Source organism: Euleptes europaea, chromosome 10 (assembly GCF_029931775.1).
Source record: "Euleptes europaea isolate rEulEur1 chromosome 10, rEulEur1.hap1, whole genome shotgun sequence".
Classification (NCBI taxonomy): domain Eukaryota; kingdom Metazoa; phylum Chordata; class Lepidosauria; order Squamata; family Sphaerodactylidae; genus Euleptes; species Euleptes europaea.
This window is the reverse complement of record NC_079321.1, coordinates 52,626,575-52,770,753: the sequence shown is the minus strand read 5'-3', so window position 1 is coordinate 52,770,753 and position 144,179 is coordinate 52,626,575. Positions and strand designations below refer to the sequence as shown.

Genomic DNA, 144,179 nt, shown 5'->3' with positions numbered 1-144,179 from the left:
TCAGCTTTCTTCACTGTCCAGCTTTCACACCCATACATAGTAATAGGGAATACGATGGCATGAATTAATCTAGTCTTGGTGGCCAGTGACACATCCTTACACTTCAAAATCTTTTCTGGCTCCTTCATGGCTGCCCTTCCCAGTCTCAATCTCCTTCTGATTTCTTGGCTGCAGTCTCCCTTTTGGTTGATAATGGAGCCAAGGAACAGAAAGTCTTCCAAAGATAGCCTAACTCAAAAAAAAAAAAAAAAAAAAGCTACAATTTTACAGATTGTAAATAATCGACAGGACATCCCACTTTGCTGACTAGTGGTCCCAATTCCCCCCTGGAACCCTAAAATTCCCCCCCCCCCAGGGGGGATTCCCCCCTTGTTGAGAACCCATGGTCTAACGGTTGAACACGCCGGGCATCTATGGTTGCCAACTTCCAGGTATTTAAGTGCAAAAGTGCTAGACAACAATGAAGTGACGAAATGAAACTTAAAGCTATATACAACGAATAAACTACAACAAGTTAAGGAGACACTCAATAGCTGTACAAGATGCTACAATATTCTACAAGGCAGCAATGCTTGCAAGGTAGGTGAAAGATGCATAATTATCATGAATAATGCCCGTAATTTTCGTTTTCCTTTCACTTCAGGTTGAAGCAGCGTGTAAGAACGAAGAGAGGAACGCAAACGTTTTCACTGCCTACCAGGGCAGCTTCATCAGCTATTCATTCTCAAAAAGAGAAAGACAATGCTCCTAAAAGTGGAAAAATCATTCATTAAAGTTTCATCTTACTCTGTGCAGACAAGGCTGTTCCACTGTCAAATGCATAATTATGCATCTTTCACCTACCTTGCAAGAGGAAATAGTGTGAGGAAACTGATACATAGGAAACTGAGGTGTCCCTCACAAGTCCTTGCAGGTTCGCTACTACACTATCTGGGCTCAGCTGGTACTGCACATCTGGGCCTTGCCCAGTGGCCAGCACTATGTAACTTGGCCAGATTTTTACCAGGGAGAGGCTGCCAGGTGTAGGGAGGGAAGGAAGGAAAACTGAAGGCAGGGGAAGAGATAAAGGTACATTAGCTGGTGGCAGGGAAGGAGAGGAGGAGGCAGGAAAAGTCAAGAAGATAGGCGGTTTTCAGAGAAAGGAAGTGGAAATAGTGGGGGAAGAGAAAATGAAATTCCCTCCACAATCCCTTACAGTTCCCCTGCTTGGGTAACCCTATCGCCTTTATAGAAATGCACTCCTAAACAATTCTGCTTTACATAGCTTTCCGAAAGTAAGAAGCGTTGGAGGCCATGAGGATCACAATGGAGAATGCACATGTATGGACAGTTGTTGATCTCACCTGTTTGCAGGGTGGTACCCTCAGAAGGCCCTGCTCGGATGAGCGAAGCTGCCGTGACGGAGCATAATAGGAGAGGTGATCCTGCAGATTTAAGGGTCCAAGGACAGGAAGGGCACTGTATGGGGCTACAAAGTCCCTGGTGGGGATGGGGGAATCTCCTGCTCCCAGCAGAATTTTTTTTTTAAGTGGTGTTGCAAACAGCACTGCATCACCTCCGGTAAAAGTAGATTGTCCACAAGGGTGTTCCCACAGTAGTTTTTCCACTGCTTAAGCTGTATACATTGAGAAGTCACGTCTTAAGTGATCGTTTGATAAAATCCTAAAACCCTGTGGGTAATTAAACCTTCAAGCTATGGTGTTTGGAAATAAAGGCCTAGCAACTGCACCCCCTAAGAGGTTACCATATTGCCTGTTTCGAAAGGGATGCTTATCAAACATGACCTTTGCTTTCAAAACTTCCATTTGACTGCCCTACTGTCCATTTAACAATTGAACAATGGTAACAAAAGTAATGTTTAGAGAAGAGGATTTGCCAGAATACCCAAGGGGAGGGGGTGAACAGCAAACTCAAATTACTGGTTTACTGCACTACTGATATTGTCCACCAGCTGGAGCAACTGATTACTCCGTTTATGATCCACTACCTGGCAGAAAGGAGTTTTCAGAATCTGAAATAGTGAGACTATGGGCAAAAATGCACGGTCGCTTTAGCCTCCTTTATTCCCTGTTTCAGCCAGGATTCAGCCAGGATCGAACGCATGAATCCTGGCTGAAACAGGGAATAAAGGAGGCTAAAGCGACCGTGCGTTTTGCCCTATGAGGCAAAGCCCAAGAAAACTATGTATGCTGTCCTGGAAGCAGCAGTTTTCCTTGGAAGGAGGGCAAGGTAAAATGTATTAAATAAATAAGCATAAAGAATCATCTAGTTCAGCCATTCTCTGCTCTTTTGTCATTGGGGCATTATTTTTTTACCCACCCATTAGGTGTAAAATGTCTCTAGTTTCAGCATACATATGCCTACATGGACCAGGAAGCTCTCACTGGAGTTAACAACAATTGGATGTTAAAAGAAATAATACTGAGAGAGACCCCACTGCAATTTCTGCCTTGCATCTAAAAACAGCCTTATGCTAAAGGTGCACAAAAATGTTTAAGAAAGAGAGAATATCTGAGAGAAGTAGCAGTCAGGAAAATGACATGCTTTCCAAAATCTGCCATCTTAAGTTGATGCTTCACATGTTTCTATTGTCCTGCTGTAGACCACCAGTGTAACAAGCTTTGCACATTTTTGAAACAATACAAAAACATGCTGAATTTGTTTGCCAGGAGTGAAAGTAAGATGAGAATACATAATAAGAATTGCAGTCCCTGTTTTCTGAAAAGCTACCAGTTGGTCTCATGTCTCATAGATCTAATAATACCTCATTGGTTTGTAGCTCAATTGATAACATGGTGGTTAGAGCCAGGCTGGGATGCGGGAGACTCAGGTTTGAATCCCTACTTTGCCATGGAAGCCTGATGGGTGACCTTGAGCCAGTCACACACCCTCCTACCTTGCTGTGAGATAAAATGGAAGAAAGCAGAATTATGTTGCAAGCCACTCTGAGTCTCCACTGGAGGTAAAAGCAGGGTAAAAATATCTAAATAAATCAATAGTCATTACTCCCACCTATCTACGCATTTATATGGAGTGAAGGAGGATGGGTTCATTTATTGTTTTTCAGAACACTCTGACAGCAGATCCGGGTGTTTGTCAGCAAATGGCTGGATCCTTGGAGAGTCCTTAATTCATTGATCTTGAACGTCTACGGCAGCATCTGTGAATGCCGTTGCTACTCTGAAGGGCAAGATAAAATTTGCTTGCCCTGGGGCAAGTTGAGGGAACGTGACATCAATGTACTTCTGAAACGCTTCTCTTGTTTCTAATATTTCAGTTTCCAAGCTGTCTTTCCATGCCGTCATATGGTCCAGTTTCTGGGCAAGAGAGGAAATCTCAGTGTCTTTTTCATTCACCTGATTCACCACCAGTCCCAGCTGAGCCTCCCGGTCACTCTCTGCTTCTCTGAGGAGCTTGTCTGTTTCTTCCTGGTATTCTTTTTGGGAGACAGCAAAGGCCCTTTCCATTTCATGTTTTTTCTCCCAGGCTAATTGTTGCAGGTTCTTCTGATAGATATCATTAGCCATTACTCCAGCTCGCCGTAATTGTTCCATATTGTGCCTGGAGAGGAAAGACCGTACAATAACTTTGTTACCTAATTCCCATTATTGGTGATTTTTAAAAGTCAGATAAGTATTCTGCAAATTACGTAGTTCTTTTCCTGTTTCAGTTATGGATGAAATTCAAGTATTAAACACAGAGGAACACAATGGACTTAATACACAGTGAAAAACGGCAAGGCTTCTGAAGGCATCAAAGCCAGTGCATGGTCAGAAAATTTCATCACTAGATTATCCAAGAACTGGGACAGTCCAATAGCTGGCATAATTGGATTTGAACTTGAGATTCGTTATTCAAATCTCTGTCCTAACACAGTTTCTTTTTTTGGGGTGTGTGTGCTGTGCTTAGAGACTTGCACATCTGAACAGAAAAACTCAAACGGCAGTCCTGTTTAAAAAAAAATTAAACCTCGCTAACAGAGGGAAGTTGGAGACAGGAAGACAGTATTCCTCCTCCAACCTGCCAGCTTCAAATGTATGCTTTGCTTCAGTTCAAGAAATGGCCAGCCCTGCTCCTTGGGCATACCATATAGACACCCATTTTTGGTCATTTTAAAGATTTAAAACAAACAATTTACTTTTATTTATGGGTTTTTATTTACAATTCCCCTGTCTTAAGTCAGGATAATTTAAAGCAATTATGTATCAGAGATTAGTTCCTTCAGGTGTAGACACACACGGCGGTGGGGGGCGGGGAGATAGAGCAATGATCATAGGATTAAGACTCGAAGGAACAAATAAAAAGTACAGAATTTAAATTAATTGGTTTGAGTTTGCTGTTAACTCTGGCTTGAGACAAAGGGTAACTTTTGAGTGAAAGCAAACTATATCTGGGGATATAGTTTGCTTTTTATACACTTTCATACGCTACGTATAGGCAGTTAATACACTAGCCCTTTAACAAACTAATACTAAATTGCTCTACAGGGTATGTGATAGGGTTCCCAACTTCCAGGTGGGACCTGGGGATCTCCTGGAACTACAGCTCACCTCCAGACTACAGGGATCAATTCTCCTGGAGAAAGTGGCTGCTTTAGAGGATGGACTGTATGGCATTATACACCATTGAGGTCCCTCCCTTCCCCAAACCCCAGCCTCCCCAGAGTCTATCCCCAAATCTTGAAGAATTTCCCAATCTGAAATTGGCAGCCCTAGTATGTGAGCATAATTCCGTAGCCAGAAAACACAGACCCCAACTCCACAGAAGATCGAAACAAAGCCCACCCTACTTCAGAGTGGAATTGAAGCAGCAGAAGGCCTCTCATCCAAGCAGAAAAGAGCCACTTCTCACGTAGGAAGGAAAAGCACCAGGCCTGTTACCTCAGGCCAACCATGCCCATCCACCCAGTCCTGGTAGTGGCAAACTAGTTCATTGGTAGGGTTGCCAACCTCCAGGTACTAGCTGGAGATCTCCTGTTATTACAATTGATCTCCAGCTGATAGAGATCAGTTCCCCTGGAGAAAATGGACGCTTTGGCAATTGGACTCTATGGCATTGAAGCCCCTCCCCTCTCCAAACCCCGCCCTCCTCAGGCTCTGCCCCCAAAACCTCCCGCCGGTGGCGAAGAGGGACCTGGCAACCCTATTCATTGGCCAGTGCAAAGGCCTCCAGTGCCTTTCTGAGTCCCTGACTGGTCAATGGCAGCCACGAGAATCCATTGACCAGGCCTGCCTGTCTTTTGTTACCTCCTGCCATGACTGTTTTACCTCCAGATTACCTAAGCCCATGAAGAACCTTCCCTTTCCCTCTACCCTTAAGGGAAACAAGGCTGTACTTGTGGGTCACAGATGGGAGAGCCTTGCCTGCCAAATTCTACAAAGGTAAGCCTGACACTGCCTATGGAGAAGGCTGAAAGGAGGTAGGCAGGAGGGAGCTGGGCAAAAAGTGCCCCATACGCCCTCACAGGCCAGCCTCCACTGTGTGTGTGTGTGTGTGTGTTAAGTGCCGTCAAGTCGCTTCCAACTCATGGCGACCCTATGAATGAAAGTCCTCCAAAATGTCCTATCTTTGACAGCCTTGCTCAGATCTTGCAAATTGAAGGCTGGGGCTTCCTTTATTGAGTCAATCCATCTCTTGTTGGGTCTTCCTCTTTTCCTGCTGCCCTCAACTTTTCCTAGCATAACTGTCTTCTCCAGTGACTCTTGTCGTCTCATGACGTGACCAAAATACGATAGCCTCAGTTTAGTCATTTTAGCTTCTAGGGTCAGTTCAGGCTTGATTTGATCTATAACCCACCGATTTGTTTCTTTTTTGGCACTGTGTTTACCATAGCCATAAGTGGGATGACTATGAAGGGCGTGGATCCCTGCTGCAAATAACCCTAGACTTTCTGAAAGCCCCTCCCCCATATTGCCTCTCTAGTATCTAGGGTTGCCAAGTCCCTCTTCACCACCGGTGGGAGGTTTTTGGGGTGGAGCCTGAGTAGGGCGTGGTTTGGGGAGGGGAGGGACTTCAATGCCATAGAGTCCAAGTGCCAAAGCGGCCATTTTCTCCAGGTGAACTGATCTCTATCGGCTGGAGATCAGTTGTAATAGCAGGCGATCTCCAGCTAGTATTGGGAGGTTGGGAACCCTACCAGTATCTGTCATCAGGGAGGCAGAGAATGACAAGCCTTCAAGCGGTGTCATTTTGCCTCCTTCTCTCCCCTTTCACATATAGGAGGTACATCTTAAAGCACACGCTGTAAAGAGTAGGGCCCAAGTGGGCTGTGTGGGCCTACAAGTTTTGCAGGCCTGATTTGCAGCCTTTACGTACGGATTTCCTCCAGAATTAAGCACTTCTAGAAATACAGTGTGGATTTGATGCAGTCCTAAATGGGGATGCTGAACTCATAGACACAGGATTTATTTTGGGTCAACTCAAACCACCATTATTCTACTGCTAGTACTAAAGTGACTTTCAAGCAGTCATTTCATAGCAGGTATCGGCTGATGGTCTTTACATTTATTCCTGAATTTACCATACATCCTACTGCTCCTCCACCCTCACCTGTTAAAATCTAAGAATAAATTCTGATACAGGGCAAACAGCCAAACACCACTCCAAGACAGGATCATGCAAGACATAGATCTAGACCATGAGGTGGGAGGGTATGATATGCTCCCAGAAAACAACATTGGAGATACTGGGTTGGATCCTACCAGCTTTTCCATTTAATCATGTCCAATTCCCCTCCTCACTGCATCCCCCATGGCTTTTGACCATGCAGGTCTCATGGCTTTTGACCATGCAGGTCTCATGATCCCCAACTTATAGTCATTTTGCTAGTCTGAAGGACATACACATTTTCACCAGCAGAGCAGCTCCTAAGATCCAACCCATTGACTGGCACATTTTTTAAAAACCCACAACTTTACTAATATGAAATAGGTTTGTTAAATGAAATACTTTTGTTGCTTGGACAGGGTTTCAGCTGTTTTGGATCTCTCCTGTTCCCTAGCTTCAGCCACAGCTGCCACCTTCTCCAGAGAGATCTCCAGCATGAGCCGTCGGAGTTTGTGGGTCATTCGCTGTTCAGCAGCTTCAGATTCTCTCTTCAGCTCTATTTCCAGATGCTTCAGCATTTCTGTCCTCGTATTCATCACAGCCACCTTTAGCAACATTAAAACTCAATTTGTCGGCTGAGAAAGAGATCTACCTACCTACCTACCTACCTACCTACCGATTTTTGGATTTATATCCCGCTCTATCCCAGCCAAAGCTGGGCTCAGAGCGGCTTACATCATAAAGCATCATATTACAATACAATTCCCCATTATATCAATATACAATAAATATAGTATTAACAGTTAAAACCCACAATTTTTAAACAAATGGACCACATCGTCTCGAGGAACCTTAGAGCAAAAGGTTCAGTTCCTCTTAGAGGACTCTGACCCTCAGCATACTTATTTTGTTGCTCATTTTTTGGAGGCTGCAGAGAAGAGACGAAGGGAGGTGTTTTTAGAGATGGGTCTTATTTATGTTTTATGGTTTTATTATTCAAGACCTTGGTCTAAGAACAGGGGAAAAGAAAGAAAGAAAGAAAAGAAATGAAAGAAAGAAAGAAAGAAAGAAAGAAAGAAAGAAAGAAAGAAAGAAAGAAAGAAAGAAAGAAAGAAAGCCCACAATTCTAAAAACTAACTCTAAAAACCAACGGCGCCTATTACATTGGCACAAGGGTCAGCAGCCAGCTTGGAGGAGAGGTAATCAGGAACACCCAATACCAAATGCCCCAGGACCCAGGAACATTGTCACACTGTGGCTTCCTTCCATCAATCCACCACACTGCCTAGAAGGCTGCTTGCCTCAGTCCTCAGCTGTGAAAAGGGGAGCAGTTTGAGATTTACCTTTGTCCTCATTTCCCCTGACTTCTTCCTCCACTGCCTGTAGCAAAGACTGGCCTGTCCTCATCTGCCTCTCTCTTGTTTTTAGAGGCCAACCAAACAAGGCAGTGGGTCCCCTACAAAGATGGGTCAGCCTTCCCACAAGAGTTGGAGAGCTGAATGGTGACAGGTCCAGCCTTATCCTTCCCTGTTTACTGGTCAGACTGGAGTCGATCAACACTGTTGCACTGGTACAACATTTGAAATAAGTTTCTTTCACAGTGCTTAAATAAGGCAAGTCGAGGGAGAACGGCTAGCCTTTCACAAACCAGTGTGGGAATTAGATGTAGAAGATGCAAGTTCAAGTTCTTTCTCAACCATGAAGCTGGCTGACGGTGAAATCCTAATCAGAGTTACACCCTTCTAAGTCCATTGAAGTCAGGACTGCACAGTGAGTGGCTGTGGACTAATCCTTTCCTTTTTGGTCTGCATCTCACCAATGTGTTCCACAAACACAGCTCTAAAAGAGCTATGTATTAATTAGCAGTAAAGGTAAAAAAAGGTAAAGGTCCCCTGTGCAAGCACCGGGTCATTCCTGAACCATGGGGCGACGTCACATCCCGATGTTTACTAGGCAGACTTTTTTACGGGGTGGTTTTCCAGTGCCTTCCCCAGTCATCTTCCCTTTACCCCCAGCAAACTGCTCAATTTTACCGACTTCGGAAGGATGGAAGGCTGAGTCAACCTTGAGCCGGCTACCTGAAACCGACTTCCGTCAGGATCGAACTCAGGTCGTGAGCAGAGCTTGGACTGTAGTACTGCAGCTTACCACTCTGCACCACGGGGCTTGCTATTAATTAGCAGTAAAGGTGCTATATTAAAGTTTGCTGTAAAATTATAATCAACAAACATTTTAGAGTCACCTGTAACCTGTAGAAATGGAATGTCTTAAGAATGTCAGTAGCACGTTGATGATTTAAATTCTCCCAGTGTAAAAAAATTCCCTGCCAAAGAAAAGCTAGCATACCAGGAGGTTGGGTTTAACCGTCACTCTGCCACATTAGCCTTTCATATGCAGAGAAGTTTCTCCAGCATGAAACGTCCAGATATGAATGCCATGTAATGTCCAGCATTGTCACGTGTGCAATTTCTATCTGTTTCAATCAGCTGTTAAGATGATAGTGACTACCCACCTGCAGTTCTTGTTGGTGTTTCATTTTAAGCTCTTCTATGTCTTGCCTGTGGAGGGCTGCAGCGCGAGAAAGAGCATCATACACAGCCTCCTCTTTTTCCTTCTCAGCCTATCAAACAAGCCATCATCAGTACAAATAAGCTAAACACATAGGCCACCCTGATGCTGGGTGTTAACTGGAATTCTAGATGTATTCATTTGCATTCAACGGGGAAAAAGAACACATCAACACAGTAGTCATGATTATGGTCCAGTTCTCTCAACAGCGGATAAGGAAGTGTATGTGTTACTGGGCTGTACTCCAGCTTACAAATGGGATTTCAAATGGAAGAGTGGCTTACCATATTTCCCCCCCACACACACACACACCAAAGAGAAGCTGGGTTTTGGAAACTGCTGTGCATCTCGATGCTGTGGGACAATCTGTTAAGGCTATTGGCTATGGAGAATCTTGCCATCGCAGTCAAAATGCTTTGGGTTCCAGCATCTCACTTAAATCTGACCCAAGGCTGAGACCTAGTAATGCAGTCACACACACACACACACACACACACAGGTTTCTCAAGTTGGTCACCCATCTGGGGGCCAGGTAGGAATTTTTTACCCCTCTGGCACAATTGGCAACAAAGCTGGGAGGGGGGGTTTCCACCTACCCCACTCTGAAAGTGATTGGTGGTATGCGGGAGCAGTGCGGGAAAAGGTTGGTTCATGGTACAATTGCGGTGAGCACCCTGAGGCATCAGTTTGGAAGATGAAGGGGTAACCCTCAGACCAGGCCTGGGGCCTCGGTGCCTGGCAGTGACCTGGGACAGGAACTCCTTGAGGGGTGCCGCTATCCTTGACCTATAGGCCTCGCGGCTTGGGAGACTGGACGTGGCATACCTCCCTCAAGCACTAAAGAAGGCTTGCCAAGGAGCATGAGCCATACCCCATGTGATGACTCCGAGCCAGGGTGGTCTCGCCCTAAGAACGGGGATGCACAAAAAGAGGAGGCCTGACTCTTCTCCATCCCAACAATTGCCGGCACTGCAGTAAGCTCTGGGGGTGTTTGGCTTGTGTGCACTGCAGATCCCTCTTGAGCAGATAAATAAAGTTGGCCCTTTGATTATCCCAGCTCTGGTATCAGCTCTCTTTATTATGCATCTGCAGACAAATGTTTTGGGTTCCAGCATCTCATTTAAATCTGACCCGTGGCTGAGACCTAGTAATTCAGTCCCACACGCACCCCCAGGTTTCTCATTAGCTGTGGGAGGCTGTTGACTATGGAACTCCATTTGCTACAGCTACTGATGAGAGCCTAAGGCTGAAATACTGGCCTCACTAATTTGGGAGTGTGTTGCTCTGATTTAAAGGACTCAGTACCCACCCACCCCATAAGATACATACAGGACAGCAGCATAAATGTTTAACTTCAGATTACATTATTTTTCAGCAAGGCAGAAAGAGACAGAGTTGTCACCCTTTCTAAAGGGCTGATGGTAGCAGGTTCCTCCCAGGAATAATATACTGGCACCTTTACAGATATCTCTTAAGCACTACAAGTAGACTCTGCCCCACACATTGATTATTTCATTCAAGTCATCACCAGTGGCGGATTGGGTTTACAAATAACGATAAGGCTATCATTTAACTTTTATAAGAAATACATGAAATTTTCAAAAAAAAAACATAAGTGGGGAAAAGGTACAATTACAATTTTAGTTGCATACAGTAATAGTATTGGAACTTCTATTATATTTTCAAGCTACTAAAAGGTCGTTAACATTTTAAACATATTGTCGAACGTTTAAGGGGCCCCCACTTCATAAGGTTGCCAGCCTCCAGGTCATAGCAGAAGATCTCCTGCTATTACAACTGATCTCCAGCAGATAGAGATCAGTTCGCCTGGAGACAGTGGCCGCTTTGGCAATTGGACTCTCTATCATTGAAGTCCCTCTCCTCCCCAAACCCCGCCCTCCTCAGGCTCCGCCCTCAAAACCTCCCGCCGATAGTGAAGAGGGACCTTGGCAACCCTACCACTTCATCAGGGGCCCACTTGCCATCGGGCAAGCTGGTCAGTCCGCCACTAGTCATAATATGTCCATGTTTTGTAACACTTGTATCAATGTTCTGCCAATACAGATACAGCACACATCAGTACACCTTTGAAAATGTTCCCAGGGAAAGAGAGAGGTTGATGTAATGGCAACAGAGCAGTTTCATTTACCTGAGACAACAGTCTGTTTTTTACTTTTTCAATCCGTTTTTGTACTTCTTGTTCTCTTCTCTCTGCTTCTTGTTGCTTAATGTCTGCCCCGACATCTATACAAGTCAACAAATGGTTAAGAAGCACAACACTTCAGATTACATACGAACTACAAATGCTATCTTTGCTTGATATTTCCCATTAACAAATCAAACCACAAACATTCTCTGTAGGCTGGTTCCCGTGATTGATTTTCACAAAAACGGTTGTGTCCGTTAACCAAATTAACCAGTTTTCTGACAGCTTACATGAAAAGACAGCCAGCGTAGTTAGCCAGTGTAGTTATAGGGGTTAGACTGGGACTGGGGAAACCCCTGTTCAAATCCCTACTTGCCATGAAACTTACTGAGTGGCAAAATATTGTCGAAGGCTTTCACGGTCAGAGTTCATTGGTTCTTGTAGGTTATCCGGGCTGTGTAACCGTGGTCTTGGAATTTTCTTTCCTGACGTTTCGCCAGCAGCTGTGGCAGGCATCTTCAGAGGAGTAACACTGAGAGACACTGTCCTTCAGTGTTACTCCTCTGAAGATGCCTGCCACAGTTGCTGGCGAAACGTCAGGAAAGAAAATACCAAGACCACGGTCACACAGCCCGGATAACCTACAAGAACCAATTACTGAGTGGCCTTGGGCTAGTCCTTCTCTCAGTCTCACCTGGTTGTCATGAAGGTACAAGGGAGGTGGGAAGAGCATGTGCATTGCCTTGAGCTCCTTAGAAGTAATAAAGTCCCTGTGTCAAGTAGACGCCTGAAACAGATGTCTTGCAATGGCACCACTGAGGATAAAATTTGTAAGAATATGTACTGTTGAGAGGGGACTGAACTGTCTGCCCATAAGTCACTAATTTGGCTCTGTCTATAAATCATAGAATCATAGAGTTGGAAGGGGCCACACAGGCCATCTAGTCCAACCTACCTGCTTAATGCAGGATCAGCCTAGACAGAGCATCCCTGACAAGTGCTTGTCCAGCCTCTGCTTAAAGACTGCCAGTAAGGGGGAGCTCACCACCTCCCTAGGTAGCTGATTCCACTGTTGAACAACTCTTACTGTAAAACATTTTTTTCCCTAATATCCAGCCTGTACCTTTCTGCCAGCAGTTTAAACCCATTATTGCAAGTCTTATCCTCTGCTGCCAACAGGAAGAGCTCCCTGCCCTCCTCTAAGTGGCAGCCCTTCAAATACTTAAAGAGAGCAATCATGTCCCCCCTCAACCTCTTCCCCAGGCTGAACATTCCCAACTTTCTCAGCCTTTCCTCATAGGGCCTGGTCTCCAGGCCCCTGATCATCCTGGTCGCTCTCCTCGGCACCCGCATCAACAAGCCTAAGTGTACACCATCCAACATAATCCACATACATAGCATAGTGCACCACAATGGCATAAAATGACTCTGCTATAGCAATGGCCGTTCCTGCTGTTACATCCTAGCACTGCTGCTCCTCTTTCAAGGAGTTCCTTTTCTCAGGTTACGTTAAGTATAAAGCAAGAGCTTAATTTTCACTGCCAGTTATGTGCACCCAATTTACACTGTTCTTCTCCTTCAAAGAAGGGGGAGGAATCACGTCAATCGGGCAGCCATGTGTGAGCATGGAGCGCAGCACCATCCTGGTTGTCATTGGCAGACATTTCCTCCGTGATCATATTATCGAATCTTTATTAACTGATTTATTCTAAAAGTTATCAGAGCATCCTATGGCAATGAATTCCAAAAGTTAGTGTTTAAAGAAGCCATTTCCTTTGTTCTGCCTTCAACCAACATGAAATGGAATATTTATTTATAGTCTCCCCATCTAGGATGCTCTTAGGCCGATACCTCCAGATCCCTAGACATGAACGCCTATGCACATGCGGTTTAAACTTGTTAGATACAATTGACCACATCCTTTTAGATTGCCCCTTCTATGTGACTCTGCGGGATAAACTGCTATCTACTTTGCTTCAGTACAAGACATACAGGAGTAATGAAGTGAAATGCAAATTTCTTTTGAGTGACCATGATCCTAAAATTACGGCTACAGTGGCTGAATTTCTTACAGGAGTTCTTAAAGAACAAGAAAAGTTTTATTAACCCGACTGTAACTTATATGTATTGCCCTTTGGAGGTATATTGTTGTTGTTTTTTCTATCTCTGTCTTTTGGTATGCCAATAAAGGTTAATGAAATGAAATGAAATATTTATAGTCTGCCTTTCTCCCCAATGGGGACCCAAAGTAGCTTACATCATTCTCCTCTTCTCCATTTTATCCTCACAAAAACCCTGTGAGGTAGGAGAGTTTTGATGGTCCAAGGTTACCCAGCAAGCTTTCAGTGGGGATCCAAACCTAGACTATCCCAGATTCTAGTCCGTTGATTGGGGAACCATATACCACACTATACCACACTACATCACACTGCTGATTTCTATCATGAACTGTACATAAATAATTTGTTACATACTTATTATTTATCTTACATTTTGTTCCTACCAAGCTGAAAACCCTTCCCCTACAACTGACTTCTCCCCCAAAGATTTTCCCTGCTCCTTAATTATTTGAGTTGCCTTTCCTGTAATCTTTCCAGTTTTTATTGTTTCCTTATTCACATGTGGGGACCAACACTGCATTCTCCAGAGCATGGATGCATTCTTACATGCCTCAGATAACTGATCCCTGCATAACAAACGAATACCACTTGCATGTCGTCTATGTCAAGAGTGTTTTTTTTTGGGGGGGGGGAGTAAACTAGATTCTGACTTACCTAGTATATCTTTGTGAGTATAATATCGAGTCTTGAAAGGTTTATATTCCCTAATCCGTTCATAGGTCTCTGTTCTGGGGGGCGGTGGAATTAGTTTTGAACACACAGCACAGCACACAAACGTGTCGAAATCAGGATTCCTAATCATGACTGTATTTAGAACGTTCCTTGGTTTGAAGACAATGGTTGATAGAACTGGCGTCTAAATGAAAAAGTACACAGTTCTTGCCGCCCAAGAGAATTGATTTGGTGCTTCCTTAGATTCTGTGCAAGTCAGATGAGAGAAAGTACTGACCATGGTTTGGCAAGATGTCTGAAGTGGCTGGTGGTGTCTTCTGAAGCTCTGGTGTTATTGAGCTCTGAGTATCAGGGGGCTACGAGAGAGTCTAAGGATCTGGGCCAAGGCTCACCCAGCAACAGTTGCTAGGCAGGGTAAGCTTTGATCACAAAAGCATTTTCGACATCAGTTAGTGCTAGGTAGCCTCCTAAGGACAACTTTTACATTTAGTATGCTAGGATTTCATTTTAAAGGGGTTTATTCAAGTCTTTAAGAATAGCTATCAGACATTTTTCTCTTTAAATGGGGATTGCCACTGCTGCTAACTAAACGATATCCTTTTCCAAAAGTGGTTATCCCTTCAGAAATATTGTTCTGTCGGGATTACTCACTCACATGCTGCCATTGTGCACGGAACAGCTTATATATAGCTAGAGCAGCATCCTTGACAAGTGGGGAAAACCACATTTTCTCCAGTTAGCAGAACTGCAAAAGTTATTAGCCTCAAACCTGCCCATTCACATGTGCACCAATCATTTGTGACACATTAATGCTCTGAAAGGGAATAACCCAGTTCACAAAATCTCCCCTGCCTCGTCACTTGGCACATCTTCTTTCTTGTCCCAGGAAGGCAGGCAAGTGGCTATTTACAAATATGCTTTCAACCGCAGTCTAGTTTTTTTAAAAAAGTGTCTTCCAAACATTTGATACATAAAGCTTTACCTATGTAAATGGCTCCATGGTGATTAAAATGTCTGTTGAGTGCAGCAAAACTGGGTGGGCCTAAATGCCACTATTTGCAGTTGATGTGCCATGAAGCAGTTTTGCCCAATGGCACCATGCCACATCTCTCAGCAGTAACAGTTGCGGGAGCTGTAGCACTCAGGGTTGATTCACCCGCTACCAAGTTCACATCTTACTAACATGGACTTTCTATAGATGTGTTGTGGGAGCCCCCTCATGGAAACTTAATTCCCAGGCACATGCAGGCCTGATTTGGATTGGGACCATAATGCACGAGGTTTCAGGCTGATAAGTACAGGCAAGTTCCTCAGTGGTGCAAGTAGCAACTCCCTGGAGCTGCTTTAAGTAGGGTAAATGGCACAGGTGTGTATGGGGGGAACGGGGACTGAATCCCCTTCTCATGCACAGATGTCCCAATCTGAAACTGGTCTGCGAATGCTTGGAAACGGAGCTCCCAGCACAGAATTCCAGGTGCATGTCTGATTCAAGCTCTTGCGGTGCTTCTCTGCTATGTGAATTTTGGATCATGTGGATCAGCTATCACCAACTACTGGGAAGTCAGCAACTGAACACATAAGGCGCTGACACAGCAAACCTGGGAAAGACAGACCTCTGGCCAAGATCTTAGGAAGCTGCTGCCAGAGTAGACAATACTGAACTGTGTGTGTGTGTGTGTGTTAAGTGCCGTCAAGTCGCTTCCGACTCATGGCGACCCTATGAATGAAAGTCCTCCAAAATGTCCTATCTTTGACAGCCTTGCTCAGATCTTGCAGATTGAAGGCTGGGGCTTCCTTTATTGAGTCAATCCATCTCTTCACAGATTCGAACTTCTTCCGTAGATTCAGAATACTGAACCAGAGGGATCAATAGTCTGATTCAGGATAAGGGAACTTTATTGTTTCTTATATGGCAATTTCCCCCCACTAAGAATCTTGTTTTGTCTTTGAAGATGAAAATGCAAATGTATTGCTAAGGGGTAATGGTTCTCATCTATGAAGGGATACAGAGGCAATAAACACAAATGGTAATGAAAAATAGATTTGATTAAATCTCTTGCAATTCACAGAAGAGGAATTAGAAGGTTAATAGCAAAAGGTATATGCTTGTGCTCCTTCAGCTGTTGGAGGAGGAAGAAGAGGAAGAGTTGGTTTTTATATGCCGATTTTCTCTACTACTTAGGGAAGAATCAAACCAGCTTACAATCACCTTACCTTCCACTCCCCACAACAGACACCCTGTGAGGTAGGTGGGGCTGAGAGAGCTCTAAGAGAACTGTGACTAGCCCAAGGTCACCCAGAAGTGGGGAATCAAACCTAGTTCTGCAGATTAGAGTCCACAGCTCCAAACCACCGCACTTATTTTTTTAAATTGCTGGAAGAAATAAAAATCTTCATAATCATAATGTCTGCAACACAGTAAACTACACACACTCCTTAATAATGCAAGTTTTATTCACACTATTTACAGGCAATAACATGTTATAACTATGAATTAAATTGATTACATTTCAGGAGAAACACTCATTATTGCATTGAAAAATTATGATGCTCCAGATGAAGCCTGAAAAATCATAATTCAGAAAGCTGCATCCAATTATTTGTTCCCCTTCCATGATGATTCATACACACCATTGTGTCAACTTGTTTAGTCCCATTTTGAAGTCTTCTGCCTTGTATATCTGTTTCCCTCACTGTCAATAGCTTCATAAATTACCTTTTTATTCTCTTGCTGTGCGTGCAAGTACCCAATGTAGGCTACGCAAAGTGTAATAGTTATAAGCCCAAAAGCCATAACTGGTTTGTTCTGTGAAGAAAACAAACATTACAAATGTGCTTTTAAATCTAAAATATTTGATCCGTGTCATACACACAAAACATTCTTACCTACAAAGACAAAGGTTTGGATGGCTATTTCAGGTTCTTGTAGTTATCTGGGCTGTGTGACCGGATAACCTACAGCCCGGATAACCTGCAAGAACCAATGAACTCTGACCGTGAAAGCCTTCGACAATATTTTGAACGGCTATTTAAGGGTTTAAAAAATTCTTATCCACCTTTGCTTTGTATTTGACAGAGAAAGAGGAATTCAAAAGAATTAACCTGCTTTACCTCTTTTAATTTTTATGTACACAAAAACATCACTTAATTTTTTTGTCACCCTTACAGGTCAAATCTTTTACATAGGCCATTAACGCATGGTCGCTTTGTCCCTTCATTCTCCTGGGAATGTAACAAATTGGGGAGGTCTACATGCATGTGCTTCAGCCAATTGCGTGTTGACCCCTCCCCCTTTCGCCACATCCCCAGGTGTTCCTATTCCTCTGTTGTCGCGACTTATATGGAAGGCATGCAACAGAGGAAGGAGTTCGCCTGTGCATGCTTGGAGCCCGGGTCGAGTCTCCACAGGGAGACTTCTGGGTCCTGACAGCAGCAGGGGCGGCTCCTTTGCCCGCCAAAGCTACTGCCTGGCCCTGGCAGGGGCACAGCAACAGCAGCAGCAGCAGGACCTTTTCCTCCCTCCCACAACACACCTCTCTCTCCCTCCACCCCCCGTGGCTGGAAGTGTGCAGCAGCAGCGGCTCCTTTCCCTGGCAGCTGCAGCCTCCACTCACTTCCACCTGGGGAGGGGGAGCGCAGAGCAGCGGTAGCTTCTTTCCCCGGCTGCGCTGCTCTGCACTCCCCCTTGCCACTGGGGAGGAGAAGGCAGACAGGCAGACAGACCGGCTGCTGCCTTCACCCAACCCCCGCCAGCTTCCCCTCGCCTCTGCCCGGGGACGGTGGGTTGGAGGCATACGGAGTGGCTGCGGCAGCCTCCACTCCCTGCCGGCTTCCCCTCGCCTCTGCCCTGAGACAGCGGGGTGGAGGAGAGCGGCAGCGGCTCTGGCCAGGCGCTCCTTTCCTCCCATGTGTGTAGTTTTTTGGGGGAAATGTACAATATTGGGGGGGGGGAAATCCGCACATGCCCATGCGTTAATGGCCATAGATTACGAAGCCCTTAGAGATAGAAGTGTTTGCATTTGAGTAACTGCTGTTACTCACTCTGAGCCCAAGGAATAGAGTGGGATATATAGATCTAATAAATAACGCTAGAGGACATTTTCCTCTTACTGCAATAATTTTACAACTCATGAATGACTGATACATAAAAAAAATTCAACCATGATGCAACAAAGAATTAGGCATACTTAAGCCCACTGACTTCAGTCTATAGTCACTGAGGTGTGGGTTTCTCCACCAGAAGTATACCAGTACATTCATCATAATATTTCCCTGTTTTACACATTAATCTCAAGTGTACTTTTACTAGAATATTTTTGTCTGTTTTTAAAATATACCATATGGGTCTCATTAGAAAGTTACCTGCTTACATCTTTTCATTCAAAATAGAAGGTTGTGAATTGAAAAAGCAATCCATAATGAAATTTAATCTAAGGAATATAAAATAACAAATCAGTATTACTGTTTAAATGCAAAGATTTCTACCAAGCCTCTTACAGGTTTAATGAAAAGTTCTGGGTTCACAGCACGGAACAAGGTGGTGGTCCGGACGCTTCGCAGGCCTGGAACTCGATAATCTTTCTCTTTGGGTGCTTCATGTTGTAAATCTGGAGGCGGAGATGCTGAGGACATTGTCCTGCCTGTGTAAAACGTTTAAATTGAATCAGGGCATATTCAGGGCTTTGACAAAAAGAATGTGGTACAAAGGAAATATTTACACATATACAGCAACAATGTGAAAGACATGAAATGTTTTGGAAAGTGAGCCCACCAGTAAAGTAAGAAAACAACTGGATAGGAGTGAATATGGAGACATCAGAATTAATTCTTCAGGGAAATATTAAATACCTGGTCTGAAGGAAGAATCAAAAGGTTTGCACAAATAGAAAGAAAAATGTATCATCCTGGTACTAATCTTTGCAAACTTCCCCCACATAGGCAGCCACCCTCAACTCAAGACTGTGAGCTGATGTTTAAACAACAAAAATAGTAATGTAGAATATGGCATTTGTTTTGCAATTTGGAAGGAGGGAAGAGGCAAACTTGTAACAGAAAAGCAACCAGGTTGTATAAAGTTTATAGTCTTCTCTAGAGTTCCCAACTTCCCAGAGTCTTTTTAATAGGGACTAAGTGTGTGGAAATGGGCAGGTGAAGTTTTTCATCACATGGAAGTAAGGACATTTTTTTCTCCAGGGAGTGGTCAACACTACTCTTTCCCCTTCACGCAAGATAAGTGAGACTGTTTTTTGAGTGTAGTTTTTAAAATTAAGAAAACAGGAGGCGGGAGCACTTGAAGGCCATTTGAATTATTTCTTTTAATTGGTTCTCAATCACAGAAGGTAAGAATGGCTTAGAGCATAGGGTGAGCTAGTGAATACTAGTCACAAAATAATCCTATTAATTAAAAGAAAGTTCCAAATATTTTCAGTTTAAACTGTTGAAATTTCCACAGAGTTCAGTATTCCCAATAATTGCATAGGGCAAGCTTACTCCTATAAACGTGGGACCCTATGCTATAGATATCCTTCCTTAGGGCACCTCTATGAATTTAACAACATTACAGAGTATCTCTACGGGGACACATTCATAAACTGACTAAATCCAAATAGCTTCCTCCTAAACAAGTAGTTACGGATACCGTGGATTGCCAAAAAAACAAATCAGTGGGTTATAGATCAAATCAAGCCTGAACTGACCCTAGAAGCTAAAATAACTACACTGAAGCTATCATATTTTGGCCACATTATGAGAAGACAAGATTCACTGGAAAAGACAGTCATGCTAGGAAAAGTTGAAGGCAGCAGGAAAAGAGGAAGACCCAACAAGAGATGGATTAACTCAATAAAGGAAGCCACAGCCTTCAATTTGCGAGATCTGAGCAAGGCTGTCAGATAGGACATTTTGGAGGACATTGATTCATAGGGTTGCCATGAGTCGGCAGCGACTTGACGGCACTTAACAACAAAAACAAGAAGTGAATACCCACACATACCTAAACATCTATAGGCACATATATTCCTACTTGCCACCAGGATCAGTAACTCCTTCCCACACATTCTAACCCACCCTGTGTGTGTGTGTGTGTGTGTGTGTAAAGTGCCATCAAGTCACAGCTGACTTATGGCGACCCCTTTATGGGGTTTTCATGGCAAGAGACTAACAGAGGTGGTTTGCCAGTGCCTTCCTCTGCACAGCAACCCTGGACTTCCTTGGTGGTCTCCCATCCAAATACTAACCAGGGCTGACCCTGCTTAGCTTCTGAGATCTGACGAGATCAGGCTAGCCTGGGCCATCCAGGTCAGGGCAACCCACTCTACATACTTGCATTGGTTAGATACCGAGAGTACAACACACCCAGAAGCGAGGGGCATTGCAGACTGATCGACGCAAAGTCAACGCAAAGTCCATACCGAGTGTGGGATGTTCTAGAGCGCTTAATGCAGAGTATGGAGGGGTGGAAGAAAGAGGGTGGTGGTTGCTACTGTGTTGGGCAATCAACTGGCTGCCAAAACGAGAGCGACAGGTAGGGACAGGCAGTTGGGGGGGGTGTTAATCTGAAGGCAGGCTGGACTCTGAAACTGAGTTTGCAAAGGGCACCCCCTCCCTCGCCACAGAGTCTCTTGATTGTTTAATCAGTACTCTTCTCCAGATCTGGGGAACCCATTCCTATGACACTCTCCACAGAATTTCTGTTTGTCTTGTATCTATTTACACTGAATCTTATACAAGTGGGATAGTCTTGAGAAACTTAAGATACGGAAAAATAAAACAAGTCCAGCAGCAGGGGCACAAGAGTGGGATCGGAGTTCACATGCCCACCCCTGTGCTGCTTGCTGCTGCCACCTCTCTCCCCTCATTGCACAAGAGCACAGATGCGACAGCAGTTTCACTGAGACCCCCCCCACCAAGTAACCCCTTGTTCAGCTAAGAAAGGAAATAGGGGAAAAGCTGTTTACAGAGCTTGAGAGGGGAGAATAGTCCAGAATGGCTACCTGCCTAGGGTTGCCAGGTCCCTCTTTGCCACTGGCAGGAATTTTTTGGGGGCGGAGCCTGAGGAGGGTGGGGTTAGGGGAGGGACTTCAATGCCATAGAGTTCAGTTGCCAAAGTGGCAGTTGGGGGCGGGGTTAATCTGAAGGCAGGTTGGACTCTGAAACTGAGTCCATCCCCTATGAAAATGTCCCTGACATTCAAAGAGAACGATGCATTTCTGAGTCCCAGCTAGCCTCTTGCCCCGAAACTCACCCAAGAATAAACGCATGCAAGAATGATGAGAATTTATTGTGTAGCAGTAGCTGGTCTATACCACAGTATTAAAAATGTTGTATAAAATGAGACAATAAGAATATCAAAAATACTCTTATGAAGGTGAGAACTTCAGGGAAGGTGGAGGGAGGGAACACCTTAACTTCTCTTTGGCACAGCCAACATTGAGCTTCTGCTGACCAACATCCAATAAATAGCAGGTTAATTATGCCAGTTTGACAATGAGATGAACCAGCCAACCATATAAGGAACAAACCTTATATAATAATATAATATATAATTAACCTTATATAAGTTAAGGGAACACCTTAACTTCTCTTTGGCATGGCCAACATTGAGCTTCTGCTGACCAACATTCAATAAATAGCAGGTTAATTATGCCAGTTTTACAATGAGATGAACCAGCCAACCATATAAGGAACAAACCACTTTGGTGGAAGCCACCGATATATTAGGGTAATGGAGGGGGTCTTTTTAACTAACAGGGTCTCTGTACATTTTCATTTGTCTTGCAAAGAGGCAGCGGAGCGTTTAGGGCCAGGGTGGACTGACTTCAGTTTTGCATAGTCTACTTGCTAAAGAAAAGAAAAAACCCCAAAAACAAAACCCCCGCAGGACCCTCCCTCGCTCACCTCGCTCCGCGACAAACTGGGCTCAGCGGTCATCAACGCTGCGACTAACCCGTGAGCGGCGGTCGGGGATGGAGGAGGGGTCTTCCGGGCAAGCGTCACCCCCTCCGTGACGCAGTCTGCGAAGGAGCGGCAGGGACCGCGAGCGCCCCCTGCAGGGCGGAGGCTGCGCTGAAACTATTACGGGCGCGCACGCCCGGGAGGTTTGGGCTTGCATTTGCCGCTCTCCAGATGCCTGTTTCCCCCGTCTGAATCCCCAGAACTCTAAAGACCGATTTTCAATGGGACCATTTAAAGGATATTCTTTGATTTAGTCCCTTGTATATATTTTTTGTACTAAGGTACTAAATTAACAAATTAGAACCAAGATAAGATTTGTATACATTAATTAAACAATATGGGGATTAATTCTGTTAGCAAAAGTCTATACAATTTATTTTTATGGCTATATTAAGGTACTAAATTAGCAAATTAGAACCAAGATAAGATATGTATACATTAATTAAACAATATGGGGATTAATTCTGTTAGCAAACGTCTATACAATTTATTTTTATGGCTATATTAAGGTACTAAATTAGCAAATTAGAACCAAGATAAGATATGTATACATTAATTAATGTGGGGGTTAATTCTGTTAGCAAAAGTATATATAATTTATTTTTATGGTTATATTAAGGTACTAAATTAACAAATTAGAACCAAGATAAGATATGTATACATTAATTAAACAATATGAGTGAATTCCAAGTGGTTTATGCGTGACTGCGAAATAAAACTGAAGTCCGGTGGCGCCTTAAAGCAGGATGCATTGCACCAGGAAATACTTTGTTGGGCAGTTGGCAATATGGGCTTTAAAAAGAAACAAGGTTATTTTTGAAGACAGGTGGATGAGAAAAAAAGATAATGAAAAAGAAAAGAAAGATGATTACTGTTAACTCATTCTTCATAACCATGCATTAATAGTTTATTATTGGGACCAACTCCTTCAGACTAGTCAAAAGTATTAACTAACTCATATTGAACTTTGAAACTTTTAGAAAGTGCTCACAGGATTGAGGATTTTCTGCCACCACTGGCTTCTTAGGCAATAGGGGGGAAAGCTTAGAATAAACCCTGATTTAAAGGCTAACAATTTTCCAGCATGGGTTAAAGCTCATTTCATCAGGTGCATTGGTCTAGAGTTGTTGCAGCAAAAATAAATACGAGTCTTGGTGCGCAAAGATTTATGGAATTTATGCTGGAATAAAATTTCCCTAGAAAATAATACAATCTAATATAGTAAAAACAAACAGGAGTCTGGGGGAGCCTCAAAGACTAACAACATTATATTCCAACATACATTTATAAATGTATTTTTACTTTATTACATTACATTCCAGGGGAATTATGTTTTGACCAGTTACCAGGGCTGGGTGGGGGTGCAAGTCAGCTGGAGGGGGCCCGAATAGGGTTGCCAGGTCCCTCATCGCCACGGGTGGGAGGTTTTTGAGGTGGAGCCTAAGGAGGGCAGGGTTTGGGGAGGGACTTTAGTGCCATAGAATCCAATTGCCAAAGTGGCCATTTTCTCCAGGTGAACTGATCTCTGTCGGCTGGAGATCACTTGTAATAGCAGGAGATCTCCAGCCGCCAGCTGGAGGTTGGCAACCCTAGGCCTGAAGCTAGGCTCATGCAGCACCTGACCTTTCCAATGATTTTCCTTTTGGTGCAGTTCTGGTTGCTGCAGGGGGGCAGGAAAGTCTGAGCACAGTAAAAGGCGCTCTGACTGTCCTGGAGACCCGCCTTTCTGCGAGACTGAAGCAAAGCAGTAGTGAGCATGTTGCCGCAAAAGAAAACAGCCTTTCCTTCTCTTTCCCATAATTACTCCATCCTTGCCACTCTTTTCTCATTCATTTCTCTCTACCTCCTTACCTTTATGACAGCTGAATGATACCAAATTACATCTCGCCTTGTACTTAATGGTCCTTCCTAGAGGCACCTGGTGGGCCACTGTGTGAACAGACTGCTGGACTTGATGGGCCTTGGTCTGATCCAGCAGGGCTTTTCTTATGTTCTTATGCCCTTTCACCCTGCTGTTGAAAACTTTCCCATTACCTCATACGTAATATGCCTAGGGAGAACCCTCCCACTGGATGTCCAAAGTGGACTCTAGTCCCCCAAAATTTGATTCTAGCAAATCTTTCTAGCTAACCTTTATGGTGCCACAAGATTCCTGTTTATTTTTGCTTTAACCGATTGATGTGGCTGTTTCTCTGGAATTATTCCTATTTGACAAATAAACTGTTTCCATTCAAGCCAGGAAAAGATCAGTGAAGATGGGTATCTCAACAGAGGCTTGTGGTGAGAAAAAAGGTTCTAAAATTGTCATATTTATGTGATCTGCCTATACAGCGTCTAACCCAGTTACTACAACGTTTTCCCTGTTGCCTTCCAAGTCTCATGGATTTGCCTACTGTCACCCTGTGGACAACGACCTGTTTTATTTATTTCTACATAGTGCCCAGACGTTTTAGACATTTCAATAAATGATAGGTAGAGATGTTTTTCTGTTTAACCTTGTACTTTTGTGGGTGGCCATGGCATGCTAGCGCAGAGGTGGGGATGGTGTAGGTGAGGAGCAGCGTTTTTTTTTTTTTTACGGTGCTGTTTTAATGATAAAACACTTACTTTATTAACAATTTAGCGTTTTATTGCTAAAATATTAATAAATTAAGTGTTTAATCGCTAAAACAGCACTGCTAAACAAAACAAAATGCTGTGGCTCCCTACTAGAGACTTCCCACTCCATGCCTGTTTTCTACCCCCCCCCCCCCCGCCTCATAGGTGTCCTCTCTGGTGTCTCTGGTCAGTTTCAGCCGGGCAAACCCCAGCACATGCCACCCGAAGAATGTGCCCAGCGCCGCTGTCCCTTGCCTGGGCAACCGGAGCACCAAACAGCTGAGGGGAGGAAGGGCCCAGGAGCCAACAAGGGGCTCCGGGCAAGGACCGCCACGGCTCTACTAGGTTGACAACAGCACACATCGTGTATGAGAGACATATACAAACCGGTATTACAACCTGAACCATTCAGACCAGGTGTTTAACTGGTAATAGATTTTGCAACCTATACACATGCCTGGTTTGAGTTGAACTGTTTGTATATTTATTTATTTATTTCTGTAAATGTGTGCAGGCTTAACATGAGTTTTCATTAACCACTGATGAAGGCCCAATAGGCCGAAACGCGTTTGGTATGTGGTTACAGAGATCAACCCTAGGAAAGGCCATTGTGCTATTTTAATGTTTTAAAATATTTTTAACCTTTACATAGTGCTTCGAATAAATTATATTTTCAGTATTTATATATATTTTCTTTCTACCCAACCTTGGGTACCCAGCTTCTGTTTTTAGGTTGGGTTGTATTCCCCTCTTTTTTCTTCCACAAACTTAGCACCAAACAGCTGAGGAGAGGAGTGGCCCAGGAGCCAACAAGGGGCGCCAGGCAAGGACCGCCACGGCTCGCGACCTTCGGCACCCCTTGGCAGCCAATTAAACAGAGTGGCGTTTTCAGGGGGGAGGGACTCTGACGGCCTGCATTTTTGCAGTGATTTCTTCACTGATGGAATTTATTCCTGCTACACCTGGAATTTCTTGGGGGCAATAAGCCCCCATGCATAAGGTTTAGAACATTCAGATCAGAAAACCGTGCGTCTGCAGAGCAGCAAACCCACCAAAGCATAAATAGCCAAAGGGTTCTGCCAGAATGGTTTACGTTCTTTCAGGGCCGGATTTAGGTTTGATGAGGCCCTAAGCTATTGAAGGTAATGGGGCCCTTTATATGTCCAGCTGTCCTTTGTCAACAACAAATTGTCGCTGTTTTTTGTGTTGAATATATGCTATAGAGGTGGCCCCGTGGCGCAGAGTGTTAAGCTGCAGTACTGCAGTCAAAAGCTCTGCTCACGACCTGAGTTCGATCCCAACGGAAGTTGGTTTCAGGTAGCCGGCTCAAGGTTGACTCAGCCTTCCATCCTTCCGAGGTCGGTGAAATGAGTACCCAGCTTGCTGGGGGTAAAGGGAAGATGACTGGGGAAGGCACTGGCAAACCACCCCGCAAACAAAGTCTGCCTTGGAAACGTCAGGATGTGACGTCACCCCATGGGTCAGGAATGACCTGGTGCTTGCACAGGGGACCTTTACCTTTTATATGCTATATGGTAATTTATGGACCTAATAGGTATCTAAAGCCATTTGCTCTATGTAGGTTTTATTTTATTTGTTTTTTATCTTATATTTTGGAAATGTACATTCAGGGTTTTTTTCCTTTAAATTTTTGGGGGGGCCCAAGAGAGTGGGGCCCTAAGCTATAGCTTGTTTAGCTTCTACGTAAATCCGGCACTGCGTTCTTTGCTGATTCTCATGTGGACTTTGAGTCACCATGCTATAAAGGATCAGCTGCTGGGGTCTCAGGCACTATCAAGGCACAGACTGGAGAACTATAGTGTCAGCCTGTGCTTATGTCAGACAGCCCTGTGTTCTTGTACTTAGGAATGGACTTATGATAGGTTTAACCATGTTTAAGCTTATTTTCAGTGCAACTTTTCTAATATACAAATATCCTGAATTCCTTGGTTTATAATTTTGGGCTCCCTCCTGAATCAATAGTGTTACCGGAAGAGATCGTGGTTGAACTACCTCCTACCTCTCTCTCTTTTTTAAATGGAAGACAATTTGCCAGCCACTGTGCAACTTTGTAACTTGAATGTGTTCCAAATGTGCAAATATCAGAGAGTGGAAAATACCAAGAAACTACTTTGGAACTAAAGGATTCAATGGGCCATCTGTGTTTTGTGTCAGTATTGAATACACAGTATGTCATCTGCGGCGCTAGAAGCTATTATTGTGGAAACAGCTTTTTTGATGGACTGATAGAAAAGCATACACGTAACATTAGTTTAAGATTATTCAGTTACATTGCTAGGGTTAGTCCTCTGACTCCTGGAAGGAATGCTTCAGAGGGTTTGTCTTGTTAAGGATTTGTCTCATAGGTTTAAGTGGGAGAACTCTCTTCTGCTCAAACAAACGGCAAGCACTTAATGTTGGCTGAATCCTGTCCAGTGTTCAAATATTTCTGAAACATTTTCTTTTGGTATTGTTGAACCACTCCAGACATCTATTCAAACTGGTATAAACTAAAGCATCTAACAAAGTTTACTGCTGTTTCCACCCCACACAAAGCTTTCTTCTTTCTGTACTTGTGATGGTTTAAACTGTTGGCAGATGTTCATAAAAATTACTGAAATGAATGGACCTTGAGAGGCGAGATGGAGATCAATAGCAAAGAGAAACAGTTGTGAGCTTAAATGTTATAAAAACATACACAATAAAAAAAATTTTAAATAGAACTCCTCATGGCAAGAAGGCATTTTGAAAATTTAGAGGTATGACTTCCCCAGACTTCTTGAAAATATTTAGAGGTATGACTTACCCAGACTTTTCAGTAAGATATGAAAAACCTTATTTTGGTTTATTAAAAATAAACTATAAATACAAAAAACAAGAGCTCTTTACATTTAAGGAATGGTTGCTGTTTTTTACCTACTAAATTCATTTATCCTGTCAGCATCAGAAGACCTTTGACTGCTTTTCCATTGTATCTCTACATTATTAAGAGCTTTTATGTATAAACAGATGATGCTTTATCTATGAATGATGTCTAGATGATTTTAAAAAGTAATTGTGATGACTACTTACCTTTTCATAGGAAAGGCCCTATCAGAAGTAAAAGCCTGCTGTTTCCATTCTACCATATGTTGTGAGAAGCAGGTGGATTAAATTGCTTGGCCTTACCTTTGTCAACAAAGATTAAAGTAATTGTTCACTTTAGAATACTGAACAAGCACATAAATTAATTATTTCATCTGGATAGAACAAGGAAGATAAACAGGGTTTTCTTCCATTCATACTCAAACAATGCAACCATATAGAAAATCTTTTCTTTTTCCCTTTTGATGAAATGGGATTATATTTCTGTTTTCGGTTGTTTCTTCTTTTAAGTAATTAATATAAAATTTAAAATTTAAAAAATAAAAACAAACAGGCCTAATGTGTCAAAATATTATAAACAATAATTTATTTATTTTTCATATTTTCAACCCTGGAATTACCACTGATCTCCAGAACAGAGAGATCAGTTTTTCTTAAGGTTGCTAACCTCCAGGTGGTGGTTGGAGATCTCCCGCTATTATAACTGATCTCCAGGTGACAGAGATCAGTTCCCCTGGAGAAAATGGCCACTTTGGCAATTGGGTTCTATGGTATTGAAGACCTTCCCCTCTCCAAACCCTGCCCTCCTCAAGCTCCACCCCCAAATCTCCAGATATTTCCCAACCTGGAGCTGGTAACGCTAGTTCTTCTGGAGGAAATGTAGCTTCAGGAAATGGCAGCTTCACATCCCCGCTGAGCTCCCTCCGCTTCCTAAACTCACCTCCCCCAAATCTCCAGCATTTCCCCAGGATGCAGTTGGCAACCCTAGACAGGGTTGCCCAGTAAAACCATAGTTTCCTGTAATTCATAGATTACAGTTTTTTTTACTGGAAGTGATGTGGTGCTAAATGCAATTCTGTGGGTTTTTTAAAAATGTTTCTTCTGCAACTGCTTAGAGTAGCACCAGACAACAGGAATGGGGAGGGGAATCCCCCATCCCTATTGGGGGAATGGGACCCCCTAACTCTAGACCAGTGGAATCAGGAGGTGGAGCCCGTGTGGCCAGGATTATTGCTAAGGGGTCACAGTGTAGAGTGACGGCATCAGTGAGCAGAGCCAACAGAAAATACTAATTCATCTAAGATATACAGCTCTGTTGTTCACTCTCCAGACAAGGAGCTCTTAAAAGAGAGGATGCTGTAAACTTCACCATGAACTTACCGTGTTCAAAGGTGTTTGATGTGAGGCAATCTCCTAGCCTGTTCAGTGCGTGCTGAACAGCCACGAACACCTGCCAAACAAGTTTATTTGAACAACTGCTTGTTGAGCTGAGTAATTACACCACAATGATGGTGGAGGGGAGGTAGTAGAAGTCCATTTGTGTCAAAAGCCAACTGCACTGTACTGCATGGTTAGGAAGGAATACACTGACGCAATCTTCACAACAGCCCCAAATGGGTCACTGAACAGATGAACCAATCATTGAAATTTCTGTTCCATGTTAACCAGCAAACACAATGTGAGCCAAACTTGTGGGTCTTTGATCATCCCTAATCAAAAGGGAAAGGCAAGGCAATGAAAGACAGCAGCAGTCTTTAGAAAGGCTGCCTTTGGGGCAAGGAAAAGCTTGGGGCAAAAATAAAAGTTAAAATTGGCTGCAAGTCTAGTATTGTAAAGGTCTTAAAGTTCCAATGAATTCCTTTCATTTAAATGTCTCTTAAAAACTAGCCTCTCACCTATTCCTATTGTAGGAACAAAACCCTCACCTGAAAACAGGCTAGAAAGGGGGAAACTCAGCCAAACCAGTGGAAAACTGGCCTGTTGCCAACCCTAACAGCCGATCCTACATCTCAGGGTTTGCACAGGAGCTAGTTTTTACACCGCGAGACCCAAGGATTTAATAGCAAGCCTAATGTGTATACTGTACATAGGTGAGGCCACAGAGTCTCTCGATTGTTTAATCATTACTCTTCTCCAGATCTGGGGAACCTATTCCTATGACACTCTCCACAGAATTTCTTTGTCTTGTATCTATTTTCACTGAATCTTGTACAAGTGGGATAGTCTTGAGAAACTTAGATACGGAAAAATAAAACAAGTCCAGCAGCAGGGGCACAGGAGTGGGATCGGAGTTCACATGCCCACCCCCGTGCCGCTTGCTGCTGCCACCTCTCTCCCCTCATTGCACAAGAGCACAGATGCGACAGCAGTTTCACTGAGACCCCCCCCCCGCCAAGTAACCCCTCGTGCAGCTAAGAAAGGAAATAGGGGGAAAGCTCTTTACAGGGCTGGAGAGGGGAGAATAGCCCAGAATAGCTACCTGCCTAGGGTTGCCAGGTCACTCTTCGCCACTGGCAGGAGATTTTTTGGGGCGGAGTCTGAGGAGGGCGGGGTTAGGGGAGGGGAGGGACTTCAATGCCATAGAGTCCAGTTGCCAAAGTGGCCATTTTCTCCAGGTGAACTGATCTCTCTCGGCTGGAGGTCAATTGTAATAGCAGGAGGTCTCCTGCCACCACCTGGAGGTTGTATAAAACTATCCCCAAGGGGAAAAATATACAGCGACACGACCACTAGCAATTAATATATAAGATTCCACAGTCAAGCATGCATTTTTGCTTTTATGCACAAATTATCCAATCACATACAGTATATAAATATAATATAGTACAGTTTACAATCAGTCCTATTAACATGTAAAGAGGCGGGGATTCAAATGCTTCCTTCTTCCTTGGATCGCTTTCTGAGCAAAATAAAGTCTTTTTAAAAATAAGGCTTGGATTTCTTCTCCCCCTTTCAGATACTCCGTTTTTTGTTTGTTTGTTTGTTTTGTTCTTAAAATGCTTTTTTATGCAGCAATTGGGCTTGGGGGGAGAATTTTCTCTCACAGCAAGCACTACAAAGTAAGCCAATTACAAAACAGCATTTAAAGGGGCGGGGACTTGATTTGAGCTTGGAGACTGCTGGTGCATAGATTCCCAACAGGAAAGTGTGGGCCAAGTGAGCAACCAACCTCAGGTAAAACTCCCATGCATAAACGACCACACAGAACCAGGCACACCCTTGCCTCCTTCCTTTGCATAGCTTTCCATCTGCAGAACACAGACATTCCATTCCTATGACAATTCAGCATGTGGCATGTTTAACATTTTCTGAAATTCAGTTTTACATAGTTGTGTTTGGACTTCTGTAATATTTTACCACTGTGGCATAATGTATATGAGAAGTCCTAATAATCCTGACTAGCCATTTATTGTTACGGCCATTGGCCAGCATAAACCCTGACGAGCCTATCTTTGCAGAGCTCAGAAGCTAATCAGGGTTGGTACTTGGATGGGAGACCACCAAGGACGATTGGGGCTGCTATGCAGAGGAAGGCAGTGGAAAACCACCTCTGCCCATCTCTTGGCTTGAAAACCCCATGAGGTGGGATTTCATGGGGTCACCATGAGTCGATTGGGACTTGATGGTACACTTTACCTATAATATATATAGTTCTTAAAAATGACCTGATGTCTGAAGGATGAAGGCCCCTGCTTTGGTAAGTTACATAACTTCCCTCGGGTTATAAGATGTGGCAAAAAAAGTATTGTGTTATAACTGGCCATCTAGAAGTTAAAGAAGAAATGGTTGGATCCCAAGAACTTGCAACAGAGTGATACCCATGGAACAGGGCTTCTCTGCTTCTGCAATTTACTGAGCCCACCTATGCTTGAAGGTCAAGAGTTCCTCAGGAGAGTGTGGTGGCAAACTGGGGTCTGGGGGGTCTGCAGTGAGAGGAAGGTAGAAATTGCCTTTCATTCCTAGTGTTCCACTACTCATACCCTTTAGGTAAAGCTAAAGGTCCCCTGTGCAAGCACCGGGTCATTCCTGAGCCATGGGGTGACGTCACATCCTGACGTTTACTAGGCAGTTTACACTTTAGCAGTTGTAAATTCTGAAGAAAATCTATTACTGCTAAAAGAATGCTTCAGCTGAAGCCCACCAGTGTTCTGGCTTACAAACCGTTTTCCAGACATCAGTGAATATTTCAAGGGTTGGGGGGATCCTAACAAACAATGAGGTTTACCGCACCAAGTGTCCCAAACGTTTTCCGAGCCTTTAAAACCCTGCATTTTCAGCACTCACTGCAGCTTTTTTCCCCGTTTGGTTGTGGAAGCATTTTCAAAGCGCTGAGTAATCGTTCTTTGTGGAAACCCTTTTCTGGCGATGTTTTTGAATGCTCCGTCTCCATGACGTTTTCTCCAGAGGTGCGAAGGGCCGAGACTGTTGCTGCAAATCCCAGCGGCAACACCCACTTTCCCCATGTTTCCCCTTGCTGACTGCGCCCCCCCACCAGTTTGTCCCAGTTTGTGTTTCCAGGCGTCCATTTCACTTCCTTCCATCTCCTTCCATCTCCTCTGTAATTTTTTTTTTTAACCAAACATTTGAGTCTATCACAGGGAGGAAAGAATGTTAGGCCGAAGGGACAAAAGGACGTTGGACCATTGGCACAAAGAGTACAGCTGCACAATGATGCAGCGCTCCCCTGCTTCCTCCCCAAAAAACAACGCTCTGCTCACCCTGGTGCGTTGGGGAAATGTTACGTATTGGCACTTGTGTTGAAAGCGTCAGTGGGGGAAAGTGTGGTGAGGATTTCCCTAAACGGTTTAAAGGGTTGGGTGGCGAGGACTCACAAATTTATTGGTGCAATAACCCCCAATGACTTGTGTTAATAAATCAAGATTATATTGCTGTAGGAACTGGATAGCTTGAAGTTTGGGAACCTGCAGTGCTAAAGCGGCCGCAGCGCCTTATCACTTCAAAGAGTAAACCTGGAAGTGATGTAATTGCGTTGCATGCAGCCGCCCGAGTGCAGTCACCACTCTGGAGCAGCCGCATGGATTGGTGGGCCATTGGCCATCGAAACCACCCACCTGGCAAACCTACCTCCACAAGGCACAGGCAGCATAGCAAGCATCACAGAGTCCATAGCAATCCTGGCAACCCCCACCTATTAGACAATGATGGAGGATGATGCTCCTGTGAATGGCACACTCGGGCACAGACAACCATTCTCCTGCCACTGAAGTCCAACGCGGGCACTGAAACAGAGTCCTGTGCAGCACACCCTACCTACTAAAATATGGGGTATTCTGGCTGGAGTTTATGTAGTACGGGGCAGGGGCTGAGATTGGATTAGGGTTGCCAGCTCTGGGTTGGGAAATACCTGGAGAACTGGGGGGTGGAGCCTGAGGTTTGGAGAGGGGAAGGACTTCAGTACCATAGTCCAATTGCCAAAGTGGCCATTTTCTCCAGGGGAATTGATCTCTGTCGGCTGGAGATCTCCAGCCTGTCAGGGAGCTCCACTTTAATCCTAGGAATAGTACTATTAAGCCTTTTGGCTGATGAAGCTACTTTTGTAGTGAAAACGCTGGAATACGTCCGGAGCCGCGTCACCATCTGTATCTCCGTTGCCTGAAGACACATTGACATTGATATTGACTAAAATATGACTCTATGTCTTACATGAACTTTTTTGCACTTATTATCAGCAACTCCAGCTGATTTTTTTCTTGACGTTGTTATTTCCTTGCTTTGTAACCCTTGTTGCTTAGTTTCATTTATACATTTATTTCTTTGTAATATAGTTACAGCCTTGGCTGTTTTGCTGCCTGCTATCCATTGCCTATTGTCTCATTCAATTTTGCCTACTACTGTTTTATTTGCATCATTACTATTTACAGTAGAGTGAGTTATTGGCATAACCACTTGGAGGTTGGCAACCCTAGATTAGGTACAGGGGAATGGATTTGACCGCAGATGTGATTGGAGGCAGATATAGTTGGCATCCTGTACTCCGCCAGGGCTTTTGGGCAGTGCTACGCCTGTAGGGGAGTGCTTGGCCTTTCCCATTGTATAAGAACATAAAAAAGGCCCTGCTGGATCAGACCAAGGCCCATCAAGTCCAGCAATCTGTTCACACAGTGGCCAACCAGGTGCCTCTAGGAAGCCACAAACAAGACGACTGCAGCAGCACCATCCTGCCTGTGTTCCACAGCACCTAATATAATAGGCATGCTCCTAAGTGCCTATACAATGGTTTTTGATGGTGTAACTTTATGTCAGGTTTTTTTGGGGGTGTGTGTGATTCTGGGCAGGGGTGGCTTAGAGAGCTGATCAACTCCTGCCATGCCCCTGCCCCCACCCCTTTCCCTGCTGGTGCAGCAGCTTGTGCTGGCATTGCTCCACAACTTTGCCATGCCAGCATGTGGCTAGGGCATAGCACCACTGGTGCACTCCATTGGCATATTTCACCAGTGGAGTGCCTCGTCGGCTTCCTGTGCCCTCCCCCCTGGATTGTACCATCAAAAGTTTTAAATGTTTAATTGTTACTGGTTTTATGTTGACTGTTTTGTGTACTGGTGTATTTTAATGCCGTTACTTTGTTGGTTGACATTGTTTGTTTCACTGCAAACTTATTATTACTACCCTTGGTTTGAAGGATTGCCCCAATTGTTCTAATTAAAGATTGCACACACACAATCATAGCCAAAGGGCCAGAAGCAATTGGAAGCAATCTTACCTTTATGCTCAGGGTATAAAATATTTTACACAAGTAAATAAATAAACTGAAAGCTGGACAGTGAAGAAAGCTGATAGGAAGAAAATAGATTCCTTTGAAATGTGGTGTTGGAGGAGAGTGTTACGGATTCCGTGGACTGCCAAAAAAACAAATCAGTGGGTTATAGATCAAATCAGGCCTGAACTGACCCTAGAAGCTAAAATGACTAAACTGAGGCTATCGTATTTTGGTCACGTCATGAGACGACAAGAGTCACTGGAAAAGACAGTCATGCTAGGAAAAGTGGAGGGCAGCAGGAAAAGAGGAAGACCCAACAAGAGATGGATTGACTCAATAAAGGAAGCCACAGCCTTCAGTTTGCAAGGTCTGAGCAAGGCTGTCAAAGATAGGACATTTTGGAGGACTGTCATTCATAGGGTCGCCATGAGTTGGAAGCGACTCGACGGCACTTAACACACACACATACAAATAAATAAACATTGTTACAGAAATCACTTTCAGATTAACAGTATTAACAATATTTTCTGAAAGAAAGCTCAAAGGACTGTATACCAGAAAGATTGTGTGTCAAGTCCCTTCCTATTCATGGTGACCCCATAAATTAATGACCTCCCAAACATCCTTGCTCATAATATTGTCAAAGGCTTTCACGGTCAGAGTTCATTGGTTCTTGTATCCGGGCTGTGTAACTGTGGTCTTGGTATTTTCTTTCCTGACGTTTCGCCAGCAGCTGTGGCATGGATGGAAAAACTTTTGAAAAAACATAACCTACAAACAGTGTTTAAACCCACCAAAAAATACAACAGATGCTACGATCAGCAAAAGACAAAAGAGACCCCTCACTTCTGCAGGAGTATATCGTATACCTTGCAGTTGTGGACAAGTTTACATCGGGACCACACAACGCAGCATACAAACAAGGATAAAAGAACATGAAAGATACTGCAGACTTGGCCAATCTGAGAAATCAGCAGTGGCTGAACATTGACTAACCCAAACAGGACACAAGGTCTTATTCCAAAGACTGGACAATTCTACCAACTATTTTGTCAGATTGCACAGAGAAGCCATTGAAATTCATAAACATCAGCACAACTTTAACAGAAAAAAAGCGAGTTTAAGAATGAATAAGGCTTGGCTTCCTGTCCAGAAAACCTCCAGACTAACAAAGACTACAGTCCACAATAGCCATGCGGATTAGCCTTGGATTCCACATGTTAACAGATCACTTCAGGATACAATGGTTCCACATTATCATACCACACCCTCATTAGTACATTATCTTGTTACTTACAGGACAATGATTTGCTCATTACCTTTAATACTTTGCAGGACAATGACTCAGCTCAAACCCAACCCCCTTCTGACTATATATTACTCTTCCTACACACTTGACACTGAGAGACACTGTCCTTCAGTGTTACTCCTCTGAAGATGCCTGCCACAGCTGCTGGCGAAACGTCAGGAAAGAAAATACCAAGACCACGATTACACAGCCTGGATAACCTACAAGAACCAATCCTTGCTCATGTCTTACAAACTGAGGGCTGTGGCTTCCTTGATTGAGTCAATCCATCTCATGTTGGGACTTCCTCTTTTCCTGCTGCCTTCCACTTTTCCTAGCGTTATTGTCTTTTCTAGTAACTCTTGTCTTCTCATGTGACCAAAGTTTGGTCATTTTAGCTTCTAGAGGGAGTTCAGGCTTGATTTGATCTAGAACCCACTGGTTTGTCTTTTTTGGCAGTCCATGGGATCCATAAAATGCTCCCCCATCACCACATTTAAAAGGATTGTGTGTGTGTGTAAGGTGCCTTCAAGTTGCAGCCGACTTATGGCGACCCCTTTTGGGGTTTTCATGGCAAGAGACTATCAGAGGTGGTTAGCCAGTGCCTTCCTCTGCACAGCAACCCTGGTATTCCTTGGTGGTCTCCCATCCAAATACGATTAGCACAACAAAAACATAATACTGGGAATTTTGTCTTCCTCCAGGAGCTCAAAGCAGCATATTGAGTATTTTCCCCCATTTTATGTTCACAATGACCTTTTTGGATGAGAAAGGGACTGGCCCAAGGTCACCCACGGTGACTCACTGCTGAGCTGGAACTTGATTGCAAGTTGAGTCCGAGCCCAATGCGCTGTTTCCCTGTCGCACACTCTCTTTCAACTTATCTTCTACCCTAACAGTTATTTTCTTCCGACTTAAGCATCAGAATTAGCAGCCCCACTGTGTTGTGTTCATGAAGAACAGGAAAAAATAGCCAGCAATGTGTGACTTCTGCTCTGAGTTTCTGTTTGCTCCTAATACTCTTCTTGACAACAGCAGACATGCAGAGTTTCTCATTTGAATAGTATGCCAGAACAAGTGATCAGGTTACACCTGTTTAGGTTATACTGCCTTGGAAACCACCGGTCTCCATTTCCAAGGCTTGAAGCTTTAAAAACTCCCTTTCGGGGAAAATGAATCATTAATTTTTAAGGGTACCAGAAAACGGCTGTTTTTGAAAACCATCTGCTGCACTGGAGGTAAGCTTGATTTCCACTTATGATAAAGCTTGAGTGCATTTGTTTTGTCCTAATTGCATGTAAAACAGCTTCAAAGATGTCAGAACAATAATCTTACAAAAACGTTTTCAAAAAAAAAAATGTAAAAAAATCTCATAAGTCCTGGGGAGGAAAAAAGACTTTGGTAATCAGAATGGATAATGTTATGTTATAATCGATGATAACTGGCAACCTGTAATGATTGGTTACACAGGACATAAAAGATAGAATTGTTGTGGTCTTGAACATTAGTGCATTTCCCCTGGGATTGCTATCACAAAAATATTTTCATGTTTACCCAGATGACACTTGAATTCTTGTTCATCCTTCATCTTAATGTCAGCCAAACCGTGTTTTTCTGTCTAGTACGGCAAACAGAAATTTTGATGTGAAATCAGGATGCATTTATGTTCCTGAGAATTATGATGTTCTATGAAACCATTCACTGATAACAAAGGTGGAGATGAGGAAGTAACTACTCAATACATGGCTGTTTATAAATGGAGAATGCCCATGTTGTGAAAGTGAATGCATCAAGGGTGTGTAGGGGCTGTCAATTCAAGATGACCTTGATCTTCATCTAGGGGTCATAAGCCACAACTACATTACAACCACTTAACTGAAAAGTGGGTCAGGAGCAGGCACCATGTCAATCATTGGTGGTGATGGTTGGGGGCTAATGCAAGTATAAAAAGGGAAAGAAGGGGAAAGATATAGTAGGTAGGGTTGCCAGCTCTGGATTGGGAAATACCTGGAGATTTTGGTGGTGGAGGCTGAGGAAAGTGGGGTTTAGGGAGGGGAGGGACTTCAATGCCATAGAGTCCAATTGCCGAAGCAGCCATTTTCTCTAGGTGAAATTATCTCTAATGGCTGGAGATCAGTTGTAATAGCAGGAGATCTCTAGCTAGTACCTGGAGGTTGGCAACCCTAATAGTAGGACGGATCTAAATAGACAGCTAGATAGAAAAGAAGCTATTTGAAGTGGGCCCTGTGCTGCAGGCTGGAATCTGGAAAGGATGAGTATGGGCCAAGGCTTCTTGTGCTTTTAGTAGTGGTTTGAAGGGGAATCTTGTGGAGGGTGTAGCTTCTCCTTTCAATACTATGACAGAACATGTCATGTCTCCTGGGATCCTCCTGATTATGAACCTATTAGAGACCTAGGAAACCTATTGATGAGTGACTCAGTGGCTGCTTACATAGACGTCATCTCCTTAACGTCAGTTATCAGCGTGAGTAATAATTGATGCTGCTACGAAGACTGAAGATATTGAGTGGCACAGAAGGTATCACTGTGCACAGCTGCTAAATTATTAAGTGGTGCCTGTACCTTTTCAAATGCACATGCACAACGTGACTGGGAGGGAACATCCCCCTTGTTCATTCATAGGAGGGCTGCAGGGAATTGTTACATTATAAAAAAGCAAGCAGAAACACGCAAGGATTTGTGGGAGGCATATCCTTTTCCCCTCCCCCCATTTCCTCTTTTCCTTTCCAGAAAGCCCCCATAGCCACTCCCCTTTTCCTGCTTCCTTCTCTTCTTACCACCCAACAGACAACCTACAATTGCCTGCCCCACTGTCTTCAGCTTTTCCTCTTCCCCCCAGCAGACATTTCCTGGGGAAACTATGGCCCAGTTGTGTGTGGGGCTGGCCTCTAGGCTAGGCCCACCTGCACGGTAGGGAACACTCAAGGACTTGTGGGGTGGCCCTAAGGTTGCCAGGTCCCTCTTTGCCACCGGCGGGAGGTTTTTGGAGCGGAGCCTGAGGAGGGCGGGGTTTGGGGAGGGGAGGGACTTCAATGCCATAGAGACCCATTGCCAAAGCGGCCATTTTCTCCAGGTGAACTGATCTCTATTGGCTGAAGATCAGTTGTAATAGCAGGAGATCTCCAGCTAGTACCTGGAGGTTTATAAATATAATTTCCTCAGATTACACTATTGCTTCATAGTGCCTTTTCAATCAACAAAATTAAATGTACAGTTTTATATATACAACAAGGCAAAATTCATAAAAAATCAAATTCAACAGAAATTAGCAATTGACTTGTGGTGTCTTTCTTTCATGAATTATGCATATATTGTCCATAAATGTCCTTGAGTCCAATTGGGTAGAACAGGATTCCGGTATCTTTGCCTGTTTCAATATTTCTTCAGCTACCCTGAAGGACATATATTTATGACGTCTGGATCCTCTCTCAGAACGTCCCTTGTATCCTCAGCATTTGTTTGTAATATCAGAATGCTGGTAATCATAAATGAATTTTCATACACAGTGACTTGTGTGGTGTCAACCCGACAAGAATCCTTTCTTGTTTCCAGTCTGTATGAAAATTCATTTATGATTACCAGCATTCTGATATTACAAACAAATGCTGAGGATACGTTCTGAGAGAGGATCCAGACGTCATAAATATATGTCCTTCAGGGTAGCTGAAGAAATATTGAAACAGGCAAAGATACCGGAATCCTGTTCTACCCAATTGGACTCAAGGACATTTATGGACAATATATGCATAATTCATGAAAGAAAGACACCACAAGTCAATTGCTAATTTCTGTTGAATTTGATTTTTTATGAATTTTGCCTTGTTGTATATATAAAACTGTACATTTAATTTTGTTGATTGAAAAGGCACTATGAAGCAATAGTGTAATCTGAGGAAATTATATTTATAAACATTGATATAAGTGAATCATTAGCCTACATCTGTGATTTTTGAATACTACCAATTTACAGTTGAATTTACATTTTTTTGAATAGTACCTGGAGGTTGGCAACCCTAGGTGGCACCTCACTTTCCCTTGAATACCCCTCCCTAGGCTATTTCCTCTTCCCTCCTCCTGCCAAACACTCTATCCTCTCCCCTTTCCCTGCCTCATTCTCTCCTTCACAGTTGCTCACCAACCAATGAGTCCTCTCTCAAAGGCCAAAATAGGTCTGGAAAGGGCTCTGCCTCTCCCCCTGCTTTTTACTCAAAGAACCAAGCCTGGAATACTTTGGTTGGCTAGCAATGGCCACTGAGGGAATCCGTTGATTAAAGCTACATGCACTCCTTTATCTTTTTCAGGTTTTTAAATCCCCCCCATGTATTTTTTTTAAGATTTCATTTTTCCTGAAAACTTGGGGCCCTTTTCAGGTTTGTAAAAAGTTCTATCTTGCCTGGATTTAAGTATCGTCAGATTTGGTCAACTTTGCTATTAGTATATAGATGATAATATGATATATGGCACTGTCTGTTACATTATCTCTGAAATGTCACCAAGCTTGGACACCTGAGACCTATTTTGGTGAAGAGTAAGGGAAATAGTTGGAGAAGAGTTAATGTGTTGGTTTATTGGGGGGAAACTGATCTTGTGATAGCAGTGATTCCATAATGTTAGGGAAGGAGACATATCATTAGAATTTGGTCAAATCACCTGACTTTATAGGCAGCTGTGACCACAGGATTGGCCAAGAGCTCATAGAATTGGTCAGTACAATTCTAACTAGGGTTGCCAGCTCTGGGTTGGAAAATACCTGGAGATTTTTGGGGTGGAGCCTGAGGAGGGTGGGGTTAGGGGAGGGGACGGACTTCAATGCCTTAGAGTTCAATGGCCAAAGCAGCCATTTTCTCCAGGTGAACTGATCTCTATCAGTTGTAATAGCAGGAGGTTGGCAACCTGGAGGTTGGCAATCCTAATCCCAACATTTTTATTCCTCCCCCTTGCACATCATTCAAGTTTTAACCTTTTACCACCATGCTAGCACAGCAACAGCCACTCCCTTGCCTGAACGATTGCTCTGCTGAGAAAGAAGAGGACAGAGAAAGACCCACCACATGCCCTGATCTGATATGCACACTCCCCTGGAATGTAGCCAGTGTTCTGCTTCTTGCGCTGTGAGTTCCTGTGACAAATTTGACTGCCCAGAGTGAGGCACATGGAATACATTTGCCTAAAACACTTTACACAAATGGGAGATGTTGTTTTCACAGCTCCGAGCCGATTGCTTAGAGAGTATTAAAAAAGCAAAACAAAATTTCCCTACTGCATAGAACATCCTGTGGAACCAGCGGCAGATGTGAGTGAGGCACTTGGCTGGAGGTAAATCATTTGCTTTTATACCGGAAGGCCCACTCTTATTTATGCATTTGTTTCTAATTGGGGAAATGTCCGTAGTTTGTTCTAAATAATGATGCAGGTCATCCAGTATCTTGAAGTACAAAGACTTCATTTCTTGCTATCCAGTTCTTCCGTTTCTAAATTAAGCAGCATGGGGACTTAGAAGGTGCCTCTGGATCTAGATGCCTTCCCTTGGGATACTAGATGGGTGTGCAGGCTGGTAGTGATACTTCAGCTGTGAGGGAGGAGACTGTATGTATTCAAAGACAGTTCTTACAATGAACATTACCAAGTGCACGTGAGCCTCATTCTTTATGCCATGTCTAGAGGTTAATATAGACTTCTAGAACATGGAAGAGACCTTGACTATTTAGGTTTTACAATTGTGCTGTGGGTTGTTTCATCTCCACCTGTAAGAATGTCCAAAGGCGCCTTCCTTTTTCTGCATCCCTTAAATCAATCTCACTGCAGAATTTTGAAAGGTTGCTTGTGCCAGTCGCTTTGCCAGGCATTTAAACAATTACAAAGCTATTTAAGAAGGTCAAATATAATTGCATTTTAACTCGGTGAGTTGACACTTTAGGCTTAACAATATATCAATTGTATTTCATGGTATTGACAGAATGGAGATTAGAACTGTTTTATCCTGCCCCATGTCAGGTTCTCCAGCCAACCTGGGCAATTCCCAAAAAGCCACTCGCTCAGACAGCCAAGTCAGAAGCAGATAAACTTTATTGTAGAAGCATCAGGTACAGCTAAGGTAACTTGCAGGTTTTCAAAGCTGCTAATGGCGGGCCTGGTTACAGGACAATACTTAAGACATGGTTACATGATTACATCACAGATGCGCATACTAACAGGCTTGGGAAAGGGATAGATAACAGGAAAGGGACTGATAACAATGTCTGGTGGAGAGGAGAGCGAAGCAACCCAAAACAGACTGCAGCTTGTTAGCTGCTCAAGGCTAAGGTAGAGGGCAGGGGGAAACCGGGAGTGAGAACAGCAGAGCAACTATGTAAACACCTCGCAGGGCCCTAACATGTCAGGAGCCTGACTGCTTGTACGAGTCAGCTCCACCACGACTAGTATGGACAACTGAAGAAGAAACAAAAGACCACCTCTTACTTTCTGCCCCCCTTAAGGCCCCCCTCCCACCTCAGTGGCCGGTCGAGGCTTGTGGGGGTAAGACCCATGAAACTCACGAACTAAGCTAGGGGCCGCGACATGTGGGGCAGCCACCCACTCATCCTGGGCTGGCCCCAGGTGTTTCCATCGAACCAAATAAAACAACTTCCCCCTCTTCAGTTTGGAATCCAGGATCTTAGCAACTTCCAAATGCATTCCCCCCCCCCACCACCACGGTAGGCACTTCAGGACCCGGCTCTGGATGGAAGTGGGGGGCCGCAGTGTGAGGCTTGAGGAGACTAACATGAAATACGGGATGCACCCCTCTAAGAGCTTTGGGGAGCGCCAGCTCGACCGCAACCTCATTGATCACTCTAGTGATCGGGTACGGACCCACATACTTTTCACTGAGCTTTTTACACGGATGCAAGGATCGTAGATTCTTTGTAGACAGATACACCTGATCTCCAACCTTAAACTCCCCCCCAGAAGAACGACGTTTATCAGCTTGCTCCTTATACCTGGTCTTGGCCCGCTCCAAGTTCTTTTGTAGCCAAGGCCAAGTGGTTTGTACTATACGCACCCAATCTTGGATTTCCACAGCTCCCTCCCCCTCTGGGGAAAAGGAAGCGTCCCCGTCCCCAAAAGGGCCGAACTCTCTACCATATACTACCCGAAAGGGGCTGAATCCTATGGACGAATTAGGAGCATTATTGTAGGCATATTCAGCAAAAGGCAACAAATCAACCCAGTCATCCTGATGGTAATTTACATAACACCGTCAATAACATTCAATCACAGCATTGACTCTTTCTGTCTGTCCATCCGTTTGAGGGTGGTAAGCCGAAGACAACCCCTGTTCTACCCCCATTAACTTCAAGAAGGCCCTCCAAAATTGTGCCACGAACTGGGGGGCCCTGTCAGAGACCACCTTACGTGGCCTCTCGTGATATTTCATCACGTGTGCAACAAACATGCGTGCCAACTTCTGGGCAGAAGGTAGACCCGAACAAGGGACAAAATGTACTTGTTTGGAAAACAGGTCTGTCACCACCCACAATACAGTCTTTCCCCGACTGGGGGGAAGGTCAGTAATGAAGTCCATGGCTACAACCATCCAGGGAACAGATGGAGTTTCCAGGGGCTTGAGCAGACCTGGGGGCTTGCCCATCAGCTTTTTAGACGTTGCGCAGATTGGACAACTGCGCACGAATAGATCCACATCGGCCCTCATTCCCAGCCACCAGAACTGACGATGCAACAGATGTAAAGATTTAACAAACCCAAAATGTCCAGCCATTCTTGCCCCATGAACCATTTCCAAAACGTCCTTTCTGACAGTTACAGGCACATATATTTGATCTCCATGAAACCACAAGTCCCCCTGACGAGTAAGAGCTTGAGGGAGGGTCTGACTGCCATCCTCCTGACACAACGCTTCACACAGTTTTACCCAGAAAACCTCGGGGAGCTTACTGGATGCGATGGAATCCTTTGCCTGGTTTGAGCCCGGGTCGTCACAGCCAGCCCTGACACCTCCCCCTGCTGCTCCGGGGTGAAGAGGTAGTCCACTGGCCGATCAATTTGTCCACGGTATTGGGGCAGGCGAGACAAGGCATCAGCCAAGGAATTGTCTTTCCCTGCAACATGTTTTAACACGAACCGAAACTTAGCAAAGAATTGGGCCCAACGGACTTGTTTTGCTGACAACTTTCTTGCTCCCTTGAGAGCCTCTAGGTTCTTGTGGTCGGTCCAAACTTCAAAGGGCACCTCAACCCCTTCCAGGAAATGTCTCCAAATTGTGAGGGCATGCTTCACAGCGGCCGCCTCCTTTTCCCAAATGGCCCAGTTAAGCTCCGTCTGCGAGAATTTCTTTGAGAAATAGGCGCACTACTTTAAATGCCCGTTCTCGTCTTTCTGCATCAGGCCCCCTCCCCATCGCAACATCAGAAGCGTCTACCTGCACAACAAAAGGTTTCTCACAATCAGGGTGTTGCAGCACTGGCTCGGAGGTGAACAACTGTTTAAGAGTATCAAATACCTGTTGACATTCAGGAGTCCACTGACGGCAAAGTGGCTTCGGACCCCTTCCCTTTAGTCCGTAACAATGAGGTGAGGGGCAAGGCAACTTGGGCAAAATGAGGAATGAAATTCCGATAGAAATTGGCAAACCCGAGGAACTGTTGCTACTGCTTGCGAGTAGTGGGAGCCTCCCACTCCACTACTGCCCGAACCTTCTCGGGATCCATCTCAAACCCTTGATGTGACACGATGTAACCCAGAAACGTTAGAGACGACTGATGAAAATCACACTTAGATACTTTCGCATACAATTTATGGGCGCGCAAACATTTCAAAACCTCCTTGACCAGGGTCACATGTTCCTCCATAGTTTTTGTGTAAATGAGAATGTCGTCTAGATAAACAATCACCCCTTTGACTAGCAAGTCATGTAGTACTTCATTAATCATTAAGGCGAGAAAGTTATGGAATGGTAATGAAGCACTATCTTCTATAGTGAGAAAACAGTGCCACCTATCTCTTAAAAAGTACAATTGCAAATCAATCTACTTTGCAGGGCTTACAGTGTGATTTTTTTTAGTTATGTGTGCTGAGAAGTACATTCCTTTGAGCTTATTTACATTTATTTAGACATTTTTATCCCACATTTCTCCCCAAAGTGGCTTACAAAAATACCATTATACAGTTTAAACAAACAAATGAACAGGAAAAAAAATGTAGATTTTCTCCTTTAACAGGGAAGGGTGTCACATTCTTTAGGGAAGGGGTCTGCAAACTGCGGCTTCCGAGCCGCATGAGGTTCTTTGGCCTGTTGAGTGCGGCTCTCTGAACTTGGTTCGGAGCCCCTGCTCTTGCGCCTGCTCGCGCCGGCAGCCGGGCTGCGGAGCCGGCGCACCTGAGAGAGCGAGAGCGAGTGAGCACAAGAGAGCAGGTGAGCGGGTGCGCTGTCTCTCCCCCCCCCCCGCCGTGGAGAATGGCCAGGTCCCCCTTTCCCTTGCCCTCAATGGTTGGGAGGCTAAAGCCTCCCCTCCCCTCTAGCCGCGCGATTGCTGGGCGGGCGGCTCGGCAGTTCCTGCCCCCCCCCGCCTATCTGCTGTTGGGTGGGGCAGGCTTCATTTGGTAGTCCTGGAAAAAAAAGCGGAGGAAAAAGGAGGAAATGCTATTCCGGATTCTTGTAGCGCTTTCACCATAAACAGCTTTATCAGCCTCAAAAGTAGAGGATAAAGCCCATTATTTTTTCAAGTTTGCCTGGGAGGTTTATGCTTTTTTATCCATTTTTAAGTTTTAAGTGTACTTGTAGAATTTTTTTTATAATATTTTTGTATTTTTATATAGCTCCCACAAAGAATGGGCTGTTGAAGCCCATTCTTTGTGGGAGCTATACAAAAATAATATTAAAAAATTCTACAAGTATACTTAAAACTTAAAAATATCACTATGGATAAAAAAGCATAAACCTCCCAGGCAAACTTGAAAAAATAATGGGCTTTATCCTCTACTTTTGAGGCTGATGAAGCTATGTTTATGGTGAAAACGCTACGTATCCGGAATAGCGTTTCCTCCTTTTTCGCCAATTAGCATTTTTGGAGCAGCGAACCTTACATCCCAGATGCTGGTTTAAAGAACCTCTACCATTGATTTGGACTTCCTTGTCTTCGTCTTCTTGGAGACAGCCATTGTGCTAGATGTACTGTTATTTGTCATATTGCTGACAGCTGTTGTATAGATTTTGTATATAATATACCACTTGTAATGTCGTCGTGTTGCACTTTTATGTAGTATTTTGAATATAGAATTTGATACCATTTAGCCTGCACTTTCTTTACTGCAATTGTTGAATTAACAGTGATAGTGAGTCCTTTGTTACCACCTGGAAGTGGGCAACCCTAAGCACAGAAGAAGGAGCTAAAGTCAGGAGGTGTTAGATTCCTACTCAGAAACAAGGGTCAGTAAAAGAGCTAAGGCGAGGGGGCTGACACACCCACTCTGGCTGGGTTGGGCTGGCCCTGCACCTCTCTGAGGAGGCTGATGAGCCTGACTAGAATCGCTCCCCCCTGGCTCCTGCAGCATCTCCCCTGGTGGGCAGGCAGTGCCAGTGCCCCTGTCTCTATCTCCGCCGTGCACAGCAGAAAAGATCCAGGAAAAGCTTCTCTCCCTTTGAGCAGATCGGCCCCTCTGCTGGGCACAACAAGCGGCATCTGCCTCTCCCTGCCACTTACTGCTGGCTTAGGGCTTCCAGCTCTGGGTTGGGAAATACCTGGAGATTTTTGGGGTGGAGCCTGAGGAGGGCGGGGTTTGGGGAAGGGAGGACCTCAGCAAGGTATAATGCCCTAGACATCACCCTCCAAAGCAGCAAACCTCCATAGTCTGGCGATCAATGCTAATTCCTGGAGATCTCCAGGCCTCACCTGGAGGCTGGCAACCCCATGCTTGCAGCTGCACCCCCAGTGCTGCTGGCAGAAGTAGAAGGGGGAAGGGCAGGTGTGCCATCCCTGCACCTGCCATCCAAGCCTGGCCAGTCAAGAGGAGCCTCCACAGCTGCCCTCACTTTGTGCCTCCCAGATACCAGCAGCCAGCACAGGATTGCACCTTTATGCAGGCAGTATCTCATTGGTGCATGGGTGAGATTGACTGCTGAGTGAAGAAGAGAGGAGGCGCTCAGTGTGGGGTTTTCGGGCTCTCCTCAAATTCTGGCACCCCTGGCATCCTAATGATGGGGCTGACCCTGCTCAGGCACAGGTCTCCACGAAATGGCTAGGGCTTCCAGTGCCCTCCATTTGCACACATTATGTGGGTATAGGACGACACCTTAAGGAAACTATGAGTATCGTCCACACCCATTTTAATACAAGAAAGCTTTCATTTTAATCTGTGGCCCAATTCACCCACAACACTTCAAGCACTTCGTCCATCACTCTTTGTTGTTGTTTTTTAAAGTAAAAACATAAAGACAACCTTAAATGGGCTTGTATTAAGAGTTTTGACTTAATTAATGGCCATATAGGAAGACTGATTTACCGCCACATTTCAATCTTCCTCCATCACACAATGTGTGTGTAAACTGCCATCAGGTCACAGCTGACTTATGGCAACTCAGCAGGGTTTTCAAGGCCAGAGACTGAGGAGTTCCACCATTGCCTTCCTGTGCATAGCGACTCCCGTATTCCCTGGTGGTCACCCATCCAAGTACTAGCCAGGGCCAACCCTGCTTAGCTTCTGAGATCTGACAAAATCAGGCTAGCCTGGGCCATCCAGGTCAGGGCATTTCACAACGTACATGTCATTTATTGTGAAGAAGACACTGCAGTCCAATGTGGGTTATATCCTTCTACAATTTGACATGCTATTTTATTTCAAATAATTTTCAAACATAGATGATATTTGAATCTGTGCGTGTATCAGTTATAGTACTTTAGAATATTTAAGATTAGCCATGCCATCCTACATGGAATTACACCCTTCTATTGGAGTCAATGGGCTTAAGAGGGTGTAACTCAAGGATAGCCCTGTAAGTAGTCTAGTATTTGTGCATTCAGTTATAAACTGGTGCCACTTAGCTTCCAAAACTCTCTGACTTAGGTAATCCAGTCCACAAAGCTCAATTCACCTTCCCATCTTCAGGTGCAAGGTGTGATGTTTTCGAGGGCCTGTGGCCAGCTGGCCTTGTATGCACTGCTGGCTGGCGCTAACAATATTTAGAGTTTCTTCTGCAGCTCCGTTTTGTTGATTTGGTATCATGTTAATGATATTTTATATTTTTAGTATTTACTGTAAGCTGCCTTGAGGATCCTATAAGATGGCAAAGGTTGGAGCAAAATGGTAAACAAGCATGTTTCTATTTATTTAAAAATAATTAAGTCTGCTCCAATCCTGATAACTGCTATAGGACAAAGAACTTTGTTTTCCATCTCCAATGGCTTTCAATAGCACAGGGTAAACATTTAGTGCAGCACAGTCTTAAAGCTTCAGGCTGGCAATCAGAGATGATACAGTTCTGTTCTTCTCCACTGGTCCTTCAAATTTTGAATTTGTGCTAGTAAACAGTTATAGAAAACTGTACCACTGATCCTGGCTGTGACAAATGTCCCTCAAGGTGTCACATGAGGGGACATCACAATCCCTGTGCTCATGCGTCACTCCTATTGCACCTTGAAACACTCCTGGGTGGCAACATTACGCTGTGTATCAAAGTGTGCTACCACAGCAACCTTGATCATTAATTGTAGTCTGGTGTGAGGGCCGGGCGATACATCGGCCAACTCTGCAATGATCAATGCAGCGGGGGTGGTAACAGATTAAAAACAAGCCACATTTTATTCACCAAAATTGCCCTTATGTTTAGGGGGGGGCAACCTCCAGGTACTGCTGGAGATCGCCTGCTATTACAACTGATCTCCAGCCGATAGAGATCAGTTCACCTGGAGAAAATGGCTGCTTTGGCCATTGGACTCTATGGCATTGAAGTCCCTCCCCTCCCAAAACCTCACCGTCCTCAGGCTCCACCTCAAAAAACTCCCACCGGTGGCAAAGAGGGACTCAGCCACCCTACTGACATTACAGCAGCTGTGCCCATGACTCCATCCCAGTCTAGTGATGATTAAACCATGGAAAGAGAATCACATGATCCCCTCCTGGTGCCAGCATTGCCTACACTGGCTTCATGAAATGCTGAGTTGCATAGGAGGCACACCCGTCACTAGTCTTGTAATAAAAGAAACAGCAGGACTACTTCGGGCCTCAATTTTGTATTTGCTGACATTTTAAACAACGAACCATCTCCATGCTCTAGGATTACCCTTTTGAATTCTAGACTCCACAGCAGCATGGTGTGTAAGCTAATGAACAGAACAAAATTCTGTAGGAGTGGATGCAAACATTCTGCAGAGAGAATTGTCACCACCTTCCTTTCCCCAGCAATCCACTCAGGAATGGAGGGACTCTGTAGGAGGAAAGGGAATTGTCAGAAATTGTGCCGCTCTGCTACTGCACAAGTGGAGTAAGCTTCTTGTATGAAGCAGAAGCAGTAACTGTTGCAACAAAAATCCCTTCTGCAGACTCGTTCCACTTGGGGTCAGCACTGGACCCAATGCATTATTTCCTGTTTATAGAGGGGGAAGGAGCAGGAAGCAATTTAAATGCAAATCGCTGGACAACCCAGTTATTTTAAGGCTGCTTGGATCAGACGTTGTGGCTTATCCCATCATGTAATTCTGTTCGTCTTTATTCAAAGAGGGCAGTCTTATCATATGTCTTTATTTCATTACAGTTGGCCCTTTGTGACGCAGCAAGCATGAGTTGGGGATTCCTACGAGATGTCCTAAGCGGAGTGAATCAGTATTCAACAGGAATTGGCAGGATCTGGCTGGCTATCGTGTTTATATTCCGCCTGCTGGTCTACGTAGTGGCTGCAGAAAACGTGTGGAAGGACGAACTGAAGGAATTTGAGTGCAACATTCAGCAACCTGGCTGTGAAAACGTGTGCTTTGATCACTTCTTCCCTGTTTCCCAAGTGAGGCTTTGGGCCTTGCAACTAATCATGGTCTCCACCCCATCACTTCTTGTTGTTCTCCACGTTGCCTATCGACAGAACAGAGAAAAAAGACACAAGAAGAAGTTGTACAAAAATACAGGGAGCATGGATGGTGGATTGCTCTGCACCTACCTTATCAGCCTCCTTTCCAAAACAGCATTTGAAATCACCTTTCTCTTTTTATTCCACAAGTTGTACGGTGGCTTCAACGTCCCCCGCCTTGTTAAGTGTGACATGCGTCCGTGTCCAAACACTGTTGACTGTTACATATCTAAGCCAACCGAGAAGAAAGTCTTCCTGTATATAGTGGTGGTGACGTCCTGCTTGTGCATTGTTTTGAACGTCATTGAACTCACCTACTTGATTTTCAAATACTCCATCAAATGCTGTTTCAAAAAATACATCAAGAAAGTTCAAGACTCCAAACAAGAACGGAAAAAAAACAACTCTGTTGATCAGCACGGAGCAGCCTTGAGCAACGGAAACGATTCAGCTACTCTCTTCATCATCCAAGATGAAATACATCGGCCTCCCAGTCCACATGAAGAATAAAATCAGTATCAGACTGTTAAATAAATTGCATTTTAACAATTATTTTAGTGCATATCCAGATAACAGTATGGCAGTTTAAGGATTTTAGCTGGCAGGAATGAAAGTTATCTTTTTCACGTATGAAATTATTCCAGCTAACTGACTTTAATCAATGAATATGCAAAAGCCTGACATTGGCCATGAGCTGTTGCATTAATACATTTATGTTTATGATAATGAGAGCCAACCTGGTGTAGTAGTTAAGATCAGTGGACTCTAATCTGGAGAACCGGGTTCGATTCCCCACTCCTCCACATGAAGCCTGCTGGGTGACCTTGGGCCAGTCACAATTTTCTCAGAACTCTCTCAGCCCACGCAGAGGCAGGCAATGGCAAACCACCTCCGAACGTCTCTTGCCTCAAAAACCCTATGGGTTTCCACCACATGATAGAGAATAATGAAAAAAACTGTAATTTTAAGGGACACTTAATGTTTTGAAATCACAATTCCAGTAGATTTTTTTCAAAGGTTTTTCAGGTCAAAGGGAAGACAGACATTCTTCTCTGTTAAGGTGGTCAGCTATGGTCACCAAACGTCATAGAGCCTAGAGGCTGCTTACAGGCTTTAGAAGTGTGCATGGATAAGTCCCAAGTCCGTTGGGAAATGAACCTGCAACCCTCTCAAAAACTTGAAAAACCTCCCTCCCCAAAAAAGGTTGAGGAAAACGGGTGGAAGTAGATCTGTTCTTTAAAAAGCAAAGCAATATGAATTTTAATAAAGCAACACTATCAAAGTAAACATAACATAAAATACTCATTTCAGAGTAGAATACCAATCCTATTAAGTTCTGAAACAAGGAGTATTTTATGTTCACTTTGTGATGTTGTTTATTAAAATTCATATATTATTGCTTTTTAGACCTACTTCAACCCTTTTGCTCTCAACCTTTTTTGACTTCAAATAAGAACCTGGGTTTGTCCATTGGTACAAAAATGTAGATCTTTGCCTCATCCCCCCCCCCCCCGAAGCACCCCGCCACTGAGCCCAAGGAAGTTTATTCCCAAGGTCACAAGACATATGTGGACCAGTAAGTACGCAGACTTATGGGACTGCAGAGGGGGAAGGGGCAAAAATCACCACCTCCTCAGCTCCACCGACAAGAGGCAGGTGGGTGATTTCATCCTCTTCCCGCTCCTCATTGCAACCCCCTCAATTTGCATAGCTGTTAGTCCACCCAAATTCTACAAGTCCAGACATTGACTTTCCTTGGCTCGAAAGGAACTGGGGGTGAGGGGAGTAATATGGCAAAAACCTGGGACTGCAAACACATATCTCCATATGCTGGGACTGCAATCCACATAACTACATATGCTGCTGAATCACTGGATCCAACCTATTGTTACTTTTTATACCCTGTACTATAACTGCGCAGTTTGGCTCTTACAGGAACTGTGTTTTTTTTTTTTTTAAGGGACTCCGGTTGGAACGGAGGAAAGATATGGGCTCATGGATTAGTAGGAAGCCCTCTCTGTAAATGCGCGAGGACAGGGCTCAAGAATTGAGGGCACTGTGGCAAATAAGCCTGTGATCATGATATGCCGCCTCAGGTGAATTCCCTTTTCTAAACCTTACAAACAAATTGCTCTTTTACAGATTTCCCCCCCTAATCAAGTAGCCCATCTTCTCCAGCTCATTTCATGCCGTTTCCACCAAGGAGAGCTTCGCACAGCATGCCTGGCCTGATCCCCTTTGGTAATCCACTGCCAGGTTCAACAATAAAAAAATTAGTGCCTCAGTCAACCTTACCAAAATGTACTTCAGATTTACTCGTTTTCCATCTCTGGTCATTGCTCCTCTTCACTATTGGAGCACTTTTGTGTTCCATGGTTGTGTATGTGTTCACTGATACTCTTCCCTATTTATTTGCCCCTATTTGTCTCTCAAGGTCTCACCTTGATCCACCATACCTTTTTTACATACATTAACTTTGCACACCAAGTTATTGGTGTCTATAGAGTTAGTGCTGTATGTGGTTTTCTTTTATAAAAAGTTATATTTGAGTCAATGAAGTGTCCCATTCCATGTCCTTTAAGGTTAGCTATGCACTAGGGAATAAACTTTGTTTAAGAGCCTCGTGGCGCAGAGTGGTAAACTGCAGTACTGCAGTCCAAGCTCTGCTCATGACCTGATCGCGACCGAAGTGGGTTTCAGGTAGCCGGCTCAAGGTTGACTCAGCTTTCCAGCCTTCCGAGGTTGGTAAAATGAGCACCCAGCTTGCTGGGGGTAAAGGGAAGACGACTGGGGAAGGCACTGGCAAACCACCCTGCAAATATATGGTTACCGCACTAGGTATTCCCAGCGATGTATTAAGAGTTTGAAACTGTTATAAAAAATACTGTCCGCACTTTCTATGTATTTTCACCGATGTATTAAGATTTTGAAACTGTTATAAAAAATACTGTTCGCACTTTGTTTGGCCCCTTTAGCTGTGAAGACGTCTTCCAACCATTTTTTAGCCGTGGCATCCAAAAACCCTTTTAAAGCGATGTTTTTTATAACATTTTCAAACTCTTAATACATCGCTGGGAATACCTAGTGCAGTAACAACCATAGTCTGTCTAGTAAACGTCAGGATGTGATGTCACCCCATGGGTCAGGAATGACCCGGTGCTTGCACCTTTACTTAAAAACCTTTGGAGGCTAGTTTCTGCTAATTTCTTACTCAGAAAGACTTATCTTGCAAATGTAATTTATTTCCTCAGCAGGGACTGAGTCACTTCAGCAAAGCATGTTTACCTCTTAAGTACTTTACTCTTCAAGATAAAATTTTGTAGCAAGTACACGTTTCGAAGACAAGATAGCATTTTCCAGTATCGGTCTGTCCTTTTGAGACACATTGTTTACTCTGAAACACCCAAGATCAAGCTCCTGATTCGAAGGTGTTCTCATGTACCAGACAGCTCGAGGACTCCGTCTACTCTAGTCATAATCTTTCCTGACCTGTCAACTGGTTAAATTCATATTGAGCAATGCACAAACAGGCATAAGGAAACTGCACATGAACATTTTGCTCTTTGGCATGGAACCCTTGGGGTTTCCCATTCAGAGAAATATGCCGTACAAGGCACATTAGAAAGTGAGATGCATCTCGAAATATATTGGGAAGGTACAAATACATATGAAGTGCTGCAATCCTAAACATACTTCTTTGCACTTAAAAAAATAAAGAGCAGCTTTGAGTAAACAAGCACACTACAATCCACGTTAGCCAAAGGCACTGGGATCACGTTTGGGTGCTTGCTCATATAAAAAAGCACGTAGAATACTACTTTGTTAGCAGGAATAGAAAATATTTTAAAATACCAGTTCAAGCTGCACTGAAGTTAAGGAGGCCCAGCAAAAGCTAGTTCAGGTGTTTTTGCTACACAGCTTCTCAAGTGGCTTCTTCAAGGGCACACAGAAAGCATCCCCCAAAACTTTCCTGAAATCACTTTATGAAGATTTGGAATGAAACGTGCCACTGAGCAAAGAACAAGGTCACAACTGATGACTGTTCTAGTTAAAATCTAAATCAGATTACCTTTTTGATGTCAGGAATATAATTTCCATGATTTATCTAAATGCAAATTGACAAATTAGGTTCCCCGCCCACAGTGCAACATGATCTATGAAAGATTGCTGCCATGGGGATTTTAGACTATAGAACAATGCACAGCATTGACAACAGTAAGAAAACTGTTATTTCTAAGGCATAGTTTCAAATAGCCTTTTGGTTTTATTATAATGGTCTCAATTCATAACCAAAAACGAAAAAGAGGTTGCCCTGATGACCAATTTCATGGTCTAATTTTTATGCATGCAGTCAAATGGGAGACCAAGTGGGTTTCCCACAGATTTATCAGTTGACTTAAAAACTGTGTTCTGCTTACCAACATAAACTGATTCTTTAGGTTTATATAAATCTTCTTGCAATGATACAGGTTGATTATTAAAGCATTAAAAAATATTTTCATAAGCAATCTTCTGTGATTCAAGATGTATCTAGGAGAATATGATATAAATGCCCAGCGTTTGCTGTACCTTCCGCCAGCTCAACTGTTTAATGAAGAATTAGGAATCCAGTTTCTAATCTTGATGCCAACAAGATTAACAGGAATTTGAAAACAACTGGAAGAGTAGCTTTCTTGCTCTGCCTACCAAGTTGATCAACTCTGGTTTAGAATACTTTTTCATCTAAAAATACACAAATTTCCTTATGTTCCTTCACGAGTACCCCGTTTTTAATGGAAAATCTGTTCACTGCTAATAAATGGTAAGAGTCATAGAATCATAAAGTTGGAAGGGACTACCAGGGTCATCCAGTCCAACCCCCTGCACAATGCAGGAATTTCACAACTACCTTTCCCCCACACCCCCAGTGACCCTTACTCCATGTCCAGATGGCCAAGATGTCCTTCCTCTCATGAACTGCCTAACGTCATAGAATCAGCATTGCTGACAGATGGCCATCTAGCCTCTGCTTAAAAACCTCCAGGGAAGGAGAGTTTACCACCTCCCAAGGAAGCCTGTTCCACTGAGAAACCACTCTGTTAGAAAATTCTTCCTAATGTCTAGATGGAAACTCTTTTGATTTAATTTTAACCCGTTGGTTCTGGTCCAACTGAAAACAACTTGGCACCATGCTCTATATGACAGCCCTTCAAGTACCTGAAGATGGTTATCAATGAAAGTGTTAATAACACAGACCTACAATATGAACTGTGGGGAAAGCATCTGAAATGGGGAAAACTGCAAAGGAAATAATAGGGACTCCTCCCTGTTGTGCACATTGCTCCCTTTTATGCATAACTGTGCTCATATATTTTAGCATGAAAGGCAACTGCTCATGTACTTGCAGGTTAAAAACAGATGGCTATTCAAAACCTATAAAAAGTGCAGGGTTGTTTCTTTTGCATGCAAGCCTGGGCTAAGTGAAGAATGCACTTGTGTTGAATCCTATTGAAAAGAGCTGCCATAAGCTGGTAATCTTATTCCTTTGGGTGGGTCTGGGCTATAGTTATGGGAATACCACACCATTTTGTTCAGCATTCATGAAACAAAAACAACTTCTCACAACTTCATAACCAAATTTCATCCATTTTCTGCAATGTAGCATAATCCAATATTAGCAATATTGTCTATCACTTCCCCAACTGGCAGCTTTTGTTCCAAATTCCTCAGTTGAGGTTAAACTCTGGGAGCTGCTATGGAAAAACAAACTAATGCATTCTTATTGCTCTAACTGCATGCCTCTACACATATAACCTATTGTTTTAATTATTTATTGATTTTGGGACTATTGGGTACACGAGCTGCTTGTAGCACGTAGGCAGCTGAACATTACTGAAGCAGCACATTCATTTTCAGGTCATGTTTTCCTTCCATGAGCAGCATTCATAGTACCCATGATGGTTTACACGGGGCCTAAGGATTACTTCATTTGGTTTCTGAATGTTAAATGTACATGGAGGTGGGATGCAAGTCTTCTTGCAAAAATACCAGTCATGATTAAAATTTATTGCAAAAATACCAGTCATGATTAAAATTCACCCTCTCTGAAGAGAAGGCTGAGAATGCTGGAAACCAAAACCTCTGTCCTGCTGCTGCACTTGATAAGAGCAACTGTCTGGCTGTGTTATTTTCAGTTTTTCAAACTAAGCAAAATTGAGTTATAGTCACTACACATCTCCTGAGTAGCACAGTGAACACAAGCTTGCATCAGAAAATATCAAACTACTCAAGAGCAATTCACAAGAAACAAAGACATCTTAAAAAAACCCCACAAACCTGACAATAAGACATCTGAGCATCAATTATTTCCAGTAGCAACAAAATACAAATAATATATTCTCAGGTGGATGTTGAAAAATATTTTAGCTTCAACCACCAAATATTATAAAAAGGGTGATAAACATTGTAACTTTTCGACAGTACCTTAAAGCAGCAGCACACCTCCCGGCTAATCAGTCTGTAGCTTTATATGGATACAATTCTGAGACAGCCCCCCACAGGCACCCTCTGCTTCTACTCAGCAGGATCTACTAAAACACATCTGGTAAGTTCTAGCCATACATCTTGATGGTATGGCAGGAATCTTCTAATGCCCCTGCCTTCAGAGATTAGGAGGGTGGCAACCGGGGCGACGGTCTTCTTGGTCATGGCACCAAAACTCTGGAACTCTCTCCCCAGGGAGACTTGCCTGCCCCCCTTCCGTTGCCATCTCTTGCCAGCGGGTGAAGACTTTTGTTTCATTTGGCAGTCCTTCAGTTATCCCTCCTTCCTGCCCTATGCTGTTGTTTTTTGGATACATATTTAGCTTGGTTTTGTTATAACTATGTGTTCTTGTTTGATTTTATGGTTTGCAAGATGCTTTTAATTAGGTATGTTTTTCATCTGTTAGCTGCCTTGATAACCCTGACGACGACAGAAAGGCGGGGTATACATTTTGTAAATAAAATAAAGAAATAATCTTCAGTAGAGACAGCTAATGAATGACGGGACAAGAGATTAAGGAAAGTTTCCGTTGTTGGAAAGGAGTTGGTGCTGGGTGACAGCTCTTTACAATAACTTCACTCTCTATTTGTTACAGAGATCTTGACTATGGATACTGCTTATCTCTTCTAAGTATGAAGCACTCTTTAATAGGCTGGATTATGCCAAGTACTGGAAGGCACTTGCTGCAAAGGATATTTGTTCCTTCAATTAACATCATCTTTAAAAGACTTAAGAGGTTTCATCTTCATTTACTGTTCACATTTAACTATCACAGAGAGGAAATAAAGATGTGAAGTGAAATATTTAGTATTGATATGGTAATGTTAAGTGAGGGAAAGTCTGCAGTGCAGAAATTGTAGGTGATTCACTTTATCTATTAGCAATTCATTGACATTTGGCACTACACCGAGGGACAGCCCTTTGAAGATCGTATCAGGAATACTGGGTTGGACCATGTGAACTAAACCATTAAAAGAGTTTACAGAACACACCTAATCCTTCTTCCCTGTAGCACCTTAAAAAGCTGTTCCCAGGGAGATCATGGGGGGGGGGGGGAGTAGAATGCAGAGCAAGGGATGCAAGTTTGAGAGAAAATCAACAAATCACCCCCTTTCACTCTTGCAGGAACTCTTCCAGCTCTCTTTTCTTGCTATATCCCTTGAGCCACATTTCACTCTCAAGGGTCCCTTCAACCCTTGGAAGCAACTGTGGGGAATAAGGAGATTCCCTTTTGCTAAACTTGTTCCATTCATGGCATTTTAATGACAAATTAAAATTTAATTTTAATGACAAAACTCCTACTAACAAAATGAAGAAATTAACCGAATTCCCTACTGGAATTGGTAACGAGTAAATAAACCATCTTATTTACTGAATAAAGCCATGTGATTTTGCTCTTAAGAGCACAATCTCACTTCTTAATTTAAAAAGCACTTTATTTTCTAATGCTTGTGCTGCAATCCTAAGAACACTTTCCTGGGAGTAAGACCCACTGAATAAAATGGGACATTTCCATGTAGGCTTGCTTAGGGTTCCTCCCCAAGTTATGAAAGTTACATATTTTACATACAGAAACCAACAGTATAATTAATGTGTTTCAAAATCAATTCCTTATAAAACACTGTGTCCAAAGCAGTGGTGTAGATGTCCACTACAGAAACAAAAAGGACCTTTATAAGATAACATGTATAAAACAAGAAATGAAATGTGATTTTATTTAAGGCAATACTGGGCTACTTCACAAATCACCACCTCAAATATATACACTGCTCCACACTACTAGTTTTCTATCACATTCACGATGGGTTATTTTTAATATTAAAATGTGGTTTAAATCCTCAATGTCAGCAAACTATTTAAAATGTACAATTCCATTGTATTATGGAAGCGGAAGAGTTGTTGATCCATTAAAAGCAATGTAAAATGCAGTTGTAGGATAAAGATGGAGTTAACTACATATGAGTATCATCCAAAGGTACTGGATGTTTAAAGTTACAAAAACAGTGTCAGTATGTACTTAACCAATTAAGTGTGATCTGATCAATTTCCTCTTCTGTACATATATTTTATGCAAAATAAACTGGATATGGTAGACTTACCCAGGCTTTACTTCAAAAAGTTTAAGATTAAAAGAACATTTTAAAAACTGGATCACTTAATTACAAATTAAAATTCTGAATATAAATGTGTCATTTAATATTTCAGACTTACAGACTGCTGGTGGCAGCAAATGATTTACAATAATAAATATATACAAAAATGTATCTACAAATAAAAAGCACTGTTATATATGAGCAGTGACCCAGTGAAAGATACCACAGACAATTCACAAAGATTTCAGTCATGGAAAGGACAAATTTGATTAAAAAATTGAGGTTTTGATCAGTTATTTACAAAACTGAAACAATGATTCTGTTCCTTGAGTCCCATAGGGATAAAAACAAAGAAATTCACATGACAACTGTCATGATTTTGCTAGTTTAAACCACTTCAACAGAAAACCTTAGAAAATAGTATCATGCTTGATGGCTTCCTACTCAATAAAAAGTGTAGTACAGGTCATGTTTACACACTAATTATCAGTACTATGAGTCCACTCATACTACCCAATTATTTTATAACCTCCAAGTGTCCATCGAGTTTCGTCAGACTGACAATCGGTTTCATTTCCTGAAGTTGCTTCAACACAAGCTCAGTGCAATCCTTAAAAGTCTTGTCTAAAACTATTTTTACAGTACCACTGCACTGAAATCGTGATGCATTAGCAAACCGTACATGGGTTTCATTTTCAGAACATGACCGTGTTCTTGCCAAAGAGTTCTTTTCATGCGATTTTCTTGAGTAAGAACCTTTTCTGGATCTACAGCTAGGAAAGCCTCTTTCTGTAGTTTTCTTTTGCTTCACAGCAGACTCTTCAAGGAACTTGAGAAATGATACTTCAAATCCCATGGGCTTAAATGAACTCCAGTCAAAAGTTGAAGGGTGTTCTTCAGCTGTTTGAACAGCAACTGCAGTTTCCTTCTCTCTGAGCACATCCCTCAATTCAACAACTGGCATTTCATCCTGCTTCTCAACTTTCCTTTTTTTGTTTTCAGAGGGGTTTTTTTCTTTGCATGCTCTTTTTAAATTACCATTTATGTTTTGCTTTTCTGAAGGGCAGGAGTTGGTGTCTTGAAGGTTGCTATTTACATCAGAAGAGGGCTTTGCTTGGTTCTCTGCGTTTGTGAGGTCTTCATTAATAAGTTTGGTAATGAACAATTCCGCAAGCTCGTCTACTTCATCCTTTTCATTTTTTTCAGGCTCCTTCTGTGTTACTGGAGTGGGAGCTCTTACGTCCTCACAGTTCTCTGACACATGTGGCTGCAATTCTTCTATTTCACTCTTTTTTTCCTCAATAACCTTATTTTGTGAAGATGCTTCTTTATCTGATGAACACGAGTGCTGATTTGAGACAATTAGGAGACTTTTGTGTTGTGAGGTAAATGCTTTAGACAACTTGTGACATTTATAATGTCTTATTATATTACTCTCACTTGTGACAACTGATGAACAACCTTTTATCATACATGGATACTGTGTGATAAATATGCTTGTACATTCAGATAAGGCATCATTTCTAGCCTTTAATGAATACACATGTTTTCCACGTTTCAAAGAAAAACCCCTATTTTCATGAATCTGTCCCACCTTTGAGTTTTTATTTTCTACAGTAATAGTTCGTTTCCGTTTGGTCCTAATAGAAATTTTGTTTCCATTTTTTCCTGCCTTATTGAATTTTAATCCTCTATGCTTAATTTTCAAAGTTTTTTCCAAGTTAGCTTTGCTTGAAATATTTTCCTGACCTGGTGTCAGGAACCGTCTTGGTCTTATTAAATGGTCTTTATGCCTGTCATTATGCTTATTAAAAATGTGCCTTAAGAGATTAGATCTTGTTGCATAAATACGGTCACAGCCTTCACAATCACACTTGTACATGCCATCCTCTGTTTTGGTTTGCTTGATCTTTATTCCATGATCTGTCTCAAGATGAATAATGTAATTAATATATGCTGTAAATGATGATTTACACTCAGACTGATCACAAGGGAATCTTCCAACATCCAGGGATGACTTCATGCTTGCAATTTCCTCTGGGGTCATTTCATGGAGCTTCATGTAGTGCTGAATAAGACTAGTAACTTCCTGAAATATTCTAGAGCAATTTCTCACTTCACATCGAAATTCTTTTACAGCTAAACTAGTTACAGTTTCTTCACACTCTTCTTTAGTACTGTCATCCTCTTTACTTGGCTCACTTTCTTCTTCAGCCTCTACCGAGAATGATGGCAGATCAGATTTATGCACCGCTTGATAATGAAGAATTAAATTTTGTTGTATTGTAAAAGCTGCAAAACAACCTTGATGCACACATCTGTATGGTCTATAGGGACTATATGTGGTAGGGAATTCCAGAGATTTCCGAACTGGTTTTTTGTATTTTTTTTCTTCTTTTTCTTTCCTGTGTCTTCGGATCTTTCGGACTTTTGGTTGCACCTGCACATTACTAAGTGGGACTACACTGTGAAGTTCAAGTGGAACTGGAACTACCTGGGGAGGCTTTTCTAATTTTTCAGGAACACAAGGAGTACTTTCTGCCCTCACTCTTTCTGGAATTTTCACACATTCTATGCATGTTTCTTTCTTAATTTCATGTTCTTTAGTCAACTGAGATTCGTTTTTACTTTCTATTAATACACACGGGATTGTTTTTAGTTCAGCAGACCTTGGAGTTAAGCTTGCAGTTTTGTTCTGTGATCTCCTCCCATATGGCCTTTTTAATTTCAATTTTACCATTTCTTCTGTTGTAAAGTGATGCACCAGCTGGCAGTGGGCCCGGAGATTAGAATTCCTTGTAAACGTTTTTGGGCAGGAAGCTACAACACATTTGAAGGGGGCGTATTTTAATTGGTGTTTCTTGATTTCTAGTATCATTTCAGGAGTATATTGATGTATTTTGCTGTAGTGTTTAAATAATGCATCCTTTGTCATAGCACTGTAATTGCATCCTGGCGCCTGGCACATAAAAGGCTTATGGACTTTTTCAATGAACTGAGTATGTGCTGTAGAAAATGGCTGTGCAAGAGGTTTGTTCTCAGGTGTTATAACAGGAACGAGAATCTGTGGCAGCAGCGCATCTCCTGGGAGACAATGAATAACAGTGTCCAACACTTGATTGGGTATTTCGCTTTCTAATTTCAGCTTTTTCAAACCTTCTAAAATTTCCATAACCTGGGTATCATCTTTGTGAGAGCTTTCAGACTGAAAAGGGTCAATTTTGCCAGGGGTGACATTTGGTGTGTGTATGACAAATTGAACAGGGCTGGATGATTTAACATTTTGTGAAGAGTTTTCTGAAGATTCAGCAGCATTCATCTGTGCTTTCTGCAGTGACTCAATTGACACCTCTTGGATTTCAGTTTTTACTTCAACCAATTGGGAGTTCATAGCTGTTTTAATTATTTCAAGTGTCTTCTCATAATTTTGAATAATATTAACCTCTGAGATACCTAATTTAGTGTTTCCTTGAATGCAAGAACCCAGCCTGACCTCGGAGTCACCATTTTCACTTTTCACTAATGCAGGAGTAATTTCTGCACAAATTTCATTGGTTTTTATATTCTCTTTGACATCTGCTGTTAATTCATTGACTACATTACTTAGCTTCTGTGTAAGACTTTCCATTAATACTGGAGATTCACAGTGTGTCAACACATTTGACTGAAAGTTCTCCGTGGATACTTGCACACTTCCTTCAATATTTCTAGCTAGAAGTCCCAATGTTGTTAAATCATTAACTATTAATTTCTGGGAAATGTTAGGCGCAACTAAAGAAGCAGCTGCTTTCTTCTTTTTCTTTGAACCGCCGACCCCTTTTTTATTTAAATTACATGATTCTGAATTTTTAATGCTACTAATGACTGAAACACGTGGTGCGTTACTTCCAAAGTTATGCAATGAGGCAGGAGAATTAGAAATCAAGTTGGGACATAAGCCGTTTTCAATAGTCTTTAGTATTAACTCATCTGGAAATACAGGTAAATTGTTGCATTCATCTATGGAGGAAATTTTGGTGTTAAGTATTTTGTTTTGGTCTGTAAACAGGGTAGCAGGGCTGCACACAGCTTGTAACAGAGGTGACATTCCTGGATTGGGCAAAACAGTTGCATTTATTTGACTAGTACCAGAGACGCAACTTGGAGTAACTATGTGTGGCAGAATTTCCGTAGAATCAAACGTACTTGGAATGCCTGCAGTTTCCAAGGCCTGTTTTATAATTTCATTTCCTTCCTCATTCTCATTTGTATTGAAATTAGTCATACTGGTCCGTGGAAACAAGTTTTGTAAAAAAGCAGCGGGGCGATTCTCAGTTGCAAGCAGCTGCAGGAATGGCGGCTCTTTAAAACATGCTTCTGGATTAAATGTTGATTCCTGCTGCTGCTGTAAACTTAAAGCATTTGAAGAAAGAATCATACTGGTAAGTAGAGAGGATTGTCCATTCAGCTGAAGGGCTTCTGGAGAAATCTCAGATTCATCCAGAGGTTTACAGTATGACCGTTTAGACAAGTGACCACCAAGAGATCTGGGATTGGAAAAAACCCTATAACATCTACTACAAATAAATTTACCATCCCGGATAATTGCTGGCCATTTTGCCCGTTTATTATGCTTTGGTTTTCTCTCTTTCCCATCTGGACCTCTTTTACGATCCTTTTTTGCCTTTGCTGACAGCAGAGACTGTGGAGGGACTTCACTGAAGTTATCATTATTCACTTGAGAGGGAAACAATGAGTCGACACTTTCCTCTTTTGAGAAAGCAGAATGATTGTTTCCTTCTAGTTGGGAAGAAAAATGATTGGTGTTCTCCATTTGTGAAAAGACAGAACTTGGACCATTGTCTGTTGGCGAAGGAAAGAGAGAAATTGGACCATTTTCTGCAGGCAAAGGGAGGAAAGGATCTGAACCACTGTCAATGTTCAAAGGCATAACTGGCTTTTCCAGATCATCTAGGTGTGAAGATAAAGTTGCACTAGACAGATGTTCAATTTGGGAGACTAATGTAGTCTCTGGTTCACTTTTAATATGAGGAGAAAGACCTGTGTTTATACTTTCCATAGTAGGCAATAATGAATCAGTCATACTTTCCAGGCGTGTTGGAAAAAGAGCATTAGAGAGCTGCTGCAACTGGCTTGTACATGAGGGATTTAAACTGGTTTTGGCTTGTTGAGGAAAAACCTCACTAGTGGGAGAGGCCACTTGTGATGGCAAAAAATAAACGATTTTGCTATCATTTGGCAAGCTTTGCAAACTGCCTGTTTTTCGATTTCTCTTATTCTTGCGCTGCATCTTAAATAAGGCATACTGATCAGGATGCGCTGTCTTCATATGTTTGCCAATGCTCTGTACAGAATTGTAGGTTCGTGTACATCCTTCAACCTGGCAAGTAAACTTCTGGACAGGAGCTGCCAATGGGATGACTGGAACAAAAGGGGTGCCTAAGCTAGGCTGGGTTGGTGTAACTGTAATCCCTTCTAAAGTCTTCAGAGGCGTATTATAGAGATTAGTAGTAGTCTTAGCGCTCTCTTCAATGTGTGGTTTTGAAATCAGTAAATGTTGATACCCGACTTCACTCTGTATGCTGAAAGGCACTTGGCTTAACTGTTTTTCTGGGTTTTTTGTTAAACTTGAAGCTGAATTCATGGAAATAGCCTGGGACTGGCTAATAGCGTCATCCTCTTTTTCTTCCTGAAAAACTGGAAGATCACTGCAGTTCTCTTCAACTGCTGAGCACAATTGTTGGGGTACAGGTGCCGCAGTATTTATTTTAGTACTTAAAGCAAGCAATTTGCCCTTTCTCGCCATGTTTTCTCTAATTTTTTGACCCAGAAGAGGCATCAAAGCATTGCTGGCCGGAACTACCAATTCTGACTTTGCTGGAGTAAGCAAAGATTGTTCCAAACTTTCAAAGGAGAGTGAATTACTCTGTTCCAAAACACTAGCAGACACTTCTGCTTTCTCAATCTTGAGCAATTCTTCTTTGACCTGCTCTGTGATGTAATTTTCAGCTTTGACATAGTTATTTGTGTTATTTTCTGATGGCAACACCAATTCTTCTTTTGGATTACATGCCTCAGGAGTTCCATTATCTTCTAAAGGTTGAGCACAATTAGCCTCACCATCGGGCTGCAATATTTTTTCAGATTGCTTAGTGTGGTCTTCAATGTGTTTTTCTAATTCATTCTGAGAACGGTAAACTTTTCCACAACCTGCAAACCTGCAGGTGTAGGTATTATAATGTTGTGCTTCATGATCATAAAGCAAATATGCTTCAGCAAACACTCTCCCACATTTAGGGAACATGCACTTTGCCCTGAAGACTGGGTGCTCTTTTCTATGACTCAGTAGTTCAGCATAACTGTTAAAACCAGCCTTACATTTCATTTGTATACAGATGTAAGGTTTGCTGCCACAGTGCATTTGTAAGTGGTCATTGAGGTGGGTAACATTTACAAAGTGCCGTCTACAGTACTGGCAAATTACTTTTTTGCTCTGCATTTCAAGAAAGCGCTTAGCTTCTTCATTGTCTTTATGACCTTTTGCATGTGCAATTAAATTTTTAAAGTATTTAAAGCCTTTTTTACACAAAGTAACCGGACAGATAAATTCATTGACAGGCAATGGCTTCTGAACTGGCATTATCTCTGGAATGTAAGGTTTGTCTTTTTCATAGTTTTCATCATCAGAGCCGTCATTATCATTAAAAACAATGAAGTCTGCTGCATAAAGGCTGTTCTTTTTTATGTGCCGCTGTTCCTGCTTAACTACTGTATTGTTCTTCTTATTCACACCCGCAGCTGCTGTTTTAGGCGGCCTTCCTAGTTTTCTTAATGGTTTCATGGCAGCCAGTCTCTCTTTACTGGATTTCTTAACATGTAGGGTTACATGAGGAACAAAAGTTTCTTTAGAATTAAAGTTTTGTGCGCATATGGGACAACTGTAAATTCCATCTTTATAGTGTTTCTGTGCATGCCTAACTATCCTGTGTCCAAGGAATTCCTTGTCACACAACACACAATATTGCATGTAGGCTTGCCAGTTCCTGAACCTAGCTGATATGAATCCTCGCTCTCTCAACTTTTTTATTTCTCTGTTTTTCTGCTTTTTATCTCTAATCCCTCTAAGTAAGTTGGTAGCTTCATCGAAGGATCCAGGAAGTCCATTCACTGAAGTTTCTTTGTTCTCATCTTGGCACTCTTCTGCCTTTTCATGCATTTCATTGTCATTTAGCTCATCTATCGAAGATACAATTGATGCCTCCTCTCCCATCAATGCAAGACATTGGCGCTTTAGCATTTTCCAGTCCCAAAATTCTGGGTCAAAAGGCCACTGCGTTTTTAATACTAGTAAGAGCTCACAACGTAATGAATTCGGTATTGGAAGGTTTTCTTCATCATATTTCTGATCAGGCTGATTATACAACATTTCAACAGCATAGTATGCATCCACTGTAGGCTCGAGAAGAAATTCACTCAGTTGACAAGCACGTTTAACTTCCAAATCATCAGGCAATAAGCAAGATATAGTCTTGCAAATGGAAATCTTGACTTCAGTGTTCTCACTGGCTTCCAAACGCAGTGCTTTCACACACAGTTCAATGCAGGTTGCAAGTCCAGCAGCTTCAATCTGTAAAGGAACGGACAGGTTTTATACACTAATTTCATAGGTATCTACACTCATAAATATAGGTATCTACACTCATAAATATTATGTAGTCTGTATTGCTGATTTCAATCAATAAATGCTGCAATGTTGTTAATATTTTGCATGCTTAAAAAAGAGACAGACTGCATAGCAACTAGAAGGGGAAAAAAGCTATACAGAGGTCAGATTCCTTATGTTTGACCATTACACTAACAACTTCAAAACATTCCTTCTTTCTTGCGTTTTGTGCAGCAGACTCTGAAGTTTGCCACAATCGCATAGCAAGGTAGTGGTTAAAGTGTCAGATAGGGAGCTGGGAGACCCAGGTTGGAATTCCCATTCTATCATGGAAGCTTTTTTAGTGACTTTGGGCCACACACTCTCAGCCTGACCTACAACAAAGGGTTGCTGTGAGGATAAACTGGAGAAGGAAGAATGTTGTAGGTCCCTCTGGGTCCCCCCGGGGGTGAAAAGTGGGTTATAAATTAAGGAAATAAATAAATAAATAATCACAGAAGGATAAGTTACGGAATAGGTTAATACTCCCACACTCCCACAAATACACTGTAAAAGTGGTAGTAGAAAAGAGCAAGAGTCCAGCAGCACCTTAAAGACTAACAAAAATATTTTCTGGTAGGGTATGAGCTTTCGTGAGCCACAGCTCACTTCTTCAGATACAGCTAGAATGTGAATCCATCTGTCTTTAAGTAGAGGAGAGTGAATTCAGACAAGCATTAGTATGTAAATGCTAACAGTATGTAAATGTGAATAGCAGGCGCGATGGGATTAGGTGTGGTATGCAGAAGTGGGTACCTGTTGTGTTTCACTATGTAATTATTTTGTGTGTGTTTTGTTTCTGTGATTCAGTGTTGAGTTTTATTTGTATGTTGCTGTGGATTAAAATGTAAGTCTCTAGAGTAATAAAGAGAAGGGATGGATGGGTGATTGAAGTGTGTTATGAGCGGATGGTATACGTATTCTAGGGGGCAGAGTGGACTGGTTTGTAGAGAGAGTTTATTGAGTGTGTGCATGGGTAGAGAGTTGAATAGTGTGCTGTGGAGTGTGAGAGAAATATGTGTTCGTAGTGGAGGTTATGAGCCTAAGTGGCAAATTTTGTAGCTAGGTTTATTTAAGGAACTTTAGAGAAAGAAGAACTGTACCTGTTTTGTGAACTTTACTCAAACCATTAGGCTGTTATACCTCTAAATAAACTCTATTTATTTTAAAGAGAAAACAACTGTTTTATTTAAAGAATCTGGAAAAACAACAACAAAAGGGGGGGGGACCAAATGGAACTCAACCAGAGTACTGATTCCAAACCGAAGAGGTTGAGCTGAAAAATGCTAAAATTACAAATATATAAATTTTAATAAGGTGCACATTCAAGTTAAAAACATAAGGCCTCTCGCATAGGCAAGACTTTCACATTCAATGTATACAAACATGTATACAAACATGAATACCTGCGATGTACAATCTTACATTGACAAAACAAGGTGAGACATGGAAGCCACGTTCTAATATATAAGAAATAAACTTACAGGGAGCTTCACTATACTAGAAGTGCTTTTATACATTTTTTACTGTTCTTTATGATATAATTATATTATCAGCATGTGTGCTAAAGTATAACTATATTACTGACCACTGAGGAAGGCCTTCTTAGGTTGAAACGTGTCTGGTCCTTTTTGGGATCCTACTTTGATCAATGTAAGAGTGTACATCGCAGGTATTCATGTTTGTATACACTGAATGTGAAAGTCTTGCCTATGTTAGAGGCCTTAAGTTTTTAACTTGAATGTGCACCTTATTAATATTTATATATTTGTAATTTTAGCATTTTTCAGCTCAACCTCTTCGGTTTGGAATTATTTAAAGGATCCTTACCTCAGAGCCACCACCATGCACTGACTGTTCTGCTATTCTACAAATTATAACTAAGTCATCCTGTTCTTTGGGTCCAACTAAGAATTCTAAGGCAAAAGCCTTTGTGGCAACAAAATTAAGTAGGAAACACTAAGAAAGGCAAGGAGACAGCATAACGCACATCACCTCAAAACACTATGGAGAGGTGCCTTTACAGATATTACATATAAGAGGTGTCAGAAAAGAAGCAAAGCCTCACAGTACACATGAAAATGTTCACAGGGAGAAAGGAGATTCCTTGCAGGTCTCCTACTTGTTATATAATGATTATCACTTTCTTCACACCTGAAAAGGTTGGCTAAACTGAACTAACATAAATGTATCAAACGCTCTATACAGAAAACTGATGATGCATTTGGCACCCTGAATACTTCTGAGTATTTTACACATAAAGGTATATTGTACATTCTAGCAACACTCAAACTGTTATAAAAATGTAGAAAACTGCAGTGTTTCTGCTTGAAAAACATAACCTCTTCTTTCTCTCTCATTCTTCTTTGCATAATCTAGTTTCATTTGTAATCCTTTTCCAATTCTATTTTGTCTGTTAACATTTGTTGCACATAAACATGTTAGATAACTTTTTTGCTTTCATTTATCATTTCAAAAAGTCATGCTTGCTGGATATAAGAGTAAACTTTTGAAAACATGCCCTTTCAGTTTTATTTTTTCCACATATTTTCATGCTCCTCTACTTTGAAATATTATAAAAGCCCCATGACTTAATCTGAAGGGAAGTTGTTACCTTCTTCCTCATGACCGCCATTTCTCTTTGCTCCTGCCTTTTTTTGGTTTTCAAAGTAACTATGGTTTCCTTAAATAATTCTCATATCTCTTTTATGGTATGCTTTTCTTATGCCATAAAGTTTTTTATATTCAGGGTTGCCAGCTCTGGCTTGGGAAAGTTGTGGAGATTTAGGGGCAGTACCTAGAGAGGGAGCCCAGTGATTATATGATAGCACACAGTCCACATTCTGAAGCTGCTATTTATTCCAGGGGAACTAACCTCTGTGAACTGAGGATTAGCTGTAATTCCAGGAGTACTACAGGCTCCACCTTGATGTTGGTAACACTATCTATACTGCTAGATACCTTCTCTCTTTACTAAAATATCTGAAGCTACTTCAGAAACACTCATGAGGTTTTCTTCTCTCCAGCCCTAACTTTCATACACTTCAAATATCAACATTTATTTGATTAATATTTGTACCTGGATTTAGAGGGAATTTAGAGGGAGAAAACCAAACTCCAGCATTTGAAACCTATTAATCTTCAAAATTACAAAGTGTTTGGGAATTTTTAGTTTAGGAAAAGAGCAACTAAAGGAGGGACATGATAGAGATTTATAAAATTATGCATGGGTTGCAGAAAGTAGATAGAGCTTTTTCTTCCTCTCCCATAATACTTAGCTCAGGGGCACCCAAAGAAAGTGACGTTCGCCATACACAAAAGGAAATGATTCTTCACTCAACAAATAACTTAATTGTTGAGTAGGAGCCAAACATTTTACTACTAGATGGAACAATGAATGTGCATGGGCTGTGATTTTGCTTTGTATTCAGAAGGTTTCAGGTTCAATCCTTGGCCTCTCCAATTAAAAGAACCAAATAGTAAGTGAAGTGAAAGACCTGTGACCCTGGAGAGAAAACTGCCAGCCAAAGCAGACAACACTGACTTCTCTGGAATTGAACCCTATATATTGGGAGTCCAAAAGGAACCTTATCAAGAATTCAACTTTCTTTTGCACATGCATTAAAAATAGTGAACTATAGTGCTGAATCAAATAGCTTTACCTTTGTTCTTGAGTCAACTGTGTTCCAAACATTGAACAGTTAACAGAGATGTTTACAGTAAACATCTCTCTCAAGCACTCAGCTGTTCCAGACCATGGACAGAATCTTAATGACTTGAAGCTATGTAAACAAGGTAAGCCCACATGCAATTGCCCACCAAAATGCCTTCTATGGAAAAATCACTGCCCTTCCCCTGCCATGTTCAACATGATGGAAGTATAGGCTTAAGGGACACAGCAAAAGGCTTGAAGGAGGGAATGGAGACAGATGCAGTCCATGGATCTTATATTGCTCATTTTTGACTTGAGAAATAGCTGTCTCAAGAGTAGCATGGAAAGCTTAGAACTGACAGACTGTTACCCTCATTCTTAACCAATAAAGCCATAAGAAAAATGTTCTGTGGTCACCATGATATATGCAATGGTAGGACAGAGTGCTGAATTACTATATTCTGTTTTTTATACTCTGACTTATCAATCAACTTTCTGTCCAAGGGATACATAGGAGACCAGCCTCTCTAAGGTAAAGGACCCCTGTGCAAGCACCAAGTCATTCCTGACCCATGGGGTGACATCACAACCCGACGTTTACTAGGCAGACTTTGTTTTGCAGGGTGGTTTGCAAGTGCCTTCCCCAGTCATCTTCCCTTTACCCCCAGCAAGCTGGGTACTCATTTGACCGACCTCGGAAGGATGGAAGGCTGAGTCAACCTTGAGCCGGCTACCTGAAATCAACTTTCGTTGGGATCGAACTCAGGATGTGAGCAGAGCTTGGACTGTAGTACTGCAGCTTACCACTCTGCGCCACAGGGCTGTTCCCCAGCCTCTCTACTGGACAATAATTAGAGCCTTCTGCAAAGATTAAAATCCACAAGAGATTGCTCGAGTCCCTTCTCTGAGAAGGTCGCCCTATTCTGCCCATAAATGGACACTGCCAGCACTTCCTGTTCAGCTTCCTTCTGACAATTATGAAGGCAAATAATCCCAGAGCCTCTGCAGTGGGTACAACGGCAGGATCTGGCACTAAGCAGAAACTAATTAGAGCACAAGAAAGAACTTGTTTTCTTGGTTCTTCTGTGTCATCCCACTTATAGGAATTTAGTGAGGCAATATCATATGTAAGAGGGAAGACCCTTTGCTTAGGTTTAATGAACTCTATAATAGTTGGCATAATGCCATAAGATGCTAAATATGATCAAAATATTGCCTACTTTGACTGGCAATCCAGGGTTCTCAAGAGATGTCTGCCCCACCTGTGTCCTTCTACAGTGACATATGAAAAAGTAGAGGGGAGCTCCATTCATAGATCACAATAAACTCTGGTTTGTTCAACCAGCGGACTCAGTCTTATTGAGACTGTGATAATTTTTGAAATTTTGAGAATGGGGAGTGAGCACCATCAAACATGACTTCTATGGGAAAGGGTCAGGGCAAATCTCAAAACAGCTGCCATGGGATGCCGGGGCTAGTCATAGAATCTTGGGAAGCTGCAAGCCAATGTTCTCCAATGATGGAGGCAGCTATTTCTGAATGGGTGCCCTCTGCAAACATAAAGCAGATCCTCCTGGGTTTTTCTGAAGTACTTATCTTCCAAAAGGTTCCAACTGCTGTCTTATACAGGCACAAACTCCCTATGTGGGTTCCAAAGAAATCTCAATAACAATGTTTTCATGCATTAAGCTCTCTATATTTGCTGGCTGGCATTTAGCGACTAAATGACATGATTGTTAGCCCAAAAATTTGGTATTTAATTCACATCATAGAAATAACTCTCTTTCATACCTTACCTCTGAATTGATTACTTTAATTAGGAAGAAAATGTGGTATACGGTCTTGGTTAACACGGACAACTGACGACATCTCTCCAGATAGATCTGTATCGAAGGCTCGACCCTTTGCTGTAGTTTGCTCCAAAAGAGAGTCAGTTCCCTGTAAATGTGGTTTTTACAAAGTTAAACTATACAAAAATTAAAACAATATACATACTGCAATTCGTCAAATTAATTTTCAGTTGTAAGCAGAAAAAGGGTGAGGAGCAAGAAAAAGGGAAGCTAATATGGATTAATAGGCAAATACATAACAGAAGAGGCAACATACCTCACCTATATTTTGGCAGAAAAACAAATAATTTGCAACTCAGTAATATGTAATATTACAGATCAGAGAGATCTGTAATATGGAATGAAGTTATCATTCCTTAAAATTAACATTCTCCAAATGTGATTTAACAGTAACTCTTAGTGAATGGAGCATAGTTAAATGTTAGATTTGAAAATATTTTCAAGGAAAATGTGGGATTCCATTCTAAATACTGCAGCTTTTTGAGTTAAGATTTTTTAAAATAAAAATTAAATTGATATTAATTTGGTTCTAGTAGAATTTAATGCTCACAAGGAACAGTGCCAGTCTTAGCAAAGAATGTAACACACAGCACATTCCTTAGCCTCCAGGGCGAAAGCCCTTAGGAGGCCAGGAAGGCGCCACGCCGGCGTCCGGCCCCCCCACGCCAGCGTCTGGGCAGCCGCTGCCAGTGTACGTGCCCCGTGCCCCGCCGGGAAGGCCCAGAAGCCGGTTGCTGGCTGCTGCTGCAGCAGCACCAGCCTGGGACACCGATGGAGCCTTCCGCCGGCATTCGAAAACCAGCAAAGGCTGCGCTAGCATCCCGGGAGGCATTCCCAGGGCATAATGGTGTCCCAGGGGCGGGGCTGCCTTTAGGTGGCCTCCCAAAGCCGTTTCAGCCCAGGAACGCCCCTTTTTATTTTTTGCAAGATACGCCACCTTGTGAAACCCTATAAGTGTTGCATGGATTTTTTGCGCCAGGAGGTGGTTTCGGCGGGGCTGAAACCTCCTTTGGAGGCAGTGCACAGGCATTCCACTTAGGAATGCACTGACAGTCTCACAAAATGTTCTCATAAAGGGAAGAGAGATCTGAATAGCCTCACAGAATTCCAAATAAAACTGATTTCACATACTAAAATGAATATCAATAAAATCTTTATCCTAGGTTATTGCAAAGACATCTAGAAGCTTCAGTAAAATAAAGAAATGAGTAAAACTAGTGTTTTTTGTAATGTTCTATATGACATGGACTTTAATCCTGAGAAATGGACATTAAAGGCCTTTACTAAGGCTTTTGCCACCTACGCTCAATGACTCCATTTGTAAAATTTGCTATACCCTGATTGCATAGCTCTTCTACAGTTCGAAGAGATTCCAACCTACCATGCACAGTACATCTCTCCTTGTTGCAGTTGTCGAGATAAAAATGCTGCACATAAAATCAGAGCACTCTTTTCATCTCCTTCAGATTCTAGATTACAGATCATTTCTAAAGCATCTTTGCAATCTATGTCTGCTATCTGAAATAAAAAACAAAAAAAATGGATCACAAAATTTATTTTCTGGTAAAGCATAACAGTCACATCAAAAAGTTTTAAATGGGACCTATTAACAAACTGCTGAAATATTTCAAGCACTAGATAAAAGAAATCAGGCACAAAAAGTCAAATAAAAATCCTTGTGTATAAACTGGATACACTGTCACAACAATCAGCTAAAATTAAGTCATATATCCAGATACATTAATTTTTATTATAGAAGATACCTGGATAAGAGATTTCCAAATTTTAAGATGAAAAATTCAAGAACTCTGGGAACCAAAGGACTTTCTGATGCAGGGAGATGTTGTATGTTGTAGTATCAATGGGTGAGGAATGTAAGCATTTCATCCAGATGCAACATTTCATGGTTTTAATGTTTCAGATATGAACATCCTGTTAAATTACGCAGGTCCATATACTCCCTCTCCTTTTTCAAAGGTTAACTATGCCACACCACTGCCATAGTTTACTTTAAAATTAGTTTTAAAGTTCACCATAGTTAGCCTTAATTATGGGTGCAGACAAAAGATACACCAAGGTTAAAGCTGAAAAAGAAAGAAGGAATTCAAGCAAGGAGAAGGCATGATCACATGGACCCTTCTTTTCTCTTAATCTCGGTTAAGATACTGGGGAACTGTGAATTGGATCCCCAGGAACAGCATTTCAGGGAAGGACATTTTGGGCTGCAAGGAAGGGAAGGCAAAAAAGTCATGCTCTGCAGGCAGAAATTCTTTTGTCCATGGACATGCTCTGGTGGATCCAAGGCTGCATCTGCACTGAACCAAAGAGGAACACTGGTTGAAGGTGCTGCTGTCAGAATCACACTGGAGAAGGCATCTGACTACTAGAAATGCTCCTCCTGTCATTTTATACTTAATAATACACACATGTCCAGCCACTGGAGGCTCATTCTTCCTTAAGACCAGGGAAAGCAGCTCGTAGTAAGATGAGGCAATGTACCCCCCAATGGCTTGACATATTACTGTACAATGAAACAGAATGGAAATGCAAATTTGTTTTTTGTCTTCATAACTATGCTGTTAGTGAAATGCACAAAAAACATGAGATGTGTCTTTCATCCAGGACCTGTGCTGCATTTGATGCTCCTTTTCATATGACATACTAGAGTGTTAAAACACATCAAAACTCATGTACACTTCACCCTCCTTACATTGTTGTAAAATAAAAAGTAGTCCATAAATGGAGGGGTGAGTGGGTCTACAAGCAGCTATAACCGTAATACTTCGGGGAAGCAAAGCGGGGGGGGGGGGGGGAGGGGAGGACAGGACTCAGGTATTGTGATGCAATTACTTTGTCACACAGTTTAGATAATTATATATCTCTAAAAGATATACCACATGAGCCGTAAGTTCTATTATTTTAAATCGTAGTACAAGACTCTGTTGGTTGGGGGGGGGGGGACTCCCAGCATATGATTAGTCAAACAAACTGCCCTGCATTCACTTAGGGGGGCCCTTTTTGAACTGAGGGGTTGGATCCCACCTAGCATTTTCACTGATGGAAGGGAGCTGATTTTTGCCACTGTCCCTGTCCCACTGCAGACCCCTTTGTGCTGTTGCTGCAGGATCCCCATCACCCCGGAGCAGAATTTCAGGCAGCAGTGGGGTGAGGTGGGGGAGAGAGAAAGTCACTCCGCTGATGGAAATCCTCCTGTCAGTGATAACTGTTTGGGTGGGATCCAAGTCTAAAAGTGAAGAAACACCTGAGGACTAACGAAGAGGAATGACACAGAGATTGTACTGGTTAAAGCTGGACAGTTGGGGAGAATACTGGAGCATGGAGTGATGGAGTCCAGGGAGTTAAAAAGAGGAAGGTTTTCAATGTTAAAAGACAGTATTAAAAGACAGTACAGAACAGAAAACATTACAGCTAACAGTTTAGCAGAAGTTACAGAGCCAAGATCTGTTACAGTTAATCTAGATGGTCGAGCTGGTGGGGCAGAGAGGTATGTTGACTTCTGAAGAAATCTACTTGCTCATGCATTGAGAATAGTAATACAAGTTTGAATATTTTGTGGGTTTTTTCATAGTGGTTTATTTTTTAAAGAAACCTTGGTTAATACCTTACTAATCTCTTATGCTCATTACCGATCTACCACGAATAGGTCAGGAAGTGATCTACCTTTAAACTGGGACTTCACGATAAACGTGAGCACAACTGATACTGCATACTTAGAGATGCATTTTAAAGAAAAGTTCTGAGTGGTGGCAGCAAAAAGGAGGCAGAAGTAACTGGTAGGGTTCAGTGAAACACCCTACCTGGATCTACTACGTAGACAAAATAGGCAGTAGCCACAGGTATCTTTCAAATACCACCATCCAGACATAGGAGGGAGACTGTGGAGGAGGAAGGTTTAAAGGAGAGAAAAAAAGCAGTCAGGCCTAACTTTAAAATTGTCCCTGTACTTTGCAGGCTACACTCTGAACAACAGATCTATGAATGTGTACCTAATAATGAGGATAGTGCTCGATGCAGACTTTCATTGCCTCAGCTGTATACTTACTTTCTCACAAGGAAGGTGTGAGAATGAAGTAAAGTTACATAGCACTTTGGATTACAAAATGTAAAATAAATTAATAATAAATAATAGATGCTTAGGATTTTAAAGCATGGGCTGTACCACTTCTACACTTCTGGAAGAGAATCACAGGATTGAATGCTTCTCCATACAAAAATTTCCTCTCCAAAGGAAATGAGATGGCTAAACTACCACCAGTCTCCTTGATGTAAGTGTTTTTTCCACTGGAACACCACAGCATTATGCAAGCCCATATCAACAGTCTAAAATTATGCACCCCAGAAAGGTTTAGCCTTTCAATAGGAACTAGGTTTAAACTACAGTGTGTGTATACACACTAGCACTGTAAAAAGATGAAGGTCATACCTGCTTGCTTGTCCACTAGAACTGCAGAGTCACATGAAACACTCTATGCAAACAAAATCAATTTTTAACGGCTTCCATACTTGTTCCTGACAATTAAAGATTCGGGATTTTGCAAAGGAACATGTTTTGCAGGATACTTTAACAATGACATTATCAAGTCTGCCAAGATAGCAGGATGTGTGCGCGGGAATTTAAATGATCTGGTTACTGTAAGACCACGAAGCCAGAAAAGTAAAGCAATTTGTTTTCATATGATATTGGTATTGGGTCTGGCTAGAATGGGGGCCACAGAGGGATTTGTTATTTAGAGGCTGTGGTGGCTATCTGCAGTCCAGTGCAACAGTAAAGCCAGTTAGAGTAACTTTGTCATTTCTCTTCAAAAGTTCAAACAAGGTTGTCAGCTTCAACTGAGCAGTGTTCTGACATATACACATCCCTCACACACTTATCACACAGAAATCAGCAATCATAGTAAAGTCTTAAGGTCCTTTTTTGGAAAGGCATGTCCCCAAACAATTACTCAATTTAGTCTTGATACAACCCAGTATTTCCTATATGATAGAATATTTCCTGCAATACAATAAAAACCTCAGCAACACTTTTGAGTTTTATATTTTATTATGTGAACTGATTCGGACTTACTATTCAAGAACATTTCTATGAATAATTCCCCTCTCAGAAATCTTCCCATTTTGAAATTATAAGAGTTTTCTTAATACTCTGTTCACAGTGGAATGACTTCAAACACTGTTGCTTAAACAGTCACATAAAATATACTCACCTCTTGCATTAGTTTTTCATTTGGTGATCCAGAACAAAGACAGACTAGGTAAGTCTGTTTAAAATTGCCTTTGATACCAATTTCTGGGTGATCAGAGCATAGTTTTGCTAGGATAGTTGCTTGAGTTAACAGCTTTGATTTCATCAGATGCTTAATGCGCATATCCAGCAGCAAAGGACCTTCATGGACTAAAAATTCATTCACTGAAAGACAACATTTTCATCTTGTTACACCTCAGATAGTCATTAACTTCCAACATTCAATATTTATTCAAGGATACCAAAAGTATGAATCATTAAAAGAGTTTGCAGGAACTCAAGATTATACAAAAAGATTTTTAATCCATTAGGGAGAAACATATTTAATCATAAAAAATCCAATAAGCCATATGGCATGAAGAAGTCTGAAGTCAATCTATTTTTATCAAAGTCAGTAATGAAACAGCCCCTATAATAATCAATGCAGTTCCGCTATTCCAGATTACCAGTTTTGAAATGCTAACTGGAAAAAGAACACTGCAGACAGAATGTATGAAACAAAGATTATTAAACTTGCAAGAAAAGCATATTTGAAAATTCTATTAAAGTACAGAAAACTGAACAACTTCTGGCAGTGCTCCTCAACGCCGCAGAAACTTCCATTATAGATACGCTACACAGAAAACAAAAGAAAGCTATAGCAAGGTTACATATGAAAGCATGGGCCGTGGCTCAGTGGTGGAGCATCTGCTTGGCATGCAGAAGGTCTCCTGTTCAATCCTCGGCATCCCCAGTTAAGGGGACTAGGCAAGTAGGTGATGCAAAAGACCTCTGCCTGAGACCCTGGAGAGCTGCTACTGGTCTGAGTAGACAATACTGACTTTGATGGACCGAGGGTCTGATTCAGTATAAGGCAGCTTCATGTGTTCATTGCAACTGGACAGCAGAGTTTTTTTTAACTGATCTGGAAATAACCAAACAATTAAATCTAATGCTGCAATATGTCTGTCACACTGCCACAGCACAACTGTTAGTACAAAAAATAGGTGGGACAGGGGGACAGCCGGGTAGTAAGCAGAAATAATAAATAATAAACGTTGGGAGAAAAATCAAGTACCAGCACTATTGTCAGTGCTTCAAGGTCAGAGAATTGGCCCAGGTGCCAAGCCAAACAATGTGGTTTGCTACTATTCAGCATGTGAGTTCGAGCTTGCCTACTTTGGTATACATATAATAAACACAATGGTAGAAACTACTTTAACATAATGGTAAGATAAGAAAGTAACTGGAGAAGAAGCCAGATGGTTTTAAACTTAACTTTCTGTCCATCTCATCTCTAAAGATAATCTACAAAATATGTCAACATGGCTAAAATGACAAAGTTAATTAAAAAAATCAATTAAAACTGCCACTGCAAGCATCACTCAGACCATCTAGATTAAGTAGCTTTATAATATGAAAACAGATATCCTTGCAGGTAAATTCATCACTCTAATTACTTTTGAGAGAGAAAGTGATGAAATGGGATGAAAGGGGCAGAGACAGTAGTAGTGCTACAGCCACATAAAGACAGTCATAATAAACAGATTACTTATCTTTAACTGTTATTCTGAGTGGTAGCCTGTGCATTCACAATGATGGACTCTGTGCCTGTGTAGAGCAGCAATTTGGAAATTTCTAGAGTTACCTTTTAGGCATGGATGTTTTCTCCCCTCAGAGATGTTAACGCTGATTGTGCATATCCAAGGGGGAGGAGCCACACCTTCCTGCTGAATTCCTTCCAAAGCATAAGACTACACTGCAGCAAATGGGCAACTATTGAAGGGAACCCTAACTCTTGATCTGATAGATCATTCTTAGGAACTTATTGGGAAGACTAGTAAAAAGGGAGAGGACTCTGAACCATCAGACAAAAAGGTCTTAAAAACTCAATGGTAGTTAATCTTTCTAAGGAAGTGTTCACAGAATATGAATTTAGTACTTCAGAAAGGCCTATTTTTGATTCCTATTAGACATGATCCTTTTAATCTGATGGTAGAACTTCAGCAAACATTAAGTTAGTTGATTTTTTCAAGGGGGAAGAGCTATGTTTAGAAAACTATAGAAATATATTTAGACCTAAATTTACTTTCAATCTCATTTCCAATAACCCTAGGGTGTAGGTGTTTGAAGATTTAGTAATTCGGGACATCTCTGCTTTGGAAGAGCAGATGGTTATCTGTATGGCATAATTTAAACAGACAGAAAAACTTGGCTCTTAAATGCCAAGTATTTGGATGGGAGACCTCCAAGGAATACTAGGGTCATGACACGGTGGCAGGCAATGGCACACCACCTCTGAAGGTCTCTTGCCTTGAAAACCCCACCAGGGTTCGCCATAAGTCAGATGTGACTTGACGGCAAAAAAAAAATTGTTGTTTTAGATAAAGATGACTATTTGAAGGACATTTATAAACAATCTCATTATTCCAGGTATGCATCCAATCCTACTCAGCTGATTTAAGATATTGTTAACATTCTTGAGGCATTACTGGGAGGATATATTTCTAAATCAACATATGAACCCCTGGAACGTGAGAGAAGGATAACTCAATTTTATCTTTAGACCCATGGTTTAGGGGTGTGGCTCTATTCTTAAGCCTTTAGCTTCTTATGTGGATCATTTTTTGAAGCCTATTTCCTTTGACTAGATCATATCTTAAGGACATGACACATTTTTTTAAATATAGTGAATCAGATCAAGTTAGATATGGAGGATGTCTTGTTACTATGGATGCTGTTTACTTATATACAGATATTCCACAGACAAAAGCACTGGAGATCATTGAAAATGTTAACAGAAGATAACTTACATCCGCCTAACAGTTTTCTTTTTTCCTTGGCGAAACTAATTTTGAAAAGAAAAAAAAAGATACTTTTTTGGTGCCAGATTTTAGGGACTGCCACGGGGTGCAGATTTGCTCATGAGTCGGTCAATTAATGGACCATATTGAGTTCAACCATATTTTTCATTAGGGTATTCTCTTTCATGACCATATTAAAATGTATAAAATATGTTTAGATGAGATCTTTATGATTTCGAAGGGCTCTGAAGAATTGTTAGTACAATTAGGAGAATATGTTAATTCAGTCCATGAATCTGTCAAATTTGATATTAAACCAAATTGTTTTTGGGATGTTTGGATTCTCTACATGCACTGATGTTTATAGGAAACCTACAGATGTTAATTCCCTGTTGGCCTCTGGCAGTTTTTTATCCTTGAACAGAATTGCCCTTATTCCTATATGTTGAGGCTAAGAAGAAATCGTAGCAAGATCACACACTTTTAAAGACAAGCCCATGTGCTGATGGAAGAATTTTAAATTAGGGGATATTTGTCCAGAATGCTGCTTGAAGCAGGCCCTACATATAGCTAGGAATATTGATACATCGCTCTTGTTAAGACCTAATTGTAAATCTAAAGAAAAAAAGAGACTAATCCCTCTCAACTAGGTTTGTCCAGCAAGGTGAGGGAGACTATTTATACACATTGGAATCTTTTGTCAGATATCCCAAGGTGTAATCACAAACCTGAGGGTAAAAATCCAAATGTTAAATATTAAAAAACTTCCAAGATAGGTTGGTACATAGTAGGTTCAGATCTACACCTTCAGTTAGGAGGAGAAACACTGAAGGGTTACTTTGCCTGTGGACACTGTAGTGTTTGCCAGAATTTTGAAGATGAATGGTTTTGAAAACTGTGTGTGCTTTGAGAGATATCAAAACTTTCACGAGTTTTAACACTACAGAAGTAATATATACAATACAATGTTCTTGTAGACTTACATATGTAGGTATGACTACAAACCAGAAAGAGGATTGCAGAACATAAAAGCTTCATTAGATGTGGCAATATTTCAGCACCACTGGTGAAGCATTTATCTGCTGGGAAACATACTAACAAGGAACTTTGGTTCTGGATAATTGAGGAAGTCTCAACTTCTGGATTGCAGATTCACCAACAACTCAAGGGGAGAGAGGACTTTTCGATTTTTACCTTCAGGACTATGGCTCCTATGGGTCTGAATGAGGACGGTGGCATTCTTATATGTTTGTAGTTCTAAATTTAGGTTTTTGTAAGTGTTTATCATTATAAAGCAATGTGATTGTTTTTAGTTGTTATGAGATATACCCCCTTTAATTTACATGATCCTGTGGTTACCTACAGCTACCACAGGTGTTCCTGTTGAGGTCATTATGAGCACTTTATCAATGCACAGCTGTTAAGTGAGGGATAGTAACACAGAGCAGTCATGTGATTTCAAGGAAGAAATGTGTACAGAGAGTACAGAACAGGGAAAGATCAAAGGAGGAGCAAGATGGGTTTGACTTCTTGATGTTTGAGGTCACGGACACTGTTCTGGGGTCTGTAGGTGGAGCTTATGAAAGCCATAGATCAAAGAGCAGACTGCGCGGCGTCAGGGGAGAGGTGCTGCTGCCGCCACGACTGCCGGCAGGGAGTCAAGCCGGGTGACCAAACGCACCAGTATCTACCTGCGGCTGCAGCGAGTCTAGACTTTAAAACTGGGTTAAAGCAGGGCTTGAAAATCCTGCGGAAGGGCCAGAAGGAGGTGGGGTGATCCCGCGGGAGGGAGGGAAGCACGCGTGTTGCCTTTGGTGATTTGCTACATTCACGGGACAATCGCTGGACAAAATGGCCACACATTTACACCCTAAGAAAGTTGTGGAGGAGTTTTTCGTGAATCTTCAAGTTGATTTTCTAACAAAGATGCCAGTAGAGAAAAGGGGAGATCCTTGCGTAGTCCTGGATTTTTAGGATTGGCAGCACCTTAAGGATAGACATGGACACACAAATTATCTTTGGGACTGTGGAGACTAGTAGTCCCACCAGTACAGCTTACTGTGGCATAGCTACCGGGACTGAGGCTGAGCAAGTGGAAAATCCCTTTGGCTTGGTCCTGGAGCTGTCTTCAAGGTACCTTCAGCATAGTGTATGGCTGAGCAATTCAGACATCTGAATGAGTTGCGGGGGCTGAAGGCATGGGTTCAGAGACTGAATCCTCAGACTGGTGGGGCATGTTAGGGCACCTCATTTTTAGGTGTGTGTCAGGGCTGAATCCTCCATCCTCCCTTCACAGGCTGTTAAGGCTGTCTCCCAAAGGACAGTTCATAGAATGGAGAACTGATTTCACCTTCCCTGGTTACAAAATTGCAGGCAATGAATTCCAGCCCTTACTTTATGCTGCTAGCCAAGACAAAGAAGACAGTATTCATGTCCACCTGTAGATGGGAGCTTGCCCCTACACTAGAAACAGGGTTTGAAAGTTGTGAAATGACATAAAACTATTTATGCCTAAAATCATATACACACCTAAGACTATATACTGATAGCAGAAAGAAGCCCTTGATAAAATGATAGGTGAAAAGAGAAACTAGTTAGTTTTTTCTTTCTAAAAAAAATTAAAAGTAACTCCTGAGGGAACAGCACCTCAAGATTTGTTCCCTAATGGTGCTGCTGCTATTGCAAAGGAACTGAGTGGGAAAGTGTAACTCCTCCCCCCGCCCCGGCATGTCCAGCTGCGTCTCTGAGAAGAGAGACATTAGTGCCTAAAAGATAACCCTACTCTGTACTGGCACAGAACCCAGCAGAACGCAGAGACCACAAAGTAGTAAATAATATAGACACATGCAAAACCATCTCATCTGAATTCAGACATAAAATATTCTTTACAAAGATTCTTGCCAGAAGGTTCTGTCTATTGTTCTCTCAACTTACATAACAGATTACACACACACTTAATTTGTAGTACAAGCTACCGTATTTTTCACTCCATAAGACGTACTTTTTTCCTCCTCAAAAGTGAGGGGAAATGTCTGTGTGTCTTATGGAGTGAATGTGCGTCTTATGGACCCTAGCCCGGTCCATCCGGGACTCCCAGAGCCGGGCGGAGAGACCCCCGCCCCTCCCGCCAGCCGGCTGGGCGCGCCGGAACAACACGAGCCGGTGTTCCCCGCCCCGACGGCCAGCTGGGAGGCGGGCGGGGCGCACAGAGCCGGCTGGGCGTGCCGGAACGACGTGAGCCGGCGTTCTCGCCCCGACGGCCAGCTGGGAGGCGGGCAGGGCGCATTTGTGGTAAAAAATAACTGTTCTTAAGAAGAAAGGAACGAGCAAATAAAACAAGATGAAAAAAAGACTATAGCAGATTCAGATTAAGAGTCTAATAAACCCTGAAGGTACTGAGTCAGGATTAGGATCTACCGCATAATTACTTTTTAAAATATTGATAAAGTGGCAAATGGTGGTGATGATTTTTACCCTTTCCTCACATTCAATTTCCATGATTTAAAATTCACCCCTCTTGAGTTGCAACGTTCACCTAAATCTACTAGAATGGATTAATTATACAATGATTGACAAAGCTTTGCTGCAAATCTGCTACTATTCTTCAAAACAACATTCTAAAATTATATCTAAACATAGAAAAGAAAGGAACCAGTGTATATACTCGATGGCACGCTTCTGAGTGCCGAGCCAAGTCTGGAAATCAGTTCAGTACAGTCTGAATTGAGTCTTACATCTGAAATTGTGTGACTGATATCTTTATTGAATGAAGCTGATTTAACAAAATGATTTTTATAAAGATTTAGCTAAACAGATATAATTTTATAATTAATGCAAGACCATAAGCTCTACTCTTTCATGAGAAACAAATCATTGTAGGATCTGGTAGATCATCATAATATTAAATATATGTGACTATGTTCAGTATGAATACATACTTAATACCTTTATTATAGTGGGATATTCATTGTTGAGACAAAAAGATTAATTTATTCAATATTCATTTTCTGTATCTAATAAAATGAATTTATATTCTTGTTCACCTCTAAGCTACCCAGTGACTAATTAGCCTTGTTCTTCCACCCACAGGCTTTAATAATCCTTGAAACCATAGTGTTTACCATTTCAGGCAGTCTGTCTTGCAGGAATAAAGGAACATCCTTTGCTGTTACTGAAATTAGATACAGATGGACCTTGAGATTTAAAAAAGTGTACGTTTCTAACTCATGAATGAGGAGTAACAGTTACATTAATATTATTAACATTTAAAAGTTGTAATGTCAAGGTTTAATTTTCCTCTTGGAGACACACAATGATTCTTGTGTCACAGTATACTTCATTTGTGAGCAAGGGATATAGTAAGACTAAGCTACACTTACAAGCTATGCATGCAACCAGATCAGGATCTCTCTTCCACCTCTAAGGCTAAAAGAGAAGAGAGAATCTAAGCTGCACATATAGCATAACATGACCCTCATCACAGCCAATGTAGAAATAAGATCCATATAGAAGCTGAGTTTGCAAGGGAACAATAGTGAAACCTCACCCCACAAAATCTTTTCCTCTGTGATTCTCCAAGCATTTAGAGGATCTGTTTGCCTGGGCTTGATTGCTGGCCCCACCCTCTGCTGTTGCTGTTGAGTTTTTGAGCTCTAAGGTTCCTCCTCTCTAAAAGGTTCGCCATCACTGCCCTAGCCTGATAGGTGTGTTGTCTGCCAGGGGCAAAGATTAAAGATATTGCAGACTGGATGCCAAAACTGATCAAAACTACATATCATTTGTGATGGTCCACATGGGAATGAACAACACGGCCGTGAATACCATCACCAGCATTAAGATTGACTATAAAGTTCTCAGGAGGAAGCTGAAGGGAAAGGGGGAACAAGTGGTGTTCTCTTTGATCCTTCCCATAAAAGGAAGAGGAATGCACTGGGAACAGAAGTTAATGGAGGTGAACCAATGGCTGTGATGCTGGCAAAAGCGATTTAGATTCTGGGACCACAGGCTAGGTTTTCTGGAAGATGACCTACTAGTGTGCACCTTCACCTATCAAGGTCGGGGAAGAATGTGTTTGGGGAGATTCATCAGGAGGGCATTAAACTGATACCATAAGGGGAAGGAGATGACCAACACAGGGATTTCAATGAAAGAGAGCAAACAGCAGAAGGCCAGGTCAAATGGAGCTGAGACTGTAAGGCTTCAGGTGCCTATGTACCAATGCTCAAAGCTTGAGCAATAAGAAGGAAGAGGTTGAACTTCTAATGCAGACAAAGGGATGTGATCTAGTAGGCATTACAGAGACTTGGTGGGTTGATTCCTGTGACTGAAATGTAGTAGTGGATAGATATGAGTTGTTCAACAAAAACTGAAAGGGTCAAAGAGGAGGCAGAGTGATGCTGTATGTGAGGAGAGAGTTTGTTTGTCAGGAAATACTGGAGGAGGGTGATACCTTAATAGTTATTAATTCCTATTCCCTTTAAGCGCTCTTGATCTAGCTTTAGTATTTATGCTGAGATATCTCAGAAAAATCAGAATATTTTTAGCATCACTTCTGAGATCACATCAGAAAGAGAACCTGTTGCACAACAAGGCAGTTGATATAGATGTCCTGATTTCTCAGACCTCTAATACCAAATGTAAATTAAATAGAAGTCATCCCAAAATGTGACGAAGTAGGCGAAAGAACACGTTCTACACATCAAGATTTATTTATCTGCAACCCAGTGTTCTCCTTCTTAATCCCCCAGAATTCAAGGTCTGAACTGAGGATGTAATAAATAGCTAGCCAGAACCATGTGACTATATGGAATATATCTTATCTAGTATATGGAATATAACATCTAGACACAACTTCACTATACCAACAAACTCAGATTTTGTATGGTTCACTTTGAAAAGAGGTAGTTGACCAACTGCAAGATTACCTATTCTGTGAACACCCTTCATAGGAATGTGAAGTTTAGATGATTTTTCCCATCTGACCTGTAAAGATTACAGTAATGATACCCCTTACCAGTTCAACCTTACCTTTATCTTGATCCACTGGTTCTCGGGAAAGAATCCTGCAAAGAACTGGATTGTTCCATATCCCATTCTCTTGGGCAAGAAGAGCTAAATAATGTAATTGACAGCTGCCATTCTCCACTAACTTTGCGTGTGCCACCTGGGAAAACAAAACTGACACTATTGTTACTGGGTAAATGTATGAGAAATTACATAAAATCACACATTCTTGGCTATTAAATAACATAACGCGTAAGAATGTTTCCACGGATGACAACAATGTCTTTCAGTCTGGAACCAATCAAATCAATCAATCACTAGTGAGTAATGTTGAACAAAGACAGAAAATGGAAGAAAGACAGTTTTAAGTTGAATTCACATTCTAGATAATCTTGCCTTTTTGAACATGGGAATGCTGCAGTTTAATTAAAACTAAAATGTTGCAAAATTGGTTAATTTAGCTTATTACTCCTTTTTTCATTCAAACAGTGAAGTTTTCTAATACTAATATTATCAAACAGCAAGAAAATATTATGATGGAGAGAGCATGATAAAAATGGCAATTGTTACTCAGGCTTATAATAAAAGGGATTCCTTTGTAAAGTACAGCATTGCCCTTCAAAGGAAGTTAAAGGTAACCGTTAGTCCAAAATATCTCCTCCACTTCTGCATGAGCAGTTTGATTTTAAACTTTTTAAGTTTTGTCAATTATCTAACCTCTTCTCTCATTTAAACAATAACAGCCAGAAAAAATAAGCAGGTGCACACATACCCCTAATTCCCAGTAACAGTGTCCTAGCTGTGGGCTCACAGCTCTGAAAGAAGTGAATTTGTCAAGGGCATAATATTCTTTGGTCAATGTCGAATGAAAGAGACAGCAATTTCAAATCAGTGGAACGTCATTTCAGATTCCAAAACTGACATTCCTAGTCCTGATACCCTGGTATATATGGTACATGATACCTTGCAGTACTATGGTACTGAAATGCACAGTAGATATATCTATTGTGCTGTAATAAAACTGCAGGACATCATGCTCTATGGATTATAGTAAATACAGTTTGCAGTCTCAAGCATAAATATGAGGTTGGATCTAGACTACAATGGCAATTTTCACTGATTCCCCCTTCCTGCTCTAGACTCTGCTTATGTAATTTCTTATTGCCCGCTATCTGCCAACAGCAGCATTTTGTGGAGATCAGTGGGCTGCAGTGGGAATCTGCTGATGGAAAATTTACAGCCCATTCCTGAAGAGGGGGGAAGAGTTAGGCAGCAGCCAGGAGCAGCACAGCCACGCCACCTCCACAGAGGTTTCCCGGTCGCCGAAAAGAAATGTAAAACATCTTAAAAATTAAAAAAAAGAAAATGCCCTCATTGACTGCAAAAAACGGTGGCGAAGCAACGCTGCAGAACCAGCGAGGTGTTTCCAGGTCACAAGGGGTTAGGAAGCTGCCTAAAGGCAGCTCTGCCTCCAGGAACACCTCCCAAGATGCCGGCACAGGGACTTGTGCTGCTGGGAATGCTGCCAGGAGGCAGTGCCTGCGCCCATACTGCTGCATGATGCCTGGCACCGCCGTTGATGCCACATGTGACAGTGTATGTGCACTGATGCTGGTGCAGAGTCATGCCGGCTTCTAAGGAGCTCTGTCCCCCCCTTCAGGATTGCAGCCTTAGTATGGATCCAACTCATGTTTTTCCCTGCCGCTGCAAATCCATGCTTTACCAACTGGAGACTGGGTCACATACGTATAGCGAAGACCAATATTCTGTCTCATTTGTACTTTGGGATGCTGCTTAGAGATATGAAGCAGACAGTTATCTCCTCTGAAACTAAGAAATATCCTACTTATAGACTTCCTTACTGATTAGAATGCACTACACTATGGCCATAACAGCTTTCTGTCTGTTGTTGAACTACATTTGGGGGGGGGGGGGAGAAGAGACCCAGGCCCACAATGCAAGAAGTTCAAAACAAAACGAAGAAAAAGGATCACACGGAATTAACAACTGAACTGCCAATATGAAAACAAACAGTATAGCACGCATAGAAAATTACAATTATTAACATAATGAGAAATTCTCACTCATACAAAAACAGTACATAACTAAACAGGATGGGAAGCCACTGCATCTCCCATATAAATCCACCATCCTAATCAAGACGAAGCAAAGAAAAATAATCCCAAAAGTAAGTCACCAAAATAGGCTTGTATCTTCCATAAAGTGGGCAGGTATCTGCATTTTTTTCAACCTGTGCTACCAGGAACAAGAAAATAATGCATCTGATGAAGACACGAAACAAGAGTTTATTCAGCGTCTAATTATTTGTTAACATTTGTCATTTTCCATGCATGCTGAATTTTTGATACTGGCAATTTCTTGTGGTCTTTTGTTTTGTATTGCAGAAGCGTATTTACCATTCTGTTATCCCATGAGGTTGAAAAGAGAGCATTTAAATATACGTAATATTGGCCCACCCTTCACTGAGCATGTGCTCTTCAGCAGATATGGAGGGGTTGTATGGACTGGCAAGAACTATGTACAATAAATTTCCAAAACACTTACTGTTTGTAATGCCTATTTAAAAACAAAACAAATAGAACTTCATAACTGGCCACCAACTTTTGATTTCTCTACTATCTTCTTTGCTCCTGTATTAAACAACTACCCTTTTGGTTCTTGTAGGTTATCCGGGCTGTGTAACCGTGGTCTTGGAATTTTCTTTCCTGACGTTTCGCCAGCAACTGTGGCAGGCATCTTCAGAGTAGTAACACTGAAGGACAGTGTCTCTCAGTGTCAAGGGTAACGGATAACCTACAAGAACCAATGAACTCTGACCGTGAAAGCCTTCGACAATATTTTGAACTACCCTTTTGTATATTAACTCTCTCCACTGGAATTAAAAAAACAACACCTTCCCTAATATCTCTGTACATACTAGAGGTCGTGGGGAGGAAAGAAGTCAGTGGCAGCAGTTGGTGACAACAAAAAACAGTGGGCTACTATAATCCAGCCAAATTAGGTGGACCACTGGGCTTAACCAATTTTTGTGGCATGTCTTCAAAGAGCAGATTCCCATGATGACTATTAACACTGCAACTAGCGTCACAATAAATCTGAATTTAAAACCTCTCCCCTACTTCAGGATATAGTTTGTGGGGGTAAAATTACATTCCGAAGATCAACATTTATTTCTATATGAGCCTTCAAGAATGACAGCTCATTTCTTCTGACAGATACCTATCTGAAGAAGTAAGGTGTCACTCATGACTGCTCATATTGAAATAAATTTTAGTCTTTGAAGTGCCACTAGACTTTTATTATACTGAATGCCAAATATAACTACCATTGCTTCTTCAAGCTCTGTTCCTGAGGAACTACTGGGAACATATTTCCCAGATTGCTTTTTCTTAATATATTGACAAGGACCAGCATATCGGTATTTGGAACCCACCTGCATTTTGGCTAGGATCCCAGAGAGGATTTCCAATCATGGAACACAACTTCCCCACCTCTCCCTGCAGCCAAACTATACCCCCCAAAATAAAATAAAAAAGAGCAGACAGGGGGTGGAGACAGTCAGAGGTCTCCACAAGAGGGGGGAGAGGGGAAACCAGTGAAAATGGCAAAGTCCTTCATGGGAGTTGCCAACTTGTAGGTTTCTGGAGGAATAATCAAAAAACATTCTGAAAGGCTGACACTTCCTTAACTTTGGTACTAAACATACTTTTATAACTATTGTGCTGCAATGTGTGTTTTTAGCATAATTTGTTTTAGACATGTGTGTGACATAATTTTGGTCCCGAACACCTTTTACTGCAGTATTTCTCTCCACTTCTCATTCAACTTACTTGAGATGGGGGTCTAACCAAACATCATTTTGGTGAAATCCTCAAAATTAAACAAAACCTCAAGGAGGGATAGACTGAAACATTAGAGAACAAACAACTATTTTACTGTAGGTCATTACATGGTCTACAACGTAGTACAGATAAAGGAAAAAAGTTTTACCTAATTTATGTGGCCCTTTGAGCTCAGCTATGATTCCAAATGTGCAGAAGATAACCCACAAACCTCTCACCTGTATAAAGGACTGAAATTCTTTCCACTGATTTTCAGGCAGTTCAAGAGGCAGGCAGAGCAAAAGTTCAACACAGCTTCTGAAAAAGCAAGCAAGGCTGACAAGTCAGTTAACTGCTTATAATACAAACAGATACTTAATTTCTGATTACTTATCCAGAAAAATTATTCACCACTACTAAGAAAAAAAATCAAGCAAGTAATAAAACCAAACATAGCAAAAACTAACAACATATACTTACAGGGCTAAGCGTTCAAGCACAAAAGCTACATTTTCACACTCTGAGGTAAGGTAAGGTCGTGCTTTAACATAACTGCGTATGGCCTCTGTGTACACCTCCAATAAGGGCAAGGGATCTTCAGACGTCTTCGACTTCTCTGCATATTCCACAAGTGTCTATTTAGGACATAAATATGGATTAAAAATTGTGTTGGTAATAGTTAATAAACAGTTAATAATAAATAAGATGGAGCTCAATCCAAGTAAAACAGAGATGATGGTGACAGTGGATGATCCAAGAAACTGATCAGCAGAGGAAATCCCCATTCTGGAGGAGAATACACCCTCCCCAAAACAGAGTGTCAAAGTCTCAGAGCTTAAACGTTCTCCAGAATTAGGTTTATGAGAACATCAGGTGGTTGCCATGGTCAGGTTTACATTTTATTGGGCTAAGCTGATTCAATACTTGCTTTTGCTGGTAAAATATAAGGAACTTGCCATTCATACATACATATATACATGTATGAGTGGCAACTTTTCTAACAGTATTTTTGGATGTCAGTCTTTTGTATCCACATACATTGGAGTTCTGAGCCTCAAGAGATCTCAGTGGGTGGTTGGGGTGACTTGGGATTATATATATAAAAGACTGTTCGAAAAATAAAGCTAGTTAAAAATATTGACACTAGTCTCCTTATACACATGACACCAGTACTATAGTAACCACATTACCTGCACAATTTAAGGTGCTACTGCTGACCTTTAAAGAACTAAAGGTACTGGGCCGAGAATATCCTTGAGGATGTCAACTCCCATGTGAACCCGACCACTCGCTGCTCCACCAGGAACAAAGCTTTTCAGTACTTGCTACTATTAAGGAATCAGGGGCATAGCTTGATTGATGAAAAAAGAAGTGAAACATTTTAAAGAAGTTTAAATTATGTAACCAAGCATATATTTGCTTTTGCGCAGGTGGCTCTTTCTGCTAACTGATGGGTATGGAGGTACACAGAGCACAGAAGTCCCACTGCAGAGAAAAGGACAAGCTTAAAGAATTGCCTGAAGGTACTTGTTTCTTAATTTTTGAAGCTAAACAATATGGACAGCCCATGTTTACTTTGTTCACTCTAAATAGGATAGAAGTGACACTGATAAATTAATCTGCAGGCTACAATATGTCCTGTCTGTCCCACGTTTCTTGTTACCCATTCTCTGGATCAGCTGTTCATGTATGCATGAAGTGCAATATGGGTAGCCCAGCCTCTTGGACCCAAACATTCCTGAGTCCTGGCAGTGAAATCTGTCAACACCTAGAGATTTTAAGTATGTTAATGTCCTCAGAAAATGAAACCTTTAAACAGAAGGCAGCTTCATAAGGAAACATTTAGATTTTACACAAAATTCAAGGTAAATAGTACTAATTAAATCACATAACCTACAACAATAATAAATGTTGTGAGGGAGGAGGACTTGAACACTTACAGTGCAGTAGGTAGCCAAAAGACACTCAATTAAAACATATTCTCCAAGCTAACAGTATGTGTAAAAAAAGGATTTTGCCAATGAGGCACACAAAATGGAAATTACATGAATTCTTTATTGTTAATATTGGTCATTTTTTTTGCACTTTACTCTCTTTCTAGCACATGCACCTCCAACTTCTCCTCCCCCTCCCTCTCACTTATCGGGCATTATGTAATTTGTGAGCCGAATTACATGATACGATTGGCTCCGTCTCAGGCTTTCTCCCACACATACAGACTCCATACCTCCCCTCATCTCTCTAGGTATGTAAATATTCTATCTTAACAAGAGTCCTGTTTTTGTGAACTATTTCATTATCTGGAGCAGTACCTGCTAGGCAGGGGCAAAGCTTTGCCTGCACTCACTGGCAGGTGTGCAGGACTGCACAGAGTGGAAAGGGGGATAAAGCAAAGGCAAAGACACTCTCCCTACCTCCGCAACAGTCAGCAGGCTTGATCTGCAGACTGCAACAGGGGAAGATAAAGGCAGAAGCATAGACTCCATATCTAACATGAACAGAGCATGTAGAAGCAAACTGCCTACTTTGCCATCCTAGTTCAGTCTGCTGTGCCCCCCAAAACTGTGAAAATTGCCTCCACTTCTGTTGGCAGAACACTGTTACGATTTAAGTCACTTGTTAATGCTTTGCCCTAACACACACAAAATCCGATACGGCACAAGATCAGATCTCTCTACTTGAGAGAACACAGCTGAGCCATGAACTGAGATCTCTGTTCCTTTAACTTCCCGTTTAAGTATGTATGCCTTTTCCCAGGATACAAATTACCACCCATCCAGCCACCTTCAGTTGCTATTAGTTCTGGCAAGGGAAAATGACAGGTAACTTACTGTTTCCTTGCAGAGAAAGTGTATGTATGGGTGTACATAATGTTTTTAAACAAAAAGGGAGTAAGGAGAACAATCCCTCCCTCCTCTTTTCCAGAGCTTAAACCAATTATCTCCTACCCTGGTTCTAATACTAGAAGTCACAGCAGGGAGAAAAAATGTTGAAATCAATCAAACACAGTGAGGTACAATGGTGGTCTGGGTGGGAAATAGTTTAGTTGCCCTCACACATCATTTTTTATTTAACGACAGGCACCTCCTTACAGCCTATGAATCGAGGATCAAAGGAAAACTGGAACAAATCAATCACTTATCAGTTCTCATGTCCATCTATGTGCTACATTCAACTTTCTCCAGAACAAGGATGCTTTCAATTTCCTGCCTGAAATTTGGCATGGAATCTCCATTAGTTGAGTAGTAGAGCCCCTCAGCAATTCATCCCATTTAGGCAGAAAACAAAAGTTATACAGAGAAATTTGTTTCCTATTATAACCATAGAAAAAAGAATCTGAGCAAAAATAGTGAAAACAATTACAAAACAATAAAGAACAAAAAGACCCAATGATTTTCTGTGTACTTTCCTAATAATTATTAGATTTTTATAGCATTTTTGCAAGACTAATAGTAACACACAGCACTACATGCAATCAACTGGATGGTGTATGAAGGTGGGAAAAACAGGAATGTTTTGGCACTTGCCGAACTGACAGAATCAATTAGTTTTGCAAAACTGTAGGATCTCTGTGGGAAGTGATCTTTATGAAAGCTTTTCCAGATTGAAGAGAATTGTGTCATGGAATGGAGGGACAATAACTAAAGAATAATCCAAACAGGAGGACCTCTATGAAGATAATAAAGGAACATGGGGTCATCTGCTAAAGCTGGAGGGTGAGAGATTCAAAACAGATAAAAGGAAAAAAAAACCACACAACGCAGTTAAATTGTGGAACTCCCTGCCCCAGGATGTGGTGATGGCTGCCAGCTTGGAGGGCTTTAAGAGGGAAGTGGACATATTCATGGAGAAGAGGGGTATTAAGGCTATTAGTTAGAATGGATACTAGTCATGCTGCATACCTATTATCTCGAGTATCAGAGGAGCATGCTTATTATTTTGGGTGTGGTGGAACACAGGCAGAATGGTGCTGCTGCACTCGTCTTGTTTGTGGCTTTAGAGGCACCTGGTTGGCCACTGTGTGAACAGACTGCTGGACTTGATGGGCCTTGGTCTGATCCAGCAGGGCCTTTCTTATGTTCTTATGAATATTACATTTGACCCTTGCTTCAAAAAGTATAATCTGTTAACACAACGACACAACTGTGCCGTACAACTTAGTTTCTCAATGAGAACTCTGTGTGTGTGTGTGTGTGTGTGTGTGAAGTGCCGTCAAGTCTATTCCGACTCATGGCAACCCTATGAATCAATGTCCTCCAAAATGTCCTATCTTTGACAGTCTTGCTCAGATCTTGCAAACTGAGGGATGTGGCTTCCTTTATTGAGTTAACCCATCTCTTGTTGGGTCTTCCTCTTTTCCTGCTGCCCTAAACTTCTCCTAGCATAACTGTCTTTTCTAGTGACTCTTGTCTTCTCATAATGTGACCAAACTACGATAGCCTCAGTTTAGTCATTTTAGCTTCTAGGGTCAGTTCAGGCTTGATTTGATCTATAACCCACTGATTATTTTTTTTTTTGGCAGTCCACAGCATCTGTAACACTCTCCTCCAACACCACATTTCAAAGGAGCCTATTTTCTTCCTATCAGCTTTCTTCAATGTTCAACTTTCACACCCATACATAGTAATAGGGAATACAATGGCATGAATTAACTTAATCTTTGCGACCAGTGACCCATCCTTACACTTCAGAATCTTTTCTAGCTCCTTCATGGCTGCCCTTCAGTCTCAATCTCCTTCTGATTTCTTGGCTGCAGTCTCCCTTTTGGTTGATGATGGCGCTACAGAGTGCAATTTCAAGTGTAAGGAATGAGAACTACAGAGAGCAATTTCAGACTGAAGTCTTGAACTCTAAATCTTTTGGACACATGTAGGTTAGATGCCAGGCACGATAGCTTTTGGTTATCACTACCAGGACTACCGGTAACAGATTAAGCCAGTACTGGAAGTAAACTTTATTAGCTTGTGGCAGTGATCACATTATGGTGAAGGTCTACAAGGCAGGGAAACAAAGTATCACCACTAACCTAATTTGATGCTGGATTTCAAGTGAACAGGTCTGATAGAAAACATGATTGACAGCTCAAAGAGCTGCATATCATGAAGCAGCAACATTCAGCATGCTCCAGTAAATAACTGTAGTATCATCTTGAGTTACCGTATTTTTCGCTCCATAAGATGCACTTTTTTCCTCCTCAAAAGTGAGGGGAAATGTCTGTGCGTCTTATGGAGTGAATGTGCGCACACAGCCGGCTGGGCGCGCTGGGAGGCAGGCGGGGAAAGCCGGCTCACGCCGTTCCAGCGTGCCCAGCCGGCTCTGTGCGCCTTGCCCGCCTCCCAGCTGGCCGTCGGGGTGCAGAGCCGGCTCGCGTCATTCCAGCGTGCCCAGCCGGCTCTGTGCGCCCCACCTGCCTCCCAGCTGGGAGGCGGGCAGGGTGCACAGAGCCAGCTCGCGTCGTTCCAGCGCAAGCCGGCTTTCCCCGCCCCGACGGCCAGCTGGGGGGGGGGGCGTCTTATGGTCAGGTGCGTCTAATGGAGCGAAAAATACGGTATATACAGCGTGGTGTCTACCTTCACCTCTGACAATTCACAGTACATAAAGCATCATGTAAACACTCTGTTTACCTGAAAGGAAGACTATGGAGTGTCATCAAGAAAAATACGGGTTGTCTTAAATTGGAATACAAGTTATTAGTATGTACAGTAATAAACTTTTTCTGCATAACTGTTTGTAAAGGGATCATCTTTCTTTCAGGTAAACACAGTAGGCCTCACACATTCTTCCATTTATTATGTCTACAAATTTCAATCTGAATGTTGGAGGAAAGGTAACTCTGAAGTCTAATGAGTATAATTCCTAATCTCTTTTCACACTGTTTCTAAATATTCTACACTTCTTGTCCTTCAATTCTCCTACTTACTTTCACATGTTTTAAGTAATATAATATTTAAGATAAAGTTAATTAATCCTGGCCTTGACAACTTTGCTTTGTATCTAGGAGCCAGTTCAAAAATTTAGGAGCCAGATTAATAGTAACAAATGCAGTATTTTTGCTTTCATATCAATAAAATTTAATGACATCTATAAGTTATGACTAAGTAGAATTTACTTCACTAACAAATTCTTATATGTATCCAGTCAAAGAATGATATAAAACAACGAGGGAAAAACAGATTTAGTTAATTCTGCTATTCCTAAAAGAAGTTTAATTTTCTTGTTTTGGAAATCTGATGCTACTTTTTATCACAAACCTTCTGCTGATCTTGGAGTGTTTAAGTAGCCAGTGGCTGCTAGCTGGATGCTGCAGTTATTTACTGGATTCTATATTAAAATATGCTTGGCGTAGTACTGACCAATCTACTGCTATCTCTTGCACTGCTTGATATTTTGGTCTTGCTTTGCTGAAAAAATCTTTCTATACTTGGGTATAAACACACACTCCTCTTCAGTGACCATTTATTTATTCATTTTATCACATTTATACCCCATCCTCCCCAGCAAAAAGTTGGGCTCAGGGTGGCTCACAACATGTTTAAAACATCATATCATATTAAGAGTTCTTAAATAAAACCAGCCCCATAAAATCAAAATATCAATCTGAACACATCTGGTTACCCAGGGTATTTTCAAAGAAGGGATCTGGCCATCAGGATGCTTACAGATCTGTTCTACTTTATCCCTGTAACGTAACAAATCCCTGCCCCTCCCCTTTCAGTTTTCCTTTGAGTCATGGTGTATCAATGTATGTGAAACTGAGTGAGATAGGAAAGCAGAAAGGGAATAACTATGGGACACAGGGGAAGATAGTATGTGAGGGAAATGACTTAGCAGGAGCAGAGAGAGTTCAGGAGATAGAGGCAGAGTTATTTAACAAAGACTTTCCCTTATCAATCCTGCCTGACTTTCAATTAATGCCCACCCTGCTTGAAACATGGCGGCAGCAGTTTAACAGCAGAGCCCAGCTAGAGGAGTGTGCAAGAACAACTAAAGCAGCAAAGGGTTTTGCAACATGGAGCAAGCCCTGAAGCCTTCAGGACCACTGGACTTTACAGCAATCAATCTAGCCCAAGCATGGAAGCACTGGAGAGAGGAGATAGAACTGTATTTGCATCTTGCCTTGGACGGAGAGGAGGAAAAGCAAAAGGTAAAGCTGTTATACTCCCTCATAAGAGAGAAGGGAAGAGAGGTATGCAACTCTCTTGGCCTTGACACTGGCTGTACTGTGGAAAAATGTCACTCAATGAATAGTACCTAACCAAACAGAATGAAACTGTGGAAGGCTGGCAGTTCTTTATGAGGCAGCAGGGTGCTGAAGACGGGCTGGATGCTTATGTAACTATTAAGGACTCTAGCAGCAACCTGTAATTTTGGAGTGATCACACACTTATCAAAGACAGAATCGTGTGTGGGACAAGAGATCAGAGTCTCCATGAACAACTGCTGCAAATATCAGATATAAGACTGACTCGTTGATTGGAATTGCCAGGGCAGCAGAAGTTTCTAAAGATGGAGACAGAATGTTAACAGGCCCAGCAGAGCAAGTTAAAGCTGTACTTTAAGTAGCAAAAGCAGTCTAGTGAAGAGGCACCCAGAATATAATGTTTATATTGTGGGGAACAACATATAAAAAAGGGGGGGGGAGAAGACAAATACCCAGCATATGGGCGGCAAATCAAACCATTTCAAAAATCAATGCAGGAACAGAAGAAAACCGGCAGTGAGAATAGTGCAGGAAGATGGTGATGACTGTTATGAGGATATCCTAAGTCTGACTTTGGGATTTCCATATAATGATGTCCACATAGTGGGAGATACTGGAAAATTTGATATACTATACTGTTTGTCATTGTGTTACTGAACAAACAGCTCGTTCATTTTCAGCTGGATTGTGGGGACATCTGTAATTTGCTGCCACTAGCACTAGTTAATGAAAAGACACACATTGAATGGTGTGACCAGGTGTGCTCATCATGTACAAGAACATCCTGAAACCTGTGGACAAGTGCAGACAAAATTCACAAGCCAAAGAACAACAGGCTTCACTGACTGGAATTCACTGTTGTGCAGGATGAGACTCATAGGCCACTGCTAGGGAGCAGAGCAGTTCAAGATATGCATCTGATTCAGGTACAGCATCAGAATATTTTGCACGCAGTGCACACCAGTAATCAGAATCAGCTTGCAGTTGGGAACAGCAACAATGATGCTCAAAGAATTTGGGGGTGTTTTTCAAGGACATCTGGCAAGAAAACTGAAACAGACCCCTCTGTGCAGCCAGTAAGAATCCATAAAAGGAGGTACCTATTGCACTGGCAGGACCATCGAATCAGAGCTGGCCAGCCTGCAAGCCAAAGGCATAAGTGTTCCTGTAGATACCAGCACAGAATGGATTAGCAGCCTAATTATTGTGCGAAAACTATCAGGAAAGCTAAGCATTTATATTCATTCTAAACCTCTGAACAAAACTCCAGGCAGGAATAAGCTAAGAATGGGGGTGGGGGGAGAAAGGCCACCAAACTTCCAGGTACCTCTTACATATTTCAGAATATAACGGTATCTGGATTTTAACTATTAAATACAACTTAACCACAGTAAACCGTTATTGTTCACATTATTTATTGATAACAGAAGTTTACAAGATTTATCATTATCTCAAGTACCATTAGGTGACTTCAAAACATGAGGAAGGAGGCATTCAGTGCCTATTTCCCTTCATATTTCCCAGAAATATATGCAGCTTTTAAAATTCATTCCACTTTGGTTTGACTGTGTTTACTTTTAATCATAGCTGTCTCAATTCAGGTACCATTTCTGTTACATCTGCTATGTAAGAGACACCATGATGTCTTACTTGTTTTGTACCTCAGTCTCCAATTTTAATTGCTAGCAGTTGCATTATTATGTATTAATTTATTTTATACCTCCAGCACATGCTTACCTAACTATTCATTAGAAATACGGACCTTTCAGTAGGCATAGGTCTGGTTTTTACCTCTGCTACCCATTATGAACAGAAAATTATCATTCTGTGTGGGGCATTTCTTAAAATAAGCATATATCTAAACACCTTTTTTTAAATATATAGGTAGCATCAGATAGCATGACTAGCTTCACTTGAGTAGTACGGCTTTCTACTTATAGCCACATGGTAAATCACATGTTATACTCAGTAGATTTTTGAAAGCAGTGTGTGATATGGTATGAGGATCAGTGATACTCTGCTACTCAAAAAAATCTCCTAGACACATGCAAGCTTAAATAGTTCTCTGAATTAGTTCTACAGTATCTGATACTTAACAAATGAACTCATGCTCAGCATGAAACATGAAACGACAAAAATATATGAATTAATTATTGTAATCAATAATATCTGAAAATTACAAAAAACATTTAAACTATATATTTTTTTTAAAAAATAGACTAATTTTATGCTACTATAAACAAAAAATAAAACTTTCCAAATGTTCTATAAAACCAACTTAAGGCGCCCTCTCCTTTTTCAATTTATTGGAAAAGTACAGAAAAGCATACTACCACTCAAGAGTTTAAATAGAAACATTAACATTTCCAGAGTAAGTAGTATTACAGGATACTTACAGGTGAGCAAGCACCAGATAGCCTTGCCTCTGGTTATCAAATACAGCCTGAGGTAAACTAGTCTATATTGAATTAATTCTCCAGTCCTTCATAAATAGTGAAATACCATCTTAGAAAAAATACTGTCAAAAAAGGAGTTAGTGCAAAAATTAAGTCCAACAGCACTGTGCATTCTTATCTCTTTACCACAAGCACTAGTATCCGACTCACTCCCCCCCTCTGTATTTTTGACCAAATTGGATATTTTTGACTGGTCAAAAATATCTCATTTGTTCAATTAAGAGATCAAACATTCATCAAGAATTTATGAGAATAGTACCAAGACCAGAGAATCATGCTAATCAGAAAATCTGCCTAGACCCTAAAATCCAGTCTCTTCTAGCTTTACAGAATATCACTATAAAGATCCCTGCCTGCAAGGAAATGCAATACTCAGTAGTAGCCTCAACACCTGGACATTTGTGACCAGTATATGCCCCTCAGATGACAGCCTGTTTGTATGATTCATGCTTCCTCTAGAACCTAGTGTCCAGTGACAGCACATGGTGAGTCGGAGAAACGAGACCACAAGGTTTAAGTGAGAGGAGAAAGAAAAGTAGCTCTCAGGAGAGTGTGGTAGGGCACAGTGTGCTAGATCTTACCCCTTATTTCGACCAAGATTTCTGCTGGGATAGAACCAAGGACCTTTGACTCCTGCCTTCCTATCAGATGACTCCATAACACAATAAAATGATGTTATGGGCAATCAAGCAGATTCTGCCTTCCAGTTTTCTCATGATGCGACCAAACACTAAAATGATGTGTGTTAAGTACCATGAAGTCACTTCCAGTTTACGGTGACCCTAAGAAATAATGGCCTCCAAAATGTCCTATCGTTAGCAGCCTTGCTCAGGTCTTGCAAACTGAGGGCTATGACTTCCTTGATTCAGTCAATCCATCTCAACTTGGACTTCCTCTTTTCCCTCTGCTTTCTATTTTCCCTAGCATTATGTTTTTTCCCCAGTGACTCTTGATTTCTCATAGCGTGACCAAAGAACGATAGTATCAGATCGGTCATTTTAGCTACTAGAGAGCGTTCAGGCTTGATTTGATCTAGAACCCACCTGTTTGTCTTTTTAGCAGTCCACAGTATCCATGAAACTCTCCTCCAACATCACATTTCAAATGAATGATAGGCTATCATTTATTCCAGAGTGGTTTTAATTGCATGAAATGTTTTACAATATTTAATCATGGTCAAATTTTGGAGCACCATTCTGGGAATTGCATATGGAGCAGCAAGGATTCAGAAATCACCCCATGTTTTCCTGTGATTATGTCTCTATCTTACATTATATTAACACCAGGAATGGAAAATGTTTTAGGAAGAATTTATTCAATGCAAAATACCAGCTTTGGTCCTGATGGTGGCAATTCAGACATCAAACCAAAGCAGAGCTGAGGCAGTTTCAGTTACAGAATGACATGTCAGTTCACAAATAATGATTTGCTATAAATTTACACCAAAATTTTAGCTTGACTCTGCTTGCCAGCACAAAGTTTGATCTCTTCAACTCATGGTAAGTGCTGTAACCCTGCACAAAAGTGAAAAATTGGTCAGAAGAACTGCTAGATCCAGTGCCAGACATTGATAGTGTCTCCATTACCAGTTCCAACATATCCCTGATGTAGCTGACCTCCAGATTTCTAAGCAACCCATCTCCTAGTTGGAGGTGGTAAGATAAACAATGCATATATAAAGAGCATCTTTATGCATCCTGGTCCAGACATTATTGAAGATGCTAATTATGATGCAGCTGAAGACTTTTCTTTTTAGTAAATAAATGATATTTAGTCTTTTTTACTGAGCCGATGTTGTTTGTATTTTATTTACATCTCCTTGAGCAAAGTTTGTTTTTAATGGAATGACATTTAACAACTAATTTAAGGGCAGTTCATGCAGGTAAAACCTACTATAAATTTTAGCATTACATGACTGGAAGCCTTCAAAAGCTTTTTTCGTTGAGCTACAGGTTTTAGGACTCTAAACTCAGGCACAAGTATCTTGCACACAGATTTTTCAAATCTCTTTTCCCAAGCTTATTTATGATCTACATCCATACATGTGGTATGTTTTGTGCAGAATGAGCCACAATATGGTTTTCACTCATCCGTATGCCAAATAATTTTCATTTGGAAAGGATGGACCTCTTACCATTTCCAGCCTTATCCTCTGGAAGTAGAATGTCTTGAGGACAAAAATGAGGCTTATGGTTTTGTCACAACCACTGACTACACTGAATCCCAGGTAAGTGCCGAAGGACTACTGCCTTTATATTTCCCACAAGAGATTCCTATGCAAAAGGCAGAGAACAGTGATATGTACTTCAGAGGGGAAAGGGGACAGGTCCATGTCACTGCCATCATTTACTTTGGACACAGGGGCTTTTTTCTGTGACTGCTAAACTCAGAGAAATCAGTCCTTGTGTAGGCCTTGCCTCAGAAAGAGAATGGTAAATCACGATTTCCTTCCTTGGAGGAGGAAGGGAGGAAAAAGACAGGTGCATGGCAACATGGTGCTACAGTACGTTTCCAGGTCTGCCACTCCAGCAACCACTGCACTGGCAAACTACCTTGTAAAGAGCTACCTTTGGTGTGCCAAGAGTTTAGGCAAGCCTAGGGGATTTATTCTCTAGATAATAGCTGCCCACCCCACATTACAAACTCCGTGCTTTAAAAAGGGCTTACAGCATGGCATGAAGACTACTGTTTGAGAAATGTAATTTCAAAAATTTCTTGGATGCTCAGAACTAGTAATGCAATTTTCTGGATCCAGGACAGTGTTCCGCATTAACTCCACACTCTTCAACCAACTCATGGATGAGTTGAATCCAACAAAACACAGAGCTCCATTTACAGAACTGAACTTTCCCTTCCCTGTAGCCCACCATGCGTCCTGGAAAATTGTCACCATCATTCAAGAGACCTCTCCTCCTGGAACACAACACAGTAAACATGGGAGTTTACTGTGGAAGTGTGAATCAGTGAAAACACAAGCCCTCTGTCTCCTGGCTAGTTGAAAATAAGCTTTTAGTAAAACCCATTATTTATTAAGAGATTTTATAATTTGCTTTATAATTTGACAGTTCTATAACTGCTTGTTATGAGGTTTGCTGTGCCTTCTTCCTAACAGTTTACATAGGTCATAGTCAAACATGGTGGTGGAAAGTGCCGTCAAGTCACAGCCAACTTCTGGCAACCCTGTATGGCTTTCAAGGCAAGAGAAAAACAGAGGTGGTTTCTATCGTTTGCCTTTGTGCAGCAACCCTGGACTCCCTTGGTGGTCTCCTATTAAAGTATTCACCAAGGCCAACCTTGCTTAGCTTCCGAGATCTGACAAGATGGGCCATCCAGGTCAGGGTAGAGTCAAACACAGCCTTGTAAACAATCATTTGTCTGCTAGCCTTTGGACAACAAGATTAATCTTCAGACAAAATGGGCTGTTGCTAATATCAATACTAGCTCTATGCAAACCATTCTTTACAAGTTGGGAACCAGCTTAGAGAACATGCACTTCCTAGGGTTAACCATGGTTTTGTGTTAAAAATACAGAAAAACTATCAAAATCCCTCACAAATTATGTAGGAGTTTTGCAAATCATAGTTTATGGATGAACCTATTTGTATTAATCACCACTTGCATCGATGACAGAAAGAGACTAGGCACCAAAATCATATAAAGGGGGAGAATAATAGGGGGATGCATCCCTTAAACTGGTTACTGTTTGCCATGAGTCAGTAAGTCTGTACAGGCTGCAAAGATGGACAACTGTGGCTTTGAAACACTTACAGGCTTAAAAAAAGTCTCAACACATAAAGAAGAGGTCAAGTTAAAACTGTGTACTAACCCTAACCGTGAAACAGAATAGAGACAGAACAAGTCTTCTTGAGATTTGCTGAGGCTGGAACTAGACTTTTGTGAGCAAGACCCTGGAAACTAGCAATCTGTCTCCATAACAAATACTTGGAGGGGCTGTGGAACCCAAATTCCACTTGCTGACACTGAATATTCAGGACTCAAAGTCACATCAGAATATGGTTCTTTGTTGTACTTTCAACCCAAGAACTCCTTTCCGAACATGACTGTCTTCTGATATTTATTGTATTAGACTTAGAGTTTAAGTCATACTGTAAACGGTTTACAGTGGTTTCCTAAACTTGAACACTTCTGTCCCCAAGGGGCTCACAATCAAAAACGGTTAAGAGAAAATGAGGCGAAATAAAATAAAAATGACATTTTATCAACATACCTGTTTAAAATAAATGTCATAACCAGTCTCAACAGGCATCAAAATAGGTGTGCATTCTGCAAGAAGTCTCTAAATGTCTATTTGTAATTGAAGAAGTGCTAGGCAGCAGAATGGACTAGCTGGGTACCAGAACTTAGTCCCACATGTGGAGGTGATCTACACATGCTTGTGAGTTGGGTAGCCAGTTCTGGGTTGGGAAATACCTGAAGATTTTGGGGGTGGAGCTTGTGGAGGGACCTCAACAGGGTACAATGCCAGAGTTCACCCTCCAAAGAAGCCATTTTCTCCAGGGGAACTGATCTCTGTAGTCTGGAGATCAATTATAATATCAGGAGATCTCCAGGCCCCACCTGGAGGGTGGCAACCCTGCTTGTAACTTCCACTGACTTCCACTGAGTAAACTTGCACAAGACTGGAGTGCATATTCCCTTTTCAATATGCTGTAATTCTATAATTCAACATGCACCATTGCAAATTTGGTAAAAAATGTACTCCAATTCTAAAATTACCTACCGGTACATGCTTTGGGGGGGATTTTTCACAGTAAATACTGTACTATTTTAGAAAGACATTCTATCATAGCTGATGCCACCCATTTTTCATAGAGTAAAGAATCAATTGACATTGCAGAGAGTACCTGTTAAATACCACAACCCACAATCCATATATTGTTCAATAACCCATAAGACTCCTCTAGAATACCGCTTTGCAATTAAGACATTTCCTTATTTAGCACAACTGACTACCAAAATAATGTAAAAAGAAAATTAATGTTATTATTTCTGGACAGAACTTTCCAAAAGTATTTCTGCATGCTTTGAATATATGATCAACCATCACTGTTTAAAACAATTCAAATGTAATATTAAAAATTCTGAATTTCCATTGTTGATGTCTAGAATTAAAGATTCCCCTCCAACAAAATAACTGCTGCTGTACTGCAAGTATACTAAACTACTGCTTCAAATTATCCCTACTAAAAGGATACATCTGTAAGTGGTTTCTTTGAAATTGATTTCAATTTTCTAAGCCAAAAACGCATTTTGTACAATACATACCCATTTTAGCAATCTAAGAGCTTGCATTTAGCACTCTAAAATCATGGTATTCAATGCTGATTCCTTGTTTTTTTCTACCTTTTGCCTACCAACTAGCATGTGTGTGTAAAGTGTCGTCAAGTCGCAGCCAACTTATGGCGACCCCTTTTGGGGGTTTCATGGCAAGAGACTAACAGAGGTGGTTTGCCAGTGCCCTCCTCTGCACAGCAACCCTGGTATTCCTTGGTGGTCTCCCATCCAAATACTAACCAGGGCTGACCCTGCTTAGCTTCTGAGATCTGATGAGATCAGGCTAGCCTGGGCCATCCAGGTCAGGGCACCAACTAGCATATACCCTTCTTATAAATGTCCAAGTGGACTTGATGTGTCACACACTTCATTAGGGTTCTCCATATTGTTCCAGAGAACCTCAATTCTAAAGAAAAAGTGAAATTATAATGCTGAATTTACTTACATTCTACAGTCTTTAAAATGTAAAGATGTAAAGGTTTAAAGATATTGTACCAATTTGCTAGCTAGGATTTCCCCCCCTTTTTCAATGAACTAAAATCACTGATTTGTACCCATTTTCACTACAAGAGGTCTTGTGCCCAAAAGAAAGATTTTCTCACATAACTTGGAAGATATTTACTATGATTCTAATATTGCCTTCAATGCTTATTAACTGCAAAATCTATGTAAACTGTGATTTGGGTAAACCATGCTGAAGAATTAGGCTCCAATTTTCACAGTGGGAGAAGCGCAGTTTGCAAATGAAATAAAAACAATACCTCCTCAACTTGTACTGACACACTCAGATGCCTTTATAAGCGCCCCCCCTCTCATGCAGTACATAAGGAAACCTATTGCTGCTGGAATTCTTGCTACGATTAAGAGAACAAATGTTGATTGGTGGCTAAGTACCCATTTGCAAATCAATGCATCTATGCTAGCGTGTAGTGTAATGGTTGCTACAAAGCATTACAGCCGCCCTAGGTAGATCTCCGTCCTTAGAACAGTTTGAAGCGAAAGATGGACATACAATAGGGGGTGCGTGGGGAAATCAAGTTGGGTGTTTTAAGGAAGGTCTGGAGTCTCAGGCGCCTAAAACAATAGAGACGCAAGGATACTCCGGAAGCTAGATTACCGGATCAGCGGAGTGTTATGAATAGGGGGACGATGGGAGTTTCATGGCAGTCATTACTGAGCCTACTCGGTCTCGCAGGGTCTACTGCACTGTGCAATGCACAGGGTCTACTGAGTGAGGAGCGAGACCTCGTCCTCTCACCTGGAGCGCAGGCACTGCAGGGGCTCCCCACATAAGGGAGGGGGGGGACCTGCACCTAACACCCCCCACACCCCCTTCAGCGGAACCATCCCCCTCCCCTCCCCTCGTTGGCGTCGCTGCTAATAACACTGTGGGCCAGGGATCTAAACTCGCCGCCAGCAGACAAAGGCCCCTCCGGAGCCGAGGCGGCAGCAGCACAACAAAGGGACCGAACGGGGAAGGAAGGGCGACCGCCCAAGGGCTGCGGAGGAAGGCGGAAGGAGGGGGGGTGTTGTTCTTAGAGCAGCTGGGGGAGGGGATTCCTGGGCCGTGAGTCGCTTCCCTCCTGGCGCAGGGGGGCGGGCCGCTTCGGGCCTCCCTCCCGCCGGCCTGACCTCGAGGCGGTTTCAATGAAAGGCAGCAGCGGCAGCAGGAGGACCAAGGCGCGTGGGCCGGCCCAACGGCGCCTTCCGCGCGGGGAGACCTTCCCACCCCCGAGGCCGCCGGGCCCGTCCCGACCTGGCAGAGCTGGTGACAGTACTCAGTGGCCGCCGCCGCCGCCTCGCCGCTCTCCCTGAGCGCCGCCTCCAGCGACAGCAGCCGCTCCTTCAGTCGCGGCATATCCAGAAGGCCGCTCTCGGCTCCCAGGCGGCGGCTGCTGCCGCTGTCCTGCTCGGCCTCCTCGTCCGCCATCTTCGCACCCCGCTCCGTCGCGTACGCAGCCCCCCTCCCCCCCACTATCCCTCCCTCAACGGCCGACCTCCTCCTCTCCTCCCCCCCTCCCCTCCCCGCACGGGTCACGTGATTACACAATGCCACGTTCCGGGGCGGAGTCACGTGCGGGATTAGGGAGGAGAGTTCGAAAAGGCGGTTCGCGCTCGTTCTCTTTCCCCCCCCCTCCCTCCTTCCCGCCCCCTCCCCCCACGTCCGCTCTCTTGTCGGAGAGGGGCGAGGGTCAAGCTGCGCCCTCCCCTCTGCGCTGTCACGTGGGTCAGACGGCGCGCGGCCAGAGGCGCTTGCGGCCGCGTGACGTATGTCGAGGAAACACGGCGGCTGCGAACGCGAACCATTGAAGCCTTTCGGTTTATACAAATATAGTCAATGGATTATAGATAAAATGTAATGGGTGGTGGGACACAATGTTAAGGTGGGTGGTGGGTATTAGAGCACTGCGTATTTTTTAATTTTCATGATAAGATGTAATTTTGACGATTGCATAAGTGCTCTTTTTGTATTTTCTTTCATGTTTATCTTTTTTATAATTCTTATATATTTTTTTCTTTTTTTTGTTATTATAAAAATAATAAAAAATTATATATAAAAAAAGCCTTTCGGTTTTGCAGGGTGTGCAGTTTGCATGTGCGAAGTGAAGTGCACAGTGCGCCTGTTCCGCTTTTGGCAGGGGGAGACGGAAGACTGAAAATGCATGGGAGGTTTTGCCTTGGATTTGCCTCTGTGTGTGTGTGTGTGTGTGTTAAGTGCCGTCAAGTCGCTTCTTGACTCATGGCGACCCTATGAATGAAAGTCCTCCAAAGTGTCCTATCCTTAACAGCCTTGCTCAGATCTTGCAAATTGAGGGCCGTGGCTTCCTTTATTGAGTCGATCCATCTCTTGTTGGGTCTTCCTCAACTTTTCCTAGCATGACTGTCTTTTCCAGTGACTCTTGTCGTCTCATGACGTGACCAAAATACGACAGCCTCAGTTTAGTCATTTTAGCCTCTAGGGTCAGTTCAGGCTTGATTTGATCTATAACCCACTGATTTGTTTTTTTGGCAGTCCACGGAATCCGTAACACTCTCCCCCAACACCACATTTCAAAGGAATCTATTTTCTTCCTGTCCGCTTTCTTCACTGTCCAGCTTTCACACCCATACATAGTAATAGGGAATACGATGGCATGAATTAATCTAGCCTTGGTTGCCAGTGACACATCCTTACACTTCAAAATATTTTCTAGCTCCTTCATGGCTGCCCTTCCCAGTCTCAGTGTGTGTGTGAAGTGCCGTCAAGTCGCTTCCGACTCATGGCGACCCTATGAATCAATGTCCTCCAAAGTGTCCTATCCTTAACAGCCTTGCTCAGATCTTGCAAATTGAGGGCCGTGGCTTCCTTTATAGAGTCGATCCACCTCTTGTTGGGTCTTCCTCTTTTCCTGCTGCCTTCAACTTTTCCTAGCATGATTGTCTTTCCCAGTGGCTCTTGACTTCTAGATGCACATTTTCCCCATCTGAATTCTCAAAACTCTGCATGGGGGCTTGGTTTTGAAAATTTGGCTGGGGAAAAAGTGCATTTAGAGAGCGCCATATCCAAGGCAAAACCTGCCGTGCGTTTTTGCCCTTAATTCACAATGCTGACGCGCACTTTCCCCTTCGTTTGGCCTAACAGTTTCTTTACCGTGCGTGCTTAAGTAAGTTTTATTTGAGGGTGTGTTTTTTAGTGGGAGGTCTGCTCTTTGGTGCAATCTATATGGGTGCCCGATATTTAATTAGTCATCTCCGGGTTGGGAAATACCTGGAGATTTTGGGGGCAGATCCTGAGGAGGAAGGAGCGGGACTTCAATGCCATAGAGTCCAATTGCCAAAGCGGCCATTTTCATTATGTATTATTAATTATGGTTAAGCTCAAGGCCTTTGGTCAAAGGAGCTAGTAAATAAAGGGGGGGGGAAACGGCCATTTTCTCCAGGGGAACTGATCTCTGTTGCCTGGAGATCAGTTGGAATAGCAGGAGATCTCCAGCTAGTACCTGGAGGTTGGCAACACTACTTATTGAGAAAATTTCTGTGCCCTTTCTTCAGGGAACCTATGTCACCTACTGAGACAGCCCATTGGGCCCAACCAGCTCAGCATTTCTTGCTGCTGTTCAAGTCCTTGGGTCCTGAAGGGTCTTTTTAACCAGCTACTGCTTCAAATACTGGAGACAGTACCTGAGACTTTTCCCACACGGGTAATATGCTGTAACACTAACCTGTGGTGGGATGTACTGACAACAATGTCCATCGAGGGGGCGGAGAGGATATGCCTAAAGGCCTGCAGAATATAATGGGAGTCAGGAATGCCAATTGACTTGCATGGGCTTCATTGCACAGGGCAGAAAAATTGCAGTGAAAATGTGGAATGGATTTTAAGAATCCTGCCCTGGAATGGTGATCACTGGGTTTGGCACACATGTTCTGGAACTGGGCTAGAATGACAGTCCCCATGGTGGAATGATAGTCCCTGGGAGTGGAATCTGCAGCAGTCGACAAGATGTTACCATGTTGTTGTGATTGATCCAGATGTTTTGCTGAATCTACAATGATCATTTTTGTTGCCATGAATATTATTATGCCCAGTACACAATGATGTCCAAGGTAGAGTGGAGATTCAAACTTGTGTCTCCTGGACCCTAGTCTGAAACTCTAACCACTATTCCACTACTTTTTGTGGAGTGGCTGCTGTTGAACCCTAACAACCAGCCAGGCCAGCGTAAGTCAAGAAAGTCTCCCAGTAGTAGCTGCCAAGCCTGGCCCCAGTGAGCACTCCCTTAAAGGCTAAAACAGCACAGGAAAGGGCCCTGCCCCCTTCTGCTTTTTATTGAAAGAAACCAAGGCTTGAAGGCTGGCAACACTGTTGTGATTGTCAACAGCCTATAAGCAGACAATTTTTCTAGGGAAAGGTTTTTGTGTGTTACTTAAAGCATTGCTGTAATTTTCATTGCTGCCTTTTCTGTATTGCATACATTAATTAGGTTTCTTTTGCTTCTTATACAATAAACCTTTTGTTTAAGTGTCTTTCCCCCCTCATTGTTCGAGTGTTGATTTGAATCTGGACCTTGGTATACAGAGACTAAGATCCCAAGCATGTGGGTGCCCAAAAATACATGCTTTTGTTCCGGGACGCCTTTGTATGGTATGGCCCTGACACGTGCATACCAATTTGGGTAACAGACTGACATTGCACTTCATTTGCTAGGTAGTTGTACACTCACCCAATTTAGAGTGATCTTCCTGTACCTCTTTACAATCCACCTTGATTTTCACCCCCTTGAATAATTTGGCATCATCTGTAAACTTGGCTACTACTTTGCTCAGCCCCAATTCCAAATCATTTATGAACAAATTAAATAGCACCAGTCCCATTACCGATCATTGTGGGACTCCTCTGCTCTCTTTCCTCCATTGTGAGAACTGTCAGTTTATTCCTACTCTCTGCTTCCTGCCATTTCACCAATTTATACATTAATAGGTCAACCGTATACATACTCCTAATTCTGGGCAGAAAGCCTTCTTTGGACATGTATCTGACCTCCTAGAATACTGGATGGAGAGAGACATTTTTATAGTGGGGGACTACTTGATAGACTTAAAAATAGTCTGGAAGATGAATACCTTTTTATTGAAAACCTTTGAAATAATACAAAAAGTTATGAGATATTTTTTTAAAACAATGATATTGGTGAAACAAATTTATAATGGTATGGGAAGCTTTAAACCGTTTATAAGAAGACACTGGACTTTGCAAGAACGCTATTATCACAAATACAAAGGTAAGACTTTTAGTCAAATAATACTGGGAGAAAAGACATAAAGAAACAAAGTCTACTGCTGATCAAGAGAAACTGCAAGATCAAGAGAAACTCGTCAAGGAACAAGTTAAAACTGTATGATGCAGCCAACTTCTATAAATGATAAACAATCATTGGTCTTTTGTGCATGGGCACTGTGACCTATTTTCTCCGCTGGTCCAATTCAGTTTTTCATTGGGGTTATGCGTGAGTTTTCCGTCCCTTAGAGATGACCTTTCACCCTGCCCTTGCGATGTCCGGGTCTTCCCGATCCAGTTAAAACCCAATTCTCTGATCTCCCATGAGATCAGCCTGGGTCAAATTGTCCTCATCTCCATGCTTAAGCCAAAGCATGTGATGGGAGCTGGGTGGGGGTGGGGAGACGTTTTTCTCACAGTGCTACAAAGCAGCATTTTCAAGGGATGGGGACTCAGAAGCTTCCTGGTTTTTGCTGGTGATTTTGCTGGTGCATAGCATTGTTAGGATTCACAACAGAAGGTTGAGCAAGGATTGAACCCAAGGTAAAATTCTCATGCATAAAAGAACATGGTAATAAACCTGGGAAACTGTTGACCCGTCTACTTGCAGACAAAATTAGAACAAGATTTCCCCCCTATTAAGAATGAATCAGGAGCTAGCTGAGATACTTCTCTACTTTATACCCAGTGGACACTGTTTGACTAGCAAGAGCAAAAACTTTTAAAAGGAAGTTCAGATTTCTAACCCCTCGAGACCATTGTTGTGCTATGGAGGAACCAATTTCAAAAGAAGAAATCAAATGAGCAATAAAAAACTGGCAGGGAAATTGTATGGCATAAATAATGATTATTTTTTTCAAGAAGAGGAGGCATAGTATTTGATGAAACTATACCCTGTTTCAGACAGGATAGCTAATGGATAGGTGGTTAGAGGCCTATATAAAAAATTCTGAAATGTGGAAAAGATGCACAGCAACTAACATCATATACTTATTTCACTTCTAAACAGATTATAAAGGTTGATCAAGCTGGTTTCCTTCATGATACTCAAATGACAGGAAATATCAGATTATTACAAATACCTATTTTTTGTAGTTATCATATAGCTGAGCTCTCTGCACTAATGCATTGTTTTAGAGATGACAAAAATCAAGCTAAGTGGAAATTAGGAAGTACCTCTTATGATATGGATTTGGCAAGATGAACAATTGTAGAAAACATACTGGTGTCAGGTATGTTTAACTTTCTCTAAATTTGGGGGGTATGTAATTTAATATTTACCCACTGAAACTTTGGTTGACCTTCAAGGACTCAGAGCAATTTAATAAATGGTTTCATACAGATGTATCACATTTCTGGATCTCCCCAAGGGGGCAGGGCATGTTATCCTTCAGAGAACTTGAGACAAAATCTAACCCTGTGAATCTACCATTTTATGAGTATCTTCAGGGTAAGTCTTGGCATCTGGAACATCTTACAATTATATGATGTATTAGGGCTTTAACCAAGTTTGAAGTTGATAGTCAAATCAAAACAAAAAGGCACGATGCCCAAAATTTATCCTTGAATTCAGGACTGTCACAGCCCAGGGCACCCTACCTCTGAAGGAGAAGGGGTGGAGTAGGGCCACAGCCCTATGGAGAGCAGCAGCCCAGTGGCAGAGCTGAGAAGACAACCAGGCGAAGAGGCAGCAGCAGCAAGGCAGGAACAGTCAGAGAAAAGATCAACCAATACTAGATCCTTAGTACTAACAAAGACTCTACTTTGACAGGTACTGGCTCTTCAGGCAAGAGACCCCCATCTATTTCCTAACTGTCTATCAAAAATGCCAATATTTATTTATTTTTTGTTCTGTCCCTTACTTGCCTGGGAAGTTTCCTCATTACACGTATAACAAAGTGGCTTGTTGGATCAAATGGATGGTCTTCCTAGTCCAGCTAGGATTGCCAAATTTGCGTTGGGAAGTTCCTGGAGATTTGGGAAGCTGGTGAGGGCATGATATATGATTTTTATCCAATGTAATTGGATAATAGATAGCTTTGTGGGTTCAGCAGCTGTTCAAAATGCGTATGTTTTTATTTTCAGATCTTACATTACCATTTCACAGCTGCTAACATCTAATATTTCTTCACACTATTTTTAATGTTCCTCATCACAAATGATTTTCTGGACATCCTGTAGGGTTTTCAAAGCAAGAGACATTCAGAGGAAGTTTGCCATTGTCTACCTCTGTGTAAGGTTGCTGTATTCATTTGTGAGGTAACAGAAATCATATATTCCTATATATTTGATTAGACAGACAATACACAGATGGAGATGAACAACAAAGATTTATTTAACAGAAGATATAGTATTCAATAGGGTGTGGAATGTGGATGACTTCACTATGTAAAGTAAAACTGGCTATCAAGAACAGTAAATAAACCCTGAAAGGAGATTTGATTTCCCTTTTTTCTGGACAGTTTACTTCAGCAGGAACCAATTTTGCTACATTTCTATACAGATGGTGCCATCAACTATTTTCACTTGGGGAAGATGTTTCTACAGGTGGCCATATTTGTACAACAGGAGGCCAACAGTCCCAATTGATGTTATTCACTTCAAGGAGGTGGAGACAGAAGGGCAAAGAAGAAGAAACACAAGGGGGAAAGGGAGGAAGGGAAAGGAAGCTACAAGGAGAAAGGAGGGAAGAAAATAAGAGGAAGGGAGGTCAGCTTAAACTGTACTATAGGCTGTACCATAGGCTGGGTGGAATACAAACAAAAGTGATGTGTTTTTGAATAAAATATCATTTAGCCAGAAAACTAAAACTTCTGAATGAATACCTGGGTGCAAAACCTCATTTTTCTGCTTTATTCCAATGGCGTCCTTGTATGAATACTATGGGTTGTTTTTTTAACTGGCAGAATGAGAAATATTTTGCCATGGTGCCAAGATCACCCTTTGAGATGGGCAACCCATCTGTCTCAGTTAAGAGATCTGGAATGACCTATGGACTTGAAGACTTCTTCCTGTAGCCTCCTCCTCTCTCCCTCTGTGGGCAAATTTGCAGCTCACATAGAACAGAGGTTATTCTTGATGACTCCCCCCCACATTATAGGTACAAGATGTGTAAGGAAGAGCAGTAATAGCTGCACTATGCAGCTAATCAGGGTCCTGAAAGGTAAGACTATTTAAAGTTCTCCTGGACCCAGGTGTGTTTTTTGCTCTAGCACTCAACCCTTCCCTCCCTGTGGCAGCAATGTAAGATTAGCTGGACACTTTGGGATTGAGAAGGATTTTTTGAGTTTCTATCTGATCACTCTTAGAAGTTACCTTTCCCCCCACCTATTTCACATTGTTGTCATGGTGTTTGGTCATATAATTACGCCTGATGCTGGAAGGTTAGATAGGACCTGACTGGGGTTGGTGGGATTTCCTGACTGGGATTGCTAGGATGTGTGAGGTTAGGTGCTTAGTAATATTAAATTGCCAAATGCCCTGAGGAATCAGAGGATGGGTAGAGATACTCAAGCCAGCCTCTCTTAGCTGAACAGTACATGGGCCTTGGTGCAGTTCATCATCACTTTAACCTTTACAGGGTCTTTGTGGGGGATATAGAATTGATGAGTGGTTTGTCTCTGCACATTTTTATGTAAGTATTAACAAGATGTTTACCCCAACTTTCTGCCCCATAGGGCCACAAAGGTGGCTAACAAATTAAAACATAACAATTAAAATATCATCTTAAAAGCCACTGAAACCAACTCACAAATACATCACTAAGCTAAAACCAAAGCTTAAAATAAATGGACAAGATAACATTCCTTGCAGGCAAGGGAATGCTAAGCGTCTGTTATATCCAAGTTGAGCTTGGAGCCAGGGTGGGAATGGCCAAACACTGGCAAACTCAATGGGGCAGCCTTTAAAGAACCTGTGCAATTGGGGGAGGGGGGGGTTAAGAACATGTGCAGTTCAATTTGCAATTAATACACTCTACTTCAAACCATATATGGTTCTAGCGTCTTCATTTTGAGGTATGGGAAAAATGACTTATCTCTTTCTGACATTAACCCTAATTTACCATGACAAGTGTGCTTTGCTATCCATGGTTAATACAAATAAGATTTTCCCATTGTAACCATGATTTGAAACAAACATTTAAGGCTTGAAAATGAGAAGGGGAATCAGTACTGATAAGGAGAAGAGAACGGGAAAAAGATATTGTGCAAACCCACAGCTCAGTCCCAATCTTTTAACGATAGTTGGGAGTCCATGGTCATATCTATTTGTGATGGATATTTATTTCTTTTATTTATACCCTGCCTTTCTCCCTCAAAGCAGCTTGCGTTGTCCTCCTCTCCTCCATTTTATCCTCACAACAACCCTGTAAGGTAGGTTAGGCTGAGAGTATGTGACTGGCCCAAGGTCAACATGCAAGCTTCCATGGCAGAGTGGGGATTTCTGCCTGAGACTCCAAGACCATAGTCTGACAGTTTAAGCTCTATACCCACACTGGCTCTCCATAGGCAGCATGCAAAAACTCTTTGCATTGTGGAACACTGTAGAATGCAGAAACTTCAATGCATCTGAACACAGATGAAAAATAAAGCATTATTAGAAATGAGGGAAGAATAAAAGATGATGTGAAACAGCAACATATTTAATATGGCTGCCATCGGTTTTTATTGTTATTACTCCTTCAGCCCTTTCCAGTGTGTTTTTTAAATACTGTAATGTCTCAGATTATGAATACAGAAAAGAAAACACAATCGCGCTATTGTCCCTTAAATACCTGGTGAAGACATTGTAGTCATTTATTGTTGTTTTTATAATGGCTACAGTTACGGGAAATGGCTGTGAACATAGATGAAAAGGCAAGGGGGGAAAAACCCTGATCATAAACATCACTGATCCATGTGCCCACCATCTGACCTTACCTTGATATTACAATGCAAAAAAAGTGATATGTTTAGAAGACAAGGAAGAGATAACATTCATATGAAGGACTAGTAATTACATCAAGGAATAGTGAACCAATGAGCAGAAATGACAGTTGATCCTTCGGCTTAAGTCTAGGTGGAAGGTCAACGAATTTTGCTGGTATAAAAGAAAAGCACAGAGTTTATTTCTTCCCAGAATTGAGAGACAAGGTACAGCTAAGCTTCAAAACCTTTACCGACCTCAATTGGAAAAAAGAACGGTAATATTATTTGTTAAAGTTGAATAGATGTGTGTGTTTATTTCTTCTTTACTGCTAAATGTGTGTCAAAGAACAAAATGCTTGTAGTGTTCACCTGCTAGATGTTGAGGTTGTTTGCTGCAGACATAATTTTGTGAGAGTCTGTCTCCCAAGTGCCATAACTTTAACCTTTTTAACTTTTTGCATGATTTTGCCTTAGATTCTTGCAAATAGATGCATAAGTTGAAGACAAATCTTTAAGTTAATAGGCTTATTTTATCGCAAATTGTGTGTTTATGTGTGCTGATGTGGGAATGTAATGTGTTACTGTTTGGGGTGAGAGGAAGCCTGAAGTCAAGGATAGGATAGTATGTATGGAAACCATATACCGCCCCGCCCCCTTGAAACCATACGTGACAATCTGTTCCAGGTAAGCCTGAGTGTGTAGTTTTCCACCGTACTCATTTGGCTTGGATCCCAAGAGCCCCTTATGTGAATAGAAGTCACTTCTTCTCTGCAAGGTCCCTTGGTGCTCAAGAGTGGCTTTTTGGAGTGCAAAAGGCTGCCTTGAGGAGGGATGGTGGGTAGGAAAGCTCTGTTGCAGGAGCACCAGTCTTCCTATAGTTCTTTAGATCTAAGACATGGTTCTTTGGATCACGGTGCATATGTTGGGGATCAGAACTTGAACAGCGCTGTTGACTAATTACTTTGGGTTGGATCTACCATAACTGACCTTATGACAGCATGAGGGCACTTCCCTTGGCAGAGGAGAGGACAATTTCTGCCGATTTTCCCTTTTGCTGTAGATCCCCGTTACCACCCACTCTCTTTATGAGGGTCCCCAAATCCCAGGACCACAATTGGAGGGAGGGGCTAAGTGGCTGGCTTGGGAAAGGGAATACAAGAAAGTCCTGTTCCGTGTGTTGTGCTCTTTTGGTACTTTGGATCCAATTCCGTGTATTTTCTGATGTTTCGATGGCCACTTTAAACATTAAATTTTTAGTTGTATACCTAAACATGTAAAGTATGAATGCAATGAAAACACATCGTACATTAGTCAGGAAGCCAAGATTGGCTGCAGTTCCCTTGTCAAGTGAACCCTCATTGTCAACCCCAGGTTTGCTGTGATAAAATGCCATATAATGTGTGAAATGGTCCTTAGAGCATTTAGGTAAGGAAGTGACACACATAATGTTCTTTAATCAAAGTTGCCCATTTTAATGTTTTGTAATATATGTGTAAAGTTAAAAATTGAATCAAAAATTAATAACTATAATTCCCGATTATTTCTCTGAAGATTGAATTCCTTAACAAAACTCTACTAGATGGCAACAGACTGGGTTTGAAAAGGAAATAAAGCTTCTCCTTTTTAATGCTGTGTTTAGCACACTTTGCACATATATGACTGCAGTCGCTTATCTCAGTTATAAATACTAAAAAAACCTCTCTATACAATGTTTACACTATGATTTTGGCACTTAGATACAGTTAAAGAGATAGTGGGCACATGCTTGAATATGAAGTGTACTCGGTATGTTGTTACTCCCGACAAGTGACTGCCAGATTTGTCTCTTTTTAAAATATGTGCACACTGTATGCACCTGGTGCAGGGATCCCTGACCTGGCCATGGGTCCTTATGACATGAATGTACAGTGAAGAGGTGACTCTTGTATGTTACAGGATTATATGCAGGGCGCACCAATTACAGATACTTAGAGCCAGTGTGGTGACAGCCAGTGTGGTGTAGGGGTTAAGAGCGGTGGTCTCCAGTCTGCAGAACCGGGTTTGAGTCCCCACTCCTCCACGTGAGTGGCGGACTAATCTGGTGAACTGGTTTGGTTTCCCCACTCCTGTGCATAAAGCCAACTGGGTGACCTTGGGCTAGTCACAGTTCTCTTAGAGCTCTCTCAGCCTCACCTACCTCACAAGGTGTCTGTTGTGGAGAGAGGAAGGGATGGAGATTGTAAACTGGTTTGATTCTCCCTTAAGTGGTAGAGAAAGTCAGCATATAAAATCCAACTCTTCTTCTTCGTGATATGTACTTATGAATTTTTTTTTACTACAGTTATGTACTTACTAATTTCTATAATGTGAAATGACCCTCAGTGACATTGGTTTCATACTGAGATTTTAATTTATTCTTTTTTGTTTTAGAGTTGTTCTGGTTGCTGTAGGCAAAAGTTGGGTTGAGTGGCAGCCACTCTCAGATGGAAACCATAAGATAAATCTTATGCTCAGACCATGCATGGGGCCTCTTGGTGCACAGGGTTGGATCCCATGTAAACTTTCCATCTGCACAAAGAGTATGATTATAACTAATCACCCTTTCCTACAGCAGACTTCCAATTCCCCTCAAGCTATTCCTGGTTAGGGTTGCCAGCTCTGGGTTGGGACTACCTGGAGATTTGGGGGGTTGGGTAGGGTGATATGTTATTAGATCTTGGGAAAACTGAAGCTTTTACCAAAATTAAAAAGCGCATTAAAGAGCTCAATTATAACAGCACTACTTTTCGTGCTCATTGCGTCTGTTCATCCCAGTTCTTCAGAATACCCCCTCCACGTGGTCTTCCTGCCTATACATATTATCTGACAACTCCTCGTCTTTGTAGAGCTTTTTGCTTGGCTAGATTGAATGCTAACCCTTCTATGGTAATGCAGGGCAGAATTCTGAATATACCATACTCAGAAAGGATCTGCCCTTGCTCTTCTGGCTCTATTGATTCATTAGCTCATGCCCTTTGGAATGCCGCTTTTACGAGGAGCTTTGATTGCACTATATTTCCCCCCTTTTAACATACAAATCCAATGCCTCTGTGACTGACATAATGCCTTTTTTACTAAGTGATAGGGACCCCAAGGCTACATTGTCAGTGGCAAGATTTGTTTCAGTCCTTATATCTCTCCAACACTAGATATATGCTGCTCAAGATCAATTGATCAAGGAGCTTCTAAGGGATAAAAGGAAAAGGAAAAAGGTTGGGTAGGGGCTGCCAGTCTCCAGGTGGTTGCTGAAGATCTCCAGAGATTACAACTGATTTCCAAGGAACAGAGAGCAGTTCACCTGGAGAAATTGCCTGCTTTGGAAGGTGGACTCCAAGGCATTGTATCCCATTGAAGTCCCTCCCCTCCCCAAAGCCCTCCTCAGGCTCCAGACCCAAAATCTCCAGGTATGTCCCAACCCAGAGCTGGCAACCTTAGGGTGGAGCCTCAGGAGGGCAGGATTTGGGAACAGGAGAGACTTCAATGAGGCATAATGCTATAGAGTCCATCTTCCAAAATGGCCATTTTCTCCAGATGAACTTGTCTCTGTTGCCTGGAGATCAGTTGTAATAGGAGATCTCCAGCTACCATACGGAGATTGGCAACCTTATTCTTGGGGCATCCCCCCCCATCTCCCAGGAGCAGCATTTCAGTTGGAATCGGAGGCTGCAGCAAGAATAGGTGTAAAAGTTGTGCTTCCACATAATGAAATCATCCAGTTTGAGGAAATTGTAGCTGGGATCCAAGCCATTGTGAGTTTTTTTTGAAGCACACCTAAAAATGAAAACCATGAATGTGTGAACTGGCCCTATCCAAGCAGATCTCAGAAGCTAAGCAGGGTGGGCCATGGTTAAGTACTTGTATGGGAGACCACCAAGGGAGTCAAGGGTTTGTTATGCAGGGGCAGGCAATGGTAAAACATGTCCAGAGGAGGGCAACAAAGATGGGTTGGACTTGATGACCCTGGTGGTCCCTTCCAACTCTATGATTCTATGATTCTGTTTGCCTCTTGACTTGAAAACCTTGTGCAGTCGCAATAAGTCAGCTGCGACTTGACAGCTCTTGCCACCACCAAACAAGTGTTAGAAAACCTGTGTGCCATACAGGTGCATCTACTTAAGAGGCAGTATTGGCTTCAATTCTCTGTTGGAGTGTGTATATAAGGTAGCAAGCCTGGGTATGTTGCTTTATATCATGTAAGATAAACCTAAATATCAGTTGCTCTTTCACTGATTTGCAGTGCACCATACAATATTCCATGACCTGGATAGCTCAAGCTAGCCTGATCTTGTCAGATCCCAGAAGCCATTTCAGGATCAACCCTGGTGAGAAGGTGGGTGGGTGATCTCCAAGGAACACCAAGGTCGTGATGCGGAAGCAGGCAATGGCAAATCACTTCCCAATGCCTCTTGCCTTGAAAACCCTACGGGGTTACTGTAAGTCAGCTGTGACTTGACGGTACACACACATGCACACTATTAAGTGGAAAACATGGACAGTATTACATGTATCTGGTGAAATAGCTAGACTAATTCCGCATCTCTGAAGGCAGTGGTTTCAGTCTCACACTGCCCACAGATAAATTTAAACCATTCATGAGGTCAGGCAAGCAGAATAGTAGCCATAACAATCCATTGTTAATAATAATAATAGAAATGAGAGAACATAGGATGGTCAGCTTTGGACAGACTTTATCTTGTGTAAGTTTGTGTTAGCCTCTATGAAAAAGAAAAGACACCAGTGTTATCTTCTGTCTGTGCCAAGAGCCACTTAACACCTTAAAACAACATAGAAAGGCAGTAGAAAGGACAAAACTGTTTTAAATGCACATTGCAATTTCCAAATGACATCCAGAGCTGCAATTAATATCACATAAAATCAAAATATATCCGATTACAACAGTGATCCTGAAATTTAGTGGGCTCGTGCAAAATAAACTCAGCTTAGAAATGGAGTAAAAAGGTCTTTGATGCTTTCTTTCTTTCTTTTTTTATAGGAAGGTCATGGAATACTATGGAAAACATGCAGCCATTGCTTTAGCCATATTGTCTGTATTTCTGAATATCCTTCATGCAATACCAGATGGAGAGCTCATCAGGCAGGGTGAGATACCTTTAATACTTGAATTTAACAGAAAACAAATGATGACTGGAATACATTAAAAGTACTAATTAAATCTGTGCTCTACATGTACCATGATCAACAAACAAACAAAAAAACCGCTAGATAATGTTTCCTCGCATAGCAAATTATGAACCCAGAATACTAGGCAACGTTGTAATACATTGGGGGTTACCGCACTTGTATTCCCAGCGATGTATTAAGAGTTTGAAAACGTTATAAAAAATACTGTTCGCACTTTGTTTGGCCCCTTTAGCTGTGAAGACGTCTTCCAACCATTTATAAGCCGTGGTATCCAAAAACCCTTTTAAAGCGATGGTTTTTACAACATTTTCAAAACTCTTAATACATCGCTGGGAATACAAAGTGCGGTAACTCCAATTGTTTAACAGAACTTACACCAGCAATTTTTTGAAGGAGAGATTTTTGTATGTAGCTGTCTCGTTTGGGCAATGGCAAACCACCTCTGAATGTCTCTTGCCTTGAAAACTCTACAGGGTCACCCCAAGTCAGCTGCACTTGACAGCAAAAAAAAAAAAAAAAAAAAAGCCCCAGCGAAACAATAGAGCAATCCTGTGCAGAATTATTGGTGTAACTTTGCATAGGACTGTACTGTCAGTGTGACCTGCTACTGATGAAAAATGGTCAGGATCAGACTGCATATAATTTCTCGAAATTGTGGTTAATAACATTAAAATCAAATACTAGGCCAACAGTTCCCAAACTGTGTTCCACGGAGCGCTTGGTGAAACATCTCCTAGTGCCCTGTGAAGAGATTGGAAAGAAAAATATGACTGTTGTTCGGTTTAGTATATAGGTGCAAGGTGAAAATTAGTGCTCCGTGATGAATTTCTCTCCTGAAAAGTGCTTCATGACTCAATAAGTTTGGGAACCGCTGTGCCAGACTATACATTTATGCTATAAATTCTTGATAGATAGCAGTCTTACTGCTCTTTTATGATCACATTACATTTATTTGGAAACCTATGGGTTTTGCAGACTAGTCAGCATGTGTTGAGAGCCAGTGTGGTGTAGTGGTTACAGTGTTGGGACTAGGATTTGAGAGACTGAGGTTCAAATCACCACTCGTGTCTTGGTAGCTTGCTGGGGGACATTGGGCAAGTTACATTCTCTCACTCTACTCTACCTCACAGAGTTGTTGCAAAGATAAAATGGAGAAGGAGAGGATGTTGTAAGCCACTTTGGGTCCCCATTGGGGAGCAAAGTGGAGTATCAATGGAGTGAATAAATTAATGTAATGTGGAGTGTCAAGGTATATTTTCCCCCTCTTGGCCAGCAGGGGGGTGTCTCATGCAACAAAGGGCGCTTTCATACATCCTGAGTAATGCTCTTTCAATCCACTTTCAATGCACTTTGCAGATGAATTTTACTGTGGGAAATGGCAAAATCCACTTGCAGACAATTGTGAAAGTGCCCATAGTGTTATGCGGAATGAAAGTTGATATATCAGGAGACAGACTGTTTTTGCAGAAGGTTGAAATCAAATTGAAGGAGGTATTCCTGCTTCTGATGTGTGATCCTACTCTCACAGTTTGTTCTCAATAGGTCTGCAATGGCACAAATTTCACTACCATCTTTCTTCACGTCTGCACCTGGAGAACTTCTGCTCCCATGGAAACAATGGGATTATTTCCATAATTATTTGCTAACCTTCAATAATTAAACCTGACCTGACCCCAGAAAGGAAAAAGGCAATGCTTCTATACTGCCTCAGTCCTGAAGGACCAACACTTTTCAGGCATCTTCCTCCAGTCACTGAATTGCCACAAGACTCTACTCCATATGAAGCAACAATCTGTGCTCTGGATGATCATTTTAACTTGTTATTAAATGTTGTGTTTCAACATTTCACATTTTTCAGGTTCTATTCACACTTTCAATCACTGCACGAGGCTGCTGATCAATACACAGTGGCATTGTGTGAACTACATGCAACATGTGAATTTGATAATTTTACAGATGAGGTAATCAGAGACCAGATGGTCATGAAGACAAATAATTCTAAAATCCAGTGTTCATGATGAAGTGACTGACTTTGGCTAAAGCTATAGAAACTGCCCAGGGTGGAAAGTCCTCTGCATTGTGGCAAATCACTGTCCTTTCCACCACAATCCCAGTAGATGTTCAAATTTACAGAACAGAACTGTTAGCAACATGTTCTCAAAGAAAATACCAGCTAATACATCTCCTTTTCATTGACAGTACTCATTGGTGCAGCAATCCTACCCATAAGCCAGATTTTATAGGGTATACTGCAAAGGCAACGACTTGCAAGAAGTGCAATAAAAAGAACCTTTTGCTAGCGTCTGTAAGTCTGCCGTTAGCAGTGTCTCAGGAGTTGCCACTAGGAAAACGAAGACATTGATTCTTCTAACCAATTTTTCCATGTTATCCAAAGCATATCCTTCTCCACATTGCCTGGTGCAAGTCAATGACTGTGAATCAGGATGCCAATAGATTTTGGTTCCCCATGCACTGTAATTCACTGTAATTCCTCATTGCCTCTACACATAACTACTTGCTGTTAATTGCCCATCACTGCATTCTTCAGATATATGCCTAGGAGGATAAGGTGGGTCTCCCATTGCTATCAAAGGCTACTTTACTATTGGTCAGATGCAAAGGTTGTAAGGCTCAAAGAAAGGTATATGTAGACCAAAAAGGTGTTTCTATTCTGGAATGGAGTCTTCAAAGAGAACTCAACATCATTCTGGATCTTAATAGAATGGAATGTGTCTGGCAAATTATGGAAAGTTCACATGTGGACATTACCACTCAGTTTACAGATGTCTTTACTGATGATCTTAGGTAGGCCAGGAAGTTCAAGCACAGGATCAAGTTCAAAGAAAATGCAGTACCAGTACAGCACAAAAAAGCTGTGCTGAGACAACCACTTCAGGAAGAGATTCTCAAATCATGCATCATTGAAACTCTTTTTTAAATAAAGTTTTTATTGTTTTTATTACAAGACATGGGAAAAGGGAAACAGGGAAAGGGATAATCGGACTACATTCATTTTCATTTCTATTACACCGGCATACGGGCTTTCTTCATCATTATCTCTATCATAATCTTACTTTTTTCTTCTATTATTACTATTCTATCATTCGTACATCATTTCTCTAATATCATTTTTGATATTTTTAATGTTACCCTTTAATCTTTTGTAAAGAACAATCACAAATTTCATGACAACACTAACTAAAGTATATACTTATGAACTGTCTCATATTTATCATAAAAAGATTGCCATTTCTGCTTGTGCTCTTCGATCATCTCATGATGTAGCAAGGTGGAGAGTTTTGACATCATTGCATATTCATGCATTTTTGTAATCCACATCTTTAAGTCTGGTATCTCCTTATCTTTCCATTTTTGTGCCAATAACAATCTCGCTGCTGTTGTTGCATATTGGTACAGCTCTCTTTGATTGGGTGAGATTTGAGTTGGAATAATACCCAATGAGAAGTATTTGGCTTCTGGTTGAAAGCTGATTTTCGTTAGGTTTTGTATTTCTTTATGTATCATTTCCCAAAAGGTTTGTACTTTCTTGCATCTCCACCATTGGTGGAAATATGTCCCTTCTGTATCAGAACATTTCCAACAGTTTGCCTGATTTGCTTTGTACATCTTCTGCAGATCTTTCGGTGCATAATGCCATCTGTAGAACATCTTATACCAGTTTTCTTTTACAGCTTGTGATCTGGTAAACTTAATGTGTGTTTTCCACAGTTTCTCCCAGGTTTGCATCGAGATCATCTCCCCAAAGTTCTGCATCCACTTCACCATACATATTTTAACTTGCTCAGATGTAGTTTTTGTGGTCAGCAATAATTTGTAAATTTTTGACAAAAGATGATCTTGTGTTTTGGTAATCAGAGTTTCAAATTCTGTCAGTTTCCTTTATCTGCCTTCTTGTCTCTTCTTAAAGCATTATTATTTGATGATATACAAACCAGGAAATCTTAATGTTCTCTCCTTGAAGTTCCTGTAATGTTTTCACTTGTCCGACTTTCTTAATTAAATAATTGTAAGTAAATAGGTCGTTTTTACTCCTACTTACATAATCTGTGTATGCTTCTATTGGAGACATCAATCTAGGTGGCGATGGACTAAGAAATCTCTTTAATGAATTCCATACTTTTATCATCTGCATTGGTAGATTCTCTGTATTTACATTCTTAAATCTTGTGGTGGCTTTTTTCGTCCAAAGCCATTGGTGAAAACCATGTCCAAGATCCGCTTTTTCTAATCTGATCATTCGATCTTCTGGACGTATAATCCAGTCTGTCAGTGTGGCCAGAGTAGCTGCCTGGTGGTATAGTTTAAGATTAGGTAGATTCAACCCGCCTCTACTTTTCTCATCTTGTAAGACTGCAAAGCTTACTCTAGGTTTCTTGCCATTCCAAATAAAATTGTTCAGTCTTCTCTGCCATTTAGACAATGTTATTGAGTTTATATAAATTGGAATTGTTTGGAAAAGAAAATTAAGTCTTGGCATAATGTTCATTTTCAGCACCGCTATACGACCCAACCATGAAATTTGTAATCTGGTCCATCTTTGAAGATCTTCTTCTATTTTCCCCCAGACTACTTTGTATCAAAAAGTGTATCTAATCCCACTGGTATCCTGACACCCAGATATTTCACACTCTTCTTTGGCATTGACCATTAGAATTTGTTATGTATAACCAGTCTTTCTTCAGCTGTGACTTTGTAGAGAATCATGTTAGTTTTGGTTTTATTGAGCTTGTATCTGGAATAGTAACTAAACTGATCAATTTGTTTTCTTATTTCCGTCAGTGAAGCTACTAGTTTTCGGCATATTATAACCACGTCATCTGCGTAACTTCTTATTTTGTATTCTTGGTCTTCATATTTTATTCCTTCTATTTTAGGGTCAGCTCTTATCTTGTTTACAAGTATCTCCATTGCCAAATTGAACAATAAAGGAGACAAAGGACAGCCTTGTCTTGTCCCCTTTTGTATTTCCAGTTGTTCTGTTAACATCCCGTTGATCAATAATCTCGCACTTTGATTGGTATATATGGCCTTAATGGTTTTCAGGAATTGTGTGCCACAGTCTATTTGTTGTAATGTTTCCACCAAAAAGTTCCATGAAACATTATCAAAGGCTTTCTCAGCGTCCAAATATATCACTGCCGCTTTTTCTTTTTTATTCTTGATGTAGTTGATCGCTGCCAGAACCACTCTGACATTCTCTTTTAGTTGCCTCTTTGGAATAAAGCTGGTTTAACATCATTGAAACTCTTAATTCCTCAGAGTGGGTTTATTCCATTGTTTTACACAGGAAGGTTCATGAGATAATTTGTATATGTGTGTACTTGAGGGACTTCAAATCAAAAAGTGATGTTGACTGTAATCTATTGCCTAACATCAATGAAATGCTATTCTCATTCAAAGAAACTCAGATCTTTACTGCTCTGGATTAAACTCTGCTTTTCACCAGATTCCTTTAAAATCCTATAACTACACTGCGGCTATCACACTAGAAGGCTTATTCCAATTTAAATACATTAATTTTGAGCTGGCTTCTGTGGCATCTGTCTTCCAGAGAGTGATGTGTACGATATCTGGAGATATACTTCCAAGATTACATTCTGCTGTATGGCAGGGATTAGTCTGAAGATAATTCAGAAGAATTCCTTTAAAAGCCACACCAATCCACCATAAACAAAGAGAAATGTCAATTTTGCACAGATTCTCCAACTTACCTAGGACATACTGTCTCTCAGAAGGGCACTTCCAAAATCAGGTGAAAGTAGTAAAAGCCACTCAGGAAGCATCAGAATGAGACAACCAATACAAATTTGGATCTATCCTTGGATTATGTGAGTACTGCTGAAAGTTTGTGCAACAGTGTGTCTCAAGGGTAGCTCCTTTGTGCCATTTTCTTTTAAAATTATGATTTTAAAATTAAAATTTGTGTGGAATACGGTGTTGAAAGAGTTTAAAGAAGATCAAACATTGTGTTTCCATCAACCAGGCTCTAAGCTCCTTTGATTCTGGAAAGCAAGCAAATTCACACGACAATGGCCTTGGTGCTGTTTTGACTCAGCAAAAAATGAGGAAGAAGTTACTATTGTATTTGCTTCCTGAGCCTTAAAATACTTAGACAATTTATATACTGTTACTGAAAGGAGGCTCTGGCATGTTTCTGGGCGGCTGGTCATTTTAGAACATATTTGTTAGGTGGAAAATATATTCTAGGATCTGACCACAACCTCTGTCAGCCCTGTTCACTATAAAGGGTTCTGACAGAACCACTCTAATGATTGCTAAATGATCTGCAAAGCTCATGGTCTTTGACCCGCGGTATCTTCCAGGAGTGAAGAATGTGGCCAACTTGTATTGAGGATGAACTGAAGTAAAGTTTGATGACAAAGAACAAGTTATTTCACAGGCCACTGCAGGGACTGAAAAGGCAATTACAGCTTCAAAATGGGCAGTATCTGTGAGAAAATACCAAGTTATAATGATCTGAAGACCTTTAGAATTAAAGGCTGGCCTTGCAAGATGAGAATGTCAGAAACGATAACATTGTAGAAATGTGTACTGCATTACCTGTCCATAGTATATTAGTGGATTTTGAGAACGGATAATTTTGTTGTTCTAACAAACCTCTAAGAATGTTTAATTCACCTCTCCCAGGCGGATCACCTGGGAATAACTTTGACCAAACTGTGACTACAGCAAGATTTCTGGTGGCCAGAGATAGACAACCAAGTTGAAGCAGTGATTAGGAATTGTGAAGCCCACTCCAGTAGTAACAAATCACAGCAAAACATTTGTACTCCTTTATCACCCATTGGCTATCCCACTTGTCCATGGCGGACGTTTGTCCTTGACATAATGGAGCCATTTGGAGATCAGCCACTGAGTCAAAGTTTTGCCAAAGTGCTGCTAAGGTTAGCATAGATACAGTGATGAAATTCACGTCGTCATTTTTTCCTAGGAAGGATTCACTAAAGTACCCATGACAAATAATGGAATACAAATAATCAATTGTCTTGTTGAGAGAATTAACCAATTGGTAAAAAACAGTCTACAGCTTGCCACTAAGCAAGCAAAACCATGGACACCACCTTTACAGAAGACACGATGTACAGGACTACTCCATAATCGACAACTGATGTATTACCATTTAAATTGTTGAGAGGTCCAAGTCCAAGTTAACCACTTGCAGAGTTTTTTATGAGTATATTAAGACAAACAAGATAAACACAAACAGTATATTGATGATAAAAAGGGAAATAAACTCACAAGCTCAGAACTGAAGACTTTTTTGTGTCAAACTATCATACAGGGTCAGAAGGAGACATTCCAGGCATTTAAGCCCATTGTAGATAACAGGCATACAAATGGATTTGGCTATCCTTGGAACCAAAAGAAAATGGAACATCTCAATACTGAAGTACAGAAAATAGCACATGATGAGGATGCTGACTCTTCTTTTGGACTATAAAGCCTGGCAGACACTACTGAAGGAGAAAAATTGTTGTGTTCCACCATCTTCTCCTTGCCTCTGTCCGCTGCTTCTGCCTGGATAGGCTAGCCCTTTGTCTGTAGATGAGAGGAATATCATGAAAATTTGGGATTCCTTGCTAGGTGTATGTTGCTTACGGTTCCATGTTCAAGAACATCTGGGGGACTGAGGAGAGAAGTAGTTAGCTGCTCTGGCAAGGGAAGTGTGGGCAGGCAGGGGTCAGAACAGGGAGCCGTGAAGGTGAGGTGGGGTGGCAGCAAATGCTGGCCCCCATAATTTTCCACCACAGGCCTCTGCTTCACTGGGCCTTATTATAGATCTGGCCCCAGATTGATCAAGAAATCTATTGCAAACCATCAAAAATACTAACATTCTTTTATCAAAGCAATTCATTTTACTAATACACTGCAAATCTAATGTATTTATCCTTCCCCTTGCTTGTTACCTGTCAAGCAGCTTTATGACAGTTCAAACAAATGATGGAAGGAAAAGCAATAGCATAAAAATAGAGAGACTAATAGAATTTTTTTTAAATGAAAGAAAAAAAAGGGGGGCAGGCCAAAACTCTCCCTAGAAACTAAAATGACTAAACTTAGGCTATCGTACTTTGGTCACATTATGGAAAAGACAGTCATGCTAGGAAAAGTTGGGGGCAGCAGGAAAAGAGGACGACCCAACATGAGATGGATGGACTTTATAAAGGAAGCCACAGCCCTCAATTTGCAAGACCTGAAATAGGCTGTTAATTATAGGATGTTCTGGAGGACATTAATTCATAGGGTCACCATGAGTCAGAAGAGACTTCTTCTTTGTCTTCTTTGTCTTCTTCTTATTACTGTTACTATTACTATTACTATTAAATTTATAACCCGTTCTTTCCCTGTTGAGGCCAGGCTCAGAGCAGCTAACAATCCATAATCAAAACATAATTTCAGTTAATATAAAACAATTAAAAACCAATCAATTTTTTACGATAAACCCAATAAAACACACTGGAGCCATAATGGCCCGGGGGTGGGGGAAGCAATCCAGCCCCACCAGGGTCGATGGAATGACTTAGACACAAAGAAGGTGGATAGGGAGGCCAGCTATAATGCAACATAAAAACCGTTGCTGACCTCAACCATAGGCTTGATGGCATTTAACACATGCAGGTTCTTCAAGATTATAGCTGATGACTGATATCTGCAACATTTAATATTTTCCAGATAATCCAGTGACAAAAGACCATATCAGATTCTCTTCTCAGTTTCTATAAAGAATCTCCTCTTAATCAGTTAGATACTCATTCATGAACTGACGGCATACAGTGAGATTTTCATACTACCAGTACTTATGAACGAAAGCAGCTGTAGAGATAAATCCTTTCTGCCACTTTTCCAGGGGTCAAATCACAGGGACATGGCCTAATATCATGTACTGGGATATAACCTAGAACAAGATTAACATATTTATTGTTTTTGACAGGTTGTACAGAATGTCAACTAAAACTGCACACACGTGCAACAGCGCTCAATGGGCAGCGTGTTTTCCAGTGCGTAGGATGCTGTTTCTCAAGGGCTTACCCCACTCCCATGAGGACAAAGAAAACAATGCGAGTCCCAAAGAACATTACATCAGAAGCAACATGCTGTGTAGCAAAAGCCTTCAAAAGGGTAATACAGAATGGGGTTGTTTTCCTGTCGCTTGTCTGTTTTTCCCCTTGCTCCGGAAAGTGCTTGAATCCACCATACATTGGACTGCATGCCTACCTTGGCAGAGACCTCTTAGGTCTTATCCTTGTACAAAGATTGCCATGAGAGGAGTAAGGCTGTAGCAGCTTGACAGCAGGGAAGTATACTTCTCCCATAATACTAGAGCTTGGTGGCACCCAATGAAATTGTTGGGAAGTAGGTTCAGAATAGACAAAAGGAAATACTTCTTTACTCAACAAGTAATTAAACTGTGGAATTCATTGCCAGGGGAGATAGTGATGGCCACCAACATATATAGCTTTAAAAGGGGCTTAGACAGATTCATGGAGGAGAGGTCCACCAATGGCTACTAGCCATGCTGACTGAAGGGAGCCTCCATTTACAGAAGCAGCACACCTGTGAATATTAGTGCTGGGAGGCAGCAGGTGGAGAGGGCCTTGGCTTCCATGTGCTGTTTGTCTTCCAGGACAGCTGACTTGATGGGCCACTGTGTGAAACAGGATGCTGGACTTGATGGACCACTGGTCTGATCAAGCAGGCTCTTCTTAAGTTCTTACGTTATGCTCTGATGTTATCAACTAATGAATCTCCAAGCTGAGTCCGCTCTTGTGCTTAATGTAGTTAATATTTTATATATGATAGCTAAAAATTCTGACAACTGGAAATGCTTGTGGTAACTTATGATTAGGGTTGCTAGGTCCCTCTTTGCCACCGGTGGGAGGTTTTGCGGGAGGATCCTGAGGAGGGTGGGGTTTGGGGAGGGAGGGACTTCAATGCCATAGAGTCCAATTGCCAAAGCGGCCATTTTCTCCAGGTGAACTGATCTCTATCGGCTGGAGATCAGTTGTAATAGCAGGAGATCTCCAGCTAATACCTGGAGGTTGGCAACCCTACTCATGATATGTGCACTGTCGGCTTCTAACAGTCCCATGAGAGGGCAGTGAGGGGAGATGACTCAACATAACGAAAGGATTGATTCACATGTCGTGAACTTCTCGTGGTCCCTTTGATTAGATGTGTGCTGGGAGTTCTGTGCTCTGAAAGTAGTTCAGAGGCACACAGGGGCTCAGTTCAAATCTGGCTGTCAGTGCCCAGGGAGGGCGGCGGGCGGGGTGGGGGGGCTTAAGCCTTCCCTCAAGCCATTTTCCCAAGCCAAAATATCTCTCGGTAGCCATAATTTGCTACGTTGGGAAAACCGATATGTAGCCCATCAGTACATGTGTAGTCCCCAATTTACTTGTGTAGTCCTGCACTTTACAGGCTCATATGAATTCAATACCAGTCTTAATACCAGTTTGCCATATAGAACAGGATACTGCTGATCAAGAAACCCAATTACTAGTCCTCCTTGTATGTATGGAAATAATGTCCTCCTTTTGGACTTGGCCTCAGTGTTCAATACGCCGCAAGGTTCCTGAAATACTGATTTAATAGTGGTGGACATAACTGTACAGTTGGCATAGATGAAATTTCCCAGTGTTATACAACTAAGCTTTTTTGGGGAGTGGGGGGCAAGCAATCAACATCATTTTAAATTATTTATTAAACATTTTTCTTTGTTTTTCTTTTCCCAAGATTTACTTTGAAAACAACACACCCATGGAGAATCACACTGATTGTCACTGTAGTACTTGCTACTACCACAAATCTTAAGACCTTTACGACTGGACCACAGATGGCGACGAAGGGAGTTTCAGTTTGTGTGGGTTTGGTAGCAATATTGCATGATATTAATTTCTGAAACAGGAAGAGTTTCATCCAGCATCCTATGAAATACCCTGTTCTTTTATTTCCTCTTCACTTCCCATACATTGAGCTTGGTGGGTTACTGTGTTTCACGATTTCTTCTAGGGACCAAATACAGAATTTTGCATGATAAAAAGCCTTGTTTATTTCATATGCCAAGTGTGAATTAATATATACATTTCTTTCCCCCGAAAAAGATACTATTATAGCTTAATACAATTCCCCCAATACAATCCAACATAATCAAATCCTTTCCTTTAAAAAGATTACCAGTGTAATCCTAACAGCGCATTCCTAAAGAGAGTTAGTCCAGTCTAAACCCATTGAAATGAATGGGCTTAGACTGGAGTAACTGTCCTTAGGAATGCACTGTAAGAAGAGTACCACCCTTCTAAATCCATAGAAGTCAATAGGCTTAGAAGGGTGTAACTTTCCTTAGGATTGCACAGTTCAAGGATTTGTGAGTCTTTTCCTCTTTTTTTTAAGGGTCAAATGACAACATTTCAATAAGATTGATTCTTATTGTGAAGAAAATGTCAATTAAAAGGAAACTTTCTTTAATATTTTTAGATTTCTCTTGGTTTAGTTTTAAACATAGTGTTTGTGGGGTTGTTGTTGGGTTTTTTTTTTTTTTTACATATTTTTCCTTTTCAACAGAAACATGAAACTTATCCCTGATGAACCAGGCTGTTGTCTGAAAGCTCATGCCATAATAAATGAATTGAGTAGAGCAGGGGTTTCATGTTCAAATGCCCAGAAGATGCCTAAAACTCACCCCCAGAATGATTGGCCTGCTAATGACATTGGCATGTTGCCCTGAAAATGGATGATACAGAATGCTGTTGGGGTTCCAGTGTCCTTACTGAGAAATCAAAGGGTACAATAAAGCTCTGGGAATCATCAATATATCTAATGCTAAATGTGGCAAGATCTGTGGATATTTAATTCCAGAGATTGGAACCATGAACAGACCTCTTTCTAAAAACTTTAGAAAACTCCCAGGTTGGCAGAAAGACCTGAAATGTAAAAACAACAACAATAATAAATAACAACAACAAACAACTGGGGGTTAACCCCTTCTCAGTAATAGAAGCATCACCTGTAGCTTTAAGAAACAAATTCCCTCAGTGGACATTGCTAGGCAATCACAACAATACTGCAAGTTGAAGTCTTGGTTTCTGTCAGTAAAAGGCAGAGGGAGGGGCAGGGCCCTTTTCAGAGGGAGGACCCATTGGGGCTAGGCCTGGCAACACCGATCTACCCAGGGCCAGCTCTTCACTACTGTTCAACAGCAGCCACCACATGAAAGCTGCTGGGGTGTAGTGGTTAGAGTTTCCGATCAGTATCTGGGGGGAGACCCAAGTTTGATCCCCATTCTGCCGTGAAATCTTGCTGGGTGACCTTGGACCAGTCGCACATTCTCAGTCTGTTTTGCAGGGTTGTTGTGAGAATAAAATGGAAGAGAATTACATAAGCTACTTTGGGACCACATTGTGGAGAAAGGCATGGTATAAATGTAGTATATAAATAATACATATATCTGAAGAGAGTGTTATGGTAGGAAGAAGGAAAATGATGCCTTTCCTTGCTGGGAAACCCCCTTAGACCAAGGGTTCCCTGGAATGTACCCTGGTAACCCACCGCCAACACTCAGAACCCCATGAGAACCTCTAGACTGATCCGCTGAGAAAGCTCTCTTCCAGGGCAGTCCTAGAGCAATAACTCATGGGTGCTACCAAATATTAAGATGCCCCCCCCCCCGCCCAGCGGCTCCAGAAAAGGAACTAATCTTGTCTTCCTTTGGAGAAAGAAGCACTTAAATTGAAGGACTTCACACTTCGCTCATTGGATGGGTGGAATACATGTGGGTATGGCTAAGCTTCACCCTCATCTGACTGCTTCTGGTGGTGTGGGCTTCATAGGTGCATCATTGTCTGACAGGTGACCTGGAGTGAGATGCCAGGAAATCATTTAACTCTGTAAAAACTTTGGGCTCTATTCTGTGTTGGTGGGTTCACTGGTACAGCAACTGGGAAACTGATACACATGCATGTGCACACACAGACACACACACAGAATGTTGCTAACCTGTAAATTAAGAGGTGGAGCTTGAGATAGTGGCAAAGTGTGCATAGTGCCATCTGGCACTCATCCACCCATTCAACTACAAGCCCCATGTTTATGGCTGTGGCTTTGTACACATTCTCACTGTCGCAAGGGCATGAACCTCTAATGTTAGTATATCCATGGAGATGGATTTATACAATAAAGCAATAGTTCTCAGACTTTGGATCAGGGCCGTGAAATGGGTTGTGTGACTCTCTTGCAGGTGGGTCTTGAGGCAGGATGGAGGTGGAAGAACAGGGTGGGTCAGGAGAGGAATGCCTGTGACGCTTGATGAGTATGACAGATTGGAATTTGCCTCTACCCATGTACCAAGTGGCCAAGAGATAAAGCCTGTTGCCCGGTAATGCTATATGATTATCAATACTAAACATGAAGAATATATTATAATTGTGTTCATTTACTCACCTCATTTATACCCCACTTTTCTCTTCAATGGAGACTCAGGGAAGCTTACAGCATCCTCTTGTCTTTCATTTTTTTACCACAACAACCCCATGAGGCAGGTTAGGCAGAGAGTGTGTGAATGGCCCAAGGTTGTCCAACAATCTTCCATAGCAGAGAAGGGATTCAAATGTGACTCTCTCAGAACCTAGTTCGACACTGTAACCACTGCACCATGCTGGCTTTCTCATTGTTCCTCCTCCTCCATTCTGGCCTCAAGACCCACCTGCAAGAGAGTCACGACCAGCTTTGGGGTCCTCCTGATCTATGATCAGCGAACTACGGCTCTGTTGTATAAATCTATCACTAACTGATGTGAGTTTTCTGTGTTTTATGTTCGGGAGGGGGAATGTAGCCTGCATTTACCTTTCAAGTAAGTTTGGGAGTGGGTCCCAGTTCAAAACGTCTGAGGACTACAGTGCTAGATATGTTTTTGCGTTCCCTGCTCATGTTTTGATATTATAGTTTTAGACCACCATCTAGTGGTGAAACAGATTACAGATTCTGTTTTTCACTGAAATGTGAGAAAAGAAAATGGAGTATTTATTTATTTATAATCTGCCTTTCTCACAGGGACTCAAGAAAGATTGCAAAGAGCAAGTCAATTCAATCAACAAAATGAGACATTCGATAAACAGTGCAATAGGATTAGGATTACAGAAGTCTGGAACCAACCAGAAATCTAAAAGACAGAGCTGAAGCAAAGCATGCATTCTCCCTCTTCTTTTTTTTGTAAAATGTATTAACATGACACATTAAGTGGAGCAAAAATTACACAGTAGGATCCTACTTACATTATGCTGTGCAAAGTAGTGTACACCACAGTCCTTTATCATTTATCCAAATAACTTTGTAAACCATTTTGTACTGTGCAACCCTATTACCTGTGCACGAAAGCCCTCTTGAATAGGGTTGCCAGGTTCATCTTTGCCATCAGCAGGAGGTTTTTGGGGCGGAGCCTGAGGAGGGCATGGTTTGGGGAGGGGAGGGACTCCAGTGGCCTAGAGTCCAATTGCCAAAGCAGCCATTTTCTCCAGGGGAACTGATCTGTATCGGCTGGAGATCAGTTGTAATAGCAGGAGATCTACAGCTAGTACCTGGAGGCTGGCAAAAAAATAGGTTAGTCTGCTGTAACTGGTACTGGAGAATAAAAAAAACAGCAGTAATAAACACAATATTAGTATGCAAGTGTGTCAATTTCATTCACACAAAAAATATCTAGAACAATAACGTGCAAGAACAAGGAAATAACATCAAAAGCACATATAACAGCAATTCTTCGTGAACAGATTCACAGATCACACAGTTCTGTTATAGAGAATGTAAAGTGCAAAGGTTCCAACTGGACTGTGCCGTTCAGAATTGTGTGATCTGTGAATCTGTTCACGAAGAATTGCTGTTATATGTGCTTTTGATGTTATTTCCTTGTTCTTGCACGTTATTGTTCTAGATATTTTTGTGTGTGGATGAAATTGACACACTTGCATACTAATATTGTATTGTTTATTACTGCTGTTTTTTTTATTCTCCAGTACCTGGAGGCTGGCAACCCTGCTCATGAATAATCCAGTTTTGCACAGTTTGCGGAAATCCTGGAGAGTGGGAGTCTTCCTAGCCGCCTCAGGCAGGCCATTCAAAATGATCTATAAATAGACCAGGTGGCATTCCAGGCCTTTCTTCTAGTGTACCTATGTTACAACTGACATCCAGATCAGAGCGTATTCTCAATATTATATCAGCAAAAACATGGCAAAGTATCACAGCTAATAGGCTGTCCTGGGACAGTAAAACTCAGTTTTAGGCATCAGCAGATGCTGAGCAACCTTGAACAATTGGGATGGATGTGATCTAGCTGATGCTATAGAAACAGAAAAATAAAATTTATTTGCTGTTGTCACCACGGTTCTTAGGTTGTACAATGAGCTCCATAGCATGATCTGTCCGATTCAGTCCCGGAGTCTCCACCACCATATCTAACAGATAAAGGCACCAAAGGAGGTCTTTTATTACTGCTATTTTCAACAAATCTTGATGCTAAGGAAAGTCAACATAGTTTCTGTTTTCTTGTAAATGCAAGATTCAAGGATCTTGCATATTATGAGGATGCATACATTTAGTTTTTGAAACCATCACCTTGTCAGTATATTCTTGCCGCATTTTAACATCACAGCTTCCCTAAATGGAAACAGACACTGTTCTCAAATGTTCACATTGGAGGTGTTGCATCTGAATACTGCTATAGTCTACTTTGTAAACCAATGCCATATCCCTTCTGTGGCTTGTGGTTACAGCCATTCCAAGACATGGAATAAACTGTGATTGTGGAAAAACCTAACATAATACATACTCAACAACAACAAATCATAGCAATGGTAAGATTCTATTCACTGTCCTCTCTGTTTAGGTTAGCAGTTTGATCTTTCTGAACCCTCAGCTGTGACCTATTGGCAAAGCACTGTGCAGGCATTAGCTTGCATCTGGCCAAGATATGCTACGGGATGATTCCAGAGAACCACTCTGATCACTTTTGCTTACATGCATTCCACTTATTGCACCTTGAGGATGTCGACAAAGGCATTACCTTCTTTCCAGTTGTGCTCCTGTGTAGCAGTTGCAGAAGCAGATGGTTGCTGCAGAGCATGGTTGGGTTGCCAACCTCCAGGTGGGGCCTGGAGATCTCCCAGAGTTATAAGTCATCTCCAGATCACATTGATCAGTTCTCCTGGAGGAAATTGCAGCTTTGGAGGATGGAACATTCTTCTCTGCAGTGCTGAGGCCCTCCCCAAATTCTGCTCATCTCTGGCTCCACCCAGGAATCTCCCAACCTAGAATTGGCAACCCTAGAGTATGGGTGCCTCTGGTGCTGAGCACGTCTGCTCATGCAACAGACAATATCCTTCAAGGAGCTGAAAAGTGCCTAATGGTAATGGAGGACCACCCCCTCCCACAGCTGATGAAGAGGGATGCAAGTAGAAAGAAGGTATAGGATCCAAGCTGTTGGGTTTGGAGGGTTGTAACCTACCAAATTTGTGCTTGACTCTTGCCTATTTTTGCTAATAGTTTCAAACTGAGGGGGAGTGACCAAGTTAGTTCCAGGAGCTATGGGATGCTTCACTCAGAGAAGGGGTGATTCCAGCTGCCTTGAAGGTAGAGTCTGTTCAGCTGCTGCTGCTTCATTCTGCCTAAACTGTATTTTCCAACTATTGGCTGGATAAAAATCTCTCCTTTTTGAATCATGGTTATAGGCCACTTGGTGGCAGCACAGCTCCAGAGATTCTTGGAAGACACTGATTATCTATCCCCATTTCCCATCGGGCTTGGGCCCAGTTTTGGAACTGAAACCACCTTAGTTACTCTTGTGAAAAACTTCACCATCGGAAAGACAAGGGCCCCCCAGTTACACTAATTCTTCTAGCTCCCTTAGCACCTGATACCATTAACTGTGATATAAACACCTACCTGATCAGAAAGCTGGGGGGCCGTGCGCTCTATAATTTTGCTCTTGTCTAGATAATTGATTCTAGAAGGTGGGTGACCAAAAGCTACTGTTTCACCTTGTGGCATTTCCCCCCCTCTTATGCTGGTTAAAACGTCTGGGGGATGCAATACAGAGATTTGACATGTCATCAGTACAGTGATGATATTTAACTCTGTTTTTCCTTATCATCTGCACCAGATGTGGTGGTGGATATCCAGGATCAATGTCTGGACGCCATAATGAGCTGGATGAGGCCCAATAAAGTAACCTTCAGTCCATACTACATGGAGATGTTATTGATGGACCACTGGAGCATTTTTGACCAGTTCTGAAGGGATAATTGCTGAACATTTTACCAGCTTTGGCAGGCAGCAAGAATATATAAATGGATGATGACTCTAATGGCAAATAGTACAAAATAAGTGGGAACCCGCAAGGACACATGGGAGACTTCTCATTTCCCCCTTTCCCTCTTTCCTTTTTCTGAAAGCCCCCATAGGCTCTCTCTTTTCCAGCTTCATTTTGTAGGGTTGCCAGCTCCAGGTTTGGAAATTCCTGGAGATTTGGGGGTGGAACCTTGGAGCTTTTGGGAGGGAAGCGGCCTTGGCAGGATATAATACATAGAGTCCACCCTCCAAAGTAGTAGTTTTCTCCAGGGAAACTGATCTCTGTAATCTGGAGAACAGTTGTAATTCCAGGTGTTCTCCAGCCTGCACATGGAGGTTGGTAACCTTAGTTCCCCTGGAGGAAATGCCTGCTTTGGAGGGTGGAGTCGATGACATTATACCGTTCTGAGGTCCCTCCCTCCTCAAGCACCAGCCTCCCCAGGACTCAGCCCCCAAATCTCTAGGAAGTTCCTAACCTGGAGTTGGCAACCCTATCTCCTTCCCATCCAACAGCTGACCTTCCTCTCTCCCACCCCTTGGCAGCCTTTATCTAGGAAAACTATGGCCCAGTTATGTGGTGCCAGCTACTGGGCCAGGCCCACTTCTATTGTAGAGAACCCACAAGGATGTGAGATGGCTCCTCACTTTTCCCTGTATCCCCCTCCCCACACTATTTCCTCTTCCCTCCAACTGTCAATCCACTCCCCTTACCCTGCCTCATTCTCTCCTTCTCAGACACTTGCCTTTTATCTGCACAACAACCCTGTGAGTCTGAAAGTATGTGACTGGCCCAAAATCACCCAATGAGCTTCCACAGGAAGACAAGTATTTGAACCTGGGTCTCCCAGACCCTGTTCTGAAGCTGTAACTGCTACATCACACTGGCTTTCATAGGGTGGCTGCTTTTGAAGAGTAGCAAGCAGACAGGCCTAGTTAGGTCATGCAAGTTGGGTGGTATCAAGTCACCTAGTTAGGTTGCTACCAGGCCTAGAGTTGCCAACTTCCAGGTGGGACCTGGAGATCTCCCAGAATTACGCCTGAACTCTAGATGACAGAGATCTGTCCCCCTGGAGAAAACGACTTCTTTCGAGGGGATACTCTATGGCATCATATTTGGCTGAGGCCTCTCCCCTTCCCAAACTCTGCCCTCTTCCGACTCCACCCCCAAATCCCCAGGAATTTCCCAACCTGGAGCTGGCAACCGTAATCAGGTCTGGCCCCAATGAGTCATCTCTCAAAGGCCAAAATAGGCCTAGAAAGGACCCTGCCCCTTTCTCCCTGCCTTTATACTCACGAAACCCCAGCCTGGAATGCTGTGGTTGACTAGAAACAGCCACTGAGGAAATCTGTTGTTTAAAGCTACAGGCACTCCTAGGGTTTTTAAAACCCCCCCCCCCCAGTATTCTATGTTAAGCCTTATTTGGTCATTATGTTTGACCACGTGTTTGGAGAGAGCTACATGCAATCTGCCGAATGCGTGCAATCCCCATTTTGTCTGAAATAAGCAAAATATGTATATTCAGCCTCAGCACGTGCATATCAGAACCCTGGAAAATCAGGTAACCATGTACCTGAGCTGGAATATATGCTCATTACTCCTTTAGACAAAATGCTGATTGCATGTATCAGGAGGATACATTCTGCCCATGTCTGTAGCATTTAGCATGAGAATGCGATTTTGTATATTAAATTCATTCATTCAGTTAACCAATAATCAAACAGCCCTTCAACAGAAGCTAAAAACTAATCAAATTTTAAATGTCAATGATGTTTTTTCTCATAGTTTCAGTTCATCTCTAATGTATGAGTAGGGCCATTAATGCATGGCACGTTTCTTATTGGTTTGTCCCTGCTCTGTCCCACGCTTTCTTTTCCCGCGTCCAAAAAATTGAATGCATGAGGGACAAACCAATAGGAAAAAGGGGCTCCTTCCAAGCTGGGAGGAGCTACTGTCCACCCCTGACCCAGCATCTCTCTTTCCCTCCCCCACTCCCGCGCCCTCCTTTGCCTCTCCCCAGCACTAGATGGAGGTTTAAACACACTTTAAAGAAGCCTGAGCCCCATCATCAGAGACAGAGGTGCAGAGGCAGCTCCTTTTGGTGCCAATGCCACGCTTCTACCCGTCGCCACCTCCGAGGCTACAGGCTTTGTTAAGGTATGCTTAAACCCCCGGCTGGGGCTGGGGGGAGGCAGAGGAGGGCGCGGGAACAGGAGGAAGGAAAGAGAGAGACACAGGGTGGGGGGGAAAGAGAGAGGCACGGGGTTGGGGTGGGGGGGAGAGGTGCCCATGCAGCTGCTGCCGGGGCCGTGTGGTGGCCTCTACCCGGCAGGGAGTCGACCCGGGTGCGCAAACACATCAGCATCTACCCGCAGCTGCAGCAAGTCAACACTTTAAAATCAGGTTGAAGCAGAGCTTGTTAATCCTGTGGAAGTGCCGGAAGGAGGTGGGGTGATCCCACGGGAGGGAGGGAAGCATGCGTGTTGCCTTTGGAGATTTGCTACATTTGCGGTACAATCGCCAGACAAAAGGGCCATGCGTTAACGGCCTAGGAGTACTGGCAATCTGCGAGAGCACAAAAGCAAAGTCCAAAATGTGACACCGAGTATATAACTCAGCTTCCTAAAATTTCAATTTCGGTGTTTTTCTTAGACACGTTTCTAGCCCTTATGGGCTTAAAGATATGCTTGAAAGTGTGTGGGCAATGGCTGCTTTAATTAGAGGACTGGCTGAAAAAAAAAATTCAAAGGTTAGGAAATGGGTTTTCAGTGCCTTGTATAGCTCTTCCTCCCTGCCCCCCATTGCTATCAAACATAGAATTAATTATGTAAAACTTTGCAAAGGAAATCTTGCAAATTTGACCAAGTTGCAGCAGCCAGCAAGCCTTGGCCCAAAATGGTTTTGCATAAGTCGTGCTCTAGTATTCTACTAAAGAACATACCTGCTTCAGCTGTCCTCGGAAATGTAGTCTTTCCATGGGAATTTCCCAGTATGTGTTTCTGTAATTCTTTATCCTGCTCACTCTCCCTCCCAGGCATTCAGGGCTGTGTACCTGCTGTTGCTCTTCCCCACTGTGTCCTCACAACCGTCTTGTGAGGTAGTTTAGACCGAGAGTGACTGACCCAAGGTCAGTGAATGAGATCCATGTCTGAGTGGGGATTTGAACCTGGAATCTCCCAAGCTCTAGTCTTACACAATGCCACTCAGGTCTGCCTTTGCTTTCCTACATCCTACGCTATGATCAACCATGGCTGAATTACTGATTCCCCACAGCTGGTGTGCTCAGCAAGATTAGGCAATCCATCTGTTTACCGCTGTTTTGGCTGGTATGTGTATTCAGAATAAGAATGTCTTTCCTTTGCCCATGCAGCGCACAACACAGAACAACTAGATCATAATTCCTCGAGGAAACACATTCTGTGTCAATTTACTGGACTGCACATTAGCATTGTATACACAATTTTCTTTTTAAAAAAGAGTGTATTGCCGAGGCAAAACCTGTGGTATTCAATAGGAGAGTGGCAGGCTGGGATACTTCTTGGGATAAAATGTCTCAGATTTTTGATGGTGTCTTTCCAAGTTACCTTTAATATGCTTTGGATACAGTGATCTTAGAAGATGCTGACAACTGAATTTTTTTCCTCAGGGCTAATTGTGTAATGAATACTGTGATGGACAAACATGGTGCTGTAGAATGTGATTGACTTTTGACTTGGGGAGGAGAAAGCCATTGTGTGGTAAGAGCTTGTGGTGGTAATGATCCATGTAGAACTGGGTCATCTAGTTGTTTTGAGGGTGGTTTGCAGAACTCGCATTGTGCTGTGAGTATGAACACATGAAGCTGCCTTATACTGAATCAGACCCTTGGTCCATCGAAGTCAGTATTGTCTGCTCAGACCTGCAGCAACTCTCCAGGGTCTCAGGCAGAGGTCTTTCACATCACCTACTTGCCTAGTCCCTAACTGGAGATGCCGGGGATTGAACCTGGGACCTTCTGCATGCCAAGCAGATGCTCTACCACTGAGCCACAGCCCCTCCCCTGTATCATTCAGAGTATCATTCAGAGTATTTGTTGACATGTGTATCCTTGGCAACAACTACTGGGAATCCTACTCAGTCATGTGAAATTAGCAGCCTCAAAAAGAAACTCCAGCTGCTGGGCCCTGGTCTTAATGGCTGTGAGTGGCAAAGGAGGTATTGATTCTCTCTTTAATTGTTGTCAATATAACATTCTAACTGACTGAATCTACCTGCCTTGCCATGGCTTGCTTTGATTGAATGAATATGGCCAGTGTTTATTCTCAGTAGCTTCAGCTCACACTTGAGGCACCATCAATAAACATGCCCGTCTCAGCAAATGTCTTTGTCTTAGGCTAATGACTCGTTTCCACGCAAAATCAAGAGGAAGGCATTTTTTTTGCATGTTTGCTTTTCTTCCAGAATGAATGTTTGTATTCCTCCTTAAAAAAAAAAATCTTAAGCTCCTCATTACATGCCCCAGAGATAAGACCCAAGAAGGTGGTTGGTTATGTTATTGGGCTCCATATCTCCTCAGCCTTGTTAAGATCTTTGCTTTTAAAAAGCAAAGGCGTTTTCTGTGATGTTCCATTATTAGAGTTTTCTCTCTTTTCCTTCTAGCTAGCTTCTGTCTCCTGTTGGGATTCTGGCTCTTTTATCACTATCTCTTTGGCACTATGGGGTGCTGTTTTTTGGTTGCCCCCAGAAGATGTGAGCCAAGGAGGCAATGTGATTCCTTCCATGACTGATGTAGCTGAGTGATGCCTTCCCAGTGAGGGCCTGCTGTATGCACCTGATGAAGCAGACACTGTCCATGAAAGGTTGTGGTGCAAACAAAAGCTTCTTAGTCCTATGCAATCCTATGCCCACTTACCTGAGTAAGCCCCATTGAAAAAAGTGGGGATCATTTATGAGTAAAATGCAAAGGCTTGCACTGTAAGTTGCCACTGTTTTGCCGCAACACACAACTAATTGCATTGCCAACTGGCCAGGAGAGAAATGTCCAGTCCCTTTATTAACGTGTGGAAATTGTCAGGTGAAAATATTAATGGCATGTGGGTAGATAACATCATGGTATTTTGCTGCAGATTGAATGGCTATTAAAGGGACAGCTAGAGGGGCCAGTTTAAAGTTGGCAGCTCTAACAGCTACCATTCTAGAATTGCTGAGCTATATGGTTGCCAGGTTGCATTGTGGAGATAAAATAGGGTTGCCAAGTGGCTTGGAGAAAAAAATGTCCTGTCCCTTTAATAGAGAATTAATATGTGGACACGGGAGACTGAAGCTTGTCATGGCATGGAGGTAAATCACATCCCAGCCAGCTTCTCGTAAAGGGATGAGACATCCCCACCCCCAAGCAGTTGGGAGCCCTAAGGAGATTCTGTACTTTAAAATCTGTCGCTGAACTGGGAGTAGGGCTGTATCCTGACTGGATACAAACAGCCTGTTCAGCTCTTGCAACTTTAACAGTAGCTGCAGAAGCCAGGAGATAAAGCTATTGGTGTCAGGGAGATAAGCATTATTGCCCCTACCTGTTTGCCAATCAAGCAGGAGCAGGTGCCAATAAAAGATATGGCAGCGCCACTTCACATAGAAAATGAAGGCATCAGATCTTGATGTATATTGTAGTAACCCCAGGCTTTATTTCCCACTCCATATAACACCAGCTAAAAAAATAAGGCTGAGAGGCATTTGTTGTAGATGCTTCACATAGAAGATATTCGTTGAGGTGGACATTAGATGCCTACTTGCAGAGACCACTGACTCTACCCATTCTTATCATTTGAAGTGGGCATGGAAATGTTTTATATGTTGGATGAAAGATAATGTTTGAGGCGTTCAGGAACATCAGCTAATAGCACACCAAATGTGTTTTCAGGTAAAACATAATCCGCACATAACGCTTCAAGACAATGCTTCTATTCAGGAGGTTTTGCATTTTTCCAGCAGCCAAACAGCAGGGGGTGGGGGGAATCCCAGTCCCTTCTCACAGCTGAAAAGACAAATGCAGTTTGGAATGACACCTTGTTGTAATTACATGAGAGTTACAGATACCTATTGGATAGTGTCAATAATATCATGGAGAATGAGAAATGACCCATCCAAAGGCTACACCATGTTGTAACTCTAGCACTGATGCAAACCTGTGGAGGGAGAAGGGGGCTCACATAGGAACCTCCGTAATCTCATATGAACTTCACTCCTGGAAGTACATCTACAAACTTTGCCTTGACTCTCACCATATTTAGTGCTTCTGCTAGGCTTTGTCTTCACACTAGTCCATTTCTGCTCTTGAGTCTCGTCTCAGGTTGCCACGTCCCTTTTTGCCATCAGCGGGAGGTTTTTGGGGCAGAGCCTGAGGAGGACAGGGTTTGGGGAGGGGAGGGACTTCAATGCCATAGAGTCCAATTGCCAAAGCGGCCATTTTCTCCAGGTGAGCTGATCTGTATCGGCTGGAGATCAGTTGTAATAGCAAGAGATCTCCAGCCACCATCTGGAGGTTGGCAACCCTAGTCTTGTCTCTGCAAGCCTGAGCACTGCACATGATATGTTCCAAGGTAGACATCATCCAGACTTCAAAAACAGAGGTCAGCAACACATTTATCTCCACTGGCAGCCATTATTATATCTGGATGAAACATTACAGTGCTACTTCGAATCAGATATCAAATGTGCCAGTAGCGCATTTTCAATTGAACATCTGGGTACACCCTTAGAGGTTATACACAAATGGCATTTGGAATGGTTATTTT

At 42.0% G+C, this 144,179-nt stretch overlaps 5 protein-coding genes across 5 annotated transcripts; 2 read left to right on the top strand and 3 right to left on the bottom strand.

Annotated features, from left to right (window-relative positions):
- Positions 1 to 3,131: 3,131 nt before the first annotated feature.
- Positions 3,132 to 14,196, bottom strand: C10H6orf163 (chromosome 10 C6orf163 homolog). Its single transcript, XM_056856768.1, has 5 exons — positions 14,035 to 14,196; positions 11,264 to 11,358; positions 9,059 to 9,166; positions 6,949 to 7,151; positions 3,132 to 3,561 (listed from the first exon to the last, which is right to left on the bottom strand). Exons 1-5 carry the CDS (start codon positions 14,180 to 14,182, stop codon positions 3,132 to 3,134), a joined length of 984 nt encoding a protein of 327 aa, XP_056712746.1. The 5' UTR covers positions 14,183 to 14,196.
- A 2,477-nt stretch (positions 14,197 to 16,673) lies between these two features.
- SMIM8 (small integral membrane protein 8) lies at positions 16,674 to 18,686 on the bottom strand. Its single transcript, XM_056856719.1, has 2 exons — positions 18,550 to 18,686; positions 16,674 to 16,858 (listed from the first exon to the last, which is right to left on the bottom strand). Exons 1-2 carry the CDS (start codon positions 18,682 to 18,684, stop codon positions 16,700 to 16,702), a joined length of 294 nt encoding a protein of 97 aa, XP_056712697.1. The 5' UTR covers positions 18,685 to 18,686; the 3' UTR covers positions 16,674 to 16,699.
- A 17,924-nt stretch (positions 18,687 to 36,610) lies between these two features.
- Positions 36,611 to 50,058, top strand: GJB7 (gap junction protein beta 7). The gene is made up of 2 exons (XM_056856468.1): positions 36,611 to 36,712; positions 49,243 to 50,058. Exon 2 carries the CDS (start codon positions 49,267 to 49,269, stop codon positions 50,056 to 50,058), a length of 792 nt encoding a protein of 263 aa, XP_056712446.1. The 5' UTR covers positions 36,611 to 36,712; positions 49,243 to 49,266.
- Positions 50,059 to 58,242: 8,184 nt separating this feature from the next.
- Positions 58,243 to 106,140, bottom strand: ZNF292 (zinc finger protein 292). The gene is made up of 8 exons (XM_056856033.1): positions 105,967 to 106,140; positions 89,739 to 89,893; positions 89,498 to 89,576; positions 85,441 to 85,576; positions 76,593 to 76,795; positions 72,749 to 72,885; positions 71,314 to 71,455; positions 58,243 to 65,790 (listed from the first exon to the last, which is right to left on the bottom strand). Exons 1-8 carry the CDS (start codon positions 106,138 to 106,140, stop codon positions 58,681 to 58,683), a joined length of 8,136 nt encoding a protein of 2,711 aa, XP_056712011.1. The 3' UTR covers positions 58,243 to 58,680.
- A 13,753-nt stretch (positions 106,141 to 119,893) lies between these two features.
- CGA (glycoprotein hormones, alpha polypeptide) lies at positions 119,894 to 130,902 on the top strand. The gene is made up of 3 exons (XM_056856761.1): positions 119,894 to 119,993; positions 129,007 to 129,194; positions 130,809 to 130,902. The coding sequence occupies exons 1-3, from the start codon at positions 119,894 to 119,896 to the stop codon at positions 130,884 to 130,886; spliced, it is 366 nt and encodes a 121-aa protein (XP_056712739.1). The 3' UTR covers positions 130,887 to 130,902.
- The last annotated feature ends 13,277 nt before the right edge of the window (positions 130,903 to 144,179 follow it).

Coding starts and splice junctions, on each gene's coding strand:
- C10H6orf163 (XM_056856768.1), bottom strand. CDS start 14,182: ATGATTAGGAATCCTGATTTCGACACGTTTGTGTGCTGTGCTGTGTGT. Junction 11,359..14,034: donor TACTCACAAAGATATACTAG/GTAAGTCAGAAT, acceptor TGACTTGTATAG/ATGTCGGGGCAGACATTAAG. Junction 9,167..11,263: donor AAAACAGACTGTTGTCTCAG/GTAAATGAAACT, acceptor CTTGTTTGATAG/GCTGAGAAGGAAAAAGAGGA.
- SMIM8 (XM_056856719.1), bottom strand. CDS start 18,684: ATGTCCTCAGCATCTCCGCCTCCAGATTTACAACATGAAGCACCCAAA. Junction 16,859..18,549: donor CAGAACTTTTCATTAAACCT/GTAAGAGGCTTG, acceptor TTTTCTTCACAG/AACAAACCAGTTATGGCTTT.
- GJB7 (XM_056856468.1), top strand. CDS start 49,267: ATGAGTTGGGGATTCCTACGAGATGTCCTAAGCGGAGTGAATCAGTAT.
- ZNF292 (XM_056856033.1), bottom strand. CDS start 106,140: ATGGCGGACGAGGAGGCCGAGCAGGACAGCGGCAGCAGCCGCCGCCTG. Junction 76,796..85,440: donor ACCAGTGGATCAAGATAAAG/GTAAGGTTGAAC, acceptor GTTGTCTTTCAG/TGAATGAATTTTTAGTCCAT. Junction 65,791..71,313: donor TTAAAGTAATCAATTCAGAG/GTAAGGTATGAA, acceptor GTTCCTTTACAG/ATTGAAGCTGCTGGACTTGC.
- CGA (XM_056856761.1), top strand. CDS start 119,894: ATGGAATACTATGGAAAACATGCAGCCATTGCTTTAGCCATATTGTCT. Junction 119,994..129,006: donor TGGAGAGCTCATCAGGCAGG/GTGAGATACCTT, acceptor TGTTTTTGACAG/GTTGTACAGAATGTCAACTA. Junction 129,195..130,808: donor TAGCAAAAGCCTTCAAAAGG/GTAATACAGAAT, acceptor TCTTTTCCCAAG/ATTTACTTTGAAAACAACAC.